Source organism: Python bivittatus, unplaced genomic scaffold (genome assembly GCF_059951505.1).
Source record: "Python bivittatus isolate LINGU-HERP-01145 unplaced genomic scaffold, Pbiv_v1 ctg000560_np1212, whole genome shotgun sequence".
NCBI lineage: Eukaryota > Metazoa > Chordata > Lepidosauria > Squamata > Pythonidae > Python > Python bivittatus.
The window spans coordinates 1413272-1541207 of NW_028277083.1; the positions used below are offsets into that span (position 1 = coordinate 1413272).

The following is a 127936-nucleotide window of genomic DNA, read 5'->3' on the forward strand; positions in this document are numbered from 1 at the left end:
AAGCCCGTGAAGTGTTAATCAGAGAATAAAGATCTTTTAAAACAAGGAGGAAAGGATACACTAATTGATTTCCTTAGCACCGATTTCTGAATTCTTGTCAGATCCTTCGAAATTGGGCTGGCGTAATGCAGCTTAGGCGGCCTGTGAAGTCACTTCATTCCCATATTTCCGTATGGCATCCGGCAGCATTTCCTCTTCCGTGCAATCTGAGCTCAGCGCAAAGTCTTGCCAATCGAAATCCACCAGCTTTGCCCCCAGAAGAGCCCAGCACCTAACACCGGGCAGCTGAAGAACCGCAGAATCCCAAGCAACAGGGTTTCCTACCGCCCAAGGGTCACTTCCCTGCCGCTTTGCTGTTTTAGCCGGACAGTTCGAGTCCTTGCATGTCCAGAAAACCAACGTTCAGTCCCTGATGTGGACTAAACACGTAAGCCTGAACAATTGTTTTTGCATCAAACTGATCCAAACCGGGGGCGTTTATCTCTGCCTGCAAGGCCTAAACAAAATCGGGGGGTCTCTAGGAAAGCCCCCATTGCTTTGTTTTCAGGGGTTCTTTGAAACTCCTGCAGAGTTATCAGATGGCTCACTTTGCATCTCAAACCAAAAAAGGATCAGCAAAGGAGCCCCCCAGCCCCCCGTTTGCTGGATTACAATGTTCACCATTGCTGGGTTTAATGGCAGCAACCCTAGCAGACAGAAGGGAGAGGATGCTGAACCCCAAATTTCTCCTCTGTACTGCTGAGGAGTCAATACGACCGGCTCACTGGCAGCACGTTGCTTGCCAAGATCTGCCAAGGTTGGCTAAGTGAGGCCAAAGCGGATTAGTTCTCGGAAGGGAGGCCAACAAGAGACCCAAGGGCTGTAGGCAAGATTGAAAAGTCAAAAGAAACGTTCCAGAAAACAGGAAATGGCAAACCATTCCTGTATTGCTGGCATGGATGTATCTGTCCCCAGGACCTGAATTCAACTTGGAGGTCATGCTGGGCATCAAAGAAAGAGCAAGGAATTCACCAGGAACCCCGCTCAGCTAAGACAACACCCCAACACCCCAAAAAAGGGACAACTGAACAAACGTTTCCTAAGATGCTCGCGCAAAACCAAAGTCATTTATTTGTGGCAGAAAATAAATACCAGTGCACGTTCCTTATGTTTTTCCTATAAAAGCACGGTTACAAAAAATGTCACGGAACTGCGTACAACGGCGCGGCTTTCTTTTCTGGCTGGTCTCAGAGGATGCAAACTCTAAGCCGTAGCTACCATTCATATAACGACGCTTTGAAGCACTTGAAAGCAAGCTGGGAGGAGCGGGAAGGAACATTACGCCCAGCACAGGACACCTTTTCCTCCAATAGGCAGGGCAACATCTCTTGCGCGAGTCTCACGGGAAGATACACACAGTTGCACACGAGGGATGGAAACGAATGGAAGCGGCTGTTTTCACAAGACGAGCGCCGAGTCTGACATCGGTGCCTTTTTCTCAAGCTCTAGGGAGTGCAAGGCTCTTAATATTTGCTGGGACGACATAGTCTAGGAACAAGGGCTCCATGCCAACTGTGGACCCACGTTTGGAATAAATGCCCCCGAGGCACAATTCCTCCTGCCACCAGGACTGCCACCTCTTGCCCCCAAAAGAGGAAAATCATCAGCAGGATTCACTGCAAGGAAGCTGGAGCAGGAAAACTGCATGGGGCTCTCCCCGTCAAAATTGCGCAGCTAATCTAACAGCCTCTAGAACTATTTTGGGGGGGGGTACTTTTTGATAAAATCTTTTTTTTCCTCTCTCTCTCTCAAAAAAAAATCATAAAGAAAATAGCTCTGAGAATTTTATCAACTAAATTTAAACCATCAGAAAGAAGGGAAGGGAAGGGGGAGGAGCAATCTAATCAAAAATGGATTCCATTGAAATACAAAGTTTAAGCCACAAAGTTTCACAGCTGGGTTTCTGTCCATGTCCAGTTTGGCCCCTGAAAATAATCTTCTCTTCTTCAAGCCTCCCCAGGAAGCCGTCAGTCGTCTAGCCCTATGTTTCTGAAAAGGTACGACATGGACTCCCCATTATGGATTCTGCGGATGGCCTCCGAGAGGATCAGGCTGATGTCCACGGTCTTAATTTTGGGGCACTGCAGTTTTTGAATCTCGTGAGGAATGGTGTTTGTGACCACAACCTGGAACAAAGCAGAGATCACCCCCTTGCAAAGCTGGACAATGTGCCTTGGGGAGCATTTCATTTGGCCTAGGAATGGGTCACCAGGAATCAACAGAAAGAGGAGGGTGGGTTTTTTTTTTTTTAAGGATTTAATATAATTCATCCACTACATTTCAATCCTGCCTTGTCTCCAAGAGATCATGGGGCTTACAGAGGGCCCTTCCCTCCCCAAATAACTGAGGTGGGCTGAGCTGAGAGCAACTGCTTCAAAGACACCAGGATTAAACGCTCCATGATTAAACGGGTTAAACTTGAACCCTTCCCAATTCTTCCAAGGAAGGAGAGCACCAGCTAAACCAGCTGGGCAAACCTCTAGCAAGACTTGGGTTCAAATCATGACATGAGACCTCATGGGCCTCGTGCCTCGTGCCAGGCGCATCCCTCTCCATCAACCCTACCTCCGAGGTCTACGGTAAGATGGCTCCTTCTTGGGCACCCAGGCCCACAGATGACGCTGGAGCAGGAGGCTGGAGAACTGAACTAGCAGCCTGCCACGGCCATGCGGCTGTCTCCAATGGCCCAGCCTCAGGCCCAAATGCAGCCGTCTGGACCAACAGGCTCCCGCGTACCTCATCGATGGCAGACTCCTCTATCAACCGGGGGGCGTCAGAGGAGAGGAGGCCGTGGGTGGCCATGACAAAAATCTTATAGGCGCCCCTCTCTTTGAGGGTCTCTGCAGCTGCAAGGAAACTGTCCACGTCATCGATGATGTCATCCTGACCGAGGAGAGAGATGGGGACATCGTTAGAGGGGGCCAGGTGAGATTTCACTCAGGGCGCTTTTCCCCTTGCAAACAGGGTCGTGTTCCTCCAAGGCCTGTTCCCAAAGACAAAACTACCAGGGGGCTGCTCAGATGCGTGTCACACTTCCGGTTCCCCCTCCCTGACACAGCCCTTTAAGGAAAGGAAAGCTTGCCCCCCCCACCCCAGCCTCGGACGGTCTGGAGCTACGGCCGTTTTTTAATCCTGGTTTTAGTGTTGTTTTGGGGGCAGCAATTCAACACGCCGTGGTTCTTATCCTGGATCTTAACAGAGAATCACGGTGGATCTTAAAGTGAGAATGTGGGAGCTGAAGACTGAGCTGAGCTACCTAAAGAGGAAGGAAAGCGAGGCAGGGCTCAGGCAAACCCTCCTGGGTCCTCTGCAAAAGACATCACGCAGCTATCTAGGTACACAATACACACCTGGCAGGGGAGTCCAAAGGCTGGACCTGAAGCCATCAAAATGGCAGCCATGATGGCACAATCAAGCACTACCGGTTTTTTAAGCGGCACCCCACGGGAGGACCTTCAATCACATCACTGCACCTGCCATCTTGACTTTTCTGACTGCACCCCGCGGGCACCCCTGCCGCCTCAGGTTAGGAGGGCAAGCAAAAGGACCAAAGAATACAGAAGGAAGCTTAGCCTGGCTCCCAACAACACCCGTGAGCAGACAAGCCAGGATGGGAGCCGCTAACCAGGAAGCAGCCGCCTCGCTTTCTACCGACAGGTCAAATTTGACAAAGAGAAATACTGTTTTTCACATCAAGCCGGAGGTTCATCCCGAACTCCTTTGGCAAATGTTTCTTTACACGGTCCCTATTTCTGTCCAGGAAGCCTTCGAACCGCGTGGGCCTCCAGGCCATGACAGTGACCTACCACAATGATGGCTATTCTTCCCCCGACATCTCCAACCACAGTGATGGGCGGTTTCTCTTTCGGAATCAGCACTGACAAAAAAGGGAAAAATACGAGAGGAGACGGATTGGCGATTCCCGTCTCTTTATCCTTTCCCATCCAAACTGGGTGCGGTTTCCCCCCGAAATCCCCCCCGTGCCCTCTGGCCGTGCATTATAGCCTACTCGAGAGGAAGTCATCCGTGGGCAGGCGATGCTCCCTCAGACGGGCAGACCCCCCGCATGAGGCTACTTACTGGGTATCTCTAGGCTGGGGTGAATGGCGGCAGCGCTTTTGGCAGTCGGGGGGGAATGGCGCCCGTCCACCAGGTCAGACTCGGCATCCTGAGCCTCTCCGTGGATCACGGCGATGCCCAGCCTCAGGCGCTCGGCAAACGACTGCGCCCTGCCGAGAAGGACGACCGGCCCGTCAGACCCTCGGCGCAGACCCAGGCGCGAGGAGAGGGACACCCAAGCGCCACACGCAGAAACGCCTCTTGTGCCTTGGGGGAGAGACCCCGATCCCCTACGGAACTGCAGGAAAAAGCTATACGGATTTGGGGAGTCGGGGACCCACCCACCTCTTCGCAGACGCAGGAGATTTGGCCACAATCACAGCATTCCTGTAGTCCGGAATCTGAACAACGAAAAGCAGAACCACCGCACTCAAAGCTGGTCCTTTACCTTTATTCCAGACGGGCCATTTCAGGTGGCCCATATCATCTGTCCTACAGAGCTCAACCGCAAAACCGGGGCGCCTTCCTCTCCCCACCACATCTCACCCCAGTTCCAAGCTGCCAAGCACACAAGGCTTCCTTCCCAGGGCAGGTGAGGCTCCGGGACATCTAAGTCCTAGGGCAGTGTTTCTCAACCTTGGCAAGTCTAAGACGTGTGGACTTCAACTCCCAGAATTCCCCAGCTGACTGGGGAATTCTGGGAGTTAAAGTCCACACGTCTTAGACTTGCCAAGGTTGAGAAACGCTGCCCTAGATTGCTCAGCTGCTGACCCCTGGCCCGTCTTTCCCCAATGCTTTCATTTTTGGCGCCCATCCTAAAAGGAGTGGGTGGGGATCTTTACATACACACACACACACACACACACACCCCAAGGCGTGGCCTATGTCCACCCCCTTCCCCAGCTAAGGATAGGCTGCACAAAGAGCACAGTCCACTGTTGGCAGCTGCCCAGCTGGGAGGCAGAGGGTCCAGCCCACCTCCTCCTGAATGTACTGCAGCAGAAACGGCGATGCCCTCAGGTTGTCCACAGGGACATTGAAGAAGCCCTGGATTTCCTTCTGGTGCAAGTCCATGGTGATCAGGTGAGTCAGCCCTTTGGGAAGACGGAGAGAACAGGAAAGTTGGAGTCACTACATCGAGGAGAAAAACAGCCGGCCGGCCTCCCCCAACCCAGTAAATTCGATGCCCAGCAGGCTGGGGATGATGGGAGTTGAAATCCAGCACAGCTGGAAAGGACCAAGTTAGGGAAAGTTGCTAAACACGCACTCTGGCTGTTTTAGGCCCTTCTTCTGACAATAAGGGTTAGGAGGCCCACTTTGAATAATCTAAACATTTAGTATCCAAATATCTAAAATTTGTTGGCTAGATTTATATCTTGCATTTCCTCCAGAAGTTCAAGGCAGCGTATGCAACCCTCCCTGCTCCAATTTTGCCACACAGCAACGATCGTATGAGGTAGGCCACACTAAGAAAATGGAACTGGCCCAAAGTTTCCAGGGCTGAGGGTAGACTCCAATCTGGGTGTCCCCGGGACCAGTCCACCAATGGCTCTCAAGGGAATTTCGATAAGGCTAACTTGCATTTTCATGGATTTCATTTATCTTCCCTCTTCAAAAGAGCTCAGAAGTTCTCCGGTAAATAATTTAGGCTGATTCGCACAGGGCATACGAGCAACTTAGCATTCCCCACAGATACCGGAGCTGGCCTTCCCCACCACGGGAAGACGTCAGGCCCACTTGCAGAATTCTGGGCACGGGGCCAACCTTGGCGTGTGGCCAACCTTTTCCTTCCCAGCCTAGCGAAGACCTTGAAATGAGAGGCGACTTGGGGTGGGTCCTGGAAGGCAAACGCCAAGCGACAGCAAAGGTTCCTGCTCGCCGCTCTTACCTGCCTTGCACATCATCGAAGCCAGAAGCTTCGAGACGATGGAGCCCCGTTTCCGCATCTTGCACTGCTTGCTGTAGGGGAAGTAGGGGACCACGCCGATGATGCTTTTGGCACAAGACGTTTTGCAGGCGTACACCATGATCAGGAGCTCCATGATGGTGGTGTTCACATCCCTGGAATGAAGAGATGCCAGTCCTGTTGCTGTTCACACAGCCTGAATTTCCAGGGGGAACAAATGCCGGGCCTCTCTGCCACTGGAACAGGAAGCTTTGGGCAACGTGTCTGCAGTAGAGTGAATGGCTTCAACTGCCAGTTCTTGTTGAGGAGAATTACTCTCCCCTATGCCTGGCAAGTATGCAGGTTCCCTATCTGCCCAATACTGTATAAACGAAGGAGATCAAGAAATGCTGTTTCTTGGACATAGAAATGCACACAGGAGCCTAACGCCATGTGCCTGTACTTGGCGCCCCTTCCCTCCCATCCAAAAAGTCATGGGCTGCATGATAGATAAATAGGAAAGAGGCACCACAGTAACTTCCCCCCAACAGAGATAAACAGCAGACGGGGGAAAAAATGTCAGTGGGCAAGCTGTGAGCTAGTGACAGAACTGAAAAATAAAATACAGTAATAGTTTAAAGCAGTGTTTCTCAACGTTGGCAACTTTGAGATGTGTGGACCGCAACTCCCAGCATGCTGACTTAGGAATTCCGGGAGTTGAAGTTGTCACGACTGGGAGACACTGGTTTAAAGCAACACCAGCAGGAGAGAAGGGTTCAAGTGAATTGACTGCACCGTCCAAGGAAGCTCTTCCAGATCATCCCAGCTAAGGCTGCACTTGGTGAGTTGGCCAACGAGGAAGGGGCTGTGGTTGACCGCACAAGGCGGAAGATGGCGAAGAAATGCCAACAAGGAAAGAGTACAGAAGAGGAAGTTGCGATTAACGCTCTACTACACAACAAATGCAGCTGTCACTGGAACAGGACTGCACAGCGGTGACTCACTTGCTTGGACTACCGCAGTGAGCTCTATGACAGGGTTGTCTTTAAAAAAAGCTCAAAGCAGTCCAAAACACAGCAGCTGGGTGTTCTCTGGCACACACCAACCTGAACACACAACATCTGAGCTCCTGGTTTCCAAGTGCAATTCAAATGGATCATTAAAAGCTTGGCTCTGAGGCATCCCCAGGACCCTTTTCCCCAACCAGTTTTGACCCATCCAATGCAAAGGTTGTGGGAAAACATTCTGGGGGTCCCCCACTTTTCCAAAGGAGCTCCTACTTTTCTGCAGCTGCACCTGCTTTGTGGATTAGCTTTTCCCCAAGCTACAAACAGCCCTCACTTTATTAATACTTAGTTAACTGCTCCAAACAGTTACTCAGAATACCAACATGTTAATGTACCAGAAGACACTGGAAAATAAACAACTCAAAACAAAAACTAAAACAGCATTTCACAAACATGATCGAGAGGATGACTGGAGAAGGCTTATTTCAAGCTAACGCTTGTACTCACTTCGAAACAGTCTGGATAATGAAAACATCCTTGCCTCTCACCGACTCCTGAATCTGCACCCTTGTTTCTGCCAAAAGAACAGACGCGCTCATGACTTACACACGGGCGCAGAGCGTTGTGCATCACAGCCCAATGTAAGAACAGCAACAACACTGCTTGGCCTATTCCGATCTTTCTAAAATCAGAACAGGCGGGCATCACTGCTAGCAACAGGATTCTCCAGAAAGAGAGGGTGAGGGTGAGGGTGAGGGTGATGGGGTGGGCATGTGCGCATCCGCACCACAGGGAAGGAGAAGAAAGACACTTAAGGAGCTGCTCCTCCTCCTTCAACCCTCAAGACACCAAGGCCACAAGTGCTCCTACTCACCTCTGTTTGCCTCCTGGTACACCTGAACTTTGCCCATCTCTACACCCAGTCGCCTGCAAATGGTTCCAAGAGAAAGCAAGGTCATTCTACTGAAGGCAGAAAGCACACATTAATGAAAAAACTTGCCTTTTGGAGAAATGTGGTAAATTTAATCCAGGTCCACCTCCAGCAGTTCAGATGCTTTCTACTCTAGAGTCTGATTTTTTTTTTAAATTGCCTTTCTTTGCTTATTGTATTGTGGGGCTCAGAAAACACATCCCAGTGATTTACATCCTAAAAAAAAATCACAGCAACCTAAAAACAATACAATCCCATATCTCTATAATGAAGTAAGGGCAATGATTCACTGGCTGCTATTCCTCAGAATTTCTACTGAAGTCCTGCTGAAGCTGGCCTTGATTTTCAAAATCTACATTAAAATATTTTGCCTGCTTAACAGATGGCTGTAGTACCCAAATCTTTTTATTTTCCAAATTTTTACTATCTTGGCTGCACAGATTATTTCAAAGGGATACTAGAAACTAACAGCAGTACACAGGTCGCCATTTAAGCTCTCCTATTTTACGGCAGGTCTGCCTAAAACGAGATCCATCAGGGCCCCTCTGACAGCACCCAGATCCCCTTCCAGAAAAGACAGGCACAAAAATTCTAGCTTTTTTTGTAATGTTTGGGAAGGGAATTCAAGGAGCAAAGGGGGTGCTTTAAGCCTTGTGGCCCTGAAAGTGCTCTTCCCCCAACAGGCACCTTCAACATTGCCTGATGTCTGGCAAATTATCAGTGAACCCTCACGTAACAAAAGACTCTACACTTGCAGGAGGGTGACTATCATTTCCATGCCCCCCCCCCCAAATCAAAACTCTGTTGCTGAAACAATCAGGAAAAAGTGCTCTGAAAAAGGTCAGGCCGGTAAAGATGCCTTACTCAGCGATTCTCCTGGAGAGCTCCATGCAGGAGGGATTGGAGTTGGCTGAGAACAGGACCAGCCCACCCTTCGTGACATTCATGATGGGTCCTGTTCCAACGGGTGCCAAGCAAAACATCAAACCCGCCTTTGTCTTCCCGCTTTTGATATACTGCAAAAAAAAATCCAGCAAGAGCTTTTTCAGCAACTCTCAACCCAGCGAAAGTTTTAACACCAAGGCTGAAGCCTGGCATCTCAGGGTTTCTACAACAGTACTTTGAGATGTCTCCCCTCACCCGTGTGCTGGAGCATGCTGAGCGCCTTAACGCCACCAGCTTTCACCCAGCGACAGCAGCTATGCCTTTAAGAACGGCTTTCGAAGCAGAAACCTCACTCATGACCACCCATCATGCAAGGAACCTCATTCACCAGCAGCCTGAAAATCTGAAATCCAAAAGACTACGCTTTAGGTTAGCGTATCTGCTTTTACTCATCCCCAGCTATACAGACAAGGGATGAGTAAGAGCAGATACGCTAACCTAAAGCTTAGTCTTTTGAACCAACAGATTTAGGCGCCGCTACAGAGATGCGTTGCTTTGAATCCAAAGCATAGCACATCCTTAGAGTCTACGCTCAGTAACCAATAGTAAATTCACCCATTTATCTCACTCCTTGTTTCCGATTACAGAGGAGGACTTCCAGCCCTTGCACTTACAAAATAATGGTGCGACCGAGGAAAGAGGTTAGGGAAGCCAGCCCACCGCACTTCAGCCTTCTAGAACTTTGCTTTCAGGACCCTGTGGAAAAAGAAAATATATATCTCCATTTAAAAAAAAAACAGCTCTGATTCAAGTCTGTTTATCCCCTTTTAAAACTGAAACCAGGAAATAACTTTAGCCACCCACCAGCAAGTGCTGGATTAGAGCTAGAAAAACTGCCAAACCAAATGGGTGTTCCTTAAAATACTTCACAGGACTTCATCCAAACTCCAACGCCAAACCTATTATTCAGAGAATTCTTCTACCAAGCCTTAAGAGCAGATAGAATGCCAAAACTGTGCTACAATCCAGAACGGTCTGATCAGTAGAGATCTAAAGACCCTAACTTGAAAACTGCCCCTCTTAATATCTAGGATGGCATCTACGGAAAAAAAAAATTGTTGAGACAGAACTGCATCCAATACTGGCCAACAACATTATAGGAGTCTTCTTCCTGGTCTGGTTTCCCATAAGTATTCTGTCTGTCTACGTCTGGTTTAATTTCAACAGCCAAAGGGAGTTTGGAAAATCTCTTCCATGGTTTATAATGCTTTTTCCATTCATGTACGGTAAATCAGTGTCTTGTCCATTAGCAAGAAAGCATTTGAAAGGGAAGAATACGAAAGACACAAAAATAACAAAAACCGCATGGCAAAACACTCCTTAAAAGCAGAAGTTCTTCCTTTCCACGGTAGCAGCGTTGATGCACCGGAGAAGGAAAACCATAACATGCGAGCAAAAGGAGTGTCTTGCGATACACGCGCAAACTGTGACTGCTGGCTCCAACTGGTTACAGGTCTTACAGGGAGCAAGGAAGGGTGGCAGCTGCAAGCAGGACGCAGGGCAAGGGTGAATTCGTAAAATAAAAGCCAGAGTCACCTTCCCAGCCACCCGAGTCCAACAAGAGAACCTACTGGATCGCTAGCCTGGGATGAAGCAGCACCAAGCTTACACTTTGGGGAGTCAAGCCCATGAAGAAATCAAATTTCTACCCGGGCTGGGGTGTCTCTCCTTCAAAGCAATTATCTTTACAAAAGTCTGGGGTTGTTGGGATTCCCCCATCATCACGCTAGGTTTCTCTCAGCCAGTTCCCTCTGAAAGGGATCAGGAGACCCATTCTGCTGCTCCCTCCTGTGATCTGCTTCGGAGTTGTTCCACTCCCAGATTCAAGGCCACCGCTGGACCTGACGTCCAAGAAAGCTGCATTTCACAGCATCCCAGGAGCAACAACTGACACTCCGCTGCACACCCTTCTGCCACCGGTGGGCTCCGGGGTGCCAACGCTTTCAGCGTTTGGAGAGGAAGACGGACAGAAGCGAGAATGAAACTGCAGTTTCCAAAGAAAAACCCCTCCCGGCCAGACTTCCTCTGTGCCCACCGTTGTTCCCCTGCTGCCCAAAGGATGCGCAGATGGAGAAGCACGACCCGAATCCTGCCAGAGGAGCAACAGGGCACGCACATCCAGCCAAGCATGAAATCAACACGCTCCCTCCTGTCTTCTGTAGCTCTCCGAAACGGCAGAGCACAAAACAAAGATCTAGAAATTTTCCCCAGGCGCTAATTTAACTCTGGGGGGGGGGGAAATGGTGAAATGGGAGAATGCAGGGGAGAAATCTGAAATTAATTTGGGGGGGAGGAGAGAGACTTCCTACTGCTTCCATCTCATTTTCCAGACGACTCGCCCTCTCCTGCCTATCAGCTGAGAATATCTATCTGGTTAAATTCTGTAAACAAGATCCCTGCTCAACCCTTAGCCGCTTTCCTTTCCATTCCTTTTATTTTAATAGATATTTGAAGTCACAACCAAGAAGTTTTTCCTTGCCTCCCACCAAAGGAAGGACTGGGTGGGCGGGGCAGGTGTTTAAAATGTACGGACTCCATCTGGATTTAGTAATGTGATGGCCTGAGAAAAGCTGCAAGGAGGCCATCTAAACAACGCAGCCTCGGACGTGCAGCCACCAGGGTGTGACCCAGAAAATTGCCCATGGAGCTGTGAAAGCCACCTCGCCCAGCAACTGCTCAGAGGAGAGCCGAGGTAGAGAGGAAAAGGAAAAGAACGGCTGCAAAAAGGAGGAGCGGATCCGGACCTGGTGGGAAGACCTCGGGATCATCCCGGTCCTCCCTTCAGGTTTCTAGAGCAATTGCTCTGGTGGGGTCTGGCAGCCGTGAGATACAGCAGGGAGTGGGGGAGATTCCCACAGGAGTTGCCCATCCACAACGGTCACCTCCCCAAGCCAGCTTCTCGCTGCCAATTCACATTCCGCAGGAAAAAAGCCCACCCAGAAGAAAACATGTCCACCAGACCGTAAGCCACGAGAACGCGCAAAGCTGCCAAGGCCGTTCGGAGGGGACGGTCTGAGTCCGAGTGACGCTGCAGAAACACCCACAGCGCTTTCTCCAGAAACGGGAGGCCTTCTTGCAAGATGGTTTTTCACCCAGCCTCCAGGCCTGGGACTCCCAGGAAACACCACCTGCCCAAGTCCAAAGTTGCTGTTTTTCAGCTGCTGCTTTGCGTCTGTCCAACGCGAGAGCCACGCAGCCACTTTTGAGAGGACGGTCGGTTACCGAGGCTCCCAGGCACCACAGCCCTCCTCCCCAGGGACCTTTCTTCCCTGCACCCCCGACTCCCAGAGGACAGCAGGCCCCTTCCCCCAGCCCAGCTTCCCCTCTGCGCTTTCTCTCCCCACAGCGCCTCCCCTCCCCTCCCAACCCAGCCCGCTGCACCCATTGCCGTTTCATTAAAAAGGCCCAATTCCCAGAGTTTCAACGGGGGGGGGGAGGTGCCGGCGAGACTCCTTCCTCCTGAAGAAAGCAACTCCCAGATAAACCAGGTTCTGTGGAATCGGGGAGGCGGGTCCCCAGGCTCCTCATCTGCTCTCCATTAAAGTGCCCTCCAGCTGCGCAGGAGCCCCCCCAACGCCCCCATCGTCCAGAGGCAGCAGACAAGCAGCGCAAGGGGGATTTGAGACGGAAAGGAAAGCCCCCCCCCCCCCCGGTGACAGCAGAGGCCGTTAGACCAGAATCAGATGTCGGTTTGCAGCGGAGACGCGCCACGGTGTGCGTTACAATACAGCATACAGTCATGCGGGGCAATGCAGGAGGGATAAGGCTGTCATCGCCCCCCGATTAGCTTCTGGGGGCAGCGCAGGCAGCCCACCCCGCAACCAAGGCCCCTCCCGATCAAGTTCCCAGAGGGCAGCGCAGACCTATCAACCCCACAGGAAGTCTATGGCACAAAATAGTACAATAAATAAGACGCAAATACATGTTATGACATTATACTGGGTCATATTATAACAACGTATTCTAGTTACACTACACCATACGTTCTCTTGCGCTACGTGACAGGGTCCTTCCAACCCACTTCCTGAGGGGCAGGGCTGGCCCACAGCTACGCACGGAGCCGCAGCGACCCCGCAACGTGGGGCTCCCTTAGATACGTACTACGAGTACGGAGCAAAGCAGCGCAATTAGGAACAGCCTCCTTCCAGTCTGGTTCCGGGGGGGCCCGACACGCGCGCCTGCCCGCAACGCCCCGGCGAGTCCGCGCGCCGCACCACGTCGAGGCGCCCTCCGGCCCGCCCCGCCCCGGCTCAACGGCAGCCGCGCGGAGGCGGGCCCGAGGCTCCGGGCTCCTTCCAGACGGCCGGCCCGAGGCCCGCCTCCAGCCCGGGCAGAACGGGGGCGCCCTGCGGGGAGATGGGCCCGCGCCGCCGCCAGGAGGGCCCCTCGCCACAAGCGGGCCGCTCCCGCCCGACGGCCGCCTCGCGGGGCGCACCCCCCCCGCGCACGCCCGCCCCTGTTGGCCCCCGGCCGGGCCCGCCCCCGCCCCGCGGCCTCCTGCAGCGGGGGCGGGGGGCGCGCCTCGGCGCGCGCGCGGGGGGGCGTGTTCCGGCCGCAACGGCCCGCGCGCGCCCCGCCTCACCTGCGCCCCGCGGCCGGCCCGGCGCGGCGGCTGCAAAATGGCGGCTGGGCGGGGCGGCTCGGGCTCCGCCCCGCCACGGCCGCCCGCCAATGGGAGCCCGCGGAGGCGGCCGCGGCGGTCGGCCCCGCCCCCGAGCGCGCCCGGAGCCCCCGGCCTACCTCGCGGGGGCGTTGTGTCGAGGGAGGGAGGGGCCGGCCGCCCCCCCAAAGTCCACCTGCAAGGGGGCTGGGTTTCTACCCGGAAGAAGGGAATTCGAGCCGCTCGCAGGCCTCCGCAGCCCCCCCACCTCGCCTTCCTTTTCAAAGCGTGTCTCCACAAAAGACCCCCCGGGGAAGCCTCGTCTTTCCACCCACCGACGGGCCCTCCCCAAATAAAGATGCGATTTGAGCCCCCCACCCCCCAGCTGCAAGCCAACGGCGGGACCGCAGCTCAGGGGGCGCTGCCGCCCCAGGCCCGCCCGGCAGGGCCCCCGCAGCCAGGCCGGTTGCGGTGCTCGGCACGGCGAGTTCCTGCGCAAACCCGGTTGCAGGGGAGGCGGGACCATCACCACAGTCGGACTTGCGTTGGGACAGAGTAACTTTATTGCCACCAGCTCGCGCACAAAGTCAGAAGTGTTCTCTGGGCATGGGCAGAGGGCGGGAAGGGGCCCTGGAGGGGGCTTCAGCCTGGGGGGGCCAATCGGAGGTCGGCCTGTGGCTCCAACCCTTGGCACCGAGAACAGCTGGGTCCCGCTGGCGCTCGCCTGGACCGGGAAGCGGACATGGATAGAGCGCGGGGAGGACCCTTCCTTCATGCACCATCGTCACCATCATCACCATCACCATCTGTCACGCCGGCTTTGCGGGCTACGCCATGTGGCTCTGCCTGGGAGGCGGCCCTCGGCTTTCGCTTGCCGGACCAGGACAGGATGGAGTCCTCCCCAAAGGCCCCCTCAAAGGCGCCCCGGACGGACCGCCGGAAGCTCTTCTGCCCCACGAAGACGTAGAGCAGGGGGTTGAGGCAGCTGTTGAAGAAGGCCAGGCTGGAGGCCAGCGGGACGCCCAGGTGCAGCGCCGTCTTGACCGCTGGGCTGCCGGACATCTTGGACATCTCCAGCAGGGAAAGGACGTGGTAGGGGGAGTAGCAGAGGAAGAAGGAGGCCGTGACGGCCACGATGATCCGGACGGGCTTGGGGGACTTGGCGAGACGCCTGCGCTGCATCTGGAAGGCCACGACGCTGTGGCAGACCACGATCACCGTGAAGGGGAGGAGGAACCCGAACAGGAATCGGGCCACGATCATGGCTCTGTGCCTCCTCCGCCAGAGCATCCGGCTTTCCTCGCTGGTGTAATTGCTGGAGAGGGCAAAGTTATTGTAGCAGCTGGTGACGTTCCTGGCGCCGACGGCCGTGTCTCGGAACAGGAAGTACGGGCAGCTGAGGATCAGTGCGGCCGCCCAGGTGAGCAGCGCGATGCCCCAAGCCAGCCTGGGGGTCCGGTGGTTCCTGGACCACACCGGGTGGGTCACCAAGACCCACCGGTCCAGGCTGATGACGGTCAAGAGGAAGACGCTGGCGAACATGTTGAGGAAGGCAAGGCTGCTGTTGAACTTGCAGAGGAACTTCCCAAAAGGCCAGTGGAAGCCCAGCGCCGTGTAGGCAATGCTCAGGGGCAGGAACAGGGTGAAGACGAAGTCGGCGAGCGCCAGGTTGAGGAACCAGACCACGTTCACCGTCTTCTCCATCCTGAAGCTGGCGACCCAGATGACCAGGCCGTTCCCGGTCACCCCGAGGAGACACGCCACCCCGTAGACCACGATGGAGAGAAGGTGCAGGCTCTTTTGAATGCCCAGGTAGCGGTCCGGGGCCGAAGGCGTGACCTTCTCAGGCCCCGGGGTGAAGTGGGTCGGGAAGGGCGAGAGGGAGGCGTTTTCCATTCGGAAGAGAGAGTCCTGCTCCTGAAATGGCATAAACATCAGCCAGAGGTTGCAAAGAACGACTTAAAACTTGCGGGGAAAAGCAGTCCGCCGGGAGAAATGGGAAGGGGGCGGTTGCCAAACGTGGGTTGAGGCCAGATTTGGCCTAGCGGCCCTTACAACCTTACTTTCATTTGAACATCATGGGACGCGTGCTCGATCACTGTTTTTCTTAATTAGTCAAATATTGCTGCACATGTTTTCGAGCACTCTCCCATACTTCTGCTCCACGTTAGCTTTCATTTCTAGGCTCAATTTCCAGTTGTGATTCTGTTCCGTTTTAACCCCTATTTTTATTTTATTGTTAATTTCAACCAATCCACTGATTTCTGTTGCTCCCCCTTTTTTTTTTTAAGTCATTTTCCTCTCTCTCTTTTCCTCTCAATACGGGCACAAATACTCCAGCGTTCTTCTTCAGCCTTCCTTTTTCCTCTATTTCTCCCCGGGGGAACGCGTGGGAAAACTCACCCCTCTTCTGGCCAACAGACGTCCCTCCTGGATCTACTCCTGGACGGGCACCGCTGCCTTATCGCTTTCGGTCTGTCCGCGGGGAAGAGAGGGTTCTTCCCTGCGGTGATTCAGCGTGGCCTGAAGCTTTTCCTTCTTCTTTCCACATGGGTGACTTTAGGGGAATTTGGTTTATTTAATTTATTCCGGCCGCTCCTTCCTCAATCTGTCCCTTATGGAACTTTTAACCCTTTTGAAAATTATGCGAGCTGCAATTTGAGTAGGATAGGTCATTGATGGTGGAGGCTGGCTGCTCTTCTTCTGTTATCTGATGGCACCTACAAGGATGGAAATACGCCGCTGTACTAAGTGAACCTCACTGGGTGGTGGGTGCAGACTGATGTCCACTGCCTCCTTCTTGCCCGCGAGGAACAGCTAAACAAGGCACAGAAACTCCTGCAGCTTACTTCCTGTGCTGTAGGAACCAGCATCCTCAGTCTGCCGGGCGTGGCGTTTACTCCAGCTTCGTGGAGGGAGCAAGAGTCCCCAGCCTGTGGGTCACCATAAACCAACTACTGAAGCACTCTAGTGAGGGTTCGGGGCTGCGCTGATCTGCCAAGGCAGCACTGTTAAAAGCACATTTATTCCAAAATTAAGTTCCACTGAACCGATTGAGCCTCGGTAATCTTGATTGCGTGCCTTTGTTTGCGCCCGTAGCTGAAAAACTTCCATTATTCCCTTTTTCCTATGGTTTGTGGGCCTTTAACTTGTAGCATTGCACTTAAACATGCGGGGGGTGAAGCCTACGCAGGATATACGGTCCCCATCCAATTCATCTTTACCCAGGAATCTCATTCCATCCAGTGGGATTTACTCTCAGCAAAGTCGGCTGCTTAAATTCTCTACCTCCATCTGCTTCAAGGTTCCACCAGCCAGAAAAGGGGAGAAGCCTCTACTTTCTCCTTGCTGGCTGCTATAAGCCAGAAAAATCCATATTAATCCAATTAAAAAGAATATCGAAGGGATCATTCTAGATCTGGATTTAACAATAGTAGGGCATTCCTATTTACGTTGCTGCTAGCTGAGCCATCCAGGTTGGGGTTGTGTTTTTTAAAAGAAGAGTCTTTTAAAAAATAAAACGATTACCCCCCCTATCTGTATGCATGAGGGATTGGGTACCTACATGGAAGGTATTTCCAAGAGGTTTGTAGGCTAACATCTGCTGTCTATATTGTTTATTTCCTTGAAAAAAAAGAAGAAAATGTTGCCTTCTTTGGAGAAATATTGTGAAGGTGTTCAAAGCGAAGACATAACAAATGTATTCCAATTGCCAGGATTCACACCAGGGTTTCTCAACCTTGACCACTTTAAGATGGGTGGACTTCAACTCCCAGAATTCCCCAGCCAGGCTGGGGAATTCTGGGAGTTGAAGTCCACCCATCTTAAAGTGGCCAAGGTTGAGAAACCCTGGGATAAACCATAAACTTTACCGAGCAGGGCTTAGCGTGCGTGAGAAACACAGCTTTTCTGCTCCAACAGCTCACCTCTTATTTTTTTTTAATTTTTTAATTACTGTACTAATTTGCAGCCAGATCTAAGAGGACCCTTTTGGGAAGGGGAGCAAGGGGGAGCAGCCTAATTCCGCCAAAGAGCTGGATTTTAAAACTCTCAAAACCGTAATGAACAGAGCCAGACACCTTTCCCCTCTGACCTCTCTTTGGATTGCACGCTCGGCAGAAAAAGTGAAGTTCAACTCTCCGCGCGCGGCGCGCCTAGTTGCCTTGCGCGACCCGCGCATCCCGTTGCAAAAGCGCGCGGTGCCCCGGGCCAAGAGCGCGCGAAAGGCTTGCTTTCTGCCGATTGGCTGTAGCGCGCCGCGGTCGACGCCTCCGGCGGCGAGGCGAGGGCGCTCATTGGCTGCGGCGCGGGGCAGAAAGTGCTGAACGTTCCATCTCCCGAGCGCGCGGACCTCGAGGATTTAAGCCTGGACTTTTAAGGGAGGCGCCTTCTTTTTTCACGGGGTGTCGGGGCGTCGCGTTGGACCGAGGAACCCTGTAAGTATTGTGCTGGGGGCGTGGGGGGAGCCGTCTCCTTTTTCTGCATGCTTTTTCACCCTGTCCTGCCCGGCCATTTCTCTGCATGACAGGCAGAAACTCAACAGGGCACGCCTGCTTGCTCTCCCCTGCCGCCGTTGCTTTTGCAGCCTGCTGCGCCGCTCCTAAAGGAAGGCTCAGGAGCCTCGCCGGGCTGTCATTCCCGGCTCGGGGCTGTTGCAGGCCGTTGGTGGATTTAGGATTAGGACTCTAGATCAGCCTGTTTTTCTCCTGCCTCCTTGAATGTAATCTCCCTGTTGCGTGCAGCCCGGCAGTTACGGGATTGTAGCAGGAAGAATCTTTGCAAGGTGACAGGGAGAGAGGCGGCTCTACAAATGGGATTATGTATGTGTGTATATGTACGTATGTATGTATATATGTATGTATAATATGGTGGTGAAAGAGAGGAATGGTAATGCCACTGATTTTAATGTCAGTTATCAGTATAGCCTCCCTAGAAGCCATGCACCAAATGAATATTCAGCCTGGCTTCTGACTCGTCAGACAGGATGGCCCTGATCAAACTGAGTGGGATGTAAACTCCCGGTGTTTCAGGCAGCTGGATTGCAAGGATGTGTGCAAAACAATCTGGTGCCCTCCAAATCTGGTGGCGTTCCTGCCCCCTCCCCGATTTCTCAGCCACCGCTGCCAACTCAAGACCCTTTTTCGTGCCCATTTCTGGATGACCAGCCGGCCAACCGGTTGCCCCAAAGGCCTCTTGTACATTCACCATTCCCCCCCCCCGGCATACGTGCAATATTAATCTGCAAGGAAGGGATATACTGTCGGGGCGTGTATGTGCCATACGATATTTTCTATCAGCTTTTATAGACCCAGAGATGGAGGTAGGGTGGAAGGGTAAACAGGGAAGAGAGGAGGAAATGACCCGCGAGACGTGCAGAGGGTGCGAATCCCCTGCCAAGGGTGGCAATTCAGAAAAAGAGGGACTGGGTGCAGCCTGGGACAGTGACACACTGGCAATGTCTTTATCTCTGCTTCAGCGTGATGTTGGGTTGAACAGCCTGATCAAATTCCAGTTCCTTTGCGTTGCTTGGAACAGTGTTTCTCAACCGGGGCAGCTTTAAGACGGGTGGACGTCAACTCCCAGCATTCCCCAGCCAGCCCTGCTGGCTGGGGAATGCTGGGAGTTGACGTCCACCCGTCTTAAAGTTGCCCCGGTTGAGAAACACTGAGCTGGAGGCAGATGGAGCCAGAATGCCAGAGCATTTTCTAATTATTCTTTGGCCTAAAGCTTGATCCAAGCCCCCAGCTCAAGGCCGGTGAAAGTTAAATGCTGCGGCCCCAGGCACGCAAGCCACTTTCTCCCCCAGTTGGTAAACAGGAGGGGTGGGAGAGCTTGTCGCTGGGCAGGATTGCATCACGGGCTTGAGGTATTTGACCAGGGCAGGGAGCTCTCCCTCCCGAGGCTTCTGCTCCCCTTGGGGAGTTAATGAATCACTTGGGACAGTTGGCAAAGGCAGCCCCTTCTTGGCCTAGGCAGCCTCTTCGGGAGAGTTTTCGACCCTGATGGGGAGTTGCTCGGCCAGTCATCGAGTGCGACGCCGGAGGCAAACCGCCCTTGGTGGCGTGGCGTGGCGTGGTGTGTGAATCTGGCCACTGCTTAGGGGACAAAGCCACAACTTCGCAACCGCGGCTGCAGACCTCCCCCTCGCCCCTCCTGCATGCTTTAGCTGGTTGGCATCGGTGCCTGTCTTATAACTGCAGCCTCCTGTGAAGAGCCAACCCCCCCGTCCCCCCGAGCTTAAATCACTGCTTAAATGCACAGGCCGAGGCACTCCTTTTCAAGGGCGGCAACAGAACACTGACTTTGTTCCATGTTGCAAAATACCTCGGAAGGTGCCGCATTGTGTGTTGTTACAAAACCAAGTTTGAAGATTAACTGGAGCCCCACGGGGCCCGCCTGGTAGCCAGGAAAAGTCCCGAAAGCTTTTCGACTCGGCTTTTTTTGAGAAATCTCTGGGTTTTCTCGGCAGGCTGCTAGAAATCCCAGTTGCCATGGCCAGCACGAACGCCAGTGGAGACCACATCCCTCAGGAGCTCTGGCTCTCTCACAACAAGATGGTGATGGAGGCCCTGGACGACGGTGACCCCGAGGTAGGTCACTCACTGCTTCTTCGGCCAGTGACCTCAACCAGGAGGAGTCTGTATTGATCCGGGAGGGAGGAGGCCACTGACTTCGGTGGTGTGACGTTCGTTTGGAGGATTTCAGCCGGGTCAGCTGTTTCAGGTTGAGACACATTTCAACCTTGCACAGGGACTGAGAGCAGGGAGGACAGCCTGTTCCAAAGACGGTTTGTTGCAATCGATTGCCTGCGCTCCCTTGAGTAAACAGCCTGGGATGCGCTCCAGCGTGGCTGGTGCTGCAGCTCAAGTGGGCGGCTCCGGGGAACGCCTCCTTTCTCACCCTCCGGCCCTCCGTGAAGAAGGTAACAGGAATATTGGCTTACCTTCCTGAATTGCTGTAACTTACTCGCTCAGGGAACGTGTGCCTGTGCTTCAGTAATCTTTCACAAGGGAGGTTCAAAAATATTTACTGTGATCCTACAAAGAGAACATGCAAACGGATCAATCCAGATATTCAAGGCAGCCACCACTGTAAAGCAAGATGAGCTGTTATTGTATGTAGGAGGATATGGATCCAGGGGCACTTAAAAATCTGAAGCGTCTGGCACGCTCGAGACGTGCTATATCCTTTCTGCTCATTGGTACTAATCAGAGCCGACACCCAGTTATTTTAGAGCGCAGTTCGAAACAAGTTGATTAAGTGAGTTGGAGCTTACGTTTACGTCCACGTGCTTCGGATTGCAGTGGGTTGAGGAGCTGTTGACATTTGAGTCAGCTGGGGAATTAAACCTGCGTGGATTTGTGGAGGGGAACCTCCTTTCTACGGGGGGGCTATGCATGCATAGCCCACTGCCTCCTCACCCCCCACCCCAAACAAGCCGCAGGACACCGTTCCAGCCAGCCCCTTTGTCTCCTCCCACCCAGGTCTACAATATTATCAAGAAGGAAAAGCGGCGTCAGAGACTTGGCCTGGAGTTGATCGCCTCTGAAAACTTTGCCAGCCGAGCCGTGCTGGAGGCCTTGGGCTCCTGCCTGAACAACAAATACTCGGAAGGATATCCGGGGCAAAGGTGGGGCTGGGAAGAAAAAGAGGGTCTTGGGGTGAAGACGCTTTGACCATACCAGGCCCCCCGGCCTGCATCTCCCTGTGAACGCAAGGCCTGTTAATGGGGGGTGCCAGAGGCAGCCTGTTTTTTCCCACCCCACCCATTTTATTTATATGTTATGCATTTATTTAGAAGAACCCTAACCTAACCCTAACCTGCTTCTTCACCCAGGCCTTTGACAAGGGAGAGGAAAGCCCCTCGTTTCATCACACTTGCCATCTTTTAGCTTATATTCATTTTATTGTAATTTCTTTGTTTTTAGCTGCCCAGAATCATTGACAACTGGGCGGCAGACCAGCTTAATCAATCGTTCTTATTCTTGTAATTGCCTTTCTCCTGTAAGATCTCAGGGTGCCTTACGACGTCATACAACCATCTCCCCAAAATTAAATCCCTAATTTAAAAAGGAACAGTCCTTCCACCGTGTAATTCTTTTGCACATTACTCCCTCCCACCCTGCCACCGAGTTTCAATGCACCCTTCTGGAACCTGGAGAGGGAATAAGCAGTTTTTCAGCTGATAGAAGGAGGCACTGACATTTATAAGCCACTAAAGCTCCAGATAACCTGGCTTCATAACGTGGCATTGGTCTACCTTGGGAGGGAGTTTCCAGAGTTATTGGCCACATTGTTGGGAGGGTGGGGGTCAGAATGCAACATGTTAATGGGTATCATGATCGTGAGATCTGCAGGTGTGTAGTCTCGACAGATGGCTTCCCAAGGATGTTTTTGAAAACATGGTTTGCATATGGCTATGCAGCCTGTTCAGTACGGTTGTGTGGTCTGGCTCAGCTGTGGAATAAAAAGGATGGCTGTTAAAAGAGATTTCTCTCCCTAGATACACGTATTCCAAATGTGTGTCTAAAGCAGTGTTTCTCAGCCTTGGCCACTCTAAGATGTGTGGACTTCAACTCCCGGATTCTCCAGCCAGCTATGCTGGCTGGGGAATGCTGGGAGTTGAAGTCCACACATCTTAGAGTGGCCAAGGTTGAGAAACACTGTCTAAAACTTCCATCTATTTTTTGTTAGATATTATGGTGGGACGGAGTTTGTCGATGAGTTGGAAAGACTTTGTCAGAAGAGAGCTCTGGAGGCCTTCGGGCTAGACCCACAGAAGTGGGGCGTCAACGTCCAGCCCTACTCAGGTATTTCGTGAGCTCTTGTGGAATTGACTATAAAATGCTATGGATTGGTGAGGCTCCTCTATGGGAAACTGATAGAAATTGCAACCCCCTTGAGCAGGGATCATTCCTCCTATGTCCTATAAAATTCTACATGCATTGATGGCTCTTGGTAAATGATAATACTCCTAAGCTATTCTTCACTTGGGAAGGCAACTGGAAGGAAAAAAAATGGGGATCTCTGTCAAATTCCAGCCTTACAGATTCCAGCAATGAACAGCAAGGTTGCCGAAGCAGACTTAGATTTCTTTCCCGAGGCTGCGTTCTTCCTTCTGGCCCACATAGGCTCCTATGGGAGGAAAATTTAGGGGCCATCCAGATGTTGCATTCAATGAGTGGATGCATTTAATGACAGGCTTCATGTGTCCCAGGGGACCATGGTTTATTGAGTGAAAGCCATTGGCTGTGCTTGAACAAGATGCTAATCTATCAACCCTGGTTTGCCAACCGCACTGGCTGGGCTCACCTGAGACACTAACCATGATGAAAGAAGCCTTAGGGTGGTTCAGTGTGATGTGCAAATCCAACTCTGGGAGAGTCATGATCAGTAGGGGAACTGAAGGAAAGTCAGTCCTCCCCTACAGTTGCAAGAAAAAGGAAGTTTCTCATTCCTCCCAAGGAAGCTGTAGGGTATAAGAGGGGAGAACAAGAAGTTTTGGTGATTATTCTGGAGAACGCGAACTCTTCCCTTGTGCTGCGTGAATATCCTGCTGATCAGTGGCAGATCAATACGGGCATAATACTGCTCTTTTCACCAGACTGGTCAGAATTTGAAAACTGCTTGCTGCAGCTGTCTGTGTGTCGTTCTGTTTCAGGGTCCCCTGCCAACTTTGCAGTCTACACCGCCCTGGTAGAGCCCCATGGGAGGATCATGGGCTTGGATCTGCCTGATGGGGGTCACCTAACCCACGGCTTCATGACAGACAAGAAGAAAATCTCTGCCACATCCATCTTCTTCGAATCCATGCCCTACAAGGTGAGCTCCGTTCCACACCCGAGAGACCTGCGTGTGGGAAATTGGCTCACAGTTGGTGTGAAGTTCATTATCGCCCACTCCTCTTCTGGTGAAAGAGGGGGGCATCTGACTAGAAGCAAAACAGAAGCCTGTGCATGTTTGCCGTGAGCCTTTCCTGGCTGGGCATGCCCTCCCCCTCCCCCCCATTTGGAAAGCATCACCCTTGACTTCTTTATTTGGCTTCAGGTCAACCCCGAAACAGGCTACATTGACTATGATCAACTGGAGGAAAATGCCCGCCTGTTTCATCCAAAGCTGATCATTGCAGGTGAGGCTCCTGCCCCCACCCCCAGGGTTACTCAGACCCAGAGAGAGAGGCCATCTGCTTGGGCCTGGGCACCCGTTCCCAGTTTGCGCTTCTCTTGTATGAGGTACGCGGGTCCAGAATTGTCCCGCTAGCGGACCAAAGTTGACAGGAGTACATTTGGGGAATAGAGAGTTGTGAAAGCCAGGAAAAAGGAGCAGAGGAGGGGGAAACGGTCCTCTTCATTTTCCTGGGGGTGCGGGGCTTCCATCCCAGGAGGAACATCCTAGAAGCCACCCCAGGACCCTGTTTGCATCTCCTTCCGTGCAGCCCCAGACCCCTTCTACTAAGCCTTCCATCCTAGGGGTCAGCTGCTACTCGCGGAATTTGGACTATGCCCGGATGAGGAAAATTGCAAATGAAAATAGCGCTTACCTCATGGCTGACATGGCCCACATCAGTGGCTTGGTGGCTGCCGGCGTGGTGCCCTCCCCCTTCCAGCACTGTGACATCGTCTCGACCACCACCCATAAAACCCTGCGGGGCTGCCGGGCTGGCATGATCTTCTATCGGAAGGGTGAGCGTTGAAACGAGCAGGAGCTCTTTCCTGCAAGGGCAGGGGGCCAGTTGTCCATCCTGCAGGGCTGGAACCCACGGAGAAGACGGGGAGGCGCCCGGTGTCTTCCTACCACCCTTCTTCCCTTCTCCAGGTCCCCGCAGCGTGGACCCCAAAACTGGAAAGGAGATCCTGTACAACCTGGAAAGTTTAATCAACCAAGCAGTCTTCCCTGGTCTCCAGGGAGGGCCTCACAATCATGCGATTGCAGGTGAGTTCCACTTTAGAGAAAGATGAATTCACATCCTGAAAACTGAGAGCAGGGAAGAAGTCTTGGTCAAAGTTTTCTTGCCCACTTCCTTTGAGTTCAGGACCTTTAGCTCTCTGCACGAGGGCTTGCAAACGTCATTCCTTATGACCAGGAGGCTTTTCAAACCCTCAGCCTGGGAGGGCATTTCCCCCAGGGGCTGTGTGGTACAGAGGCACCGCTTAATCCATCGTCCACTCTTGGGGGGCTGGGACAGGAATCGCCGTAGCCTTGAAACAGGCCATGACTCCCGAATTCAAGGCGTACCAACAGCAGGTGGTGGCCAACTGCAAAGCTTTGTCGACCGCTCTCACCAGCTTGGGATATCACGTCGTCACTGGTAAGAAAATGCTCTGCGAGACATTTTCCTCATTGTGCGAGGTTTATTTCAGAATAAATGTCTGTCTATCAGGATTGTGCTGTTAGGCATGTAGTCCTCTGGCTTCTTCTATGAAGCATGAAGAATACATAGTTCTCCACTGGCTTCTTGTACGAGGCGTGCAGGATTCCGCAGGAGAGTGGTTCTTCTTGGCACAATTCAGCCGTTGTTGTTTCGGCTCTCCTTGCAGGGGGTTCCGACAACCACTTGATCCTCGTCGATCTGCGCAACCGGGGCACAGACGGGGGACGAGCTGAACGGGTCCTGGAGCTCTGCTCCATCGCGTGCAACAAGAACACCTGTCCAGGTGAAGGAGTCCGCGGGGCTCAACAGATGGGACTCGCTTCTGGTGCTTGGGGTGGGGAAATACACCCACGGCAGGGGGGATTTTGCTAGCTTTGGGCCTTACGAGCAACGGTGGCGGTTGGTTGGTGCCATCTACTTGCGTTTGATTACACCGGGAAAACAATGCAATGGCTAGGACTGACTCCAGGCCTTGCAGGCAAGAAACCTGGACCTCAGCTTTGGCAGTTCCAACTCCCATCCTTTGGGGGCTGTGCTGGTTGGAGATGGGAATTGGGAGATCAACAGAATCTGGAAGTCAGGATCCTGCATCCCCACGCCAATAGCCACAAGGGGAGTTGGAATACAGCTATGGTTGTATTAAAGTCAGTTTAACATTCATGGCGGCTTTCAGAACCGAAAGGCAGTCACGAAGCGCGGCTGCTAGGAAGGCCAGGAAAGGCTGCACCATCGACATCTCCCTAAAGCCCCAAAGAGCGCTGGCCGGCTTTCTTTCCTGCAATCTAATCCCCATTTTTTTCCCCTCCTCGCAGGAGACAAAAGTGCTCTGCGCCCCAGCGGGCTGAGATTAGGGACTCCAGCTCTCACCTCCAGAGGATTCCTGGAAGAAGACTTCAAGAAAGTCGCTCAGTTTATTCACAAAGGTGGGTGGCCCTCATGCACATCTGCCCGCCCTCTTCCACCTTTGCTTTCCCAGGCTAAGCGGTTGAGTCGCTCTGCCAGTCCCAGGAATGAAGGGGGGGAATGAAGTGCTTTAATGGAACTGTTCGAGAACCTGGAAGAGAGGGAGAGGGAGGGGAGAGGGAGGGGAGAAGAGAGGAAGATGAAAGAACTCCCTGGTTGTGGTCTGTGAATATCTGCAAAGCAGTAGTTGGACCCCATGAGCAAATGTACAGACTTCAGCTGTGAAGCAAGAGGAACATCCAAGAAGCGAGAGTTTCTTGAACAGAACAGACTCCTTTGGGAAGTGGGGGGTCCCCTTCTCTGGAATTACTGAGGCAAAGTCCAGCCAACTGAACAAGGGCCACCCTTGCCTCCTGCCTTACAGAGCCTTCATTCAACCGGGTTGCATTGGGCAACCTTCCAAATTTACCACGCCGTATTATTCATCGTTGGGTTTTTGCTGTCCTTTTCTTCTCTTTTAGTATCTGTTTCAATTAGATGGTTAAGCTCACCCAGATGTCTGCCTTCCCCATACAGGTATAGAAATCACCTTGCAGGTCCAGAACGATATGAGCCCCAAAGCTACCCTGAAGGAGTTCAAAGAGAAGCTGGTGACAGAGCAGAAATATCAAGGGCCATTGAGGTCCCTCAAGGAGGACGTGGAGGCCTTCGCAGATACCTTCCCGCTCCCAGGCTTGCCTGTTTTGTAAAGGAGCACCAAGCCACATCTGGAACGGGAGCCCCCACTGCCCCTGTCTTTTTCCCCCTCTGCTCGGCCTACAAGCAGGCTCTGCTTTTATAATCAGCTTTTTAAGCAATTCTTTCCTCCCCGCTTTTTAAAAAGAAAAATACACTGGAAAAGATTAGAGACCTGGGAGGAAAACAGAACAAAGTTTAGCACCCACCCACCTCAGTCGCTGGAACAATTAATGACACCTCAGGGTCCCCACTGGCAGTGTGGTTGGACAGGCCCTAAGAGAGTGGTCACCCTTTCTTGCGGAGTGAAATCCCATTAATACGAGATCCTCTTAGGAAAGATAAAACTGGTTTTAAATGGGAGGGAGGCAAGATTTATGTTCCAGCTTCCCTCAAATCTAACTCAAATCAACACCAAAAATGAGTCTCAAACGGAGCAGGCCCGAATTTTCATGGGGTTCAATATTGTTGGCCCTGAAGCTGACCTTTTGAGGAAAAGCTCCGCTTTTTAGTCTGAATCAGCAGACAGACAGCATCAGCAATTTTGAAATGAATTCTGCAGGGCTGCTTGAAAAGTTTTCACACTCATTTCAGTCCTTCCAGACGGGGTTGTCCCAGCTACTGCTCTTTCACCACTATTTTTATCTGGGAAGAAAAGGAGGAAATAGCAGAATTGTGTAGAAGGTGCATGAGTAGAAGATGCTACCTGGACCACTTGCCAGAAAAAAAATAAATCCGTTGATGGTGCAGGACAAGCATCAGGTTCTCTTCTACAGAAATTCTGGAGAGAAGCTGGCCATTTAGGGGGGAAAAAACTATTCTTCAAACCGTATTGCATTAAGTTACAGAATTTATTGCCACAATTGACACGGATGGCTATGGCTTGAGCAGGAGACGGTCCTCCATTTGATGCCACCTTGGAACCCTCCCAGGAAACCTTGTGGTTGATCATGGAGGAATGCAGGAAGCCAAACAACACAGTGACTTTTTTTCTCTTGCACACCTGAGTTTATCCCATGGTTTATATTCTCAGTTTCCAAAAAGTAGATGTGCCATTCAAGAAAAGGGCACTTTTAATAACAAATTGAGCAACCTATTTGACACAGATTTCTCTCCACTTGCCTTTATCTTCCCACCACCAACAGTTGTCCCCATTGTACCAGACGCAGGAGCCCAAACATACAGTCAGGACAGTTTTTACTAAGCACAATAAAATTAAGAATTTTACCACGAGTGCAAGGGTTATATAAGCTTTAAAAAATACAATTATATATATATTTGTATTTCAAAAATATCTGCGCCCAAATAAATAATTTCCTTTTTTAAATATACACTTTGCTTTTTTTTTAATCATGGTGTTGAATACACTTTCATCCAGTTCTTGTTCAGTAATAGCACGAACGTGTGGAAGGCTGCCTGGATTTTTTTGAAGGCTCCCAATTTTTATTTTCTCCTAACTGCTGCCTATGCAAAAGTTCTGGGGACAAACCAGAAAGCAAACATGCAGGGATGAGAAAAGCTGTGTGGAAAGTGACAGCATCGGCAGGGAACAGACAGAGACAGCGCAGGAGTTGGCAGGAAGAGGAGAGGAAGATTCTCGGGGAGGGGAGCCTTTTCTCTCCACGGACCCCCGGACGGGCTGCGCTACATCTACAAGTACTACAGCTGCAGGTCAGCCAGCACCAGTTCAGTTCATGCAAGTTCTACTTGTTTGCAGAAGCAACTCCAGATTGCTCTCAAAAGGGTTGATGGTCCTGGGGTGGCAGATCCACCTGGCTCTCAAGTTCCAGTCTCCTACAGTCAGTGATGCCCTCTGCAAACACCTTGGTGCCTAAATGACTAGATCAGCGTTTCTCAATCTTGGCAACTTGAAGATGTATGGATGCTGGCTGGGGAATTCTGGGAGCTGAAGTCCACACATCTTCAAGTTGCCAAGGTTGAAAAACCCTGAACTAGATGCTTTCTAAGCAACTCTTAGAGATGGGGGTCACAAGCAGGCAAGTTTTAGGGTCTCTTAAATAGACCCAGAAACCTAACTTTCCATCTGGGCTACCTGGTCTTGTACAAATTTCCTTCTTTGTTGCTGTGCTAGTATGGAGCATGTCTGCCCCAAATCTATGGCTAAAGGGTGGTTTGCAGTGAACTAGCACCTGTAATTCACCCTTGAAGCTTCCTCTGCAAATCAGAAACTTCAGTTTCAGAACACTGTCCTACGCTTGCAAAAGGGAAATAAAACCAACCAGGCATTTCATTTCAAAAGTGACAGCCAGCTGTCCAACTAATAACAAAATTAGTTGGCATATTATCCCACATCCAAGGAGATGCATCTGAGATAGGATCTCCTTAGAAGTTCCACTTGGGGAGGGGGAAACAAGCACAAATTCTACCGCATTCACCCAGAATCCCACCAATTTGTAAAAGACCCCACTGAGAGAACTCGCTCACAAATATTATATCACAGCTTTCTCAAACCCACAATGCCCACCACGTACAAGGGGCACTCCTCTGTACAGATGTCACTCTCCTGCCTTTTAAGAGCAGCCTGACAGTGGCGTGAGATGTCTGGAGTCTTACTTTAATCAATATCGTTCTCAGGATTCCCACAGACTCACGGGATAGCCAGGGAATCCTGGAAGCCTGCTAATAGCCACAGAGGAACGTTGGGCGAGGAGGGGCGTGGCAGGGCAGGCTGGACACCACCTAAATTTTGTACAAAGAGCTGGGCACATAATCAAACCTGAGCACTGGGCTAATCCCCCGGATGGGATCCTGAATATACTGCAATTTCAGAAGCTCAGCAAGATACTGGACCACTTTGCTGTCCTCGTTGGCCAGACCCAGCTGGACTTTCAAGAAGTTCTCCCGCCGCGCTGTGACAGAGTCCTCCGTCTCTCCCTCTCGGATGGGGAGGTGCAGGTGATGGCAGAAAGCATAGAGAAAGGCCTTGGAGCAGAGCTGGGTGAGGATGGTCTGGACGTGCGCATAGTAGGTGCTCCCCCGCTTGATCTGGGTGCGGTGATCCGCCAGACGGAGGATCAGGTTTCCCCGGTACTGCGGGCAGCGGAGAGTCTTGTGGTCTGCGTCCAGCACACTGATGTAGCGGCTGTACCGGCTGAGAGAGTGCATCATGTTGGGGCCACCTGGAGAAGTTGACCTGGAAAGACAAGAAACGGATGCAAATGGGGATGTCGGAAGGCTAAACTGCCGTTGAGACGCCATGAAGCGGCTAAAAGAAGGAGCAATCTTTTAAAACACTCTGCATGCCCTTTTTAAAAAGGATTTTACAGGCATGTTTGCCCTTCTCTAACCCACTTTCTTGGGAAATCTTGGATAAACAAGGATACTTTATTGCATTTTAACAATAAATCCCCTTATCTAATCTCTGCCCCATATCCCAGGTCTTTGTTAGGAGAGGAAACAGAGATCCAATTTGCCTCCCTTCCTTAGTTAATAGAGGTGTCCACATAAATTAGTTACATAAATAAAATAATGAGCTTGCGGGTTCAAATCTGTTGGGCCATGTCCACCAACATCTGAAATCTGAGGAAGTTATTGGTGATTTCCAGCACAACTGCAAGAGAGGAACTGCGTGTTCCCCTTTCTCCTACGGCTGTGGTTAGACATGAGAAACAGGCAATCTCTTCTTTTCCAGTCAGCTGATCGACTGGTTGGCAGGAGAAAAGACGCTGAGCACTGCACAGCTCTGCCAACCAGACTTCTTCTGCCAGAGAGCAACAGGTTGCCCACCCTGCTCCAGTCTAGCCCTATTTCTCACGGCAGCTTACCAGACCCAGCTCTTGACAGACCTTCCCTTTCCTTTATGAACATCAAGTGTTAGGTAAAGAACGTCTTTCAAACCAATTGTCACAGGATATTTACTCATGTATAAGGGGGATGAAAACACCAACCCACCCCAACCCTCGACTCCCACAACTCACTGCCCGGTACAGCCATCTCCATCCAATACCAACAGAGACCCACTTCAGGCCTTGCCACTCAACATGGCAAGGTCAGAGACGGAGTCGGGGGGGCACGCTTGGCAATTCTTTCCATGATGTGATCTGGTGAGTGAAATGCCCCATCTCAGCTGAAGTTCTGCAAGGAACCTCCCTCAGGGGAAGGTACAAGTGGCTGAAATGTTACCTCTGGAGCCCAACCAGCTTCCACTTCTGAAAGTCTGTGATCTGCAAAGGCGAGGTGGCCCAGTGCTTCACGGGCTTGGCGTACGCCCCGCAGTTGGGGACGAAAATGGAGAGGGCAGTTATGAGCTTCTCGACCGTTGCCTTGTCTTCCCCCAGCACCACCAGGGTCCTCCCACTCAGCAGAGAATAGATAGCAGGGTGAGCAAAGGGGTACTGCCGGATGAAGCGCAAGGCGCTCTGCCCGGCCTTCTTGGACCGTTCTCCGACAAGAGCAGCGGGGGAAGGAGTTCCGTCGGAGTTGGTGGACGCCGTGCTGCTAATGTAGCTCGTGGAATCCGAGCACTTCTCCAGGGTCATTTTGCTGGTTTCGTGGCCGCCTGAGAGGTAATGAGGATCGAGTTCATAGGCAAGGAGGCCTCCCAAGACCCCATCATGGGAGTAGTCTGCGAAGTTCATCTGAAACCCCACATCACCCGGCCTGTACGGCTGCGGGGGGATGCTGACCACGCCGTCGTCATCGCCAGGTTTGGGAGGCACGTTAGCTTGACCTTCCAGAAAGTTCGGGCTCTCTTTTCCAATGCAGCAAGAAGTGTCCCCCGGGGGGGCTTCAGGCGCAGGGTTGTCTTCCGCCTCCTCTTCAGCACTGTCCAGATTTAAAACGCGGTTGAAGAGAAAGCCCTCATCTTCTTCGCCACCATAAGGATCTTCGTTAATGGCACTTGGGTAGCTTGCTTTGAAATCATCTGGAATCAGGGCTTCTGAGGGGCAGGTACTAAGGACTTCGATGCTGTCCCCGCTTATGGTCCTGCTGCTGGCTGCTTTGTTCCTCACCGCGGGGGGGCTGGGGGGCACCTGCAGCAAGGCAGGCTGACTTTCAGAGGGCACGGAGGCAGTCGCCGATTTCTCCGTCCCCAAAACTTCAATGCTTTCGCCACTGCTGACGCTGCCTTTCAGGTCTCTATCAAGCAGCTCAATGTTCTCGTAAGAGAGAGGGTGGGGGGCCTCGGCATCTTGGCTGTCTTCCATCTCCTGATCCATTTTAATAGGCACCGACTCCACACTGGATTTGTAAGACCCCAGGTCGGCTAGCAATTCAGGACTCAGGCAGCTTTCCAAGCAGGGGGCGTCGGGACGGTCCGGGTTCTGTCCCTGGCAGACTCCAAGCGGCCTTTCCGCCTGCCCTTCATCCAGAAGAGACACCTCTTCGAAGAGGAACCCGGCAAAGGCCTGCTGCCTCAGGAGCGCTCGGCTGATCCGGTTGGTCAGCAGGTAGCACACGTCGCCCCTGAACATCTTCTCGATCTGATGCAGCCGGTCAAGGGTCTGGTTGAAGGCGTGCTCCTCGCACAGCTGCTGGAGGGTTTTGAGCTTCTTGTCGAAGCACTTGGGGGGCCGGGCCTGGACGAGTTTTGGGGTGTAGGAGGAGCCCCGGGCGCCCAGCGGGGCCGGGGGCACCTCATCGCCGGGCGTCCCCGGCCGGGCGTCCTCCCCAGGCGGTGGGCAGGGTGGGGGGCCGGCCCGCTTCCGCCGGCCAGGCGGGTAGGCGCGGATCTGCCAGAGGAGGTCACGGTGCTCAATGATGGCCTTCTCCACGCTGGCCAGCTCGTTGGCCTTCTCGATGGCGCGGGTGGAGTAGAAGCCGCCGGCGCGGCTGCGCTTCTGCAGCTCGGTCTCGCGGTGCAGCACGGCCCGGGTGTAGTCCAGGTCGCGCAGCTTCTTCTCCAGCTCGCGGGCGAAGGCCCGGCGGTTGCCAGCCTTGAGCGCCTCGGAGGCGGCCGAGAACTGGGCCGAGAGCTCGGGGAAGAGGCGCATGACCTTGCGCTCGTCGGCCGAGACGTAGGCCAGGCAGAAGGGCCGCACGAAGCCACGCGCCTCCAGGTCGTAGAGCGTCAGGTGGTGCACGTAGGCGAAGGCGCCGGCCTTGGAGTCGCCCAGCACCACCTGCGAGTCGCGCGCGAAGCGCAGCCGCGGGTAGGGCCCGCCCGGGGGCGCGCCGGCCGCGCAGGCCTGGTAGTCCACCGACATGATGCGCAGCGCGAAGTAGTTCAGGTCGAAGGCGCCGGGCGCCTCCCCGGCCGGCACCGTCAGCAGCGGCTGCGGGCCCACCTGCTCCGAGAACTCCGCCACCAGCAGGAAGTCGCGCGGGAACGGCGGCGGCGGCGCCCCGCCCGCGCCACCCCCGCGCCGCGCCCAGGGGTGGGCGCCGCGCCCGGGCGCGGGCAGCAGCGGCACCGAGTACTCTTCGGGCAGGGCGGGCTCCCGCGCCGCCGCCGCCGCCGCCGCCGCCTCCGCCGCCTCCTCCCGGGCGAAGGCCACCACGTCTGGCGCGCCGATCATCCTGCCCGCGGGACGGCCGCACCGGGGGCCCCGCGCGCCCGCGCCCTCGCCCGCCGGGGACGCCGCTCACCCCGCCAGCCGCCGCCGGGCGGCCATCTTGCGGTCACATGACCCAGCGCCCCTTGACCCCGGAAGCGGTCCCGCCGGGATGGAGGCCCCCCTTCCGCTTCCCCCATGGCAGCATGGATGGATGATTGATTGATTGGATTGGGCGTAACAGGGAAAACTTTACGGCACGGCGGCTCGGAGCGGAAGAGGGGGCGCGGAGGCAGCCTGGCCGAAGGGCATGCCGGGTGTTGTAGTTCCCGCCTTTTCTCCTCTTCTTCGTATCCCGCCCGTTTTAGCTATAACTCAAGGCGGCCAAGCGGCGTCGTGCCGCCCTCCCCCGCTTTTCCCCACAGCAACAACGCTGGAGAGGGCCTTCCTTTTACGGCAGGGCCGTAAAGCGAGCGAAGGGCCGCCCCCTTCCCCTCCCGCCAATCCGGCGCGCCGCCGCCGCTCGCGACGGGCCTTGGCGCGAAGTACGGCCGGAGCTGAAGTGGGGAAGTGCGCCCGGAGGGCCCCGGCTGGCTGAAGGGCCCGGGCGGTGGGCGGGGAGGGGCGCGCACGGGGAATTGGGGCGGGGGCAGAGGAGCGCGGCGGAGTAAGAAGCGGGGAGGGGGTTCAGGCGGAGCGGGGCCGGGGTTGGGGGGCCAAAGGGGTCTGGGCCGAGCTGGCGGGGGCCCGACGGGCGTCCCGGGGGGGCGGCCGCTGCTGGCCCGCCAGGACCGGAGGAGAGGCGGGGGTCGCCGGCCGGACGTGAGCGGCGTCTGAGGGAGGGGGCGGCCGCGGCCCTCGGCAGGACCTCGGGGCCCCCTGCGGCCAGCCCCGGAGGCGCGCAGCCCGAAGGAAGGACCTGCGAGGGGAGCAGCGGAGCCCGCGATGGGCGGGCGAGCCGGCGCCGGGCCGGCGGGGCGCTAGGATGATCGGCCGGGCCGGGCGGCTTGCTCGCGGAGCCGTGAGGTTCTTCTGCCGGGCCCCGGATCTCGGCCTCGGTCCTGCCGAGGAGGCCATGGCGCTTCGAGGCGCCCAGAAGGTGCTCTGCGTGGCGGAGAAGAACGACGCAGCCCGGGGCATCGCGGACATCCTCTCGGACAGCAGGATGCGGAGGGTAGGGGGCGCGACAGCCCGCTTGGCGCCCCGCGTCCCCGAGCGCGAGGTTCCTGCTGGCCCCGGGTGCGTGGGGTGGCTTTACAGGAGCCGGTTCGCTCGAAGCCGAGGTGAATGCCCGGCCTGGTCGTCCGAGTTCCAGTTTATAAGACGAACCAGGATCACGCCGGCGTCGGTGTGGAATTCAGACCTTAGTACCGCCATCAGTCCTGTGCAACAGCTGCTGAAGTGCGCAGAATCTGGGAGGATCGCAGGCATTTCCTTCGGTCCATCCTGATGGGCCGGAAAGCTGCAAACTTACGTCCAGTCCAGTGCTGCTTAAGTTGGAGAGAGGGACCCTCAAGGGGCAATTTGGGCACATTGTGGGAGTAATGCAGCAATTTGTAATGGCTTCTTTGTGAGCTGACGATCTAGTTTGGGACTGCTGCTGCTGCTGAGATGTTTGAGTAAAACAACAGAGTCTGGGATTTGGCAGGGGTGGCGGTGGGCAACGGCTTTATTCGAGACTGGGAAAGGGGGTAATTGGATCAGGCGGTCTAGGAACCTCTGGTCCAGTCAAATTCTACGTGGAGCCGATCGTAGCAAAGTTACATTCTGCATATGCTGTAGATATCACGGCTTACTGCACGATAGCCATATCCATCCCGATTTTAGAGATGTTTCTTGGGGTATTTATCTGAGATACGTATTGGTTATTTGGTTATTTTGCTAAGCTGCTTTCTGATGGACTAGAATTGCTTGTTTTTCTTTCTAGAGAGAAGGAATGTCCAAGTTCAACAAGATCTATGAATTCCAGTATCGCTTGTTTGGCCAGGTTTGTGTCAAACTGTCCATCAGTTCTGTGTGTGCTTCTTATCACTGCATAAAATAACCATGGATACAACAGTGATATTAAAATGATTCTGATTTTGTAATATTTATGTACTGAAAACCAAAAAATACAACAAAGGGGCAAAACGTGAGGCATAAGTGTTGTAATCTTCTTAATAATGAGTCTAGGAGGATTTAAAAAATGGGTCAGAGACTGTATAGATAGGAATCCACTTTTGCAAGAGAGCATTTAGCATTGCCAAGGATAATTTGCATTACTCTGTTTTATTCAGAATGTAACTTTGATTATGACATCTGTGTCCGGACATTTACTGGTTCACGACTTTAAGTCACCGTTTCGGAAATGGTACGTACCGACAGGTCAGAAAGGATAATTAACTTTCTGCGATCATACAATGAGATTTTGAACAACAGCAGAAGTAATCATCGTTATAGGTGTAGCCATGTTTAGAATCTGGATAGCGTTTCTTTAATCCCTTGTTTTTGCCTGCTGTCTTTTTCCTATATGACTTCCTTGGATGCTCTTCCAACAGGCACAGCTGTAACCCTCTGGTCCTCTTTGATGCAGAACTCGAGAAATTCTGCCCTGAAAACTACATGGACATTAAGGTTTGTGCTGCCTACAGCCTCCTGTTTTAATAAGAGGCAAAGGTATCCTTTATCCTTTTCTGTGGCTATAGTCTCTGACTGACGAACTTTTCCTCTTGCACTTCTCACTAAGATGATCTTCTTTGATGCTACCTTGGCAACCAAGTTAGGTAGTCCAATTTGAGATTTATCTTCCACATTGACTCAGAACCTATCTGCTCCTAATCCTGTAGAAATATCACTGCAGCTCCTCTTGCTTACAGAAGATCAAAAATACTGGAGATTGTGAACTTACTTGTAAACCTACGTGATGGGGAAGGATATAATTCCTAGCTGTTTAAATATAATTGATGTGTTTTTCTGCTAGGCCACATATGACAAGTGCCATATCCTTTTGACCTGAAATTAACTGCTAGAAAACTGTTTAGCATATCATCCAAAATGATACACAGTATAAGAGATGAAAAACATGTTGGTTTGTTTCTGAAAATACATGTGAATTGTGTACCTGGTTAGACTCTACTGACAAAAAAAATGAAAACCGTGAGTTATTGTACTGTACAAACATCATTCAGCGTTATCTAACCTGGCATTCTTCAGAAATGTTAAACTATATAGCTTGGTATCCCCAACCCTGTTTCTACTTCATGTTGTGCCTCAGTGCACCTGTGAGTGTAAGGGTGATACATCTTACATATTTAGAAGCTTGAATTATTCTCAAATGCCAGTTGATGTCCAGATTCTAACCATGGACATAATCCGAAATATCTTCGACAACTCTTGGTTTATCTCTTATTTCAGAAGTGTGGCTGTTTCTCCCCTATTGTTTCATATTGCTCTCCTGTTACCAATTCCAGCGTACCCTTGAGCGAGAAGTTCTGCAGTGCCAGGCCCTGGTGATCTGGACTGATTGTGATCGTGAAGGGGAAAACATTGGCTTTGAAATCATTCACGTTTGTAAAGCAGGTGTGTGGAGATAGGGAGAAGGGCAGGGCATTGGGTTTCCTGATTCACAATCCTAACATGACTCTCCAGAACAGAACTTTTGGCCAAGGGCAAGCATAGAAGCCATACAGTTTTTATCTAACTGGGTTGAGTCCCTGAAGGTTCTGCTGCTAGCTACTTTCTGATGGGGGAGTAGGGCAAGTAGCCGAAGAGTCATGAATCATGGCAGTCTGTGGGAAATCTGACTGTTTTAATCCCAGGATTCCTCCACGGGAGACCATAGGTTCTCTTTTGCATTCCAGTGCTGTCCTACCACTCTGAGTAAGAACACCTTGAGCAAATAAAAATTAGGACTGTGCTGCAAAGTGTGCGAACAGTGAGCCATACGGTTCTCCTTTCTCTTTGCCCCACAAGTTTAAGTAATTCCATAGAAACTCCCTGGGTGACTCCAGGCCAGACACTGTCTCTCAGCCCAACTTCCCTGCCAGGGCTGTTGTGGGAGGAGAATGAAGAGAATCTCCTCCCCACCACCCCCTTTGTAAGTCTACTTGACCTTCTGGTGGGTTGTAGCAAGTAGATGCTTAGAAGGAATTGAGTTTTAAACCAGTACTTGGTATGGATCCATTCTTAGACTGGAAATGTGGGGTGCTAATTTTGAAAAGGAGAGTCCTGGAAATTATCTTTTTGGTAGTCAGTGATTAAGTGAAAGGGGTAGCAGTCTGTGGGCCAGGGCTTAGAGAGCAATCCTCCATTAGCTCTTGAGCCCAGCGTGCCCAAGCAGTCAGTACGAATTCTGTTTTTTCCAGGGGACCTCTCAGACCGCGTCCATTACTGAGATTAAGAACATCCTCCAAGTCCTGATTGAGAGGTTTCTTTCTCTGGAACGCTTTTGACTAAACGCACTTTGAACCTTTCTTTTGACAGTGAAGCCAAATCTCCAGGTGTTCCGAGCCCGCTTCTCAGAGATCACACCTCGGGCCATCAGGTCCGCTTGCGAGAACCTCACCCAGCCAGATCAGAATGTCAGCGACGCTGTGGAGGTGAGACAAGAGCTGGATCTCCGAATAGGTAAGAGAGGAAGAATCATGGGCAGTTCATAGAGCCAAATGCTGGCTTGAGATGCTGAGGAAAATGATGCAACCAAACATCTGGCTTATAGTTAGCTTGATCTGCATGGGTTGGCTTTCCTAAAACCAAACACTTTGGTCTGGTAGCTGATGATTAAAGTTGTTTTTTTTTTTCCTTTGAGTCATGATGTTGCTAGCCTTTCAGAAGAGTTGCTATCCGTCACTGGGCCTGTGCAATAACTCCTGCCTCTCCCAATATGGCTGGACACATTGTAGTTTTCTTTTCACATTGGACCTTGATTTTCTGCCTCTCTGACCAGGGGCTGCCTTTACACGGTTCCAGACATTGAGGCTTCAGAAGATCTTCCCTGAGGTATTAGCAGAACAACTAATCAGCTATGGGAGTTGTCAGTTCCCAACTCTGGGCTTCGTGGTGGAAAGATTCAAAGCTATTCAAGCCTTTGTCCAAGAAACATTCTACAAAATTAAAGGTAGGGTTCAGCACATTAAGCACAAGCAGGAAAACATCTGGACTGTGAAATGTATAGTGGGCAAATACTCTTCATTTCAATCAAATTGCATTTTCTGCTTAAAATGCATAAGAGCTAAAAACCACCTGGGCTTACCTGCCATTTCCATCTTTTTGATGATTTTGGACTTCAGCAGCTGTTGAGTACAATCTCCTTCCTACCATACAGGCATCTTCCTGTAGCTCTAAGCAGAATGGTGCCACAGATTGCCTTGGCAATGCTGAGCCTTGATTTATCTTCTCCCTGCAGTGATTCATGACCACGAAGAGGGTACCGTGGACTTCAGCTGGAAGAGGCATCGTCTTTTCAACCACACAGCATGCCTTGTTCTCTACCAGATGTGCATGGAGGTAGGCAATGAAGCAGTCCTGCCTTCTTCCTTTTTTCACTTTGCCAGGACCAGTGAAGAACGTTGTCTTCCTGCTTGGGTTTATCTTAGGCTCCTGTGGCTACCGTTGTGGAGGTTGGAAGCAGACCGAAGAGTAAATGGAGACCTCTGCCGCTGGACACTGTGGTATGCTTTGGAAAAAAACGTGTTTAAAGTTAGAATAAGAAGAGCTCTCGGTTGAGCTTCTGATCCAAACCCCCTTACTTATGGTAGATCCTCTCCTGGAAGCCTCAAGTTAGATGTTTGGAGGAGACAGGGAAGGGACTAAATCTGAGAAATGTTTTGACCTTGTCTGGTGGGAACTCCATCCCCAGCAGCAAAATTCATATTTTCATCATGGAAATGTGTCACTGTAAGAATTGCCTAATTAGTTGCTGGGTTGGGAGAAGTTGGGCACCCTTGTGTTCCCGATTCTAGGAATCCTGTTTATTTTATACGGGCAGGGGGCGTCAAAGGCCTCTTACCGTGCAGGGACCAAGCATAGTTTTCCTCCCCTTCTTCTGACACAGGAACTTGAGAAATTGGCCTCCCGTAAACTGAAAATAAATGCCAAGGACACCATGAAGATTGCCGAGAAGCTTTATACCCAAGGGTAAAAGCAGCTGTTCTTCTGTGGGTAGCCCAGTGTGGGATGAGGCCTGCAAGTGGTGAGGGAGCTCTGTGTTGTGTGAACCCAGATAGGATCAGGAGGGTGAAAATTGGTCTCCTAAGAGGAGAGGCGAAGGGAACTGGGTAGCCACTGAAGCTCTGGGAATGGTGACTGGGGAGAGGGGTTGGGACTAGGGGAGCTCTCTTCAAGTGCCTGACAAGGTGTTCTGGAGAAGAAAGAACAAGGCCCTGGAGTCTCCTCTTTGGAATGGCCTGTAAACCTGAGTAAAGGACTAAAGACCTGTTTCCTGTCACCCCAGAGGACAGAACAGTCCATTGTGGCCTTAAGAACAGAAAAAGGTTCCTTTTGAAAATAGACAGGAAGAAGAGTGTGGGAGTGGGCATGATGGGGAAGCAGCGGGCTCTTCATCACGGGATCTGCTCACCAGGAGGTCCTCTGTCATGGAGGCTTTTTACAGCAAACAAGTGGTGGGATTCAGCAGCCTCAATGGCTCTTCCCAGGTCTTCCCCTCTTTGTTGGCTATTCATAAAAAGTAGCCTTTTCCTTTCTTGTTTTAAGGTACATAAGTTATCCTCGAACAGAAACCAACATTTTCCCCAGAGACTTAAACCTCTCCCACCTGGTGCAGCTTCAGACCCAAGACCCCCACTGGGGAGGCTTTGCGCAAAGGATCCTAGACGGAGGTGGGCCAACCCCACGGCAAGGAACAAAATCAGATCAGGCTCACCCTCCCATTCATCCCACCAAATATGTCGGTAATTTGCAGGTGAGTCCACGTGGCTGGAGATCCTCTTGGCATCAGGTGCAGCTTTGCTTTTTAAGAGACAGCAATTTGTCACCTGTGCGTTTTGCTAGCCTGCCATTGCTGGGGGAATCTGAGAAGTAAATGAAGTATAAAGCGGTGTTTTATGAAGCGCCTTTTTACAAGAGGACAGGAATACCTTTTCCTCTTGATAAAAGTCTTCACTCTGACAATATTTATTCCTAGCACCTTCAGATGTGTATTGCAGGCCAACTCCGGGTCTCATTTGAAAAGGGAAGTGCCTCTGCTGGTAGATGCTTGGGAAGCACTGCTCCAGCGTGTGCAGAATTCCTTGCTGCTTGTGGAGAAGAGAAGGGCTATCTTAACATGTATAACATGTATACATGTATCTGTTTTTCCCCGTCTTTCTCCCCCCACAAAGGAAGTCTTAACTTTCTTCCAGTTGCTGTTCCCTTGACAATTTTCTTTGTATCCTACAAGGGGAATGACCAGCGCCTGTACGAATTCATTGTCCGGCACTTTCTGGCCTGCTGTTCCGAAGATGCTAAAGGGCAAGAAACAACGGTGGAGATTGATATTTCTAACGAGCGCTTCGTGGCTCATGGATTGATGATCCTCGCCAGAAATTACCTGGATGTCTACCCTTACGAAAGGTGGAGTGATAAGGTACAAGCGCTCGACAGAAGTTCATCTCCTTGGGAGAGGTGGTAGTATCTTGAGAGGGAGAGAAAAACTGCTCCCCACTCAGTCTCCATTTGAGCTATCAGTATATACCCTTCTTATTTCTCCCCTCCTTTTTTAGATGTCACGTGTAACCACATTTCCTCCCTGTCTTGTATTCTCTCGCTCCCCCCTGACTCTGCAGGTTATCCCTGTCTATGAGAAGGGGTCTTGCTTTCAACCCACCACAGTGGAGATGGTGGAAGGGGAGACCAGCCCACCCCAGCTGCTCACAGAAGCCGATCTCATTTCCCTGATGGAGAAACACGGCATTGGTCAGTTCTATGGTGCTGTGTATCAGAGATGGGCTCTCGCTCGTCTTCGGAGTTTCCGTTGGCCGGTGGTCCATGTGCCTAGTCCCCAAATGTGGCTCTTCTTCTGATTCCCTGCTGCAGAGGATTTTTCTGATGGGAAGCCTTCTGTGGAAAGCATGCTCTGGTGGCAGAAGAGGGCAATCCAAGAGCAGGAACAGAGAAAGGGTCTAAGGAGTGTAGGAATCCTGGCCAACAGGAGCGGGCGGGGATATTGAGGCTGGGCTGGATTCGGTCATGGTGGTCTTCAGGGACTGGAGCCAACTGAAACTCCTTGGTTTATGATGGAAATATTGCCAGGTGGGCATGGAACACATCTCTACTGTTTCCAAGTGTTGACTACAATTCCCAGCATGGAGTAGGGGATTGTTGAGAGTTGCATCTCTGGAAGGCCAAAGGTTAGAGTTAGGGTCAGTTGATGAATCTCTCAGGCAGTGTCTCTCAATCTTGGCAACTTTCAGATGGGTGGACCAACTCCCAGAATTCCCCAGGCAGAATTTGTGAACTTCAACTCCTAGAATTCCCCGGCTAGCATGGGTGGACTTTGACTCCCAGAATTGGCTGGGGAATTCTGGGAGTCAAAGTCCACCCATCTGAAAGTTCCAAGGTTGAGAAACATGGCTCTCAGGAATGTGAGCGGCAAAGAGCCCCGGGCCGATCGTGCGGTCCTTGAGAGCTCACAGGAATGCTTGACTTTCAGGGACTGACGCCACCCACGCGGAACACATTGAGACCATCAAGTCCCGCATGTATGTGGGGCTCACCCCAGACCAGAGGTTCCTGCCAGGACACCTGGGGATGGGGCTGGTTGAAGGTAAGAACTGGCCCTGCTGGCCTAAAAACCTGGCCTTGCCATCAAGCGTGTGTCATGGCTGGTTTGAGTGATTGTGAGTCTTCTCTTTTTGTTATTGTTGTCCTTTTTAACTCTGGTTCTTTTTGCTGTTTTTTATTCTGTTTTAATTGTGAGCAACCCAGAGTCTTGTATATGAGATGGGCGGCCGATAAATTTACTAAATAAGTAAAAAAGAACGGTGCTTCTCTGCCGCGTTGGGCTCCTCCTCCTCCTCTGAAATCTTTCGTCCGCCTTCCTTTCCCCCCTTGCCCCCAGGCTACGACTCCATGGGCTATGAGATGTCCAAACCTGATCTTCGAGCCGAACTAGAAAATGACTTGAAGCTGATGTGCGAGGGGAAGAAGGACAAGTCTGTCGTGCTCAGAGAGCAGATCCAGAAGTATAAGCAAGTCTTTGTGGCCGCTGTGGAGAAGGCCAAGAAGTGAGTGCTGAGAAATTCCTGCCCGAGTGGGGGACAACGGTGGGGCTTCATAACCCTTGCTGGAATGGCTTTGCTTTTCGTACAGCTGGGGTTGCAGTGGATGAAGAGGGAGAGGAAAGGCAGCCAAAAAACCACGGTTGGAAGCCCGCTTCTCCCCGAGGAGTGTAAATAAATCCCTCTGAGCCGTGGTTTCTTATTTGCAAGGGAAATACCCATTTCGCAAATTTAAAAAAGTGGATATGTAATATGTCATGGAACTTAATGGGGTCGGTGCTGCCAGCTCACTGCGGGATGGGGCTCAGGTCCTTCCTTGATGAAGATAAATTGTGTAAACAAAGAACTGCTAGTTATTTATCTATTAAATTTATATAGCTGCCCATCTTCCAAAAGAAGTTGGGCGGGGAGCAAAATAAATTCACGGTACAATAAAATGACAGTTTAAAACAATAAACTGCATTGAGGCCCCAATGAAAACTTACATCTGTCTTCCAAACAACTCGTGCTGGGCTGATAGATTCCAGCATCTGTTGGATCTAATGCTCGAGAGCAGGAGAGTGACAGGAGGCGGTTATGGTTATGTTCTTAATTGCTCTACCTTTTCATCTTTTAGGTCAAAAAGAATTATAAGGTACAGCCTTCCCTCTGAACTTACAGTATCCCTGTTTTCTGCATTTCACAGAAAGGGCCTTTAGCTGTACTTCCTTTTCAAAACAAAAACAAAAAAACTCTCCTGTCATTTTTCCCTTTCATTTCATTGCAAAGTTACCTCCTTTGGATCCCATCTCTCCTCCAGGGCACTGTGGCTTTCCAGAAGTTACTGGACTCCAGCCCCCGTGAACCTCTACCCGCTTAGTCAGCAGGCAGAGTTACGGAGAGGTGAAATCCAACAACACGTGGAAAGCCACAGGCTGTTTCTCCCTGGATTTTGCTCAAAAATCTCTCCTGAAATATGCCAATGTATCCATAAGTTTTCCGCACAAACGTGAACGATCCACGAATCCTTTGCCGGGCGTAGCTGATGGCAGGAAAAAGTAAGCGTGCTTCATTTTGTCTTTTCAGGCTGGATGAGGCTTTGTCTCAATATTTTGGGGAAGTGACCCGCGTTGCACAAGAAGAAGACATTTACCCTGCAATGCCAGATCCCGTTAGGAAATGCCCCCAGTGCAACTCTGACATGATCTTGAAGACCAAGAAGAACGGAGGGTGCGTTGGCCTCTTAGAAGAAGCACAACCTCTTCGTTTAAATAGCAGATATTTTATAGCAACTTTGCCCACACAAACGAACAAGCAAAAAATCCACAGACGTACTAGCTGGAAGAATGTTGAGCTCCCTAACTTGCCAGTTCAAATCACGCACGTCAATCAGAGGGAACGAACGAGGCCCGTACCTTGCAGTTTGCAGCAGCAGGAGTTTTAATGGGTTACTCGAGGGTAACTTTTAATTTCCATAGAAAAGCAGGTGGCTGACAACTGGCAGGCCTCAGGGGGATAATAAAATCTACTGGAATAGTGAACCTTTGCAGTGGCATTACCTGCCTGATTTCAAAAGCTAAGCAGGGCTAGACTTGGTTTGATTGTGGATGGGAGGCCACCAGGAAATCCAAAGAGACTGGCATGGGGAGCATTAAAAAAAAAAAATGCCAGAAGACGATTGTGGTAAACCATTTCTTTATTGTGGCCCAAACCCACCACAGACGTGTCCATAAAGCCACCAGAAATCAAACTGCACCAGGAAGACTTGACTCTTGCCTACTGGAGTCTGCCAAAGCAGCCCTAAGGCTTAAATCCCCTTTCATATTTACTCTCCTTCACAGCCCATTGATACTCTGGGGGAAGAACAAAGGGCATCCGCAGAGAAAACATCCCTGTTTTATCCCTCTTGACTGTCCCCTGCAACTAGACCCATTTTGACCGCTAGTGCATCTCCGGCCCGGTCTGAGGCTTCCTCTGTGTTTCCCTAGCTTTTATCTCAGCTGCTTGGGCTACCCCGCTTGTAAATCTGCGATCTGGTTTCCTGACTCCGTGTTGGAAGTCAGCAAGGATAATTCCGTCTGCGACGTCTGCAAGCCACCCCCGGTGCATCGGTGAGTCTCGGTACAGGGAAGAATTTGAGCTGTCTTTCGTGTGCAGTTTGGAATGTCCTGAGCAGTCGATTTTTGCACTGCCTAAAAATTCAGGGCGTGTTTGCATTTCAACTGAGTGTGTGCGCTGCCCCCACCCTCCGACCCGGGAAACCTGTAGGAGGAAATTTATCCGGCCTACGGCACAAGGTTCGCCCTCAGCACCACCAGCTGGAGGGAAAGCCTCTTTGCTGGTGCTTGGGAGTAGTGCAGCTGTTTGTGCACACTTGATCACTCAGTTTACACTAAACTCAAGCATTCACTTGCTCTCTCTTTCCATATCTTAACAACCCTGGGCAGACAACCCTCTTTGTAAGATCTTGAGATCAGAGTCCATTGGCAGATGGTCATTTGGGGGCAGGAGTTGAACAGAAGCTTCCATGCTGTTGGGCTGCAGGGCCAGAAGTCCAGGGCTAATTGCTCCTCTCCTCCCCTGCAGGCTGAAATTGAGATTCAAGCGGGGCAGCCTCCCTGCCATGATGCCTCTGGAATTTGTGGGTTGCATCGGTGGCTGCGATGAAAATCTCAGGGAGATCCTAGATCTGAAGTACCTACAAGGCCCAGCCAGGGCTCCACCTCAGCCAAGTCATTTCTCCCATGATGTCCACCGTTCCCTTAACGGGACGATCCCCAGCCATGGCCAGCGCTCGCTTGCTCCTCTGCCTGCCCCTGCCACGGCACCCAGGACTCCTGCAGTGCACACTGATGTCGGTGAGAACAACGCCGTGGTGTGCAACTGCGGAGAGGAGGCCCTGCTGCTCACGGTCCGGAAGGAGGGGCCGAACCATGGCAGGCAGTTTTACAAATGCAGCACTGGCAGCTGCCGATTCTTCCTGTGGTCCGACCAGCAGCAGCCAGACAACAGGCAGAACGGGATGGCCGGGCTACTGGCACTGCCCCCAAGCTCTTTCCTGCCAGGGCAAAGAAGCACGGCAGGTCCCGGGAGGGAAGGTGCCAATCCAGGAGCCAGCGCTGGCCGAGGTGGCGCTCTCTGCAGATGCGAGCAGCCCGTGGTCACCAGGACGGTCCAGAAGGAAGGACCCAACAAGGGGCGCCAGTTCCACACCTGCTCCAAACCGAGGGAGCAGCAGTGCGGCTTTTTTGAGTGGGCAGATGAGAGCCCATTGCCTGGTAAGTGAGGGGTGGGCATCTTTGGACGGGCAGGAACGGCAGGGGCAGGATTGGCAGGGAGGGGATTTGCACAGTCCTTTTCTAAATAAACTTGCCTTCAGGTCTTCCGTTATAGCTTGGAGTCTTCCCCAGCTCAAAATGGCAGGAAGCTACACCATGAGCTTCAGCGAGTATTGGGGTGGGGGAGAGGTCAGGGGCTGTAGCTGACCCCCATAGTTGCACCGAACTGGGGAACCAGTTTCTCAACACCGCATCACGTCCTGGCCAACCCAGAGTTTGGAGTGGCTCGTTGGGCTCTCAAGGCTGTGGCTTCTATTTCGCCACATCCAGAGGTGTTGGAACGGCAACTTCCAAAGTTCCCGGCAGGTTCAGACAGAGGATGCCAAAATGGGGGGAATCTGTTCCCAGGTGACTCAAAACTCCCCAAATCTTTTCCGCTCCTTCTGTTGCAGCAGCCACCACCTTTCCTTCAAGCCGCTCCACGGGAGAATGGGCCCAGCGGGGGCCAGGAACCAAAGCTAAAAGATCAAACAGCGATTCCTCCTTGACGGCACCTATGAAGAGACCGAGGACGTGCAGCCTCTGCCACCAGCCTGGTCACACCAAGACGACGTGTCCGCAAAATCACTGAAGCAGCGTGGCCCATGATGAGCCCAGGCTGATTTGCCCAGGGGACTCCAGGCCTGTTTGCAAACAGAAGCGCTGAAGTGGTGGAACACCAGCCTCTTCCGGAAGTGGACTGCTGAAAGATCAGGCTTGTTTCTTGCAAAGCAGGGACGCCCAGACCTCAGTTCTCCACATATTCTAAGTTTCAAAGAATAGGTGGGATTGGGGAGACTTTAGACTGTACCGCTTTGCTGACTTGCATGATTTAAAAAGCTTTTCTTTGGGAATTTAAATGGGGAGGGTGTGTTTCTCAAAGAACTGAAACTCATTTTTAGGACTCGGGCTTTCTTAGAGAATGTAATTTTGAAGCTGAGCAAACTTTTCCTGTGTACAAATCCTACCCCACCCCGTGAATGAGATGACTTGATAATTTATTCAAAAGGAGAATATATAAAACGCGTATAAAAACAGCAGAGTTTAAGCTCAGTATTTCTAACTTGTGTCCTGCTAAATGCTATATTCTCATGATCAAAAGGGCAGCCACTGCCCAGGTCCAAACTGATGTGGATATTTTTTAAATTAAAATATATGTTTGATTTAAACTTTGTGTGTTGGGCGTTCCAGTATTTAGCCGTATCTAAGGAGTACTGAAAGTATCACAAGTTCACATCAAAGGTTAGTTTATGGTTTGCGGAGTTCACAGTGTCTTGAGGTGTGTGTATGTGGCAAGTTGTGGGAACTGGCTTTGCATTTTACAAGTCAAAGGCAAGGTGGCCATTTTCTCCTACTAAAGGGCAGCAAAACCATTGCATTTCCCTCTTCAGCTTTAAGACAGAAGCTAAGCCTTCAAAGAACTAATTTCTCACTATGGAGTTTTCAGTTGCGGTCAGCAAAATATACTGAGGTTAAAACAATTTTACAAGGCTCACAAATCTCTTTGGGGAAAGTGCTTTTTATTCTGAAATGCACCTTCACATTTTTCTGTAAAGTCTCACAGTTTAACGTTTCTATGGAGCCCAGACATCACTGCAAATACAACAGGAGCTTTTATTTTCCTTGCAGCAGTCTTTTAAGAATATCAGCACTCAGATCATCCCATCATAAACATGCATATGCAGGATTTTCCTTCAAACAACATATGGAAGTTTGGTTCTCAAACCTTAGTAAGAAAGCAGCACTTGGTGGGAGGAAAAGAGCTCGTTTTTTTTAAAGATCAGGTAAGCAAGCATTTGGCAATAACCACCCCCCCACCCACCCCCGTTCACAAGTCATGTACTTAGCAGAACTGCAGAAATTCAAATCGTTTGTGTGAAATGGCTCATTTCCTGAAAGTTCTGCTCCCCTGATGTCTGTATCTGCTGTGACTTCACCTCAACCCCCACCCCCTTTGGGAGTAATCTCATTGTAACTGGCCACTTTTAAAAGTAAAACTCTATACCACAATAATGACTGATTTCTGCTGTCCGGTGGCTGAAGCCACAAAGTACCTTGGAATAACTTTGCCAATGCAAAAAGATAGTATACAGGAAAACACTACAGAATTATCTGCTGTAGAATGTCTATCTGTTCTAGCTGAATTAAAAAAAGGGAGGGAGGGAGGAATGGAATTGTCAGCTGAGTAACACAGATCTGCACTGCTAAAATCCAGATGACCAGTGCATGGCAGCAGAGAAATCCAGAAAACTGACGTAATTGTCACCAACAAAGGGCCATCTGTGTTTCTGTAGCCCAGATCAGGCAGCCCCACGACACGCAGGCAAAGTCACCACAATAAGTAGATGCTGCTTCCTGTTGAAGGAAGGGATCTGTTCTTTCAGTTGTAAACGCCGAGGAACGGGGCCTTCCCGTTCGCAACCCCAAACAGCCATTCCTCACCAGCTACCCTGCAGCACGGCACAATTAACAAGTTCCTTAGGATTGGTAACTCAGAGGCTGAGAAATGGTCTGGGATGGCAGATACAGATCACCTCATTCACCAGGTCCCAAACTTTCGACTCCCCCCATTCTCCTCTTCGGCCCTGGATTACCTTTTGAGTACCACCCACTCATATAACTGGCTCAACTGCACACCAGTAAGGTAGACAAAGGAATCCCCCCACGAAGATCAGGATGCTGTCCAACCAGGAAAGTTTACCCTTCCTTAACTGGCAGAGTTCCTAGACCCCTTGATTTTAAACCCCTCCCCAAAAGTTGCTCCAAATCACCAGAGCAGCTCCAGTCTGCCCAAAAGCCACTGCAAATAGCCCCTCTGGTCTGCCCCTCCCATGGCCTGAGGGACAGGCTCCCTGTTTGCATCCCTCCACAACTGGCAGAGCTCACTTCTGAAAATGGGGTCTCTTTTTGCCTGGTTGAGAATCAAAGCAAGGCAAGGTTCCTGCTCACTTAAGGCTTACAACTTGAGAAACACGTGGAGGGAGGCAAAGGCTGGCGGGCAGGACTCCCCAGTCTACCACAGTGAGAAGAGCTGCAGCAGGCTGCTGAAGTTATTGAATGGCCTAACTTCCAACATCAACGTGGTGGAACCCTTCCCCTTGAGCACCCAAAAGCCTATGAATATTTTCACGGTAAATGCTAACGAGTTTCTGGGTGCTCAGAATGGACATGAGATATCAAAGTATCTTTTCCAATTGGGCAGCAAAGCAGATATGTCTCAACAGCTCAGAGCACTGGGTAGGGCATTAGATTTGCAGATCCACAAGATTTCAGCACTAGAACCCTAGCAATGGGGAAATCCAAGAGAAGGGAAGGGGGATCTAGCTACGTGTGCGGCTTCTCCCTCTGTCATCCCAACCCTGCCATCTCGTCCTATGAAGAAACAAGGAACGCAATCACCGGGGAAGAACATCAGCTCGGGATGGCAAAAGAATCCGGTAAGACAGCAATAACAGAAGGCCTTACAATCAAGGGCCATTTTACTTCAAGAGCTAATACTTTTCATTTCATTAGGTGCAAAGAATTGCAATTGGGGTTAATGGGACCCTTTCAAGTCTTCTCCATCCCAAAGGGAACAAGTATTCTCTCCAGCGGGATCTCTCTTTATAAACCCAGTCCATCCGCAAGATCTGGTGCTGCCAAAGCCTCATACAATGTACAGCCAATCTCATCAATCTCCTCCAAGAGCAGATGGCTGAAGAGGTTGATCTTGTCATCAAAAAAGCAAGGGAGAGAACCTCTGGCCAAGTACTGGACCAGCTCTTCCAACACTTGCTGGAGCCTCACCGCCAGCATCCCCTCTGACCAGTCCAGCTCAGTTTTGCTCAGGTGGAGGATAACATGAGTCAAGTGACTGCCAGTTAATTTGCTCCAGAAAGGATGATTTTCAAAGGTGGCCTTCAAGATGCTGAGACAACATTGCCGAACACCAGAATCTCCAGCATCCAGATCTTTCAGCTTGGAAACCTCCAGTGCATAAAAACTCTGCTGCCAGAGGTTCTCCACAGGTTCTTCAAAAGATGTGGCAAGAAGAATCTTGCCTTCTGCTTCTACCATGGGGCAGAGGGTTATGTCCAGAAGGACCTGTTCGTGTTTGACTTCCAGCTTGAGCTCCCTGGGAGCCATTGCAGGCCGGATGATGCATTCCAACATGCTGCCAATGACTGGCCAGTTGATAGAGGCCACCAATATCTTATGGAGGGCATCATTGATGGTATTGGATGATAGATATCCACCTACAATGAACTTGTCGCAAGGGCTACTTCCTCGCGTGAAATACTCTAGGCCACTTCGTTTGATCATCCCATACCATGAGTTATCCATGAGCGTCTCTTCACCAGGGATCAGGTGCCAAAGATTATCTTCTAGGACTAAGGGAAGCATGAAGACCACCTCAAGGCGGTTGCAGCCAACAAGGTCATCACAAAGGTAGCCGCTAAGGAAAATATTCCCAAAGGGCAGATCCAAAGATTTGTTTTTCAGGAAGTTCTGCAGCTCCACACGGATGTCTTCTGCGAGCTGCTTCCCAACAGCCTTTTTGGTCTCAGAAACAGAGACATGATCTCTGTAGAATGAGAGAAGCTTCTCCTGAAGCGTGAGGCAGAGCAGGGATTTTGACTGCCCCAAAGAGACCGCCGAAGACAGGATAAGATCTTTAGAGTCTGCAAAGAGGGATGAATAAAGAAGACAAAGAACTTATGTAAGTTACAGGAAGCCAAATTCCAGTTCATTCCCAGAAAAAATGTTCTAGCCTAACAGCAGTTTGAGAATGGAACCAAGGATTTGTAGGTTCCCCTTCCAAGCAGAAGCTAGACAACCATCAATCAGGGGTGCTTTAACTTGGATTTTGGTACTGCGTAGGGACTTGGAACCAATGGCTTGCAATCAAGGGTCCCATCCAGTTCGGGTTCTGCAATTCTGCTGTAAATTTACAAGGCCACCCTGGAGAAATAACCCCCATCACCGCTGTGGCAGAAGAGAGCATGAGGATTGGAGCAGGTGTTCTCAGGAAGTGCCCAATCATGGAAAAATGGGACGCGACAACACCCAACCTGACCTTGCGCAGGTACAGCTACGACCGGAGATAAAAGTGGCTCCTCGAGATCTTGTCGGCGCACCTTGGGCACCCCCTTGATCAGGCTTAGCTCTTGCCAGCTTTCCTCAAGGGACTTCTGCTTGGCTTTTATGTCGTCGTCATCATCTGGGGGGCTGGTGGCTCGGTCAATGAACTGTAGAAGAAGAGACCCTTCCCCAGTCAGCAGGAGCTTCAGTTCTCCTGAGGCAATCCAGCTGAACATGAATTTCCACCTGCACCCAGGTGGTTTTAGAGGGTTTCCTCAGGGAAACATCCACATGCGTCTGGGCCTTCCTATCAGATTACTCCAGGGCAGTCTCCTATGCTGGTCTGCCACCAGATGCCTTCCCCCAGCAAAAACACACACCCCAATGTAAAAAATAAACCCTGAATGGCAAACTGTTGCTGAGGAAGGGGACCGAACCAATCTCAAGCTTGCATATCCACCCACTTCGTGTTTAAACACGTTGCCTGTCTCTTTAGTGTCCACAGAGTTAATTTGCCAACCTTCAGGGGTGTGGCCAGGCCCCTTCAAAGTGCTGCTTCCTAGTTTTTACAATTCTAAACAGGCCAGAACTGGGATATTTAAAGAACTGACCCGAGAGACCATATTCTGTGTCCTGGTGGTAGCAGAAGCGTTGATGGTGCCAGGGAGAAGTTCTGCTACGTTAATCCCCCTGCTTTCAAGATACAAGACTCTGACCTGTTCTACTGCCAGTTGACCAATTATTTTAATAATCAACTCCCAATATTTTTCATTCCCTATCTTCATCGAAGTGTGTTTTGGCACGTACGCACGCATGCATACACACATATTTAATGCTCCACTAAGCTACAACAAGGAGAAGCATGAAAAGAAAGATTGCATTGTGGGTGTTTACAAATCCTGCTTCCACACGTAATCCATTGAGGGCTTCCCTTTCAACCGAAGAGAGGCCACCAGAAACGTTTAGGGCATGAATAGATTTTCCCCAACCCATCCAGAGTAAAGCCGGAATGCCTGTGCCTCTGGGGGGCCTGGTTGGCTGAGCAGACGTGAAAAGCTCCTGCTGCACACTTGCACTCACAATCGCCACGAAACAAAAGGCAGCTAACAATGAGCGGAAACGGCTCCCCAACGGCACAGGCATCACACAAATACGTGAGCTGTAAGCGGCAAGGAAGGGCCCCTTGGTCTCACCCTCTTGACGGCCAGCGTTGCGAGTGCCAACACAGCTGCTCCACTGACCCCCAGGACCACCCTGGCGTTAGCCAGCAGCAAGTCCAGCAGGCTGCCCAGGCTGCCCTCATCCTGCCTCTTCCCCTGCTTGCCGGTTGCCATCATCCGTCTTCAGAAAATAAATGCCAATTTGGCCAGTGCCAGGAAAAAGTCTTTATGGGTTCAGCCAGGAGAAGGAAGCCAGGTTCAGCAAGGGCCAGGACATTCTTGGATGCGTTCAGACCTGGAACAGGCAGAGAAGAGAATTAGCTACAGGTTAAGTGACGTTTATCTATCATCTATCCATCCAGAAGGAGCTAAAATAAAGCAAAACCCAAAGGTAGAAATGGAAACCTATTCAGACAACAAAGATGTCCCACATCAGCGTGGACAACGCATTGCAAAGGACAACGAAGTCTTAGCAGGACGAGCTGAGATTCTAACATCAGTGCGTAAACAACCATGGTGTTCCCGTCTGACAGGCAGAAGAATTCCGGACCGTGAAGAGAGATTCTGTGCGGCTCTTGCGCCAGCCCGGCGGGAGGCCTGGATAACCGAAGCTGATCTCAGCCACTGGCCGGTCTGGCTGAGTTTTGTCTCTTCCAGCCTTCTCAATGGCAACTGTTATCAGAGACTCTGTTCAGCTGGAAATGCCTGGACTGGGAGCCCCCCCCACCACCACCAAGCAAGTGTGCTGTCACATGATGCCACTCATGTTCTTCTCCGTCGCCTTGAGCCCTGCAGGCTGGAGATTAGCCAAAGAGCTGAAGTCCAACCTGGCCCCAGGTGAGGGAAGATGAAAGGTCAAGGTGCCTCCAAGCCCAACTCAACTCCTGATGAACTCCATTAACACCAGGGAGTGAACAATGTCCTTGGCACGGACATGGTACTGACCACCCACATCTTCTGGATGACTGCTCAACCTCGGGGTCTAACATCCAGCCTTGGGAGTTCCTAGCACCTTCTCATCCAAGGCCTAGCCTGTTCTAGCCCAGCTTAGCTTTTTTAGCTCAGCCAAGGTCAGCTACGTGCTGAAGAATTGCTGGACACTGCCCCAAGGCCACAGGGGACCGAAATGAAATAAATACAGTATCATTCCATGATAATTTAAAAGTTAACCAAAAAAAATCAGCATTTTGGCAGAAGAATCCTGTGAGGAAGTTCTCTCCTGGTGGTTCCCACTAGTCTGAACCGTGCTGTAAAGCAATGCTTCTCAGTGGTGGCAACTTTAAGAGGGGGGGACTTCAACTCCCAGAATTCCCCAGCCAGCCTGCTGTAAAGTACCCACACAGGCAAAAGTCAGGGCCAGTTCTGTAGGCAAGGCTGCCAACCTTTGCGGGGCCCAGAGGAGTGCCTGTTGAGGGCACTCCAGCTCTGAAAGTCTCTTCCTCCCCCACTATAATCCAGCTGGCATTTATGAGTCAGGACACTCCATAAAACGTTGTCATGGGGACAGAGAACCAACGCAAACCTCAGCCAAGATCCTGCCAGCCTTCAAAAGCTGCCATCCTTACGGCCCTAAGCATGGTGGCTTCCGTCTTCCCAATCTGAAAGAAAAGCGCTTCGCTACAGGTCCCACTCCTGAAGCCGGCGGGTGCCGACCACCCCGGAGGACACCCCCAGAACGCTCACCACTGGAGCTCCGCGAATTCTGCCTCCACATCCCAAAGACCTCCAAGGACAGACGGTCAAAATCCTAAATTACAGCACCACCCGGGGGGGAGAATGGGGTCAGGTTTCCGGATGCTATTTTTGAAGCAGCGTAACAATATCTCGGCACCGGCAGCCTGTCTCATTCCGGATCCCTTCAGGGGATCCACCATCAGTTCCAAAGGGGCAGGTAGGGATTGACCAGACCGCACTGGCCCCTAAAGCAGAGGGCTCCTAAGCACGTGCAGAGGGTGCTGCCTATCCCTGCCCAGCAACATTGCCGCCCTCATCTAGCTGAATGCAGTGACAAGGGTGAATGCTTAGCTAACTTCGTGCCTACGGTGCCTTCAACTGTGAACTTCTTCCAGGGAGCCTAATTTGGCCCCTGACCAAGTCCTTCTAGGGATCAGAGGGATTCTCACGCTGACCAGAGCTGCGATTTTAGGGTGGCTGATGTTCCTTTTCCCCCAGGTTCCCCACCGCCGCTCCTTCGCTTATCACTGTTTTCATTCTGTTTCTGACCTGGCTTGGATACCCTTGAAAAGGATCTGGGGCAGGAGGGGGGCTGGAAAATGACCTTTTCCACTTTAAATCCTAGAAACCGCCACCTATTTGGTGGAGGCCAATGGCCCAAGTGTGGATTGAGAAAAACCTTACAGATATGACCCTTCTCAACCTCATCATGCGCCATCAAGTAACGCACCTGCCCGCAAAGCAACAGAGTTGTTGGGATCAAGGAAGGCCTTGATCTTTCCAGGTTTAGCCCCCCCCCCCACCCTTTCCATCATAGTGAATTGATCCTCACCTCTGTGACAGTCTGAGAGCTTGGGGCCTGCAGGGGATTTGCAAAATGACAGTCTCGTCAGGAAAACAAAGCCCAACCCCGGATTTTGCAGGATCGCCCAAGAATTGAGATCCATGGTTCAAAACACACAGGTGGGGTGGCAATCCCAGGATGGAATCCAAAATAAATGGGGGCGAACTAACATGGAATTTAGTTGTGTGGCAAGCAAGTAAGCGAACATTTTTTTTCTTCTCTCTCCCCCCTTTCTGTAAGGCAGCATTTCTCAACCTTGGCCACTTTAAGATATGGGGAATTCTGGGAGTTGAAGTCCACATATCTTAAAGTGGCCAAGGTTGAGAAATGCTGCGGTAAGGGGGAAAAGGCTACAAAAAGGAGGCATGTAGAAAATGTTTTTGGCTCCCCATGCAGAATAATTCTGGGCGGCTAACAACCACTTCACCAGGGAAACACAATGCAATGAGACCCCCATAAACCCAATAAACCAAGCCCCTGTGTAACTACGTGGCAAGAGAAGGACGCCCATACTGGGCTCCACCAACATCCTGGCCCTATTGCCCGGGGGAACAGCCAGGTCTTGCGGCCCTCTGGATCTGGGGGAGGGGGGAAGCTGTTCAGCGGGGCAGGTGCCAAGACAGAGAAGGACGTTCCCACCACAGGGTTCGCAGGCACGCCAACCCTGCAGAGACAGCTGCTCTTCGATACGAAGAGACCCGACCCAGAAGGCTTTGCCTATTGCCTTCGAAAGACCCTGGCACCCGAACCGCTTCTCTGCCAGAGCTCTCCATGACAAGCGCCCTGGGCCCTTTTCACACGTTACAAAGCTGCCCCAACCTCCCTTCCGAGGCAAGCTTGGGGACCGGTCACCAGAGGTCTCCACGCAAGCTGGGCCCTCCTTTAGTGCAAAGGCGCCTTCGAAGACTCTGGCCCGGGGCTGCAAGGCCAGAACGCGCAGGCTTATTTGCGATCATGCAGACGTGACTTCTCGCCCTGGTCTCCCATCCAAGGCGTGCCAGGCCTCGACTCTGCTTAGCTTCCGAGCCCAGGGCTTAAGCAAACAGGAATAGCCAGAAATAAGAGGGCGTGCACCTGCGCTTCGATCCAGAAGCGCCCCTTCCTCGTTCTAACAAAGGGGTCCGGCCGCGGCTGAGCGCGGCTGCTGTTGCACACAGCCGGGAACCCCCCCTTCCAAACCACCCGCAAAAAGCTCCCCCCGGAAACGCCCTTGGGGGGCGCCGCCCGCCGACCCTCACCTGCCCGGCGGTGCGGAGACGCAGCGAGGCGCGCAGGGCCGAGACCCGCGATGGAACGCCGCCGAACGCTCCCCCCGCCGCGCTCAGCCAATGGCAGCGCGCCGCCCGCGCCCCAACGTTCGGCCGCGAACGCCGAGTATCTTCTGCAGCTTCCGCTTCCCTGGGACGCCGCCGCCTTAAAGGGGCCGCCGCCTAATTCCGCGCGCCGCCCTCGGGCCGCAGGTAGACGGCGCCGAGCGAGGAGGTTCCGCGGAGGGCAGGAACGCCAGGCGCCGATCCGGACCGGGCGGTTGAAGAGGGCTGCAGCTCTAGCCGAAAAGCAGTTTCCACCCAGGCAGCGCCGGCGGGTGGGAATCGCTGGCTAAGCCTAAGGAAGCGATTTTCCCTCTGCGGGAAGCCGGGCGGGCGGGTTGACTAATGCAGGCTCGGCTTGTTTGCTTGCGTGTTTACACAAGTTATCCGCTTTAAGATGCGTGGACTCCAACTCCCAAAATCCTGGCTGGGGAATTCTGGGAGTTGGAGTCCAGGCATCTCAAAGTTGCTGCCGGTGAGAAGCCCCGGGCCAAGGCACGGCTTTGCAGCAGCCCGTCTGACTCCCCTAAGTTAGCGGCTATTTAGGCAAGTCTTTTTTTCCTAATGTGCACGTGCACCTCTTCGCCTTTCACAGCGACCTTGCGAGGCAGGTTGGCAGCCGTGCCCATAAGGCTCCACGGGGACTTGGTGCGCATTGGAAACCAGGAATGGATAAGGATGACAATAATAATAATAATAACAATAATAATGCAGGTAGTCATCACATAACCATTCGTTTTGTGACTGTTCAAAGTTACAATGGTGCTGAACAAAGGGACTTGCAAGCAGTCCTCGCACCTATAACCGTTGCGGCACCCTTGCGGTCACATGATCACAACCTGGGAGCTTGGCAACTGGCTCGCACGTACAATGGTTGTAGTCTCCCAGGTCACATGATCACCGTTTGCCACCTTCCCAGCCAGCTTCCAGCAAGCAAAATCAACAGGGAACCATTTGATTTGCTTAATGGCCATGGTGATTCACTTAATGACAGCTGCAAAAAAAGGTCATAAAATTGGGTGCGACTTGCTTAACAACCGCCCTGCTTAACAGCAAATTTTTCCAGCCCCTATTGTGGTCGCTAAGCAAGGACTACCTGTAGCAACAACCGAGCAGCGTCTCGGGCCCGGCTCCCTCCTCTGCAGCCCCGCCGCGGCCGCCCTCCGAGAGAAGCAGCTCGAACCCCGGACGAGCCCCTTCCGGCCAGGTGGCCGCACCCCAACCTTTGGAAAAGCGTGCGATGTCTCCAGCGGGTGGAGAAAGCAACCGCGCTGGCAGAGGCGGCGGAGCTGAGCGGCCTGGCGGGAGAGGGCAGCAGCGGGGCTGGCACCCTCGGGTGGGGGGGCCTTTGTGGGGAGGGGGACCGGCCGGAGGGATCATTTGGGGGCTGAGGGTCGTTCCTCGGTGGAGTTATAGGAAGGCGCGGCTGTGCGTTTTCGCCGTGGATTCCCCCTTCCCTCCTTCCTTCCCTCCTTCTTTCCTTCCCTCCCCCTCTTTCTCCTTCCTTCCTTCCTTCCTCCCTCCTTCCTTCCCTCCCATCCGTCTCTCTTTCCTTTCTTCCTTCTATCTCTTTCGATCCTTCCTTCCACTCACCCATCCATCCGCCCGCTGTACTGACACCCCACGGCGCGGGGCAGAGCCCTGGAGCCGCCTGCCCCGAAGGGGTTAATGCGGAGGCGGGGCTGCGCGAGGCCCCGCCCCGTCTGCCTCCTTCCGCGGAAAGAAGGAGCCGCCGCCGCCGCCGCCGCCGCGCTTCCCCTCGCCCGGCAGGCGCCGCCGCCGCTCCCTTCCGCCGGCCATGGCCTCCACCGGGGTGCTGCCCTTCATCCGCGGCGTGGATCTCAGCGGGAACGACTTCAAGGTGAGCCGGGCCGGGCCGGGCCGGGCCGGGCCGCTGGTTTCGCCCCTTCCCGGACCCCCGCCGGGGCCCGGGTCGGGCTGGGAAGCCGGCTCGCCGCCGCCGCCCCTTGCAGCGGGGGCGACTCCAGCGCCCATCCTCCCCCGCCGCCAGCATCATGGGAGTCGGGATCCCCGCGGCGGAGGGTTTCAGCGGGGCGGGAGTCGGGGCGGGGGGCGTCGGAGGGCCCCTCCGAGGTTGGCCCCCGCGGGCTGCGGGACCGTCCGGGGGCGGAAAGCGGACCCCGCGCGCGGAGCGACGTCTTCCCGGCCGCTCTTTAGGGGAAAGTTTGATTTTTGCACCCGGGAAATTGTTTTCCTTCTGCTCGTGGCTCCCGCCCTGAGTCACCCGCCCGCTGGGCGGCTCTGCGAGCGGGTTCCATAAATGAAATTAAGCAGGTAAATAAGTAAGTGAGGCTTCCTGTCTAACCCGGCCTTTCTCAACCTCGGCCCTTTAAGACGGTGGACTTCCCTTCCCAGAATTCCCCAGCCGGCGTGCCGGCTGGGGAATTCTGGGAGGGGAAGTCCACCGTCTTAAAGGGCCGAGGTTGAGAAAGACTGGTTCTGACCCAATGCCTGTGAACTCCCCCCAAAAAACGGTGAAAAGCATCCTGCATCCCCTTGCCCCTAACTTGCCCTCTGGGGTAGACTGCTTCTGTCCTTGGAGGCTCCAGATCATTGTCCTGAAATCCAAATAAGAAGGCCCTTTCTTTCACCAGGAGGGGGGCCACCAGCTTCCCCCGCCGTTGTGCCTAGAGGCTATTGCGTGCCCTACAAGCGAAGGGTCGGTTTATCCAGGCCCTACGAAGTCAGGCTGCCTCCCGATCCTTCTGAGATCTCCTCTTTGGCTTGGTCGGTGACTCAGTGCCGCAAATGCCAACTGACCTCACCGGAGAGGCGTGGTGGGGCAGGGCATCTCCTTTTTGCAGAGCGTGATCTGGGACCGCTCAGAAGCGCCTCCTTTTTTTTGGATATACGTTTTTGGGAGGGGGCTTCATGACTCCTTTGGTGTTTTGTAATTATTTTTTTTTATTTTTAACGGTCAGAGTCGTCGGGAGCCGGGCGGCCTATAAACTGTACGATGCGTTTGTTCGGCTATCTTGAGTCGGAACAGTGTGCCAGCCAGTCCAGGCTGTTTTGCTGGGCTGCCAAAATTACTTAGCATCTCAGGCCAAAAACGTTTGGGAACTGGGGGGGGTTCATTGGGGGGGTTTCCATGGTGGCCTCATTTGTTCTTCCTAAACTAATGCAGCTAGAGACGTTTACCGAAGCATTCATTTAATCAACGCAGCAGCCCGTTTCACAATTGCGACTCTGATACGGAAACAGCCAACCATTATTTTATGTATTTATTCATTATTGAATTTGTATGCCACCCATCTCCCCCAGAGGGTGACTCTGGGCGGCTTACAATTAAAAACCAAGACAATAAAAATATAAATACCGCCCCCCCCCGATTAAATCACAAATCACAAATCTATAAAAGCAGTAAAGGGAATGATGAAATAAAGGGGCCGAGGACAAGCGCTACCCAAAACTTTAAAAAAGCACACAGTTACAGTGATGGGTTCGTCTAACCTCCCTGCCTAAGTCCTTTGGAGGATGTAAAAATGCTGGCAGAGTTGGATTCGGGTGAGGGGGTCCACCCTTCTCCAGTGTTCATGCTCCGGGTCAGTGGAAACTTGTGCCAGTTGTAGAAAGTAGTGGGCAGAGGAGCAGAGATTAGCGTAAGGGTCTCCAAAAAAGACATGGGAAATTGGGAATCTGGGAAAATTGCATCTCCAAATTTAAAAAAAGCAAATCTTCGCAAACTGTTGTGGAGAAGGCATGGAAAAATTACATGAAATGAAAAAAAAACCCTTCCTATTTAACAATTAAGAATTAACAATTTAACAATCTCTAGGAAAGAGACAAACCTGCCTGCGTTTCTTTCCGTCCTTAATTTTTTCCATTCCTCTTGCGTTTCTCCATCTTCTCACTCCCTTCCTCTTGCAGAGCTGATGGGGCTGATGTTAGAATTATAATTAGCAATGGGCCACGTTTGCGGGGGGAGGCCTGTTTGCACTGAGAAGGAATTGAGGGTAGGAATATTTCGGAAGTGACAGGAGGGACCTGCTTATAAATAGCGACGCAACTCAGGGCGGGCGAGAGTGCAGGCGGCGAGCTGGAATTCGGACACCGAATCTCTGTGACGCAGTCCTGGCGCCTTGCTCGGATCGCAGGTCAAACCTCGTCGTGATTCAGACTGTAAATTCCTGGGGACGGAGGTCAGTCGCTTGGAGTGGCGCTTCTCCCTCCCACTCGGTGCGCGTTCAGTGACAGGGTCTGAGCGTGACAGCGGAGGGTCTGTGCAAAGTCATAGAACAGTGTTTCTCAGCCTCGGCAGCTTGAAGATGGGTGGACTTCAACTCCCAGAATTCCCCAGCCAGCACAGCTGGCTGGGGAATTCTGGGAGTTGAAGTCCACCCATCTTCAAGCTGCCGAGGCTGAGAAACACAGAGTAATCCAATAACTTTCTGGATGCTGAACATAAAAAGAGGCCAGTTGCAAATGTCCGTTTAATCAGGGCCCTGTTTGCAATGGAAAGAGAATGGACGCTCATCAGCAGCATGTCGAAACCACTCTTTCTCATTCCCAGCACGCCGATATACTGCCTTTGCATCTGGAGGTTTTATCCGGACACGTGTGGAATTTGAGAAGATTTCCAGTCCTGACCCTTTTTCATTATTTTGCTTCCCCCCCCCCCTCAGCTTTGGCCCCTTTCGGTCAGCCAAGAAGCCAGGAAGGTCTCCGGCCGGTTTTCGAGTCTCACCGCATCTCTGATTTCTCTCCCTGCGGGCAGGGCGGTTTTTTCCCAGAGCACGTGAAGTCTATGACCAGCTTACGATGGCTGAAGCTGAACCGGACGGGCCTCTGCTACTTACCGGAGGAACTTTCTGCCCTCCACAAGCTGGTGAGAGATCAGCGTTTCTTTCTGCACGCTCCGAGACGGACGCTCCGTGGGCGTTTTTTGGGAGGACGGGAGCTGGGGAAAGGGGGAAAGACACAGGGGCCAAAGAAACCAAGGAGGGGTTTTTTTTAATCCCCCCCTGAATTGCTAAAATTGTATTTTTGATGAGATATTATTATTACCCACCCACCCCCACTCCCTTTTACCTTTCCATATTTCCTTTTTTAAGGCTCAAATCGGGTGCCAAAGCAGGGTGACTTTTGATGTCCAGGATAACTGTCCTCCAGACTAGTGGGGGAGGATGGAGGGAGGTTTGGGAGGGGGCAGGTTTTCCCTCCAAAGAAGTCTCCCCCCTTCCTCCTGCTCTCCTAATAGGCCAGTTCGCACCTCGCCCCAAGTCGTATCCTGCTTGACCGGATTTGGACTCAGTGCACGAAGCCAGCTAGTTTGGTCAGCAGTGAATAACGGGTGTGAACCCAGCCAGCAGGGTGCCCACCAAACCCCGTCTCAACACCAGCTGCAGCCCCCAGACCCAAGGCCCTTTCTGCTTGTGTTTCCCAACAGGAGCACCTCTCCGTGAGCCACAACAACCTGACCACCCTCCACGGAGAATTCTCCAGCCTCCCTTGCCTGCGGGTAGGTCCTCTGCGTCTGGCACTCCCCCAGTTGCTCCTCTGAGTGGCGGCCGGGTGGTCTGACCTCCTCTCCTCTCTCCTGCTGCCCCCCAGGCCATTGTCGCTCGGGCTAATGCGCTGAAGAACTCTGGGATCCCTTACGAGATCTTCCAGCTGGACGACCTCTCGGTCTTGGTAGGTGACGGCTCCGGCTCGCGGCTGAGGGTCTTCTTAGAACTGAGGGGCTCCCAGGTCAGACCCTCTTTAACCTGGGCTGCCCATAGGGGGCTGGGACCCCCTGAGTTCCTAGCCAGCAAAAGTAGTTCAACTGGAAAGGCCACCCTAAGAAGACAAGTTGTGTTGCAAGATCCGTGGTGGCTTCTCAGGGTTGGAACAGCTGGCTGGGGAATTCTGGGAGTTGAAGTCCGCGTGTCTTCAGGTTGCCAAGTTGGAGAAACGCTGCTCTAAATTAAGTTGCCCGAGCATCTTATTCCTGCCCTGTCCCTTTGGGTCTCTGAGAAACGTGGCCTGCTTGGGAGCCGCTGCGCACGGCTGCTTCGGGGGCCTCTGATTTTCCCTTCCTTTCTGCTTCTTTGAGGACCTGAGCTACAACCAGCTGACCGAGTGCCCTCGGGAGCTTGAGAACGCCAAGAATATCCTTGTGCTCAACCTCAAACACAACAGGTAGAGCATGGGGAGCGGGCAGGCAACCAGGCAGGGTGGGGCTGAGGGTTAGGCTTTAAAGTTTGGGTTTGAAGGCAGCTTCTGCTCTCTGTTTGTGAGTGGCTGCCAGTAAAACGAGATACGGGCAGCTGCGTGTTGCTCGACGAATTGCTCTCTTTCCTACTCTTGTGGAAGAAGAAAATTGCCCGTTGGTGTGTGAGGGTGCCCGCTGCGTTCACTTTCTTTCTTGGTCGACATCCAAGCTGAAATCAAAGCAAACAATAATGATCAGTTGCCCAAAACAGAACGCAGAGGGCAGTTGAAAAACGTCGGGCGGATTTTCTTGGCAGACTCGGTCGTCCCTTCCCTTTAATCTCAAATGCCTGCCCTCCCTTTCTGCCAACCAAAACAGCCGTGGAGCACACGGAGCCCGAGGACACGTTGCCTCGCAGAAGCAGCAGCCAGTGGGCTGGCCTGGGGTCAAACCCTCCACTGAGGGAGGGCCCTCTCCCCCGGCAGCGTCTCTGGGGAAGAAACAGCCGATGGCTCCTCACGGAACAAACATCGGTTTGCACCTCTTGCTGCCGAAGCGTCTTGCTCGCAAGCAGGCCAGGAGCTGGCATCAGCCAGGACCTGCCCGACAGCGTAAACAAGGCGTGTCTGTCTGTTCTCTTCTGCCCCCCCGACTCCCGCTTTGCCCCTGCAGCATAGATAATATCCCCAACCAGCTCTTCATCAACCTGACAGACCTGCTTTACCTGGATTTGAGTGACAACAAGCTGGAGAGTTTGCCCCCCCAGATGAGGCGCTTGGTGCACCTGCAGACCTTAATTTTGAATAATAACCCTCTCATGCACGCCCAGCTCAGGTAAAAGGGGGGCAGGGAGGGAGGCTTCTGCAGTTTTTTGTCCATTCTTGTTCCCCTGGGTGGGGGAGGGCCCTCTCTCCAAGCCAAGACATCGGTCGGGGAGAGGAGTCTCTTTCCTTGGCTCATTTTAAGGTGGCTAGTCCCTGTGGTTCAGGAGAGATGCTTGACTTGGTGTATGGGCAGGGTTCGGGCTGAGGATAGGCGTGCCCCTTTCCAGAGGGAGTTAGAGGGGGTTATGACTGAGCCTCCCTCCCCGTGAAGAACCAGCAAGAACAAAGCAAACGCCTGCCTAAAGGAACAACGTTCCCTGATTGAGCTTCTGAAAGTCTTCCAAGAAACTGGGTTCAGCGTCCTCAGGATTCAGTGAGAGAAGGCTTCTCTAAGGTGGAGGACTACACAGCCTAGAATTCCCAGCCACTCTGGCTCCAAGAAGTTATTGGAGTTGGAGCCCGACCCATTTGGGGGCCATCGGGTTGGGTGTGGGCTGCTCTGACCCAGGAGAGCATTGGCTTCTTTGTTCAGAACCACAGCAAACGTGTGTGTCATGTCCTTTTGGCCCAGAAAGAGAAGACAGTTCAGAAGAAGGGAGAATTCTCTTCCACCCCCTGCAGAAGGAAGGGCTGATCTTCTCATCTTGTTAAGACCCTGTTTGCGCCCCACTCTAAATCAAAACTCAACTGGGTCTCCCAGTGTAGACTCAAAATTAGCCTTCCAGGAGTGGGAGAAATCGATTTTGCCTTAAAAGATGCACCCTGATCCTGGGGGATCGAAGGTCCCGTAATGATTAAGAGGTCGGGCTGGGAGCAGGGGAACCCAAGTTCAGCCACAGTGTTTGCTAGAAGACTCTGCTCTCCCCCCCCCCCCATGGCTTCTCTAGCTTTTGTCATGGGGATGAAATCAAGGGGAAAACACACACACCCCCAGAAGCTCTCAGAGAAAAGGCAGGTTGATGAATGCCGAGTCAAGGACAAGCCCCGCCTTGCTTCCCTGTGCCGAGTAGTTCTTCCTAAGTCTTTCTCCCCGTGTTCTTTCTCCACCCCACCCGGCTCTTCCACCTGAAGGCAACTCCCAGCCATGACGGCGCTGCAGACGCTCCACCTCCGGAATACGCAGCGGACCCAGAGCAACCTGCCGACGAGTTTGGAAGGCCTGGCCAACCTGGCAGGTACCAGTGCAGAAGAGAAAGCAGGAGGAACTCAGTTGGGTTCATCACACAACCCGCCAGAGACCTTTTAAGGCTCCACTTTACTACACCAGCCTTTCCTCCCTTAAACGTCCTCCAGAGGCGTTGGAGTTCAAGTCCTGTAACCTCCAGCTGGGTGGAGAATTGAGGACATTGTAGTTCCAGAACATGGGGAGAAGTGTCTTGGAGAATGGTGCACGGTTCCTTACTACAGTAGATAGAAATGCACTGAAATTGGGGGATGTCATGGATGACCGGTCATGGGTGGTCTGTCATGGATGACCAGTTAGACCCTTCCCCCCACCCCATCCCCATGAACCCTTTTCTTGACGCAGCTTGATCTTTCTCTCCTTGCCCTGCTCAGACGTGGATCTCTCTTGCAACGATTTGAGCCGGGTTCCAGAATGTCTCTACACTCTGTCCAACCTGCGGCGTCTGAATCTGAGCACCAACCAGATTCCGGAGCTGTCTCTCTGCATTGACCAGTGGACTCAACTCGAGACCCTCAACCTCTCAAGGAACCAGGTCACTTCCCTACCGGTGAGTGCCCGTGCCGGGCAGACCACAGGCCTTGTTCTTTGGGCTAATGAAGACTAAGAACAGGCCGGCAACTGAAGAGGAGCCAGTGACTGAAGCCAGCGGGTTAAACTGGGCCACTGGTCTGCTCTTAAAAGCAAAGAGCACCAGAACTCCGTCAACCAAGTTCTTGTATAATAATAATAATTGATTAATAATTTATTAAATGTGTATGCCGCCCTACTCCCAGAGACTCTGTATACACATATCTTAAAGTTCCCAAGGTTGAGAAACACGGCTATATAGGGTTGCAGAGGTTGAAAATGAGCATTTGGCCATTAAAAAAATGATTTTTACAACTGATATGAAGTACAGATAGGGATGTACAGGAATCTGGGTGTCCCTGGGTTTAAAAAGAGAACACATGGCCATGCAGGGCGCTTAGCCTTTGAGAAGTGTAAATGCCAGTCCAGCAGATTATTGTCCTGACTCTTTGACCGTGCACCCCACTTAAAATGGGGAGAGTTGCAAACATCCCCCTTGTCAGCCTCCTTGAGAAAGTTGCAATTTACGGAGACCTAAAGTTTGTGAATCAAAAGCCACTCACTGATGTAACCAAGAGTCCAACCTCAGGTGAATATAACTCTCGAGGAAGTTGCCATGGCATTAGATGGGGAAGATGGTTTGGGAAATAAAGTTATTGTGGCTGGATACGTTGCTTTTCCATAAAACAGGCAAGCAAAAGCAGAGAGGTTCAGGAACTGTCAACGTCCTAGGTCTAAGGTTACGTATTTATTTGTTTGTTTGTTTGTTTGTTTGTCACGGTTGTATAGCCGCCCATCTCACACAAAGCGACTCTGGGCCGTGTACGACAACCACGAAAACAGCAAATCAATAAAAAACAATCATTCTAAAAAGATAAAAAGTAATTATTAAAATGGAAATATGATCAAAAAATTTAAAATATGCCAACCTCCCAGAGAGCAGAATATCAATCATAGTGGCGCCCCCAAAGAATGTCTCCCCAAAGACCCCCAAGCCATATGCCCCCCCCCCCCCCCCATGTAGGAGGCATGTAGAACAACAAGCAGTAAAATGTTTCTCCCCTTTGCCTTGGGATTAATGGATCATTTTGTTTTAAGTTTATAAATACAACTATGATCTTTTCCGCCACAGTGGATAGATTTGGGCACCATTTAGGGGGAAAGCAGCTTCCGAATGAGGGAGCTGAGTTTTCTTTTCTTCCCCTTGACTAACTTCTGAACCGTTCTTCCCCCTCCAGTCTGCCATCTGCAAACTCACCAAACTGAAGAAGCTCTACTTGAATTCCAACAAGCTGGACTTCGACGGCATTCCCTCGGGCATTGGGAAGCTGGCTAACCTGGAGGAATTTATGGCCGCCAACAACAACCTGGAGCTGATTCCCGAAAGCCTGTGCAGGTAGGTCAGACTTTGCTCCTCCACCAAGGAGATCCAGTGGGCAGTCCAGTTTATTTGGAAGGGACAGTTTGCACTTGGACTCCCCAGGTAGATGGTTTTTAGGTTCTTCTGGCCGAGAACAGGCTGGCAGGATAGGAGGGTGGTCTGAGGTTTTTCAGGAGGGTTCTGGCTCCCGGGTACAGCAAATTTCCAGCAGTCTGGCTCGTACGCTTAGGAGGCGAGAGCAGGGGGTCTCTCACTTCCTTTGCGGGGTCAAAAGCTGGACTTAGTCGAAAGGCAGCCCTCTGAAGCTTCTCTCTCACAGGTGCGCGAAACTCAAGAAACTGGTTTTGAACAAGAACCGCCTGGTGACCTTGCCGGAAGCTGTGCATTTTCTGACAGACGTCGAGGTGAGAGTTCGGGGGCAGAGGAATCTGGCAGAGAGGAGGAAGAGGAGGAGGAGGATGGGTCATCCTGCAAAAAGGAACTGACTCCTTCTCCTCGGACGAGGGTTGCAAATCAGCACGCTTAGAGATACGACTTATCCTGCATAACATCAAAACACGTTTTGCATTGCAGCAGAAGCAGAGCAAAGAGTAACGCCCAGGTTCCTAAAAAGCGGGGGAAATGTGGCTTTTAGTTTTTAAAATGTGTTTGGGACTCCTCAGCAGTTGGCTGCCACGTGGGTTTTGTTCGGATTGCTGTATTTATGGTCTGGAGGGAGGACTAATGGTAACGAAGTGCGGCTTTTTGTTCTGCACTGGGACGTCTGTTGCTGCCCGTTCAGGAGCTGGTTTCCTTTTCTGCCCCTTGTTCTGCCTCTCTGACCTGTCTTGCTCGTGGCTCAGAAGTCCAGCTCTCCTCCTTCAGGAATGGTGTTTCTAGTGGCAAAGGAAGTTGGTTCTTGGGTCATCTAGGATCCGAAATGGCCGGGCCATAAGCAGAGTGTCAGATCTCTCTTCCCAACCAGTAGTGTGAAGAGCTGGAGGGAAGAGGGGGCAGTAAACGGGTGGTGGGTTAATATTTCATCTGGCATGAAGAAGCGAGTGATTCGGCTAAAGCAGTGTTTCTCAATCTTGGCGACTTTAAGCTGTGTGGACTTCAACTCCAGAATTCCCCAGCTGGCTGGCTAAACACTGGGCTAAAGAGAAAAAAACTTTGCAGAAGAGACATGAGAAAGCCTCGAATTTGTGTTCTAGATCAGAGTCGAGGGCTCAAGAACAGCAAGGGAAAGTGGGCTGTGGTTGAAATATGTCAGTTCTCAGATTGCAGCCTGAGTTTTGTCCCTGAAGAACCTCTTGGGTTCTCTGCTCCTGACTGAGTTCCTCTTCCCTGGCCTGCAGATCTTGGATGTCCGGGAGAACCCGAACCTGGTGATGCCCCCTAAGCCTGTAGACCGAACTTCAGAGTGTTACAACATCGACTTCTCCCTCCAGAATCAGTTGCGACTGGCTGGGGCTTCTCCGGCCACGGTGGCAGCGGCGGCAGGAGGTGAGCTGAGGACCCACTCTTTGGGTTTAGATGTGTTGTTTTCTTGCCTCCCCCAGCAAATAGCCACAGCAGGGGGTCAGGCCGTTGCTTTCAACCTGATCATCGAGAACTTCCTTCTGCTTTGTAAACTAGAGGCACGTTCCACACCTCTCTCCCTGAAACATGTCCTCTGAGGACCACCTTCCTGATCTTGTTACTTCTGGGTGGGAGCTAGAACTACTTCATCCAAGATTCTCTTCTCCATCTCTTGCTTTCTAAAACTCTCCCCTCCTGTGGTTCCCAGGAAGCAGTCCAAAGGACCCCATGGCGCGAAAAATGCGCTTGCGGAGGCGCAAAGACTCGGCACAAGATGATCAAGCTAAGCAGGTGTTGAAAGGCATGTCAGATGTGGCCCAGGAGAAAAATAAGAAGATGGAGGTAAGGGGCCTACAAGGATGGATTCACGTACAAGTGACCCAAATGGCTGTGGAGGGAACCGGCAAGCTGAAATGTGGGCTGAAGGAACCCCAGCTTCCCTTCCTTTCCTCCTCAGGAGAATGGAGATCTAAAATACACAGATCTGAAGACGCGCCGCTGGGACCAGAGTTTGGAGAAACCTCAGCTCAACTATTCAGAGTTCTTCACAGAAGACGTTGGCCAGCTCCCAGGGATCACCGTCTGGCAGATCGAGAATTTTGTGCCCATAATGGTGGACGACACCTTCCATGGGAAGTTCTACGAAGCTGACTGTTACATTGTTCTGAAGGTGGGAGTAGCAAAGGGGGACGGGATACTTCTGTCCTTCCCCAGCCCTGACTCATCTGAGACTGGTTTATGGCAATGTCCTCTACACTGCTTTACAGAAGTTGAAAAAGACCCACATCTAGTCTCGTGTCAAGGTTGTGGAAAACAGATCCCTAACCAGATGGATCCTCGTAGGAAATTCTTTCTAGAGATACAGAGAAAGGGAGAGCTAGAAATACAGGTAGCCCTCACTTAACGACCGTTCATTTAACGATGGTTCAAAGTTACAATGGCCTTGGAAAAAGTGCTTTGCAACCTGTACTTGCGCTTACAACCATCACAAACTGTCACACCACTCCTCTCGGTCATGTGATCACGATTTGCAACCTTTTTTACAATGGTCATTAAGCAAATCACATGGTCGTTAAGTGAATTCCAGCAAAACGTTCATTGGGGAAGCTGGACTCGCTTAACGACTGTCGTAGAAATGGTCGCAAAATCAGGTCTGGTCACTGGTGACTTGTTTAATGACCACTTTGCTTAGCAACCAATTTTCTGGTAACTACTGTGGTCGTTAAGTGAGGACTACCTGTAGAGACATCCAGAAAGTACTGACGCAGACATAGAGAGAATTGAGATAGACATAGATCTTTATCCCTCTCTAACTGACAGTTGCTCTTGTCCAGACTTTCCTAGATGATAGCGGCTCCTTGACCTGGGAGATCTACTACTGGATTGGCCAGGAGTCCTCCCTGGATAAGAAAGCCTGTTCGGCGATCCATGCGGTCAACCTGCGCAACTTCCTGGGGGCCGAGTGCCGGACCATTCGGGAGGAGATGGGTGACGAGAGCGATGAGTTCATCCAGGTGGGCACCTTTCTCCAGGGGCTTCTTCCGTTCCGGAGACGTTTGCAAAGATCCAGGGATGGTTTCCTGCCCAGGAAATTGCAAACGGGAGGAAAGAGGATAAAGAAGAGCGAAGGGACTTAACGTGAAAGGAGGTTCTCTGTGGCGTTGGGAGGAGAACAGGGGTATGAGCAGGCTCGCGTGTTTCATCTGCAATGGTTGCGGGGTTGCTCTCCTTTTAGTTTATGTTTGTCCTTCCGCTTTTAAGAACCCATTTTTGTACCCCTCCTGGCAGGTATTTGATCATGAGATCTCTTACATAGAAGGGGGCACAGTGAGCGGCTTCTACACCGTGGAAGACGCCCATTACGTCACCAGGTAAACCTGAAGCAGCCACAGAAGCAGGCTTTGCTCTAGGTGCTGGCGGTGAAACTGGTTCTTACGTTTTGGAGTCAGATGGAACCGCGTGACCCTGAACCACCGGATGCAAAAATACCATTTCTGGGCCCGAGGAGACTTTTCTGCTCTTCCTGTGCCTGCAGCCCCCACAAGCTAGGATTATGTGGTGGGGTTTCAGGACACGGCATGTCTTTTGGGTTGGGGGTCAAAACTGGTGGCTCTCTTGGCAATTTGTGGGGACTTCCTGCTATCCTGGCTTGCCCTCACCATAGCTGGCTTGCAAACCTCCAATCTGTGTTCATTTCTAGCCTGCCAGTTCTGTGGTGGCGACCTCCAAATCCCTCCCACCATTTTTTGAGGCTGCAGCAACTATTTTATCTATCATCAACCTCCTTTTTTGAACACCCTCTTCTTTTAAAGAGAAGAGCGAGAGAGAGATTGATTGATTGATTGATTGATGATCTATTGCACGACATTTGTTCTTGTTTTCTCTGCCCCCTCCTCCCAAACGGATACAATCAAGCTAATGTTTCTGCAATTTCAACACAGGCTTTACCGCGTTTATGGAAAGAAGAATATAAAATTGGAGCCGGTTCCTCTGAAAGCATCTGCTTTGGATCCTCGGTAAATATGCAGGATCACGTTCTTTTGAAGTCTTGCGCTCCGGCTGCTGTGGGGTGGATTCGCCTACTGCCGGCTGTCAAAAGAAACCTCTCTCCGCTCTCCCCTTTCCTTCATCCCTTCTAGCTTCGTCTTCCTGTTGGACCACGGCCTTGAGATTTACATCTGGAGGGGCAGCCAGGCTACTCTGAATGGTACCACCAAAGCCAGGTGAGTGTCGAAAGAAGGGCGTGACCCAGCTGGTCTCTGAAACATCTGGAAGAGCTCCACAGAGATAGACTTCAGTTATGTCATTATTATTTTATCTTGCTATTATTGCCAGCACCCTAAAACATGGACTCAAGGGGAACCTTAGTGGTGGGATTTTGTGGGGGGGGGAGTCTGGTACTCCTGCCAGTCTGTCTCCTTCACAAAGCAAAGAAGCTTGGCTGTGTACAAGCAACAGTGCAAAAGGTAGAGCTTTGAAGGCTGCTAGCTGTGAACTGGAGATGCGCAGCTGGAACCTGGGAGATCTAGGTCTCCTTACCTATTGCGATCCAGGCTCTCTTTCCTGTTGCTTGTCCTGGATTCATCTCCTCTCTCTCTCCTCAGGCTCTTTGCCGAGAAGATCAACAAGAATGAGCGGAAGGGCAAGGCGGAAATCCTGCTGCTGGCTCAGACCGAGGAGACCCCTGAGTTCTGGGAAGTCCTAGGTGGGCAGCCAGAAGAGATCAAGGCCAACGTCCCCGATGACTTCAAGCCACCGAGACCCAAGCTGTACAAGGTGAGGAGCAGGTTGGGGAGAGAGGAAGAGGAGGAAGGGGCTGGAGTCACGTACCTTGAGAGCCAATTTCACCTTCTCCACCAGTTTCTATAGGGATTTTCCAGAAATGTTCTTCCTTCTTGTGTTATTCCTCATCAAAGCTGTATCCCCAGATACCAGCTCTAGACCCTCATTAGGTTTTCTGCCATTTATGGCTAAAGGTGTCAATTTTGAGAGCAGGCGGGAGTTTGGAAAATCAGTGCTGTCATGCTGGTTTTGATCACACCCAGGATGGCTCAAACCGGGCTAACTGCACTTTGCTTGCATCCTACTCTGGGTGAATGCTCTTCCCTCTTCTCTTCCTCCTCCTCCTCCTGCACAGGTTGGCTTGGGACTGGGCTATTTGGAGTTGCCCCAGATCAACTACCGGCTCTCCGTCGAGCACAAGAAAAGGCCAAAGGTGGACCTGTTGCCAGAAATGAGACTGGTAGGACACTGGGAGCAATGTGTGCAAGGTGGTGATGGGGGCAAAATAGATGTTCTAGATGATTTCTGATTAAATGTAGTCTAGAACCTGTTTTTTGGATCTCCTATGGCCTCCCGAGAGTCCTGAAAGGAGATTTCAAGTGGTCCGGTTGAATCTCAACTTCCTGCTTTTGTCCTCCTCCTTTGGTAGCTCCAAAGCCTGCTGGACACCAAGTCAGTCTACATTCTGGACTGCTGGTCAGACGTCTTCATTTGGATTGGCCGGAAGTCCCCACGCCTGGTGCGGGCGGCTGCTCTCAAGCTGGGCCAGGAGCTGTGCAGCATGCTTCATCGCCCCAAGCACGCCATGGTCATCCGCAACCTGGAGGGAACCGAGTGCCAGGTTGGAAGGAGGGCAGCTTGGCAAGGAGTGACAGTATCTGCTCCCAAAGGACTTTAACCAACTTCAAGGGTTGGCCAGGGCGTGTTTTTGGAACAGCTGTTTGCCCATTTGGGAGGAGAGGGGGCATACATGTTGGGTACTTCAGGATTCAGAAAGCAAGGGGGCAGAATTTGTAAAGCAATCTGGCTTCTTCTAGCCTCAAGTGAGGCTTTGGAGGACCAAAGTCCCCGCTGAAGAGATGCTCCTGCAAGAAAACAGACCCAGCTTATACTGATTGCATATGGCTGCCTGGGGGATTCTGGGAATTCAAGTCCACCATGTTTAGCCAGGCCCCTCAGCTGAAGAAGGCTGGACCAGGTTGGTCCCTTGTCTGGTTCTTGGCTCTTCTTGATTCTTGGAACTCAAGAAGGTCTAGCTGTAGGCCACCTTGAATGTTTTGAAGAAAAGGGCAGCAGATGTTAGATATAAATATACATGGTCTGTTTAAGTGTTCTGATGTTGGCTGGAGACACAGTGGCTGCCAAACTCTGGCACAGTTAGTTAAGTTATTTAGAATATTACTAATTTAATTGTATGATAACGATCTTTATATAGGTAAGCATACTTCTGATTAGTATGCGATTTAAGCGTTTGAGGAGTTTTTCCTTTTTAAATGCTTTGTTTCGGAGGGAAAACGTCACCCCAACGTTTCAAAAGTGAAAACCTCTGGTGCAGTTGTCTTCCAGAGCGTCTGGACTTTCTGGCCGTAACGTGGACTGATCTCCCTGCCAGGTCTTCAAATCCAAATTCAAGAACTGGGATGACGTGCTAATGGTGGATTATACCCGCAACGCCGAGGCGGTCCATCAGCCCGGTGGGCTCTCGGGGAAGGTGCAGAAGGATGCTGAGAAGAAGGACCAGCTCAAGGCTGACCTGACTGCCCTCTTTCTGCCACGCCAGCCCCCGATGCCTCTGAGCGAGGTAGGCCCTGCAGGGTGGGGAGAATCAGGCTAGGTCCCCCACTGTGGCTCTCTTGTATGGAAATCAACAAAGCACTCTCTAGACCAGTGTTGCTCAACCTTAGCAACTCTAAGATGTGTGGACTTCAACTCCCAGAATTCCCCAGCCAGCCATGCTGGCTGGGGAATTCTGGGAGTTGAAGTCCACACATCTTAGAGTTGCTAAGGTTGAGCAACACTGCTCCAGACTTTGGGGGTGGTGACCGGCATAAACTCATACCAAATATGTCTGCTCCAGGCAAAGTGGGGGAGCAACCCCGAGAGCATTTCCCCACACAGAAACACACTTGCTCCGTTTTTGCACTTCCTCTCCCTCCCGTGAAGGCCACCGCTGTGACTCAGGTCTCTGGCTGGGCGGGTGGGTTTCCCTTTCCCAGGCAGAGCAGCTCATGGAAGAATGGAACGAGGATTTGGACGGCATGGAAGGCTTTGTCCTGGAGAACAAGAAGTTTGCCCGCTTGCCCGAAGAGGAGTTTGGACACTTCTACACCCAGGACTGCTACGTCTTTCTGTGCCGGTAGGTTGTCTCCCCAGCCTTCCGGGCCCTTCATGACCTTGGCTCCTGGGATGTCTTTCTGCTCTGTTCTCCCCCTTGGTCCAAACTGGTGCATGGGGCTGCTCAGGGAAGGGAAGTGGGCTCACAGGAGATGCTTCTACAGCAATGCACCTCGGTCTCGGGGACCCTCCTGCCCCATTCCTGGTAGGCTGAAATTCAGCAGCTGCTCATGGATGAGCAGGGCCTTCTTTGCTGGGCCCCAACCCTTGAGAGGAGCCCTTCCCAGTGAGTCCCACGTGGGCCCTTGGGAGAGGCTTTAGAGGCCTGTCCTGTCCCATCCCTCCTTTTAGAAGCTCTCTGGAACATGCCGAGGTCTCCGTCCCTCGGCGCTGCGTTCAAATGTATGATCCTCGTGCTGGAGAAGGTTGCTTTGAGTCCCCTCTCCTCTGCCGAGGCTGCTTTAGAAGACGGAGCAGCCTGCCAGTCTGAGTAACTCTGCTTTTGCCCTGAGAGGTACTGGATCCCCGTGGAGACCGAGGAGGACGAGGAGAAGAAGAAGAAGAAGGAGGGAGGGGAAGGGGAGGACGGCGGAGAGAAGGAGGAGGAGGAGGAGGAGGTGGCGGAGGAAGAAGAGAAGCAGCCGGAAGAAGACTTCCAGTGCGTGGTTTACTTCTGGCAGGGCCGTGAGGCCTCCAACATGGGGTGGCTGACCTTCACGTTCAGCCTGCAGAAGAAGTTTGAGAACCTCTTCCCCGGCAAGCTGGAGGTGAGCCGAAAGACCGTCCCTGTTGTTGGGAAGAGAGTGGGGTGCATCCACCCTCCCCTCAGTGCTCTAGAGCAGTGTTTCTCAACCTTGGCCGCTTTAAGCTGGGTGGACTTCACCTCCCACAATTCCCCAGCCAGCTCTGGGGAAGTTGAAGTCCACTCCCCAGCCAGCTCTGGGGAGTTGAAGTCCACCCAGCTTAAAGCGGCCAAGGTTGAGAAACACTGGCCTAGAAGCTGAGCTGGACTAAACTATCCTGTCCTCCATATCTGGGCATTGTTGATCAGGGTGTTTGGCCGGACAAAGGCAGAAGTAACTGTTCTGGACATTGTTTTAAGACAGCTGCAGGGATGTCCAAATAGTCTTGCCCAGATATGCTGGACTTCAACTCCCAGAATCCCCCAGCCAGCATGGGAATTCCTCTCTGATTAATCTGGCTTGGGGAGGAGGGTTCTTTAAAAAAACACATTAATTTTCAGCACTGTCCAGGATCCCTCTGCTTTGCTCCGCGAAGGAGCAGAGAGGCTCGTGCCCATCTGTTCCTTTTCCACACTTCAAAGCTGTACCTTTGGCCATCTGCAAACAGCAGCGGAGGCCCCGCAGCCAGGCCTGTACGCTCTGGATGAATTCATCTCCCCGCATTCGAGGGTCATTGATTTCTGCACCCCCCCGAATCTTCCAGGTGGTGCGCATGACGCAGCAGCAAGAGAACCCCAAGTTCCTGTCCCACTTCAAGAGGAAATTCATCATCCACAAGGGCAAAAGGAAAGCCAAGGATGCCAGCCTCCAACCCAGCCTCCACCACATCCGCACCAACGGCAGCGCGCTCTGTACCCGGTGAGCGGCTCCTTTCCCCCCTCGCCGTTTGAACCCAGGTTTTGTCTGGGGTGGTCCTGCTCTCTCTTCTCTGCCAAACGGCTTGGGGAATTTGGAGTCCTCGCCTCCCTGAGGGTGAGGAATGGGTAGGATTGAGGTCCTGGGCCTCTGGACTTGCTGGGAGCATCGGCAGCCTCAGGGGATTGAGGTCCTGCTGAAACCTGGAGGAGGAACCACGGGGAGTTCTCCCGTTTCTGCTCTCCTCGCACCTTTAGATCCCCCAGCTGGGTTACTCAAGTGTTTGGCCTTGGAACGCGGAGTTGGGGATCTGCCACCTAAAATGCAAGTGGAGCATTTCAGAAAGGGGGCCGGCCAGCCTCTGCTAAACCCTACCTCCCACCTCTTCAGAGAGCCTGCTCCACAATCAAACACCAAGCCTGTTACCCTCAGGACGCCCCTTGTCTTTGGCCAAAACTGGCTTCCTTGCTATCCCAGCTCTTCCTTGAGAACAAAAGGGGAATAAACTTTGTTTTCTCCTGCTGGCCATGCTCCAGTCCATCAATGTGGTACCCCAAACCAGGCACGGGAAGACAGCAGTTGTTCTTTCCCTTTGTCGGTGCGCGTGCATGACGAGCTCCAAACCTTCCTCTCCAGGTGCATCCAGATCAACACGGACTCCAGCCTTCTGAACTCTGAATTCTGCTTCATCCTGAAGGTAACACAAGTCCCCAAGGCCCACCTGGGCACCGGATTCTTTTTTCATCTCCTGCTCTTTTGTAAAACGCAGCGGGGCTGTTGGAATTAAATGCCTCTTTCTGGGGTAGCCACTTCCATACAACCATGCTGGCTCCGAATTCTAGCAACTGTAATCTGAACACATCTGGCAAAAGCCAGGCAAGGGAAGGCTACCCTCACACATCTAATCGTTTCCTCCCCAGTTATTACAGTTCTTGAATCCTGTTTATTTTTAGGCTGCCTTTCGAGGGCACTCGGTTTTGATCTTAATTGTGGCAATGTCTCTTTGGCTTGGTGGTCTGTTGACCGCCAGAGATCTTCTGCAGTGATGGTCTCCTTGCAGGTTCCCTTCGAGAGCTCCGACAACCAGGGCATCGTGTACACCTGGGTCGGCCGAGCTGCCAACCCCGACGAAGCCAAGCTGGCCGAGGATATCATGAACCACATGTTCGACGACTCCTACAGCAAACAGGTGAAAACAACCCCGCACAGACGGCCCAGGCGGGAAAAGACGCCGGCAGGTCTTCTCCCCTTTCCCCCTCCTCTCCCCCACCCTGACTCCCCTCCTCCTTGTTGGTTTGCAGGTGATCAACGAGGGAGAAGAGCCGGAGAATTTCTTTTGGGTCGGGATCGGAGCCCAGAAACCTTACGATGGAGACGCCGACTACATGAACTTCTCCCGCCTGTTCAGGTGAGCTGGTGGGTCACCGGTGACGGATCCCTTCTTCCCCAAAAGAGCTTTCCTAACCCCCTGGTGGGGAGGCAGCTTAGAAAGTGCCACCGCTTCTGCAATTTTCCCAGGAAAATGGCTATTTTCAAGAAGTTCCGTGGAACCTGAGGGCTGTCTTTCCCCTCCTGACTTCCTCTGGGCCTACGGGCAGTGACGCATGAAACAAGGGGGCGAGGCTTTGATTGTGCACTCATGCCTACCATCTTAACTTTTTCGACACGCTTACGCACCCCCTGCCTGTGGCCCCTCACTTCCCACGTCTCTAGCCATTGACCGTCCTGACTGAAGACTATGGGAGCAAACAGCAAAAGTCTCTGGAGAGCAACCAGCCAGGGAAAGAGCTTCTCTTCTTTCCAAATTCGTAATAATCCCGCAAGCCCTAAATTTGCAGCAGAGCGGAGTCCAAGACTTTCCAAAACATAGAGTGAATTTGCTCCCGGGGGCCACCCTTCCCTCTTCTGCTCTCAGCTCCTATGCAAAAACCGGTTTTTTTCTGGCTTGTTCCCCCAGGTGCTCCAACGAAAGGGGGTACTTCGCGGTGTCCGAAAAGTGCTCCGACTTCTGCCAGGACGACCTGGCCGACGACGACATCATGTTGCTCGACAACGGCTGCGAGGTGAGCTCGGGGCAGGGCCGGGGAGGGATCCCCGGAAGGCCGTGCCCTCAAGCGGACGGCGTTCGATGATGTGGGGCGAGGAGGAAGACGCTCCCTCCGCAGAAGTGGGTTGGCTCTCTTCTGTAGAAAGCACCGTCCGGTGACATCTCCTTTTCCAGGTCTACATGTGGGTGGGGACGCAGACAAGCCAAGTAGAGATCAAGCTGAGCCTCAAAGCTTGCCAGGTAAGGGTGACTCTACAGATCCATTACCCAGAACCTGTTGATAACATTTCAGGGATTGATTGATTGATTGATTGATTGATGTATATATATTCCAAATTTGGTCACCACCCATCTCTCAGGAAGTGACTCTGGACGGTTTACAGTAAAAACAAGGATAAATATTAATTAAAATACAGTAAAACCATATTCCTACTTAAATTAACGCTGAGTGTCTGTGTTAACCCTCCTGCCTTGGCTTCAGCATGACTTTGCTGGCAGAGGAGAAAGGGACGCCCTTCTCTTCCTGAACTCTTCTCCCGTCTAGCGCCACCAAGATGTATTGGACTCCAGCTCCCATAATCTGCAGTTGGCCTGGCCACAGAGTCCGGGGATGATTGAAATAGCAGTCCAGATTCAATGGAAGGTTGGGGGAGTCTAAAAAAAGTCGAGATGGCAGCCACAGTTGACCCCCAAACCCTTTTTACGTGCAAGGGGCAGAGCTGCAATTACAACCCGCCCGCCATCTTGACTTTTTTGACACCCCCCTGGCCGGAAGGCCCTGAATTGGAAAGAGAAGGCCGCTGATAGGAGAGCAGCACTCGAATGCAGCTCCCTCTCTGTTTTGCTGCGACTCGGTCGTTTTTTTCCCTTCCTTTTCGCAGGTCTACATCCAGCACATGCGCTCGAAAGATCCGACGCGCCCCCGGAAACTGCGCCTGGTCCGCAAAGGCAACGAGCCGATTCGCTTCACCCGCTGCTTCCACGCCTGGAGCGATTTCCGGAAACCCCCGGCTTAACGGCGGTCGGTCCAGAGCCTCCGTCCCCTGCCGCGGACCGTGGCCCGCACGGGAATTCCCAAAGGGGTGGATTTTGTAGCCGTGTCCCAGCGCCGGGTGGGCTGACCTGCCCTTCACTGCAGCCTCTTCTCTTCAAGTAGCGGACGGGGCCGACGTTGCTCAAGGAGAGGGAGTGAACCTGAACCTGCCCCCACCCCCCAAAAGGTCAATCTCCCTCTGCCATTTCCAGGACCAGCCAAATTCCCTTCCCCCCCGCCCCCCCAGGCATTGTTACAGCGGAGGAGTCTTCTGCTCCCTCCCCTCGAATCACCGCTTGACTTGATTGCTTTTCCCCCCATTGCACCAAGCCCATCTCTTGAAACTCCCCTCCCCGTTTGGGCTCAGCAAACCTCCCGGCTCTGTTCTGGAGGGCGGGGTGTGCGGAGAACCAGGGGAGCCCTCCTGCTAGGGCGCTCGGGCGAAGGCCCTGCACTTTCTGAAATACGGTCGGAGCTGGAGGCAAAGAGGTCCCCCAGGTGGGAGGCTCGGGGAGGTCGCCGACCTGCAAGGCCAGGTAGGATCCCTCCATCTTCCATCCCCAGGCAGGAAGGATTTCAGCAGGCGCCTCGCTGGCCCTAAAAGCTCCACTAGCAAAGTTCCCTTCCTACAGCCACTGAAAGCGCAAACGCCCCATCTTGCTTTCCGGTTGAATGCCTGGATCAGTTCCTCTTCCTTCTTCTTTTGCACTGAACTACATAGTAGAGAAAACCAAGTTTGATCCCAGGAAGTGACGTCCTGCTACTCGTCCTCACAGGGCACGAGGTTTTTAAAAGCAGGCCTCTTGTAGACGTTCTGCTTCACCGTAAGTTGCAACGGCCCAGGCCCTCCCTGATGCCGCCTTTTGGAAATGGTGGGAAGAAAGCAGTGTAAAGAAATATTTAGAAGCGCCTGTAAAAGCAGGAGAAGCGGGACCCGTTTTTAAACCCGGCCCAGGTCAGCTTGGCGCCCGCCCGATGTTCGGAGCAACTGCTACCAGCTGCGGGTCGCACAGCCAAGGGCACAGGTCGGTGGGCATCTGAACTCAAGACGGCTGCAGCAGCAGGCAGGAATTCAACTAGCAAAGCGCAGAGTGTTGCATCTGGGCTAAAGCGAACCCAGGGAGGGGGGTGCTCAGCCCCAGGGCCTCACAAGCTTCCTTCATAACTTCTCAATAAAGATTGCAAAGACGGCCATTTGTGAATTGCAGTGGCGTAATTCTGTTCCGACACAGGAGTAAGCAAGCGCTGGTCCTCCCACCGTTTTCCTCCCACCTGAGGCACCAATCCCCTAAGCAGCGTTCCCCCTCCTTGGCTGTCCATACGAAATACTCCATGTTTGATATTTACAAGCCAAACTTCCTCTGCCTCCGTTTGCAGAGAGGGACGCTGAGAAACTAGGCACACGCACTTTAGATAGTAAATGCTTTATTCTTCCTTTATTAAAAACCTGCATTAATTACTAAACAATGCTAAATCCATTCTCTGGACCGGAAAAAGGGGGATCCAAAGGGTACATTCTACAAGGAGACTGACCCCCCGCCCCTCGGTGGCTACTGCAAAAAAAGACCCACAATGGCACGCCTTCATCCACCCGCACAGGCACCTGTCAGGCACTCACACGCACACACAGCAAGGATCACATCGTACCTCAGCACCCCGCCGAGGGGCTTGCAAGGCCCACCCGGGGAGCCAAGTTCTCACGTGCATCAGAAAGGGGATTTTTATTTATTTTATTTTTTTAAGAGTCTTGCCCCACTACTTAGGCTTCCCCAACTTACCAACCCTCCAGGGGGCTTTTCTTGGCACAAAAACGCCCGTGAGAAAAAGCATTCTATCCGGCGTGGGCTCACCCTTTGGCACAAGAAACGGCTGCCCGTCCCAATGTGATGGTGGAGTGGAGGCAATGCAGGAGGGAAGCCCCACCGGCGCAAGGGAAAGGGGTCCGTGAGGCAGGCCAGCGGAGGAAGAGGGGTGGGAGCTCTGGCACGCGGGCCGAGGGCGGGGAAGCCCCGTTCTTGGGTCAGGTCTTGGCCAGGGGAAACGCACCTTGCCACGGTGCCCGCACAGCTGCGCGCGCAGATCCTTCTCAGGAAGCCTTCCTGCAGCTTGCAAAAAACCCAGCCAGGGACCCAGCTTTCTATGGCAGAAGGGACCCCCACCCACCCACCACCCCATGGACGCCTTTCCCTCTGCCGTGAAAATGCAGAGGGCCCTTCGTCGCTGAGAGTCAGCAGCTCCTGCAGGGAGAGGGTTTTGCGGCTCGCAGCCGTGAAGCTGTTCCCAGATCAGGCCAACATCAAGCCAACTCAGCTAAATTCTGCTGAGGCAGCCAAAGCCATGATTTAAACAGCTGGAAGCGAGGTCAGGAAAAGAGTGTGAAATGGGGGGGGCATACAGCTCAGAGGCACCTCGATGCTCGTCAGAGATGGCAAAATAATGGCGAGAAAATAAAAACTCAGCATGCTCGATCTAGCTAGTTGCTGGCATTCAATTGAGACCCTGTATTCCTCAATGCATCCAGGCCAGGCCAAAATCCAGTCTTGAGCTTAGCAAAGACTCACTAGACTCACGGAGACCTTTCTTGGGTTGAAAGTCAAGGAAAAAGCACAGAAACAAAAGCCGAACTTATTTACCGCCGTCTCACCCGCTGGGATTAAGAGATGTACACCCAACTCTGTACCGAGCCAAGCTGATGCCAAAAAAAAAAAAAAAATCCCAGGAAATTGGAATTTCAGAAAGGAAAGGGGGAGCTACTTTGGCATCGCTGATTAACCCAAAAACTACAAAACCTCTTAAAGTCAAATCGGGCCCACAGGCAGCTAGGACGGAGGAGAGATCGCTCCAGAGCCGACCAAACTATTGGGGAGGCAGGTGAATGGGAAAACTCAGGATATTTTCCTCCTCCTCCTCCTCCTCAACATTCAAACTACACAAAGAGGGGAGGAAGGAAAAGTGAACAATATCGAAAAGGCATCATCGTATTTCTTACTCGGTATTTTCGTGAAATGCTATAATTTTCTTGCAGCGCTGCAGCTGCCTGTTCCACAAAATCTGCTTCGTGCTGGGATAAATACCCGCCCCCCCCGTTAGAAATCTTGTGTAATTAAGAAATGGGGGGGGGAATCTTCAACCGTTCCCTCCAAATCAAGAGGGAGGGAGGGAGGGAGGGAGGGAGGGAGGGAGGAAGGAAGGAAGGAAGGAAGGAAGGAAGGAAGGAAGGAAGGAAGGAAGGAAGGAAGGAAGGAAGGAAGGTAGGTTGGTTGGTTGGTTGGTTTCCATCAGTATCACAAAAAAGCATTTCTTCAAATCCGGTCTTGGCCCCAAATTTCCCGCGAGTGTCCTGTGAGCAGGAAATATTTAATTTGTCCTTGGATCAGGTACAGATGTTCCCGGGGCATTCAGCCCAGAGACAGAGGAGGTTGCTCAAGAGGAAAAAGGGTGTTTTAAGCAAGGGCGGAAGAATCTGAACGTTCGTAGACATCTCCAACTATAGCCAAAGAAAGGCCAAGGAACTGTCCAGCGCCACAGCACGGCAAAATCCGTCCGTCCGTCCACCCGTCCGTCCAAAGCTCCTTTCCCCCATTGAAACGTGACGCTTGGCCACAAGATCCCGATTGCTTTCTTAGCAGTGAGACCTCAGGGCGGGCAGCCTTGTCATTCCCCCACGCGCCGTCAGCGGCTTCACTTTCCAGAGGAAGCGTAAAGGTTTCGAGGTCCTTGTGCAATGGAAGAGCAGACCCTCAAAACGTGGTCCTGCAGGAGGTTGGCACATTTTTGTTTTGTTTTGTTCTCTTTTCCTTTTTTATATATATATATAAAAAAATGCAAACTCGGAGAGGTACCAAGGAAGAGATGACGCCCACCCGCTTCCAGGCCACGTGTTAGAAAAAGATTACAACTCTTTGTAAAAAAAATACGCAAGGAAGAGTCTGGAGGAGGAGAGAGAGGACCAACAGTTGTTGCACAAACAGCTGTCAGTCTTGGTCCTGGAGCGCCGAGCATCACGCTGGACGGTGCAGGGTCCCTGTCAAGGAAATGACCACATGTTAAGACAGCTGGACAGACCACGGAGTCCGTCTCAGGCTAACCCCAGCCCAGCCCAGCCCACCTTTTCCAGGAACTGCAAACTCACCCCCTTTCCCGTTCTGGCTGCACTGGAGAAGAGGAGAGAGCAACTGTAAACTTTATCCCACATTACAATAAAAGGACATCTCTTATTTCGTGCCATGTTTCTTCTGCTGCTGTGTCCCCTCCCAACGTACGCCCCTGTTCAGCCTCGGCTTCACAAAGCGCCCGATGCACCACTCAAAACTTAACACGGGCGGTCCTGAGAACGTGACACGGGAGGAGCAGGGAAGGGCAGTTCCCTGGACATACCTCATTTAATGAGGATCCCTGGGGATCGGGCCTCGTCCTCGTTTATGTTCCGCAGATTCCTCTCCGCTTCCTCGGAGGGCCTGGAACGAGACAAGGCGAGAGCTGCCAGCCCAGAGAAGACCCAGTTTCCAAGATGCCCTCGGCCAAACGTTGCCCCCAAACTAGGCGGACCCCTACAGAGATGGCCTGCGCCACCTTGTCTTTGGCCACTGGAAAGGGCAGCGTTCCCCAGACCCCACAGCTGATTACCCCGATAGACACCAACCTAACCATTATTCTGCCATTTCCAGAGTCCACCAAGCTAAACAGCCCACCATCTTTTGCTTGTCACGGGCCTGATCCACACAAACAGAGCTGCAAGGAATCGTTTCCACCATTCTTTGTTCAAAAATACAAATGTTTTCTCTAACATTGGTGGAAAGACTATTAGTAGAAGTTACACATGGGGGGTAGGTGTGTCTTTTCCAGCACTTCCCACCTCCTCCCTACAAAAATGGACCGAATGAGATAAGGCACACGCTTGTGTGCTTGAGACGGGCCGTGCCATCCTGCCTGGTTGCAGGCGCCAGGAGCACCATCTTCATGCCACAGAATCTTTTACGCCCGGGCCTACTACCCCGGGACAGAGACTTACGCCAAATAGTCCTTCACTTCTTCGACTGTAATATCTCCAGTGGTATTTAAGGGGGTGTCGATGCTACTGTCAGGGGAGTCAACCGGCGTTGGGGCAAACGACGTTTGGTGGTCTTCAGGAGACCCTGAAGGTAATAAATCAGCCAGAGGTTTGCAATATTGTCGTAAACATCCAGAATTCAAAGTTAACCTTCTCTGTCTTTAAAACACTTAATTCTTTGTGGCTGGATCAGTCACAAAACCTCCCTCAAAACTTTCTGAATTTATTTTTAAAGAATGAGCAAGCTTCATTTTACAGGAGGGTACTGGAATTTCCTTCAAAACTCTCTGGACTTCTCTTTAAAACATGCAACACTGTACAGGGTGATTTTTCTCAGACAGACAGACAGACAAATATCCAATGTCATCTCAGCTGGGTACTGAAAGGCAAGCAAACCGCCAAGCTGAGAGGGCCCCAAGAACTCCACGGTTCAACCCTGGGCTAGAGATTCTCTTCTATGGGGACATAAATAGACCCATACGTCATTTTATCAGAAGATATACTGAAGCCGACAGTTTGCAGAGGATTCAGGCTGAACCAGCTTTGAAACAACTTGCATCCGATTGCCATGAAAACCAAACGCTGGATGGTTTGCTAATCTGCCAAAGAGCTGAAAACGTGTTTTTCCTTACGATCGTTGCTGGCAGGGGAATGGTTAGCCTCTGATCCTTGTAAAACGTGTGTCCCATTGGCTTGGCTTAGTTTCGGCGTTGCCGTGAAGTTATTTCTGTAATCAAAAGGGAACAGCAGCTACGTTTCCATCTGCTACCCCAGGCCTCTCTGCCTGCATGCACACAGCATAAATGCCCTCCCTACAGTTGGTCAACAAGGATCTTAAGCAAGCAGCAGCTGTGAATTGCTCCCCCAGCTGACACACATCAAAAGCAGGAGGGCTGTGATCCCAGCATCGTGACCACCGTCTTCACTTCTTGGACCACATCTTGTGAACTTCCCTCCTCCAAGCTGTGGATGTGAGGTGGGACACGGCAGGCTTTAAACCTCGACCCGCATCCAGGAGACTTGCTCCCTCCCCACATCCAGGAGACTTGCCTGGGAACTGCAGCCGTGGGAAAGAGAGACGGGCAACAGATCAAGCCCCCCACCCACCACCGTGGCTTTTTTATTTTCCACAAAATGCATCCAGGTTGTGTATCACCCCCTTACGTTTGTCTCTGAAGGACAATGATCTAATGCAGGGTTCCTCAACCTCAGCAACTTTAAGATGGGTGGACTTCTGGGCTGGGGAATTCTGGGAGTTGAAGTCCACCCATCTTAAAAGTTGCTGAGATTGAGGAACCCTGATCTACTGGAATAGTTTCTTTGAGTTTGGATATAAACACAAAGCCCTTTGGGCTGCATCACCCACTCGTGAGCACCTCTCAGCCACACGAGTGGTCAGTAATCTGGCTCCTGCTTAAAGACACTTTGCAGGGAGCCAGCTGTCCACCCTTCTGGGTTGACCTCTGCCTGGCCTTTGCGTTGGCAGAGGCTCTTCTGCACCAAAGGGGCTTCCCATCCCCGTTTTTAGAGGAGAAACGCCCCTGAGAGGCTCAGCTGGACATGCCAAACAGCGGCGATGATGGCAAGGGGGTCAGAGCCCTCACCCTGGAGAAGTGCTGTCGTGGGCGCGGCTTGTCTCCAGCACACACAGCGGCTCTGTGATGTTCCTGGTGCTCAAGGAGAAGCGTTCAAACTCTGACGGAGAGATCAGGTAGAAGCCTGCCAAGGGAACAGAAAGGAAAGGGGGTTAGGAGGTCTGCTTGAAGGCCTCTCTGCCCCCAAGAGACTCACGGCGATGCAACAGCAGAGTCTTTCCCCACGGAAGGAAGGCCCAAATTCTAGGTCCAGAAGGCAAGGCCAGCAGGGCCACCAGAGCAACCTTGGCGGCAACCACCCAAGCCACGTAACCTGGTTCCCGTCATCCTTTTTGTACATATGCATGAGACGCTGAACTAGAACGAACCAAACAGGCTTGTTTGGGCCACCTAGGAAGCCACCAAGTGAAAGAAAACCCAGCACGGCGTGTGTGGGGCACACGGGGGCTTTCCTTGAACTGGTTCAGTGTATCGTGTGAACCCAGCCACGAGCGGAACTGGAGAGGACAGGACTAAACACGGCCTCTTTCTTTCTGAGCTGTTGGACGGAGGGAATCAAATGCTTACCTTGTCAAGTAAGAGTGGCGCAACTTTCCTGTAGCAAACTAAATAAAATCCATGCACTGCCTTCATTATACCTTTTGGCAGTTAGAGAGGAAGATGCTGGATCCAAAATCCAGCTCCTCGTCACTCCAGTGGCATCATTGCCACACTGCCCAATCCCTGCAGCCCTGGACCGCCCCAAAATAATATTTTTCAAAAAACCGCATGTCCTCCCCACCCTGCAAAAGACTGCCTCCCCGGGGTTACACTCTGCATTTGCAGAGCAGGGCGGGCTCAAAGCAGGGACCCGGGATCCTGGTTCCAATCCTGGCCAGGCAGAGATCCCCAACTGTTAGGAAGGTGCAGCTCTGAGGCTGAGAAGGGCAGCCCCGTTGCGCGTGGCCAGCGCTGGACGTCCTCCAACCAGGAAGTTTAGCTGCTGATTAACGCCTCTCCCTTCAGCCAGCCCGCGTGGCCCTCATCCAAAGCCCACTGAAGCCACGGCCAAGCCTCGAGGCAGAGAGTTCCACATCTGAATTATCTGCGATGTGAATCTCTCTTGAATGCACCGACTGGCCTCCTCACATCTCCCTCTTTCTCTCCCCACCATCTTCTCAAAGGCTTCTCAGGGCGTCCCACACCGCCAATCACTTTCCTTCAGAGGAAAAGCTGCAGATGTCTTGGACAGTTTCCGATGCGGCTGCCACGGGGCTCACCTTGGCCGTACTTGGTGAACACACAGGAGGCGATACCGCTGATATCTTCCTTCCGGATGCAGTCGTAGTGGACCTGCGGCCTCAGGCTGGGCACCGTGAAGACGTGGAGGTCCCCCAAGTTGGTGAGGCAGGCCAGTCCATTCTCAGAATAGTCGTCGCACGTGGCGCTGGCAAAACTCATCAACCCCACTTTCCGGACACGGCAACCCTCGTGGGCGGTCAGTTTGAACTTGGTTTTGGCACTGACTTTGGGGAGGGTGAACACCTGCAGCCGGCAAAAGGAAGAGAGACCAAAAGCAAGCTGAGCTTTAAACTAGGTCTCCTCAGACATTGGCCACTGGGACCTACAGCAGCATTTATTTGTACAATTTGGGGCTGGGAAGACCGATCCCAGCCCCTGAAGAATCAGTTCAGACGAGGAGGAAATTATTGTACAATGGCAGGAAGCCAGTTCGGAGGGAGGGAAACGCTCTCTGTTCTCACTCTGAATGAGCAAATCATGTCCAGTCCCTTCATCCCCCAAATGGTTGCTTATGGGGCCCTCCTATGCTCTATCGTAACAGTAAGAAAACACGGAACTGCCACTGAAACGCCAGGGGCCACCAGGAAGAACGTCTTGAGGGCTTCCTCTCCGTCGCCCAGAATTACCTTGAACTGCTCTTCTGAAGCAATGAGCACCGAATGGCTGCCCTGCATATCAGGGGCTTTGGCCAGGTCCCGAGAGACCTCGTACGGTTCCGGCAGAGGGTTCCCTCGGCCATCCAGGACGGCAATCGACACCACCGGCGCTCTGTGCATGAGCTGAATCTCCTTGCCCAAGACCGCCTCCACCGAGCGCTCTGAAAACTTCTCCTGGGAAGGGATTTCCAGGGCATAAGCAAACACCGAGCCAGAGTTGGTGCCAGCCCACATGGTGGGCCCGTGATGCGCGGCTGCGGAGAGACGGGAGGAGAAATGTGAGGGGGCCGCCCCTCTCCTCAGCCTCTGAGGACCCACCAGACTCTCTACGAGCGATGCACCACAGTTCCCATCGCTCACTGCCAGCAAGACCCCTCAGGGCCCTCTTGTAAGGAAGGTTGAAGCAGAGGTTGAGCCTCTGAAAATCTGCCCAAAGACCCGGAAGGTGGGCTTGGAGAAGGAGGCAAAGGACAACGCGTGAGAATCGCTTCCCATTATTGCTATAAGTGTGTCTTTTACACTAATTATCTCTTTGCCTCGTTTTCCATCCCTTTTTCCTTTATGGGCATCTTTTTTATTTTAAACACTAACCACACCTTCTAATATTTTACGCATCTTACAGACTAACTTTTATTACTATCCTTCGACTACAAGCTTGAAGATAGCTGCATTATTGCATTCACATGAGGACGCACGTGTCTTGTCACGGTAAGAAAAATTCTGCTGCAACCAGGGGTAATCTTTGCGCCCCCTCCTTGAGGAGAGAAAAGCTTCTCCTTGCCATTTCTCTCCAGCCTTTTCTACCCCAATAGAGAGTTTTGCAAGCGATGCGAAATTCCCCACCCACCACCCAAAGCTTTTCCAGCCCGCTGCTTAAAGCCCAAGACGGCCAAGTGTTTATATCTGGAAACCAGAATGAGGCAAAGCCGCCCCCCCACGCACACTGAGTACTAACTGGAGGATTCCTTTCCCTTTGGGAATTGCTCTCCTCCCATTGCGGTCTCCCCCTTACCATCTCGGAGGAAGGTGTCTGCAAAGTAGAGACAACGCACGACGCCAGACAGCGAATCGTCTGCCGAGCGAGGCTCGATCCGCCGCTGAACGGGAGCCATCTCCACCTCGTGGGGCCCAGGCTGCTCAGCCAGGTGGGCGTTCGCTTCCTGTACCTGGTGGGGGTGAGAAGCAGGTGAGGCAAGACTCGGATCAAGGTGGCTTCTCAGCAGAGCCTCAAAGGTGCTCACCCAACCCCTAAGACAGAAGACCACGTTCTCCGTCCGTGGAAAGGTCTTCTCCGTTGCCTTCTTGTTTCAAAATGATTTGTTGTCCTTTATTTTTACACACTAGATTTTTCATCCATCCTTCCTCCGTAGAATTTGGAGTACCGTTTGGGGTGGGGGGAGAAGAGGGGAACAGTTAACTTCATCTTCCCAAAAACTCCCAGAGGAAGGTGAAACGGAGAAATCCCAAATGCTACAGACCCCCAATCAGCTCTGAAGCAGAGATTCAAACCCACCTCCTCAGTCCGGGGCTGCAGACAGTCCATCATGCTGGCTCTTTTCGCTTAAGGCAGTGTTGTCCAAACTTGGCCACTTTAAGATGAGTGGACTTCGACTCCCAGAATTCCCCAGCCAGCATGGCTGGCTGGGGAATTCTGGGAGTCGAAGTCCACTCATCTTAAAGTGGCCAAGTTTGGACAACACTGCCTTAAGGAAACCCTCCTGATGGCATCGCTCCAATATTTTCCACTGCTGCCCAGACTTGATTCACTCTCACTGAACCCAGAACCCCTGTCCTTTGAGCAAGTTCCCAGAAATCTCCATCTTTCCTCCCATCGTAATTTGATCCACAATTCAAACCCACGGAATGAGCCCTGAGCTGCTCACGAGGCCCGCTTGGGCAAATGCCCCGCGGCTGCCACCTCTCCCTCTGCTTACCTTGCTTGAGGGGCTACTGGCAGTGACTCTCTTCTTGCCCGACACGCGGCTCTTACGGATCCTGCGGAAGGACTGACGCAGGGACTTTTTCAGGGACTTGACCCGTGAGAGGGGGCCCTCCATAGCGAGAGAATCATTGGGGTGCAGGGTGCACCTATCAGTAAAGAACAATCACAATCACCCTTCAGGTGTCTTTAAGCTATGAAGACTAATCAACGGGGCTTCAGCCCTGGGATAGGCCAACTATGGACGGAAGGATGTTCAGCGTTTCACGCCCGCTCTAGTTCTGCAGAATTATTGGCTCATAACCCCCTTAATAGATGGCCATTGAGAAGGTCATTCCTCCCCCCATCTCAAGGGGGGCTGGGTTGGAGTGTTGGGGAAGATCTTTACACGCCCAGGCAATCCTCTGATTTCCCCTTGACTCCTGCGCCTTAACTGGGTATTAATCAGATTACCTGATGGCCCTTAATTATATTTTGACAAAGTGCATAATGGGTCATTATTTAAAGTTTTGGAATCTGTCCCTTACGGCCCTGCGGTTTTGAACAGAACATTCTTTAAGTTATGCTGGAAGATGTCCTACTGCGGCATTCTCAGTTGTTCCATTGTCATGGTCTCTTGGAACATAATGCACAAGACAGACGGGAACAGAGGCAAGCATTTAGTCGTGGATCCATGACAAAAAGTTGGCCATCGCTACGTCTGGGTGCCACTGTGCTCAAAACGAGGAAGAGGTATTTTGACTACCAACAGAAAGTACTAGGCAATTGCGTAGGCTGGATAAGGAAAGGTTGGGCATCCAGTTAACCAAGCAAAAACCAGATGTGCTTCTAACAGGGAAGGCATGAAACAATCACATTACTGCATGAGCTTTTGCAGAACAACTTGGTTAGGGTTAGAGTTAGGGTTTGTTTGCAAGATCTGGGGGTTTACCCCTATATCAGAGTTGCTCCTCAGAAACTGCCCTGCACTCCAAGGCGGTGGTGGCAAATATCGACTCCATTTCAGAGTCATGGATTTGCATCTGGCAGTGCTTTCTCTACCTGGCCAGCACAGGGTTCCTGCGGTAGTAGTCATAGAGGCCAAAGCCGTGGCTGGTTCCAAAGGCCACCAAGTTCCATTCTGAGTGTAGGGTGACAGCCGTGACAGCTGCAGGGGGCAGGCACTGCAGGAGGACGCTGGGCTGGAAGCCGGGGGCAAAGGAGATGGCACCATTCTTGGGGGGAAGCCGGTCGTGCCCCTTCCACGTGAAGCCTTCACGGTCCTGGAGTAGGTCCACCACAGCAATGCTGATCATGTGCTCTGACTTCTCATCATTGAGCTCCATCACCAGCACCTGCCAAAGAGAGAAAAACCCCAGATACGTTTCGGTCACTTCTCTGATTCATCCTGGAGTAGACCGAAAGCTGTACTGAGGTCTGTAAACTTGAACACAATTATATTCACACTTTTGCACAGCTCTCTTTCCAGGTCTATGACCCTTAAGATTCCTTGTGATCTTTGATTCCTTCAAGCAACTCCACTGTTCTCTCTTCTTGTCCCTAATTTCCGAAGCATCACAGACCTCGTTCACCCTTAAATAACTTCATCATCCCTTCCTTGCTTCTTCCAATAATACCCCCACTGAATACCTACAAGGGCCTATCATGTACCTTCTCCATCTTCCCCCAACTGCAACCATCACCCAACTGACTGATTTCCATCTTCTATTATTCCACCCCAGTCTTCCCCACTTGATTGGAGAAGGCCATTTATGGCAGGCCACAAGGCGAAGATGAAGCTACAGATTTCTGGAGAAAAAAGGCTGGATTTTGGAGGAATCCCAACAGATGCTCCACAACTATTACCTGCCCTGCCGTGCCAGCAACCACCATCTTAGCTGTGTATTTGCACAAGGAGATCTTCTGGACACCCAGCCGGGGGTCGTCACTGTAAGGGTCAAAGCAGCCAACCTGGATGAACATAGTGAATTGTCCCCAAAGAGATAGAACGAAAAACAAAGTCAGATTCTTCACACAGAAAATGAGTATGGTGTTCCTCGGAGCCAGGAACAAATGAATTCTGTAGCCTTCAAGTCCAGCATTTTAGATGTATATTCTGGAGATGTATTCTTAGAAGAACAGCTGTTGGCAAGAACAGGCCCATTTGCTAGCCCCACACAAACTGGGAGAGGGGGGGAGTTACAAAATTAATCTATCAGCTATGAAGCTGCTCCAGAAAGGCACTCAAAGAAGCCAATGCTGTTGGCAAAATTTACATTTAAAACCCGGAGTGAAAAAAGGTCCAATCTGGTTCTGGAAGCACACAGCAGAATAGGTGGACAAGCTAATTAAAGCCCTCCCCAATAGGACAGTGCTCCCCCAGTCCTTGGGCAATTCTGCTTTTAATGTTTAAGAGCAAAGACAACAAAATTGGAGAGGGACCGTTTAGGGAAGAAGTGGACTTTAACACCAGGAAGGCTGAGGCACAAGATCTTTCTCTCCTCCTCAGCCTCTTTGGCCACGTGGGGGCACACCTCCACAGAGCTTAATCAAATCATCTAAAGAAAACGGGGTGGGGAAAAGAGACCCTTTCTAGGGATCAGAAAGTGCCTTGATTTTTTTTTACATATATACATGGAAATAGAGTGAAAACACGCAGAAGACGTCAAGCTCTCTTCAGACAGACCCAGTGTAGCAAAACTCAGTCCAAACATGCAGAACCAGGATTAAACCTGGCGGGGAAACCATGTTTAATCCTTCCCTCCCCTTTGCTGCCTGATCCAAGTTATTTTCCTGAAGCAGCCGGGACGGAGTTACTACTGGAACTAAACAGCAACTTTCCGCAGTTGTTTACACAGCCTTGTTAACCCACAAAGACACACTTGACGTCACGCCTAGCTTGACCCAAGGCCACAGGCCGTTTCTTTCATTGGAGGAGAAAAAGCTCTTGCAGGTGGAGAGTCAAAAGATGGACCTTCTGGTTCCAGCAATCATCAACAGTCTTGTTCTGAGCCAAGGGTGGGCCTCCAGACGCCGCCAGACTACGACCCGCAGGAGCCCACTGGTGATACGCTTCAGCAAGATCTGGAGCACTACAGAAACCAAATCCCTGCCCAGGGCTGGAACATCAACCACCTCCGATGACTCAGCAGCCAGAGGGCTTCCCTCCTCCACACACACAAGAGGAAAGAAATTGAACCCAGGGTTGTTGGCACCTTCCGAAAAGGAGGCCACTCCTCCTCATAGGATTGATTCAAGCTGTCGTTGTGTTCACAGTCTGTCTGGAAGATGTTGGCCGTGCCCAGCTTGTACAGCGGCTTGAGGGACACTCCGGAAGCGTCCCAGAAACGCACCGTGCCATCTTCATGCCTGAGGAGAAGAAAGGCAGGAAGTGGAATGGATTTGGTGCCATTCTGGCAACTGTACCTCAACCACAACATGTCTATGTTCTTTCCTTTATTTTTTGCAGGAGGAATTTAATCCTCGCTCATGGCCAACATTGGTCAACGTCTCCGCTTCTCAGCTTGGAAGCTAGCATTCCCCACTGTAAGCCGCCTCCTTCTCAGGACTCCACCACAGCTGTATCCTACTTGGCATCTCTTAGCTTGGCCAGCTTAGAACCTCTCCATCTGACATCTCCCAAATGAGCTGGGACTGCATTGCATGAATAACTCTTTTTCTCCCCTCTCTAGGATTCTCTCAGGACTTTAGGGCAACCTTCCCTCGCAGGCTTTTCCTAGCACAAAAGCTGCCCCCAAACCTTTGGCTTCACCCCATAAGAAACCCTCAAGTGGCCTTGCTAGCTCCTGGCTAACTCACCAAGACTTTTCCCACAAGGGTGCCCCAAGGGAACTTCTGCGGCTAGCAACAATGATGCTGACCACTTACCCGGTCAAGAGCAGCCCCCTCTGTGTGGGTTCCTGAGCAAGAGGCCGCCCTCCATCGATGGGCCAGGGCTGTTTAAGGCACAAACACACACAGGTTGCTTTGGTTTTCATCCATTTTGTCCACACAGCACAAAACTTGAAGACAGCTGCGTGGAAAGTCATTCATGTGGAGAATGGCTGGGAGGGTTAGCTGCTTTGGATCCCCCACCAAACAGGCCCCCTCCTCCAAGCTTTTGATTTGGCAGAGAGGCCGCTTTCAGCCAGATTACAGCACTTTTGATTCCAGAGATGAACAAGCGCTGGGCTTCCTTTTTTACAGACTCCTCCCTTGTACCAAAAGGAAGATGGAGGCATTAATTCAAGGAGCAGAGGTCCAAATCAGAAACGTTCTTAAACCACCAGTCTACAGTTAGAGGTAATCTTATGTATCCAGAGGTGGCTACCTGTCAGCCCCACTAGGTAGACCAGACCAGGAAATCAACCCCACAGGAAGCCTATGACTACTTTTATTGAGATGGGCAATCGTAACACAATCTTGCAAGTCTGATGGCGCTGGACCTCTTTCCCCTCCTCCTCCTTATTGTTCAGTGAATTAGGGAAATGTCTATCTGAGCCGCTTCCAAATGTTATCTCATAATTCTGGACTTAAAAAACAGTTCTGCCCCTTTTGCCTAGGCAACGGTTCCTGCATATCACTGTGAAGATCATCTTCCTTACTGTCTGCACCTCCAGGCATAGGTAGGTGAGGTTGTGCCCTGCTTTTAGATCTAGTTGGCGCTGCCTACAAGGATCTCTTGGATCCAGTTATGGTGCACCTGACCTCCCCCACCCAGCCCCAGCAGGCACAAACCATCAGTGCATCTTGGAATCCAGATTTCTTGACCACCGAAGGTCAAAGAAATAGACCCAACTCCGTGTCCCAGGGCTACAGCAGGGAGACACCCATCAGAATCCTGGAATTTGGTAAACAAGGTACAGTGCATGGCCAAAGCACATTTCCCAACTCACCACTGAAGAAAGGCGAGGGCTCTGCTGTTCGCCTGCACTGATGATCCTCTCCCACAGCTTGAGGGGGACGTTGGAGATGTGGTAGGAACAGGTGATGGCCGAGGAATGGAGGGGAGCCAGGTAGGGTGCAGGAATTGTGGGCCAGCCCGGCGTCTGCAGGTCAATCACCACCAGCTCCTCTTCCACCAGGACCACCAAGGCTGCTGGATTGTCGAATTCTGGTAACGGTGGGATAAAACATGCAACCTCTCAATTATGGTTTAGTGCAGAAAGACCAGGTTGTATCACTGGAAGGGAGAAAGTTTACAAAACTGACACCCAGGAGAGAAAAACGGGGTGGATGGAAGAACGTTTAGGGTCGCATTTTTGAAGACTGAAAAACGCTCAGAGACAGGAAGTTGTTCAAGGTGCAGAGATCATCTGATGCCGGTTCCAAGAGATCTGCATTGGCTGCCAGTTACTTCCCAAGAAGCAATTAAAGTGTAATTAAATTTTAAAACCGTAAACAACTCAAGGGAGAACCTTTTGAGTTATGAACCTGTCCAGCCATTAAGATCTGCAGGAAAGACCTTTGTGACCCCTGTCAGAGATCCATCTTTCTGGCCTGCAGGAGATGGCCTTCTCCTGCATTGCTTCTACCCTTTGGAAGACCCCCTTGGGAGCTAAGCATACCTCCCTGTACAGACACGGATCTCCTGTCAGCCTTTCAGCTGCCAATCCATGGTAGCCTTAATCTTAACAGTACACTAAATGTGGTTTTCATTACTTCTCATCTCATCAACCGCTTTGAGCATTTGCTCAAAGCCCAAGCAAAATATGCCTCCAATGAAGAGATACCTACGCACCTTCTTCTGCCTCTGTGCTGCCCACCGTGAAGAAGTCAATCACACGCGATGTAAAGTCCAGAGTGACCAAGGTCTGACCCTGCAGGATAGTCACACAGTGCCTGTCCCCATAACTGGCTCGAGGCATCCCCCCGCTGAAAATGATGAAGTGGCCCCTTTGGAGAAGACAAAAAAAAACCAGAGAAAAGTCATCTATGGTTCCTTGTTCTGCACCCACCACCTGAGGAGGGCTGCAGAAATCCACAGAAGAAGTGAGAGGAAGCAAATGCCGTTCTGTGAGAGAGGAAACAGAAGATCAGAAGCAGGAGAGGATAAAAGCAGGGGGAGTCAATCAGACAAATGCAGAAATGCAACGTACCCCGAGTCACACATCTGCCACAGAATCTTGTTGATGGCTTTGCATGGGAATGGACCTAGAAGAGAAGAAGGAGAGCTTCTGAAATGGGCTGGTGGCTCTGTAGACCTTTGCATCTGTGGAAAGAGAAAAACTTCACGTCCCATTAAAAAGATGGTGGTGTTCATGGTAAACCCACTTTGGAAAGAGTTTGCACTGAAATCAATGCAGGGTCTGTTGGGAGTGGATAGGGGTACAGAGAGTCTATCCCTACATGGAACAGCAGCAATGCTGACCCAAAGATCATTTTAGACAATCAACAAAACCCCCAAAGTGGTTAACAGCCATTGAAGAGAAAGAGCAGGGGAGAAAGGGTGAAGAGCAGTGGAGACCTCTGTCCAGGTGGGCTTAATTAACTCTCTCTACTAAACATTGGCTGATTAGTCCTCCGTTTCCTCTATTCGTGTGCCCAGGCTCCTTGGGAAACTCCCCCTCTGCTTGGTGACCCATATGCTTGTTTATCTTCTGGGCTTTGGGACAACTGGCATCTGGACCCCAGACTCAAAGGGACCCAGGGACCAGACCTCACGGAGATTCTCTTGATCAGCCTCACCATAAGGGACCGTGGAAGTTGTTGGCTGCAGAGTCCTGGGAGAACTGTCGGCCACTGACCACAGCGCATACCCCCCATCACTGTGGGAACTGACAAGTGTCCGTCCGCTCCGCTCCCAGCTGACGCTTTCCAGTTGCTGCAAAAAAGCCGCAGACCCAAGCTAAGCCATGAAGCCTTGGGCACAGAGGAGAAAAAGAGGCTGAAAGTCGACCTGCTACTTAAGGTTATGTGGGTACAAGACATTTTGGGAGCACCTGCTTGGTCCCTCAAGCCACTTCAGACTTTTAAGCATTATGGGGATCAGCTTTTAATCCTGCTCAAGGGAACGCAATCTGTGAAGCTCTCCAGTACAGTTCCCTGTTCCTTTTAATCGCCTGCTAATCTCCCATGAAGGCTAGTTTCAGCTCCTCAAGGTCTTGGGGCAGGAGAGATTCCTCAGCTATATTCTATCTAATCTTGGTAACTTCCTGCAAAAAAAGAGGGTGGGGATATTCTGTGAGGAAGACTCTATCCAGCCCAGCCAAGTAACCTACCTGGTTGCCCAAGAAAAGATGATGAACTTCTCTTGAGCTTCTGTCCCACAGAACCATCAGGCCTCTGCTATATCCAATGAGGATTTTTGCTGAGTCTCGGGGATGTTCCTGAAGAGATTCTACTGGCCCGAGGGCCTTCCCACATCGGTATTCTTCAGGCACACTGGGAAGATGAGAGGAAGACAAAAGCTGCATATCCAGTCCCCACTTCCAGGGAATTAAGGTAGTTATGAAACCTGAGCGACATGAGGTGCCCTTCTACAGTCATGATCATGACCTCATTTTGTGTACCAGCAATGAGGATAGAAGGACACCTTATGAAATGTACCTCCCACCATTAAGACCAACCTCTCTTATTATATACTGATGTCCAAATCAACGAAGGCACACAGAGGCATATGTGTTTTTTCTAATGATTGGCCATAAAACTGTCAAACAACTTCTCAGTTGTTTGACCCAGTTTTAGCACCACAGGCTAACTACCCTACAACGGTGCAGGCAGGACAAAATAACCAGAAGATAAATTGTAGATAACCAGAGTGGAGGATGAGCCAGGAAACAGAATTCTAATGGTGGAAGCTCCACATGTCTGAAGGACATCAGTTTGATGATCTGACCTGACAACAGCAGCAACTTTCTTGGAGATCTCTGGCACGCGCTGATCTCTCATTCTAGCATTTGGTGTTTCCTACAGAAACCATCCCATGTCCTCAGCTGTTGACCGGTTCTTCACACACTGATACTGTTCTCCTGCCTACCCATCTCCCCACCCATAGAGAGCCATGCCCACTGACATCTACTCTAGTCATCAAACCCTGAGTTTCTTAGAGCAGCTCACCTCTGCAGGACTTCATCTTGGTACAGGGTGCTGTCCTCCAGCAGCGTTAGGCCAGGAAGTCCCAGGAAGTAGATGCCACCCCCTTCAGTGCCAAGGTACGCTATGCTGCAGGTTGACCCCAGGAGGATCACCGTCACCCGGGTAATGCTGGGAGGAGAACTACCAGAAGAAAGAGAACTCTCTTGCAACAAGAACCATAATGGCTGGATCATCTGGCCAGCGGTTTTCAGAACCTTCTGGGAAAGTTAGTGCAGACTCCCCTGTGCCGTGCAGCGGCTCCTGGGCCACAGCTGAGGTGCATAACTTATTCTGAGAGGAAATCAAGAGCTGGACTCCATGCCTTTGGCACCTCCCTGCAGCCCTGGCTGCATGGAAAGATCCACCAAGGGGGCTGAGATACTTTCTGGCAAACTGGTCCTTCCAAACAGAACCCAGAATGCATTTTGAAAACCGTCGTCCCAGACCTTGGCACCTACAAACGGGCATTTGCACCTGGCCAAAGCAAACTTCACAGGAAAGCAGGGAAGCCACTGCAGCCTTGTGGCAAGGGTGGGCAATCAGCACCCCAAAGGGGATGTGCAAAGAAAAGCCGCCTCCCTCAACACATCACTCCGCCAAGAGGTGCCATGGGTGCCAGCTTGGATCCTAAAGACACCCTGCATTTCCAGAGTGCATGCACGGACCAGCAGCAATGCTCACTTTGGAGGGAAAGTGTGATGGAATGGAATTATGAAGGCCAGGTTCAGGGAGATAAGGATTTTCTTAGCTCGCCGCAGGAGCGTGGGAACTACAAGAGGATGAGACTGGCACCTCCCTGAGGAATTCACACTGTTGTGGCTGGCTGACTTGGGACCTGGGGTTTCAGTCTGGGAAGATTCTTGCTAGAGGTTATAGCTAATAAACATAGCTGAACTGATTTTGCATTGTCTCTTGGAGTTCCTTGGGCTAGACCTGACATCAATCTTCCCAGACTGAAACCAGCCAACTAACCCCCCCCCCCCGCTCCTGCACAGAGCCAAGAAGGAACAAGGAAGCGGCCAGGACGCTGGAGGCGGAATCCCACCCCACCCCACTGATGCCCAGGGCTCATGGCACCCCCTCCCCAACCAGGAAGAAGGAAGGGGGGCAAAGGGAGGCAGAAGCCGTGAGTACTTAGCGCTGTCGAACCCTGGTCGTCCGGGGAGGAGAAAGCTACGGGTCTCTTCCAAGTGGGAGTAGCTGTCTTTCTGATAAACTTCCCAAAGGTGGAGTGTGTTGTCATCCAGGAGGGAAAGCAGGAGACCCTGCGGGAAAGCGGGGAGGGGGCTTTTAAGGCATTCTCAAGTCCATTTCCAAGCAAGCCCCCCTCCCACCTCCCTGCCACTCCAGTAAAGGTTATTAAGGCTAGCCCTCGAACACACATAATATTCATAAAGCTGCCAACGTAATTACACCCCTTTCTCTTAACCCCGATTCGGAGGGCCACTCTAAGCAGCAACGCAGACAAGGCCCTCGGGTCATCCCAACCGAAGCAAATCAAGCAATCAAGCAAAACCAAGGTCTTGTGGCGCGCGCGTCTCTTTTACCTGTCCAGGTAGGAAGTGCATCTGAGTAACAGTCGCTGTCTCTTTGTGCAGCCCCGTGAACTCCACCCCGGGAGCCCCATATCTGAAGAAAGTCCAGAGTCAAGGAAGAGCCTCGCAAACAGAAAGGGGAGAATCGCCATTCCGACGACGCCATTCTTCATCGACTCAGCAGTCGTAAGACGCCTGTCGAGCCGAGCATCCCGTTTCTAGCCGCGGACGGCTAGAGGCCTCGATGAAGCCCGTGGGTGCTACTCATCTGAAGGCAGAACTTTTTCCTTTTAGGACTGATGGATAAACGGTTAGAAAAAAAGCCACGGAAGATTATTTCAATGTACAATTACGGCGGCAAGATTATGATATGCAGAGAGGTGGAAAGATTCAACACTACCCGCTCTGGAGGAACGCCTGGTGGAATTGCTGAGATGGAGAAACTAACTTCTTTGACTCAAGGCACTATCTGCATTTATTGGTGGCTGGAAACCTCTTAGGGACCTTTTGTGTAAAAAATGAAAAAAAAGAACTTGTGATTTATGGCTTTGATGATTAGACAGGATAGATTATAGAAAGAAGAGAGTCATGATGTCACTTTAGAGAGAGAGGTTAAAAGATAATTGTACTTATAACTGCTGTGAAGAATATTGGAAGCCACCGCTTTGTATCTTTTTCCTTTCTTTTCTATTTCTCTCTTTTTTCCTTTTCTTACACTTTTTGCTCTCCCTTTGATTCCTTTTCTCTTTTCTTCTTCCCTTTATATTCGTTTGTATTAGTTTTTATCTTCTTTTCTTAAAAGCTTCATTAAGGGTTATATATAAGAGGCCCATGGGTGCAATGCACCAGCACCAGGTGTCTCCTGTGACTGTTTCTCTGTAACTGGTACTGAAAGATACCCTTCTTCTGAACATGGAGGCTTTATCAAGAACAGAATTAGCTTCTCTTCCAGGTGCTTGTCAGATTCCCTTTGAAGATCCAGAAGTTCATCACCTCCGGCTCTTGTGGCAACAAAGCTCCTGCAGGGAGTTGCCCACATTCTTCTCTCTCTGCCACACCTTTAGCCACCTGCGGATCAGTCCAATCCTACACGCTGTACGCGTCCATCTCCCATCTCCCAGAAAGCTTCCCTGGCTGGCTTCTTCGGCGGCGGTCAGGCCACCCACAGGAAGGGCCTTTCTTGGCTCAGTTGGTCCAAGCGTTGCCCAGAAAAGATCCCCAAGCGAGCGACTGACCCCTTGCAACCCACTGGCAAGAGATAACCACCCCCTGCCTTGGCCCCCGAGGCTCCCTTCTTCCAAAAGCTTGCCCAGGTCAGTGAAAGGCACAGAGGCGGCACTCACAGTAAGAAGCCACTGCAATAGGTTAGTGGCAGCGTTGTTCTGGTGTTCATGCAAACCTTTCGATCAGTTTACAAGTCACGGGTTAATTCAGTAGAGCATCCCGTCTGTGATTATTTACCCATTTTGCTTCTCCTGGACTAACCCCGCTGTTTTCTCACAGGACAGATCTAGAACCGAGAGAACCCGCAGAAGAATGAAACCAACCTGCATTTGGCAACAGGCAAGGAGCAAGAGCAGGTCATCTCTTGACTTGCAGGCTGAAGACGTTTGCTTTGACTTAAGGTGTCCTACACATCATGGCTTAGTGCAATGATGTTCAGACTAGGTTGCACGCACACAAGGAGTGCATTTCTACAGGTTGGAAAGAACCACAGCTCACATTAAAAAAGAAAAAAAGACTCAGCATCTTTTCTGGCCTTGCTGGGGATTCTCAAAAACATGTATGTGTACGTGAAGGGAGGAAATGGCACAATTGCCTCATCTTAGAAGAGAATACATGAAGCTGCCAAGAGGAGGAGAAAGAGAAACAGGTCATTCGCTTCATGCCCCGTGCCTCTCTGCCTTGCAAAACCAAAATTATACCAAATAGTTTTGCTTAAAACAAAACAAAATTGCAGAGTTATTCAAAGAAATAGATGGCCCAAAGTGACTCAGCTCACTTTATTTATCTGGATTCGGCTGATGAAGAATTTAGATTGTCTGAAGGCCGATTCCTCAGCTTATGGCCGGCTGAAGGAGTCGGGTTTCGGCACGCACCGCCCCCCTCCTTCCCGCTGCAGCCTTGCTTCCCCCCCAGGCACAAACTACACACTGGGTTTTGTTTACCGGGTTGATGGGTGACCTACTTTTTAAAGAATGGGGGTAATTCTCAGCTTTGCCTGCGGTGGTGCACAGATTCCAAGCCACAATCCACCCGTAAGGAAAACAGGGTGGTTCTTTCAACTTTTGTGCTGGAGGGGTGCAATTTGGACAAAAAAATCTTCTTCTCAAAGGCCAATGGAAGACTTGAGGCAAAGCTGCACCTCGAATTGCCCGGTGCTGTCCAACTCATTGCAGGTGGACTGGGGGACATCAGAAGGTGGTCCCACGCAGAGGCGACCGAGAAGGGCAAATCCTACCCCAGGACTGAATGAGACATGCACGGGGCATAAAATGAAGCACCACCAGCGTTGGCCACCTGAGAAGACAGAGATGAACTCCAGAGCAGGAGATCACGCAGAGAAGCAGCAGGATCCCCCTTGGGTGGGGAAACGCAGGGCGCTCCAGAAGGAATTCAGAATTGGGTATCGGATGGGACATTTGCACACTCGGGCATGGCACTGGGAAAACAGGAGCCTGAAGGGGACTTCTTTCACACTTCACATAGAGTTATCTGCTACCACGACGGAGACATCCCCATTCTCAACTACCGCACCAGCATCTTGCCTTGAGCCATCACCATCCTCACTCCGTGCCACCGGCCCCCTCCCTGGACAAGCCCTCAAGCCCCAGTGTGGCCCTTGAGTTCCCCTTCTTTAAGCCCAATGACATTAGAGCAAGGTTTCTCAACCTTGGCCACTTGAAGATGTGTGGACTTCAACTCCCAGAATTCCCCAGCCAGCCATGCATGGCTGGCTGGGGAATTCTGGGAGTTGAAGTCCACACATCTTCAAGTGGCCAAGGTTGAGAAACACCCCATTAGAGAAAGCCCTTGTAGGAGTCTCATCACAGGTCCCATCCCCTGTACCTTCTGCAGAACAGAAACACGTTTCCTTCCGTTTCGAAAGCCTGCCCAACGCATTGCAACAGGATCCCTGAGCGGGGACTGGGGGGAGGGGGGGAAGACCTGAGAAAAGCCCTTCCACTTCCCATCTTGTGCTCCAGAGCTCATCACAGGTCCCCTCCCCTCCCACCCCACCCCCAGTCCCCTTCCCTTTTCAAACCGCGTCCATTGAACTGTGAGACTTGCGGAGAGCACAAAGGGGCTGAATTCACAGACACTTGTTGGTGCTCTCCAAAGGAAGAGGCGAGAGATCGCTTCCGCCAACAAGTTGATGGATGTTGAAGCCTCCCTTTTCAGAGGCCACACGCCTTAAAACATCCACGGCCGGGGAGAAGAGTCACGGATTCAGCCAGCTCCAGCAGAATTCATCCACCATTATGGTTACGCTGGTCTCCACCAGGAAGCCCCCAACGCCCTGCAATCGCCAAGCCTGGCCCGTGGCCCTAGCATCGTTGGGAAGGCCCAACCACCACCAGCTCGAAAAATTCCCCCTTCAACATGCAGATCCAGGATGCTCTTTGCTAAAAGCAATTCTCAGAGAAGCAGGAAAGCTTCAGACAGCTTCTAAGAATAAACACCATCTGGTTAAGCCGGAGAGCAACGGCCGCAGATGCTGCTCGAGACTGCAGGAAATCTTGCTTGCTGCAACGTCTAAAAAACCCGCAAAAGAGATCCGCGAGGCTGGCCCACAAGGTGTTTAAGGCACCCCAGGCTGGCAGCTAGCCCAGCGTAAGAGGCAGGCAGGCAGGCAGCCTTCTGCCAATAACGGGCTGGCACGTTCGGGAGCAGGAGAAAACCGGGCTGAAGGGGAGATCTCTGACCCAAACACACGTCGCGGCCCATAATAAACTTTCACGGTCATGCCCGCTTTCCTCCCACAGACCCACATATCTGGCATTTTGTGCATGAATCACTCAAACTCCGCTGCATGGACAACGCCACTCTTTCGGCATCGTTGCCCGTGCCACAGCGGGCAAGCGACAGGAGGGCTCGGGGCTAGCGGCCCCCTTAAACTGTGACCAAGGTAGAACGCGCGGCTCTCGGAGACCTGATGCCCCAAGCCAGCATCGCAGCTCCCTCTGGGAGGGAAAGATCTTTGCATCAGCGGACAGAAAGCTCACGCCCCAGTTCAGTAGCGGCCAGCCGAGCCGGGGAGAATCAGCCCCGTTGCTGACCCCCGAGAAGCAGCAAAATGCAGCCGCCCACAACTAAGAAAAGGCCCACAGAGCTGCCCTGGGTGTCCCGACTGGCAAAGACGGGGCATTTCAGAGAGAGGCCACCCTCTGCACCCTGCAGCGCCTTACTGACTGGGCAGGAATGGTTTCTCCCCCAGTTCTGCCAGAAGAGGCCTGGGACACGCAGGGGCCCTCAAGGCTCCAGCCCCCCCTCTGAAGAGTCTATTTACGAAGCTGAATGTATGCACAGCTGTTCCAGTGCCTCAGCGCAAACCGCGTCTGTCCCCAAGACTGACCCAGGGCATCTCCTCCCTCCCCCTAAAAAATGATGAAGTGACCCCTTAGAGAAGATCAGAGAAGCAGGGAAAAGTCATCTGCGGCCAAAGCCGTTCCCAGTTCTGCGGAAATCAACAGACAGACTGAGTGAAACGGAGCGAATGCCGTCCGACGGGAAAGCCACAGAAGGAAACACGCACGTGATTTTCTGCCCCAGTTTCCTGGACAGTGACCCCCAAAGTCATTCGGCTATTCAGAAGCAGCCCATCCCCCACAGATCTAGCCCCTTCTTTTCCAACTGCCCGGAGGCTGCGGCTTCTTTGGGTGGACCGGCGTTGCAGGGGGAGGAGGGGGAAAGACGGGGGGCTGGTCAATGCAGAAGGCCCGTTGCCTCTGGCCCTTCCCTCCTCCACCGAGGCAAATGCAGAAGCCCCAGATGGCGCTGGCCCCTCGCAATGACCCAAGTGAGGATTCTCACGTACACCCATCGTCCCTGCCTCTCATATCCTCCCACAAGCAACCCATGGGCATAGCAGCGGCCACAATGGGCCCCCTTCGCAGATGTCCCCCGTCTTTGGCCCAGAGCATCTCTTTAGCTGAGGGTGCAACTCTGCAAGAGCCGGGACGGCGGAGAAGTGGGGACGGGCAGAATCTCAGTCCTCGTACTCTGAGGAGGACCGAAGACCGGATCCGCTCATCCCCCCTGTCCCCTGTCATCTCCCAGGAGTCAGCAAGGATGCAGCCCGGCACAAGATGCATCCTCTTCCTTCTCCTGGCTCCCGCCCGGGGCTGCCCTGCCAACCCCCCAGCCGGAGGGATGCAAGGCGGCCGGCCACCTGCCCAACTTCCCACAAAGCAAATCCCTCCAGCCACGGGGGCCTCCAGCCAAAGAGTGAGCCGCAGAAGCCGTTCCCCACAGCCCAGAGCCCCACGGAGGGGAATTCTGGGTGTCGAAGTCCACACATCTTCAAGCTGCTAAGGTCAGGAAACACGGCCTACGCCATCTCCAGAGCGCTAAAAAGCATCGAATCGCTTGCAGAGATCTCACCAGGTTCAAACACCCGGCGATGAGGTTTACAGCTCTAAAACTGAACTGGGTGCGTTTGTCCTTGCCCAGGGAGCGTGCCTACGCCAGGAGCCGATTCGGGGGGGTTATTTCATGGAGGGGCGAACGTGATTCCAGCATCTGCCCCCCCCCCAGTTCCTTTTGGCAAAGGGCCACAGGGAGAAAGATTCGAAGCAGAGGCTCCTTTGGAGCAAAAGGGATTTTTTTTAGCTGCTTCAGCTGTTTCCCACCCAGCCCTGCTGAGCGCTCCCCCCGCCCCGCTCCTTTAAGAACTTGATCCTCTGTTCTTAAGCCAGCAGCCAAGACAGGCTTCCAACGCACTACAGATGCTGAAAGGAAATGTTGGGGGCAGCGGGGCGGGAGGGGGAGTCCTTGCAGAGTGACCGGAAAAAAGCGAAAGACTGAGACGCCCCAAACTCCAACTGCAAAAGCAACCCCCCAAAGCCAGCTGATCTGCAAAGACGCCTGGGTTTCCACCCTCCAGCTCCAACTCCAGCCTTCCCCGGGGGCAGAGGGGGTTTTAAAATGCAAACTGTTTTGAAAGCAGACAAAGGCAGACTCTCCTTTGCAAGCGATGAAGTTCCCAGATCAAGGAGGCACTCGCACCTCCGAGACACCGGCCGTGAACGCCCAAAGCGGAGCCCTCCTTGCCTTCAAAAGTTGCCTTGAAAATTTAAACTAGGCTTAAGGGCTAACCAGGCGTGTGAGGATACCATTAACGTGTGCAGCAGCAAGCAGCAACTAGGGGAGAAACCCGACAGTTGGGAGGGACACGATGCAGTCCTAAAATAAAATACACGCAACAGCGCTGGGATTTAAAATTCGCTACGTCTCTGCTGATGTGATCCCACTGTGCTGCTTAAGCATTCATGCCCTCGCCTTATCTTCCCTTTCTCTCCAGCCAGGAATTCTCCTTGCAAGCAGAGATCCCGTTGGCGCGGCGCGTTCTACGGAGCCAGCCCATGCTGGTTTATTCAACAAATTGGGGTTATCCAACCAAGACTTCAAGAGAAATCCCAGCCAGCCTCTTTATGCCATGTGTTTAAAACTCAACATGCTGGGAATACATTCTTCAAGGAATTTTAACTCTCAAGTCACTACCTTCGATGTGGAGTTTGATTCCGGCGGGTTTCCATTTAAGCAGGACCTACCTATTTCAGCTGGGAGAAAAGGGGCTTTATCACGCAGCCCTTTAAAAACTCTGGTGGGGGGTTCACACGCGGGCCGCTGCTCTGAGCCTACTCCCCCCCAGGAAAGGGGGAGGCAAGGATATGCAGGAAGATCAAACAGGAGCGACCTGGGAAGAGAAGGAGGGAGAGAACATGCGTGTCCCGCGCATTGTGTTCACAAGGCTGCCAACGCCATGGAGACGCGGCATCCCCCGGCAGGCACGCCGAGGCCCCCGCTTGAAAAGAGGTCGGGGAGGCTGCTAAGCCTCCAAGTGGCTTCCCAAACGCCTCTATTCAGCGCTCCTCCAGTCAGGCTTCGCACGCCACACACCACACGCACACAAAGACCGCCCGCCCCCACTCAGCTCAGCAGCAGTGGACGGTGGCCCAGCGCCAAGAGCCCTGGGGAAAACTTTCCAACTCTTGCCCTCGGGGACGCGGGCAGGAAGACCCTGGCAGGCAGTTGCGCTTCCATTATTTCAGCCTCTTTACAGTTTCCTGCTCAGCCTCGCTTGGCGGCAACCACAAATGTGAAAATGATTCATCACCACGAGCACGCAGTGAAAAACAGAAGGAGCCGCTGAGGGGGGCCCTTTGAAGCATCTTTAGTCACCCCCACGTTCCCCGAGCTCCGGATAACAGCGGCAACATCCAGAACCCTTCTTCGCGAGGTCAAAGACAGTGGAAGAGGGTGAGCTGGCAGGGCGGGGGGGCAGCTTGTCAGAGAGGAGCACCCCAGCACCATCCTTCCGTCTGGAGGATCTCCTCCAACCGGGTGCACCCTCAGGGCGTTGGATTTCAACTCCCATTATCCTCGCCCAGCTTGCCCGGGAAGGCTACGTGAAGAACACGCACGCCGCCCTTCCTCCCAGCTCAACTCCTCCCTAAAGCACATCGCGCACCCCTGCCTTGGACGCTGCTTTCTCGGGGTTCAGAAAAGCACGCGGGGACCTTCAGGTCGCTGCCTGGCGTTCCCCCACACCTGGCAATTAACGCTCTCCAAAGCAAACCGAACCACCTCGGGGATTGCTCGACGCCCTCCTCCCAGGGAGCGATGAAAAGACCGAGAACATCCATGCCAACCTGCAGCGCCAGGGGCCCAGGGCCACGGCTCCTCCCTCTCCCCAAATCAGCCGGGCTCCAAGACCAGCAATTCCTGCGTTCCGGCGCCGTCGTTTAAACCTGCGCCTGTAATTTAAGAGCGCCGGAGAGAAGGTACAAGAACAGCAGATGGTGCATTAATTCTCTTTGGATCCTGCCTCCCCCCACCCCCCTCCCCCAAATAGTCAGCGGCTTCAGGAAGAGCAAGAAAATAAACCCAGCGTGGCCACCCTGCCAAGGGATGGAAAAGGAACTCAGGAAGGCTATTCCCTTTCATGTCTCTACCCGACCGAGGCACCAGAAAGGTTTGAAATGTGCAAGGGGCTGCCCTGGGGTGTTGCAAATGCCAGCAAATTGTGTCCGCCTTGGAGCCTGTAGCAAGTTACAAGGTGGAAAAGCGCAGAGGAGTCCTCCGCCATCTCGGCAGGCGGCCGCCCCCAAAGTCCACAGAACTAAAACAAAATAAATAAATTCAGGTGCTCCAGAAAGAAAAGCTTTAGCTCCCATTGCCTGAAAGGGAGAAACTTGAGAAAGGCCTGGAGATGGAGCACTGGAAGTAGGAGTTCTACTAGAGGTAGTGTCCAATACTTTCCTGCTTTACTGACTAGAGTAAGTCAGGGAATAGGACGGTCTGAATTCCACACATTTCGAGTTCTGAGCCTTGTAACTTGGGCAAAAAATAAAATAAAATGGGTGAATGTGAGAAAATAGAAAGGAAAACATGGTCTCCTGTTCTCCGACTCTAGTATATTAAAGTGTCCTCCATCTAGACCAGCCTTCTCCCAGCTGGCTGACCCCAAAAGTATGAAGTGTCCATAAATCCTACCCGGCATTGTCATGGCTGAGAATTCTGCAGTTTGGAGCCCATCCGGAGGTGAGAGAAGGCTGACCTTCAGAAAGTCCACCAACATTCAGGATAAGAAAAGCCCAGTTGCTATCTGCTGGGCTACAAGAGAACCCTGGACATCTTCTAGAGCAGCTGTTGCCTTCACGCTATCCAGTCACAGACTCAGCCGTCTGGGAACAAATCCATGGCAATTTTGGGGTTATCTTCACTGGCAACGCAAGCAAAAGAATTGCTAACAATTGTAGAACTACAACCTGACCGCCATAACCAAGGGATCCTTGGAATTGTAGTTTGCCTATCTGGAGGGTCATAGTTTCCCCAACGGTGGTGAAGGAAGAAGCAATGAATCACGGGAGACCATGCTTAAATCTCTCACCAACTGAAAATATGGTAGATTCCTTCTTGAAACACCTTGCATTATGGGGATAAAGCTAACCAGCCAAAGTGCAGAGTTGCTAGGAGTATTAGCAAGAGAACGTCCCGAAAACATGGCAAAGTTCTGCTCTAGTATATTCACAAAAAGGACCCAAGACTTCGGTTTCAACCATTATCACCAAACATTGTCTAACCAAACACTCCAATCAGCTTTCCCCAGGCTGGCACCTTCAGATGGGTTGGGGCTGCAATTCCCCAATTCCCAACTACCTTGCAAGTTGCAATCCCAACATCTTTGGAGTCTGACAGATTGGAGAACCCTGGCTTAGAATACGTTGCGCTCATAATTCCCAGGAGACGCACTGCACATGAACAGGTCCTCAACAGCAAGAATTCTGAAGCAATCAACATTAGGGCACCCAAGGACTAATGTCCTTCCCCAAACCCTCAGGTGGTCTCCAATCCCAGTGCTGCAGGCTTGACAGGGACCCTCATTTTCACCTGCTGCCAGACCTCCATGCCCAGAAAGGCAGCTGTTGCCCCGCCAAGAAGGATACATTTTCACCGCTCCCGATTTGGTTCCAATGGCCATAATGCGCAGCTTGGGATCAAAGGCCAAGGAGCTGGGTTGGTTGGGGAAGCCATGCTCCACCATCTGGAAGGAAAAGGAGAAGACAGAATCATGTTGGAGGGCCATCAAAGCAGGAGAGGACTGTTGGGCATGCCTTCCAGGATGGGGGATGACCGGCAGGCCCAGGAGATGCAGAAGCAGATCGTTCTCAGAGGAGTGGCTCCCAAACGACCTTCCAGGTCAAGGAGACCCTCTGCCACAGAATCACAAGCCAGGGAGCCATGTTGCTTAGGTCCAAGCAGGCTTCCAATTGTTGGTTTGCATGAAACCCAAGAACATATCAAGCGTTATCCAAGGGTGTGCCAGCTGAGCCACAGAGAGAAAAGAGGAAGGGGCGCTGATGAAACCCCCAGTCTGGGCCCTCCAATTCTCCTCCTCCTCCTCCTCCTCCTCCTCCTGCTCCTCCCCCATGGGAGCCAAACCCTACCATTGTCCTGCAGCCACCTAGTCCAGCTGCCATGCAACATGAAGGAGGGCTGGCTCTAGGACGAGCATCACGATTGTCTTGCATATGCTGCAAGGATGCCAGGTGCCTTGTCCTCCATGCAGGAGGAATATCTCACCACCTTCCAGGCCTAGATTTCAGGGAGGCTGAAACTTTGGCTGGTCTATTCTCCCAGTTGCTGTTCCCACCTTGGGTTGGAGAAGCCTGGTTTAGATGCACCAACTTAGTTCTCTTTGCCTTTCCAATCTCCCCTTCAGACAATCAGGCCTGAGCCATTTTTAGACTGTAGGCAGCACGTACCAATTTTAGACACGGTAGAGGAAGAACAACACGTGAAGAGATGCTCATGCTTCTCTGAGCGGCCCAGTTTTTTCCCTGACTCTGCTCCTCAACTTCTTACCCGGCCCAAAGACACGGAGAAGGCAAATCCTTATTTTCTTACTAATACCATCTTTATTTCTATTAGAGACAGAAAAGCAACTGCTGAAACTTTTCCAGGCTTGGAAATAAAGCGATGGGAAAAACTTCACCCTTTCTATTTTGGCACAGCTGGATAAAAAGTCAGGGGGGCCGAGCTGGAATGAGCTGGCAACCTCCCCGAAGGGCCAGGCTTTGTCAGATGTTCTCTAAACAGATCCAAAGAAGCTGGTGGTCTTCCAGACCGGCCAACACCTCTCCTAAGGAATTAAGGAAGTCGAGGCAGCCCACGCAATGCAGGTGGACCAGTCCACTCCAGCCGGGCTCCCGAGTCTTCAGAAAGAAAGAATCAGTTAATAAAGAGTTGGCCTGGAGCACAGTCCGAGGACCCCTCCCTTCTTCTCCCCCTGAGAATCCATTCAGCCCAGGACCGCAGGATTGGACAGACAAATGAATCTTTTCAGCCAATTCCAACTTCACTTCTCCCAGGAGCAGGGTCAATGCGAGTGAATACTTGGCAGGGACAGAGAAAAAGGCGCTCCTAAAATGCTCTCCGGCAGGAAGGTTCCCGCTTCCTCTCCCTGGTCAGCCTCAGCCCCCCTTCTCCCCTCCTCAGGAGACCACACAGTAGAAGTAGGGGCCAGGGGGCCCTGTGGGAAACACACACACAGTGGAGAGAACATCCTGGCCTGGTGTCCAGGCCCCCTGGATGAGAAGCAGAGCTGGGACACCCCCCCCCCATCGCTGGAAGGTTTGAACCTAACGCTCCCCCAACTTCCCCAGCTCACGGGGTTGCTTTGCATAGTTGCAAAGAGGAGGAGGAGGAGGAGGTCTGGAAGGCACCTGGAGGCTCCCGAAGGCTCATCCGGCTCCCCAGGACCCAGTTTTTGTCCATCCCTTACTGTGTTTTAAAAGGAGAAATAGGAACACTTAGGAATCCTGGGCGGGGTGAGGCAAGATTAGGTCACTGGTGCACAGCAGTCGAGGGAGTCTGCCCTACAGTCTCCAACATGCTTCGGTACACGCCTAAGATCTAGGAGACTCCTTCCTTCTCCTTCCTTCCTTCCCTTCCCTTCCCTCTCTCCTTCCTTCCATCTTTCCTTCCTTCCATCTTTCCTCCCTTCCTCACCCAGACTCAACCAGAATCACTCAGAATCAGAATCACTCAGCAAACCTTAGCAGAGCCCTTTTAGTACATGCCCGGGTCAGACAGGCCCTGCTCATTCTTCCCCATCCTTCTCCACGAACTGGACGTTTCCCGTAAGACAGGGCGTACAAGGCACAATACCGGCCCTTGAAGTAGCAAGAGCGGCTCCAGAAACCGCAGCTGGCCTAGTTACAAATTTCAGAGGCGAACGTCTAACAGGGAATCCAAAGCAGCGAATTAAGGATTCCACTTTATGGACAGTTTCCGACTGCATTCTGGCACCTGAGCAAGGGATTTACGAAGCAGCCCTCGCCAAGGGACGGCTGTCAAAGACCGCAACGAGGGTTCTTCGTTCCCACTCCTTGCAACCTGGTCTTTTTAAGCAGAGAGGTGAGGGACAAATCGCAACTCTTTGCTGCCCAAGGGGTGTGTGTGTGTGTGTGTGTGTGTGTGTGTGTTTGGGGGGGTTCCTGCAGGAGAGAAGTGTGAGGAGGCAGGATTTAACGCAGGGCACATTAAATCATCTTCCAGTATGCCAACGGCGCACCGCATTCCCAGCAAAGGTGGGGAAGGAACGGTAGCCAGCTGAGACACCTCCTGCCATTCGGATTGCGCCAACAGACTCCTCTCCCTGAAGGAGGATCCATAAGCCGGAAAGAGAAGGTCCCTGCAGGCGCAAGGACGGAGCAGGGGAGCTGATGAAGAACAGGGGAAGAGAAGGCAACGGCCACAGGACGCGCCCCGCAGTCCAGCGAGAAAACAGGTATCTGCAGTGGCTGTGCTAACGTCAGCCCTTCTCTGCGCGTTCAGGATCCCGCCTTAGCAAGAAGACCGCCCCACGGGTGGCCAAGACCAAGCAGACAAGTCGTGCATCCATGCCGTGTTGCCACACCAGGGATGAGCCTATCCTGCACCCGGAGAGCATCACAGCCAAACCTGGGTGGAGTCAGAGTCAACCCCAGTGCATATTTTCCTTCCAGATCCTACCCCGATGAGCCCAGGAGATACGGCCCTGCGATCAGATGCCAGATGGGAGGACCTCGGCCGCCTCCTTGGGAGCAGCTCCTTCCTTGATGACCTGTCAGACCGGCCCGGTTCAGGAAGGAGCCTGCCTTGAATGGCGCACTTGCTCATTCCAGAAGAGACGCCCTTACGCGTGGAGGCACATTTGATGCATTTAGGTTCACAACCCTGAGGCCGGGTTCCTCAGCCTCGGGACCTGCAAGGCCCGGCCTCAGAGGGACGATTTTGGTTGCACAATCCCAAGTTCCAAACAGGCAGGTCAACTGCTCCTGCTGCTGGACTCCTGCCAGCCACAGCTCGCCCAAGTCAAGGCCTCCTGCCCTTCCAAACAGGAGAGAGGTTTGCCACTCAGCCGTGGTGCAGCCTGCAGGAAAAGCTGCAAAGGCCAGGAAGAGGCCGCTCTGCTGACTTTGGGGCCTCCAGATGTTCCTGAACTCCCTTCCCCAGCAGCCGCACCAACGGAAAGGAAGGCTGGGAGTTGTGATCTAGGCACGTCTGGAAAGGCACACGGTCCCAGTCCAGCGCCCAGAGCACCCATCAGCGAAGATCATCTGGTCCTTAAGCGACTGGGACGTCCAGAACTCTTACAGCCCCCTCTCCGTGCAGTTCTCGTGTTTTGGAAGAAACGGCAGAGCCGCAGAAGGCGAGACACCTCTCTTCTCGCAAGCGTGCTGCTGGGGAACTCAAGACAGCCTCTGGCAGCTGACAGCACCCAAGCTCTGCCTCTCTCCCATGCATCTGTCCTCCGCCTGGCACGCTGCCCGCACCAAGCCTCCCGGGCAGCAGACACCTGCGTTTTCAATCGATCCACTGGAGGAGCGTGGGGAGAGTCGGGTCTCAAAATCCTTTGCGTGAAGGAAGGAATACACCACAAGGAAACAGGAATGCCAATTCTTTCACTGCCTCTCTGGAAGCCCAAACACCAATTGGGCGACCCATCCCTGCTCCCCCCAAAAACAAGGCCTGAGGGAGCGGTGCAGAAGCCCCGACGGAAGTAGGTTACCCCTTTCACCCAGGGATGCATCACAGCTTTCCAGAGGGGGAACCAGCTTTGCATTCAAAAGGACCCCCACCCCATTCCAGCATCTCCAGTTGAAAAGGGATCAGGGAGCAGGGTTGTGGGGGGGCTTGGAGAGTGCATTTTGCAGGCTCTCGGAGAACTTCTGGAGGACTCTTCTTTTGAGAGGAATGGTGCTCAGGCAGAAACACAGGGGTTTACAGCAGTGTGGCTCCACCTCAGCAGCTTTAAGAGGAGTGGGCTTCAACTCCCAGAATCCCCCAGCCAGCTGTGCTGGCTGGGGGATTCTGGGAGTTGAAGCCCACTCCTCTTAAAGCTGCTGAGGTGGAGCCACACTGGTTTAGAATATTCCAAGAATTCGGCACATGGGAGGCCAGCAATCTTAACAATCCTGCAAGGTGAGTGAGCACCATCCGCCTTTTGTCAAGAGGGAGGTGGAGGCTGAGAGGGAGCAGCTCGCCTAAGGCTTCCTGGGCAGCTATCCCATTGAACTTGGCAGGCTCTGCTTTGGCCCAAACATGCTGGAGAGAAAGAGCCAGTCTTCTGACACGGCCAAAGGAGCCGAGATCCAAACCAAGGGCTTCCCCGATTCTTCAGACCTGTCCCTGCAGCTCTGTTAAGCAAACCCAGACCAAAACACTGGGTGCACCTCCACGCCCCAATTTACAGTACCTAGATTCTACGTCGCAAGGTGGAGGGTGTTAAAACTGAGCAGGAGAAAACAGCCCAGATGGGAGAAGGGCGGCTCCTGGTCGTCCTCTTCCCTTCCCAAATATTCCTGCCATAACCAGAGAGGAGGATCTGTGACGCACCAGCTACACGTCATACAGAGCCCAAGCTTCTCCGGGGGGTGGGGATGAGAGAGGGAGGAACACTCTTATTCTGGAATAATAATTCCCAAAGGCTTTTTCCTTCTTTAAAAGAAACTGGAATAAGAGGACTCTTTTCCTTCCTAGCCCCTCTTCAAGCAGACACAGAGCCCCGAACTATATTCGCTGCGTCCAGTGGGCAGCTGGGTACCCCTGACTCAAACATACCCCAGGTTACACCCCGACCTTCCCAGGGAGGCTGGGAATGGCGCTACGTCTCCTTGTTAATCCTACTGAGGCATCGCACGCTTGGCAGCTGTTTTCTGCATCCAGGAGAAACCTCTGGATTGTCTTCTGAGTGGGGGAACTATTAAGCGTGTGAAGTCTCTCTTCTGCTACAAGCTCCGCGGATACACAAGAACAGCGCAGCGGAGAAAAGGCGCCTCACGTCCGCCATCTGCTAGGCGCTGCTGTTGTGTTTTAACTTGCACGGAACTGTGTTGCACGGAGAGCTTTCAGACGCAGTATTTCCAGCTTCTACTGCAAGTTTAAATCACCCGAGATGGGCAGTCTTGTTGCTCAGTTTTCAACTTTCGTTCCGAAGGGAAAAAAAGAGGGAATTTGTAGTGCATCTTCACTTTTGACCACCACGGAGGAGGAGGAGGGACTCAATTCCAAAAAAATCTACATGTGGACTTTCTGCCGAAGGACAGGATGAAGGTCCTTTTAAACCCAACTTTCTAAAGGTAGTTGATTTGCTTCTGAGTGAAGTCAAACAGGGCTGCCTCAAGATGTGTGAATCTGGTTACTCGCTGTGGAGTCCCTGGGGCTCTCGGAGCTTGGTGTTTTTCTTCCAGACGTTTCATTTCTGGGCACAACCGGTAACGAAACCTCTGCGAGAAAACCACCCAGCTCCGAGACCCCCAAGAACTCTGCAATTCAGCCCTGAGCTGCAGAGATTCTCTTCTAATGGTTACTCACTGTCTGGGTTCACAAGATACCCTAATCGCAGGCCAACAACCCAAAGTCCTGAGTCTAAACGACTTGCTGCCCTCAACAACAAAAAAACCCAATCATGGCTTAATGCTGCCCGGGTTTCCTGCCACCTAAACCCCAGACCACCCAGCCCCAGTGCTGAACCCAGCCACGGAGGTGTGTCCAGGTAGCCTGGGCGTGTTTGCAGGGAGCAGCGCCCTCGCCTTCACCATTTTAAAGGCGCTCATCCAGGGCCGTGCCAGGAGGCACCGAGAGTGCACCAACGTGGGAGAGCCCGTGGTGGCCTGGGAGCAGCCCACCTGCCTGCCCTGTTGGTCAAGGCCCCACGTGCAGCCACAGAGCAAGCCGCTCCAAGGTCAACGGGCTTTCCGGCAGCCTCCCTCGGCAAAGTTCAAAACAATAATACCAAGAAGAGGGATCAATCGTGCCGCCCCCCCCCCCCCCCGCTTTTTACTGGCTGTGCTGCTGGGCCTTTTAACGGCAGGCTCACGGGCAAAACGCATCCCAGCCAGGGAGGGAACCTTTCCCACCCCTTCCGTGTTGCAACACGCCAGGCTGCAGACAGAGACACCGGAAAAGGTTGCCCTGTCGAATGGGGGGGCCATCTCGGACCAAGGAGAAGTCCACAGGCGGGTCTTTGTTTCCCCTGCAAGGAACAAACAAGCCACACGGGCCACTTCAGCCACTTTCCCTTGGGGTGGCATTCCGTGGGCCTCTTGGGCATTGGGAGTTCAAAACTACCCAGAACCCCCTGGATTATCCACCCCGGGCGAGGTGGTGAGGGGCAAGACAGACGTTCAAACCCCTCCTCAGCCCCAAAGCTCACTCATTGATCTTGGACCAACCACTGCCACAGCCTACCCCACAGGGCCGTTGTAAGGATTATCAACAGGGGGAGAGAAAGAAAGAAAGACGACGCCATCGAGCGCCCCAGGAAGAAGGGCAGGATTAAATGCAATGAAATAAATAAGAGGTACAGCTGCCTCGAAGCCCAACTGTGGAGAGTTAACTCTGACCCACGGGGCACAATCCTGCACGAGCTTTCTTTAAGAAAAAAACAGGAACAATGGAGGAGGAGGGAATCAGCTGCCAGATCGGTGGGCAACCACAAACACCAGCTCTGAGTTTTCTGCCCTGCACGCCAGCCATTTCAGGCGTATTCCTAACTCGGTTTCTGTCGAATCGAAGAAAGGAGAGATTAGATGACAGTATTCCTCAGTCAACGACCTTGGGAGGTGGGAAGGGGGAAAAACGCTGATGTTTCCCAAGGAGGTGGGGGCTTAACGCATTCCATATTTTCGGTCAGCGGCTGCGACTCCCAGGTAAAGAGAATCACGGCCCTGAATTTGACCCAAAGCAAGAACCGACTGCAGGCTATTTGTCTGGAGCAAACATAGCAGCGGATGTATCCAAGATACAATCTGGATTTAGTCAGCCGCTCTCTCCTCTCCTTTCCAACAATGCAGGCCCTGGAAGAGTTGACTTTAAGGGGCCACCAGCATGAAACGGCCCAAGGAAGAACGCAAAAGTAAAGCACGAGAAGGGGAAGACTGTAAAGGGGGAGGAAACTCCTCTGAGGAAAAAGAAGATGCGAGCAACCGAAATCAATCTTTTTGCTCCCAAGTTTGAACCCAGCCCAGGCGGGGTATTGCCAAACGTCCTCCCCCGACAGAAATCTTGGCTCAGACATAGCTTGTCTTGCGTGGGTTTTCTCATTAAACAAGAAGAGCTGTTGAAACAACAAACCAGGAATCTCAGCACACTCTGAAGGTGCAAATCGCTTCCTGGGAATATGGACTAGCTCTGCCTATGTATCAGCATCCCCAACCCGGTGCTCTCCAGGGACCCTGAAGGCCACCACAGCTTTGGGAGGGGGAGGCTAGACCGTGAACGGCTCTCCTAAACCCGGGGCACGGTTTTGCCCTTCAGCGGTTGCCGCTCGCAGAACAGATGCTACTTTGTAAGGGGGACAGAGCTCCAGAGGGGGCGGATTTCTTCCAGCCCCCAAAGACGTGCTCCCGAATTCTGGACAAAGCGGCCGAGCTGTTGGGGTGGGGGAGGAACAGGAGCTGCTCTTCTTGGCGTGACTTTTTCCCATACTTCTGGGTCTCGCCAGGAACAGCCGAGTTGGTTCGCACGAAGCTGGAAATGCCACGGCCTCATATCCCCAAAATGCCTTAAAACTCTTTGGAGGAGGAGGAGGAGGAGGAGGAACAATCTGGGAGCTATTTAAGCGACAGAGGAGCATCTCCCCACCCTGCCCAAACATCCCTGAAGCACGCCGAACGTTTCAACAAGAACCCTCCGAATTCTTGTCAAAGGCCGGCCTTCCGGCACTGTGCAGATCCACCATTCCAGAGTTTTATTGCTTCCATTCACTCCAAGGGGGAAGGAGTTAAAAAGGGGTGGGGGTGGAGGAGCTGCAGATGGCCAAGAAAAGGGGGGAGGCGAAGGGGAGAAATCCACAGCATCGCAAGGGACACCCAGCCTCCCACTCCTGAGCTCCTTCCCGCTGGATCAGAATGGAGCAATGGAGAGAGGCTGTAGAGAACAGGGAAGCCCAGTTTGAAAAGGAGCCGTTCTGGGTGTGCAAAGGGGGCGGGGGTTGCGGGGGGGGGGCTGCTCCTTTCCCAGTCCAGAGCCAGATGCATCCTTGAGGGGCCGGGAGGGTTGCTTCTTGGCACACGAGTCTGCTGGGGCTCTGCCTAACAACACCCCCTGGCAAAAGTTGCCCAGCACTGAGGATGTGTTAAGACCAAATTAAGGAGCTCTCTTTTCACCAACCCCTCCCTGGACCGACACCTTTGCTGGGAGCAAGCGTGGGAAGGAAGGGAACTGGAAAAGGAAAGGGAAAAATGCAGGTAAACACACACGCGCACACACACACACACTCGGAAGGTGCTCCAGCCCCAGGAACACAAAGCCTGGCTGGGCTGGGGTAGTTACTCCAGGAGTAGGAGTAGGAGGAGCAGCCTCGGGCTGGGCCCCCAGGATCCTGCCCTGGTCTTCTTTCCCTTCCTTTTAACCCCCACCCCAAAAGGACCCTGCCCACCTCCGCCCCTCCTTTTGGCTCTCCACTGCAAAGAGGGAAGGGCAGCATCAGATGCAAAGCAGGGGGGGGGGGAGACAAGCAAATGCAAAAAGGGCAGCTTCTTTCCGAGGGGAAGGGGGCAGATCAGGATCTCTCCCAACCTTCAGGGGAAGTTTGCGGAGGGACCCTGCCTCAAGATCGCCCCTTTCTTCCTGGGGAGGGAGCAGGCTCTGCAGAATTCAACTCTCCTTCTCCAAATTGCTCCCCCTTTTTTTTGAAGGATGGCTAGTTCATCTCTCTCCTCCTCCCCCCCAAAAAGCAGAAGAACCCAAGCCCCCCGCGCAACGCAACGCAACGCGGGTTGATCCTCGCTCCTCTCACGCACCCAAGAGGGGGAAACGCACGGCCCCTCCTCGGGAGGCCCCCTCCGCCGCCCCCTCCTTTTCCGGACGCCCCGGCCGAGGAGGAGGAGGAGGAGGAGGAGGAGGAGGAGGAGAGCAGCCCACCCAGCTGGATCGCACCCCTCCTCCCGCGCCACCCCCTCCGCCCCCGTACCCAATTCAAGCACAAGGCACCCCAGGAAAGGAGGCTGCCCGCGCCCCCCGGCTACTTCGGTGCCCCCTCCTCCTCCTCCACCAGCCTCAGCCCCGGGCGCCCTCCAGATGTGCCGGACCAGCCCTCGGCGCTGCTTCCCCGGGCGGCAGGCGATGCTCGGGCCGAGGAGCAGCGCCCACCCTCCCACCCACCCACCCACCCGTCCGCCCGGGGCCCGCCGGAGCCCGGAGCATCGCGGGGCCCCGGGCCGGGCGGGGGGGTGGGGGTGGCGCCCGGCGCGCACCCAGCCCGGGCCCCGACCTTGTGGAAGGCGAAGATGTCCTGCTTGAGCTTCTCCCGCTGGGGGTCGTGGCCCTGGCGGCGGAAACGAAACTTCATCATCTTGCCGAGGGGCGCGGGCGGGGGGCGAGGCGGCCAGGCGGCGGCGGCGGCGGCGGCGGCGCTTCCCCCATGCAGCAGCGGCGGCGGCGGCGGCGGCGGCGCCCTCCGCATCCAGCAGGGCGAGGAGCGCGGATGCGCCCCGGTCGCGGGAGCAGCAGAAAAAGGAGCGGCGGCAGCGGCGGCGGCGGCTGGGCGGGGGGCGCCCGCAGCGGAGGGGCGGGGGGTGCCGGGCCAGCCAATCAGGGCGCCCCGCGGGAGGCGAGACCCCGGCCAGACAATAGGCTGCCGACGAGCGCGCGCCCCGCCGGAGCAGCAGACAGGCGGGCGGGCGGGCGCACGCTCCCCTTCCCGCCTCTCCTCCCCGCCTCTCCAGCTGTGCCCTGCGCTGGGCCGCGCCTGCGCCGCGCTCCCGCCGCCTGCCGGGAAATGTAGTCTTGGAAGCAGAGCGGGGCGCCCGGTCCCGGCAGCCCGCGCCCTCCCGCCTCCGGGGCTGGCAGGCAGGCAGCGAGCGAGCCCGCGGCCCAGCCGGCATTTCGCCCGCGACGCGCTTCTCGCGGATGCGGCTGGCCGGGCAAGGAAGACCCGCGGGCGGGCAATCCTCCCAGGAGTGGCGCCGCTGGGACCAGCTGCCGGGCTGCGCTTTCCAAATGTGGCAGCCAGGAGCTCGTCGCCGACCCGCGCATCCGGAGGCAACAAATGCGTGCCCCGCGAAGAGCCCCTCCGGCGGCGGCGGCGGCGGCGGCGGCGGCGGCAGCGCTCCTTCGGCTCCCCGCCTTCGCCCGCGGCACATCTGGATGCCTTCGCCCGAGGGGCCCTTGCTTTGGGCTCCCGCCGGAGAATCGCGGCCGCGGGTTTGGGGTTGGAAGGGGCCCCCTCCTCTCTCCGGCCCCTAGCCTCGCCCCCGGCTTTGAGCGCAGCCGGGAAGCTGCAGGCCCCGGGACGCCCTGCCGTGCTGCGCCCGGTCCACCTGCATCGCTCCCTGCCAAAGGCACGCAAGGGCCGGCCAGCTCTGGCCCGTGGCCCGTGGCCCGTGGCCCGTGGCGCGTGCAGGACCGCAACCAGCGTCCCCTCTTCCTCCGAGTGCGCGCGCTCGTACGGTGTGCAAGCGAGCATCTCCCGTCCAGAGAGTTTCCATGGTTTGCACCCTCCCTCCGTCGGAGTCCAGGCATGCAAGGTGCCCAGGCAAGTCTCATTAGATACGGGCAGACGAGGAGCTCCTTGGTCAAAGCAGCTCTCTTGGGTGGGCCAAAGGTTTCCGCGTGTTCTCTGAGTTGTGAAAGACGGAACATCGATTCCACTTTGGGCAACTCCACCGTGGGTATCGAGGCTCCTTTCCGTTTTATTTCTGAGGGGGTAACCCCCGTTGAAGATACCAGCGCCCGCTTGCAAGCACTGTAAGCCTCACTGCCCCGTGAAGGAGGAATGCTGTGGAATTAAAGGGCTTTTTATTTTATGTGGGAGCAAAAATGTGTCAGATCTCCCAGTGAGATGTCAGACAGGGCTGCGGCCTCAGTCGTCGGATTGACACCGAGCCCTTTGCCGCAACGGGGCTTGGTTTCCTTTTGGTGTCACACCTACCCTTGTGTTTCGTAAACCTAGGAAGCTGGGCAAATTGGGTTATTCTTGGCAGGGAAGCATTCCAAGACATCTTGCCAAAATGAGACTGGCACGGTTCAGTGTCTCTTATTCTGACCTGTGGACGCTTCCGTGCCTTGGGCTGAACTGCTCCTGACCGACCCTGTTTCTGCGGGGCAGGAAAGGTGGCGAATTGGGCCTGCCAGATTTCATGTCTGAACCGCACAGCAGGCTCCTTCCGGAACAAGGAGATGGCAGGGGAATTCTGCTCTAGCCTTTCCAAGGGAAGCACGGCGGCATCATGGATTGGCAGCGGTCCATAATAGTCTTCATTTCACTAGCCAGATTCACCCTGGCGAGCCAGTTTTCCTTAAAACCAACTAGAGTTTGCCTTTAAAGGATCATGGCCACAAGTGGAAAACAGGTTCAGGCAGGGGCAATTGCCTTTGATTAATCCCCAAAGCCTTGGCACTGGCTGATATTTTTCCCCACAAAACCTGTAGGCATTTTGTTTCTTTACCACGTGATCTGTGATTGCAAACACTGATGTTCCTTTCTTTTTTTTTTTCGACTCATTAAAGGCTGCAAGTTTTCTTGGGCATCTTTCCTGCCTCCTCATACTTTAAGGCAGTGTTTCTCAACCTTGGCGACTTTAAGATGGGTGGACTTCAACTCCCTGCTCCCTGCTGGCTGGGGAATGCTGGGAGTTGAAGTCCACTCATCTTAAAGTCGCCAAGGTTGAGAAACACTGGCTTCTGAAAATGGGCGAACATGGAGGAATTAGGTGGCCAGTTGGAAAACATCAATGCTGTAGATTTTGCACAAGCTTGATTAAACCCATAACACATAGCAAGCACATCATACCATCTATTTGTTAAATGCTGGAGTATTGGAGGATTTGCAAATGCAACTGTGACTCAGGTGTCCAAACGTTTAGTTCACCTGCTGTTAAGGTTCGCCCCCACATCTACCATCATTTTCCATGTTACACATCTGTTGGGCCAGATTTCTTCTTGTCGGTCCCTGACACGTTTCCAGATTCTTTCAGACTCTTCCGCTCACCACCTGTGACCTGGATTCATAAAACCAGGTATGAGATTCCCAGATTGTGGCCGCTACTCTGGTTTTCCAAACATTGCTGTGGCTTCATCCCTAGGACCTCACCAACCGTGGGCCACCATTCCAAGGGAAGGAATTTAAATTGCATTGCAGTGGAAAAAGTATAATTAGGAACATTTGCCTTTACAGACAAGCAAACATCTGGTGCTTGGTTCTTTCCAGCAGGCCAAATCTACACCTGGTGTAAATCATCTCTTGGTGAAGTCTAGCAAATTACAGGGGAGGGTTAGGAATAAAAAGAGTTTGCAGGGGTTGCCTGCAGTGGGGTTCACTTTGTGAGCAGTGAAGGTCATTCTAGTCAAAGGTCTGGAACAGGATGGTGGCTGGGTTGACCTAGCAAGGAAGTGCTTGTCATAAAACAGGGAGAGCTATTTCACACATGCCGGGGCGCCTGGTGGGAAGCACAAAGAGGCAGGCTAGCTGGCTGCAAGCTGACTCTATGAAGACCGTAGTGAGCATCGGGCAGTGAAGTAGCACTCATCTTCTTTGGTTTCTGCAGCGGCCCAGATGAACCATTCTTCTTTTGGTGCTGCATTCACACAACACCCTGAGCTTCCAACCAGGTCTGCTTCTGGCTTAGCAGGCTGTGTGAATCCTGCCTGCTGTGCTTTGTTCAATAAACTGTGGTTGAACAATGGCTTAGTGAGTTGTGCAATCAGAACCGGTGTCTGATGCATCCCAGGTTCCAGGGGGCCTGGGGGAAGTGATGACCGGTCTGGGTGAGCTGGTTCAACAGCTGGATTCATTATGTGGGCAGCTTTGTGGGTCTGGATTGGGCCCGAAGCTTCCTAGAAAGCTGGATCACTCAAGTTGCTACCATCTGTCCTTTCTATCCAGGTTAAGGCCACCCTGCCTGGGGTCTTTACTCAATGTTTAACATCTGAGATGAGCCAGCTTGGTTTTCTTTGACAGCCTGGAAAAGGATGAGTGGTTTTACACTGTGGGGCGTGGTTGGCTTTTTTAATCTTGGACTTCCCTTTGGCACCCAAAGGACTAACAGAGGAAACTGGTGGTCTGGCATATAAGGCGCCCTTTGCCCTCGGATCTCTGCTGAATCCCCCTCCCCAAGTCCGGTCAAAAGCTGGGGCTGCTTGCAATTAACCAAGCAACGAACGAGCTCGGGAAGAGTCACCCGGCCAGAGGGAAGAGATGATTCACCCGGCCAGCTTTGCAGGCAACCAGTTCAACAACAACATGTTTCAGTCGCAGCGGCGCTGGAGATCGGCGGGTGCCGTTGCGCAAGCAGGCAAGGCCATCCTGGAACCCCGGTCAGGAATGTCGGAAGCCCGTGCCTGGCAAAACACGGGTGGGCCAGGGGCGAGGGGAGGAAGCAGCGCGCCCCAGGAGTTCTTACGGGGTGGGTCTGTCTTTGGCCCCTCTCCTCACTGACACAAGCGCCTGCTCGAAGGAGCCCCGATGCTGGGGGCAAGCAGCCAAAGACCGACCAGCGGGGCTCCCTGCTCCCCTAAAAGAGCGCGTTAGCCCTTTAAACAGAAGATGCCACAGGCGACGAAGCCAGCCTGCGCGTTCCAGATTTCCAAGCTGTTTCGACACAGCCAGATTGCGGCATGGGCCTGTTTCAGGCTCCTGTTTACCGAGACGGTCTCTTTCCCCCGGCCGGCTGACGTCTGCTTATCCCGACTTTGTTTTCCTTGAACCCACCTCCCACCCACCCCATGTGCAGTTCTGGGTACAAAACAAGCCTGTTGCGTAGGATTCACCACCATGCTGCTCTCCCGGCAACAGTCTGGAGGGTGTCAACGCAGCGCTGAAGTCACCCACCGGGGAGGGGAAAAGGAGGCCTCGCTGGTGGGTGTCATGCGGACAGCGGCCTGCCAGGAAGGGCTGGTGCTGATAGCCTGTGCTGGAGGACGAGATTGCGGGGGAGGGAATGCGGGCACTGCCAGGGGCACGTCGAGGCTTCAAGGGCCCAGCTAAGAGCGCTGGCCCGAAGCACAGGATGCAGCTGCAATTTGCAGGCCTCTCAGCTTAGAAGGATAGCCGGCACACTTGACCAAAACCTCCATGTGCAGAAGCAGTCTACCTCAGGGAAGCGGTTTCTGGGGAGAAACCAAGAATGTAAGCAAAGTCGAAGGAAAGAGAATAGAAGCAGATGGGGCATTCTTCTGTGCCTCAAGGAGAGACCTTTGTGAGCGGCAGTGCTACTTAATCGGGAAAGGGTCAGCAGGCATCTTCTTATTCCGGACTGGGACTGGATTCTCAGGGCGTCTCTCCTAAGATTTCTTAGTCAGGCCTGAAACAGCCACAGAGAGGTCCCCTTTTCCGATCCAAACCCGAAAGAATGATGTGGCCAGCATACATTTCATACGTCGTCACCTACCGTGGAAGTCCATGGAGAAACCGTCTTCTGCTGCCTGCGTGGAAGACCCAAAGAGGGGTGCTTTGGTGTACCTGAAGTGCCGTGAAGGTGGCAGCGGCGGCAGAGAATCCTGGCCAGCCAGTGCCTTCAGGGTGGGGAAGAGGACTTAGCCCGACGGGACAGTCGCTCGGATGTAAGGACATCTTTTTCAGGCAGTCAAAGATGGGGGCCTGGCAGCCCGGTGAGGAAGGGGGAAGGGGTGGACTAGAACTGGGGAGCTCCTGCATATCTTGAAGCCTCACCTGCTCCCCAGGGATACGGGGGGAGATGGAGCGGCACCTGGGGGCCAGGGCGGAAAGGCGGGCCAGGACCCCGGCGAATACAGACATTTTTAAAAGAAATCACGGAGGACGGCGGAGTGCGACGAAGCAAGCACGTAGGATTCTGTAGCCAAAGAGAGCAGACGCCGTCAGCATCAGCTGGAGCTGCGCTGCGTTCCTGTGGCTGCAGCTGGCCGTCAGATGTGGAAGACAAGAGATGCGCATCCCCGCCTGTCTTGCTCCTCGCTCACCCCCTGGAAAAAGAGATGGGCTTGCCCCCTTATTCTCCCTGCCCGGATCTTTATGGACATCCCTAGGAACGAACCTGTCGTGGGTTTATCCCTGAACTGAGATCAGGAGCCCCTGAAAAGGACGAACTAGCACCCAACGACGCTGCGCTGACGGGACCTACCGGCCCTGCCGGTTGGCTTTGCCTCACATTCAGCTGCGCGTGTCAAAAGCGACTTTTGTTCCTCTGCAGCTGGGAGATGCTGGGTTACAGTTGTCCCTCTGTCCTCCTCCTCTTTGGATTGCAAATATTTCCTAGGGCCCGAGTGCCTGGCGTAAGCAGGGCAAGATGGTCCAGAGAGGGGGGTGAGCCGGAGAAAAATGGTGGGCCTCTCCCTGGTGAAAAGAACTGCCCCGATCCGTTCATGGGTTGCCTTACTCTGAGGAGACCCACCCCATCACAGACAGCCAGGCCTGATTTGGAGAGAAACAGCGTTGGTAGAAGACCAGGAGCCAGGCGGGGAAGGGCATCTCTCTGGGTGAGATGCTCTTCCCCAGTCCCTGCCTCCTCCTCCAGCTGGAGAAATCTGCTGGGAAGGGGTGAGTGGAGACAGTAAACCGAGGCGCAGTAAAAGGGACCGGCTGTGTCTGCTGGTGGGATAGGATGGCGGTATGCTAAGCTCCTCCTTGGATTCAGTTCTTGGAGGAACCTGTGTGCCAGCTGTACCCCATTTTCTAAGGGAAGGCTGTGATCCAGCCCTGATGCTGATTGAAATATACCCTGAGAAATCTTCAGAAACATCAACTCTGAAAAGCCAAGGGAGGGTCATGGTTGAGGCTTGCTGCAGTTTAATGGCTAAGAGGTGAGGAAGTTTGATGTTCTTGCTTGGAACCTCCCTTTCTCTCTCTCTCACCCCCTTTCATGTGCCCATGTACACATTCACACACCCCAGCCACATGTTCCCGGGGTGGGCAGATAGGCAGGGCATTGGAGCATCTCATGGATTCAAAAAAAGAGGCAACCAGCACATAGACTGCCACCAAGACTTCAGATGGGAGTCTGTATGCTGGGTCACCTCGTTCCTTGAATCTCAATTCTCGGTTTTTCAAGTTCTTCCCTGCAAGAAAGCAAATTAAAAACACAAACTGAATCATGGCTGCCCAACGTGCTGCATGAGCCTCCCAAGGGTGGAGCCCTGCATTAACCCAGCATCAGATCATGGTTTAATCAGATAGGGCGAGCAACGTAACACAACAGACTCACAGACTCCCCTTAACTTTTAGATGCAGACTTACGGGCATGCTGACTATCCAAAGGCTTTTCTGATGGAACTGATGTGGAACAGAGACTTCTCAAGTAAAGCAGGAAGGGACCCTAAAAAGAAAAAAAGAGGGGGGGATTCAAGAGACACAGCCAGGCTCAGCCTCTGATGGACGAGGCTTGATGGGAGAGTGGAAGGGGAGGTGGACATCTCGCAGCTGGAAAGGTGGGGAGGTCCTTCACAAAGGCCTATCTGGACTTGGGAACAGGGTGCGATCTTTTCAAACGGCAGCTGGTTTCAAGAGAGATTAGGGCTGCTGCAGGAAGAACACCAAAGAGAAAAACCTTTGAATCAGAAATTGAAAAAGCCCACAGCAGCTCCTCCGCCCGTTGCATTCAGGTCTTTGCCCTGAACGCCATTCACCACCAACAGCGCCATTCCATCTGCTGTTATTTGGTATCTGCTTCACACCCCCAAAGACCCCAAAGCCACCCATTGGTATTTCTAGACTTTTGTTTTTGGAGGATGGTCCACAGCTCACCCCAACAGCCACCTCCTCCTGCAAAGGAAGGCTTCAAGGCGGTTCACAGCTGCCCCTTAGAAGACATCTGGGTCTATCCATGGATCAGGACTTTAAGGCGACAAAAGCAGGTTACCTCTGAAGTCCCGGATCCCCCATCCACAGGTGTGGTCCTTTCCCTTGCCAAGCCTGGGTTCTTCAGAGGAAGCAGAGCCAGCGGGATGGCGTGGTGAAGTTGCTGGACTTGGAGGGCCAAGGGTTTGCTCAGGGTACCTGAATCAGTTTCTCTTCAGCCCAATCTGCCTCTGAGGCTTGTTTTTGCAGAGGTGAAAGGAGGGGAGACGCGTCTATAAGCCCTTTGGCGCTCCCGAAAGAAAGGCAGGGCATAAATGCAGTCAAAACCCAATAATATAAAGGGGCAAGCTGACCGTTGCATTGTAACGAGGCTGAGGTAATGCACGCACTGCTCCTTTGACCGTATTAGGGAGCAAAAAGACAGGTTAAAATTCAAACTTATTTTTGGAATGATTTCTAAGTGACTGTTAGCAACATCTAAGAGACTGGGGGTGGTTGTGAAGTACTACTGATCCTGCACTCTCACCAAACCAAGGAGGATAAAACGGGCAGCTGTTTTGGGGCATTTGAGAGGGCAAAGGCAGAATAGAAAGAGTTATGTAAATAAAACTCTTTCTTTGGCGAGTTAAATATAGCAATGGGTTTACTTTTCCTGCAGAATTAATTGCATTAGTCACAGGGGCAGGACGCTTGTTATCTGCTCCCCCCCCCCCGAGTTTTGAAAGCTCACCCACTGTAGGATGCCAGATCCCCCCCCCCCCGCAAGAGCATGACACTATTAGAGAAAAAGGGTTTGCTGTCTCTTACACGTTTCAAGGTAGCATTTAGACAACTGCTGGCTACCAACTTGGGCTGTTTAATCCAGCCCTCATCACTCTCCAAACGTTCAGATTAGTCTCTTCCCCATCACAGGCTGAGGACTAAAACTGGGAGGGTGGGTATGCAAAGCACGTTTCTTCTCCTCTCCTTGATTGCACTATTAGTGCGGCACATCTCCACTGCACATTTAACCTCGTTTGCTTCCTTCCCCGCCTTTAGCTTTGCATCCTGCACCACCTTGTGGGTTAGGAGAATAATGCAAAAATCCAGGACTTTCTTCCCTGGTCTGCTGGGCCATTCAGTTCCAGATTTCAAGAGAGAGAGACTGACTGCCTTGGTGCTCGTTGCAAAACCAGGAAGGCTAGAAAATTTTATTTGACAAGACAGAGAAAGTACAGAATGCGGAACTACAAGTGACCGGCCAAGGGAATGGTTTGGAAAAGGACGGTTTACCGGATATGCAAAAGAAACCGGCTGAAGTTTTAAAAATTAAAAGGGAAATATAAATGATAACCCAAGAGAACCACCTGGAAAATGTTTTCTTATGGGATCTACAAGAGACTTGTTAAAGCCTTGAAGACATCTGTGTGATGGGAATTGAAATCGAATACGGCAATTCTTGATTGAATTAAAGATTAAGACTGTTAAAAGTAAAAGGAAGGAATATAAAGTTGGTTTATTTGGTCAGGGTTAAAATAAATCTTTTTTGCTATGTTCTAGCAACCCTTTATGGACTTTTTGCTGACACCAGGATTAAAAAGTTGATGTTTTACAGACTTGCTAAGAGATAAGGGATGGGATATGGGATGAAGTGATATCTGCTTAACCTTATAAGGGGCGAAGAGTTATTAGATTTGTTTATACTAGTGATGAAGGTTGGAAGTAATTTCGTTATATATTTTTCTTTTTCTTTATTCTTTATCTTTTTTCCTGCTCTTTTGATTCTTTCTTTCCGTTCTCTTCTCTTTCTCTAAGTTTAGCTTGTATTAGTTTTTACTACTGTAATTAAAATTCTTAATAAAAATGGTATTCATAAGTAGGGCTAAGAAAAAACACTTCAGCAGATCCATCCTCTTTCCCTATTAAGAATGAATCATCTATAAACAGGAAGTGGAGGACCGATTCCTGCCCCAAGAAGGAATTCCCCATATATAAGGAAGCAGTAGAAGCTTTCGCTCTAGTTGTGTTGGACTACAATCCAAAGCCCATCGTGCTGGCTGGGAATTCTTCAAGGTGACCGAGAATGATGGGGGTTGCACCCGGCATCTCTGTGAGCCCAGCGGGGCCTGCTGCATTAGGGAACCCCTTAAAATCACAAAACTTTGATAGGCCAGGAGCCCTTTCTGGACGTGTTCGGGACCAACCCCACCTGCTTGCCAATGGCAACCGACAATGCTCCAAACAAACAAGACGTGGCAACATCATTGCTTTTATTTCACAATTCCCCAGTCCTGTCATTCCAGCTGGGCAGCCGGTCCCTCCCCTCCCTGGTCCCAAAGTTTCTGATCTCCTGAAGGACTTGAGGCCAGAGAGACCCAAAGATGCAATCCACCCTTGACCATTGACCTCTCTCACAAGGTTATTGTTAATAGAGGAAACATCTAAATCTTTCAGCGTGTAAAGAAGTGTGGAAACGGCACTGTGCAAAACGCTTACAATTTAAAAATGCATCGATCCAAACACTGAACTCAATCAAGTGGTGCTTTCAGCTTTTATTTAGTTAAATGCAGCATTCTATACAAGAAAAAAAAAAAATTCAACCCCCTGACAGGGAACTATATTTCTTCCTAAATCAACCCGAATTAAAAGATTTCTCCCCAAATACACTGTACGGAAAATAATCTCTCCCCTCCCCCCACCCCATTTACAGCGTGCCACTCAGTACAGTTATTTTATGTATCCCAAACTTCAGAACTGTACAATTTGTTTACAAATCACACTTTTTCCTATGAAAAATTACCGAAAAAAATATTGCCACTTATTTTATTTGTAACAAAACAATTAGATTTTTTTTTTTATTTAAAAAACACAAAAAGTCAGCCAGAACTTTATTTTAAAGTGTGTGCTTGGAAGGAAAGGGGTGGTGCAGGGAGAGAAAACCCAGGTGCATTTTAAAGCAAATAAAAATGCTTGCCCTCTGACTCAGGTTCAACACCACTGGGAAAAACCAAACCAGCTAATCACTGGAAAAGAGACCCCAGTTGTGCCAATTCCAGGTTTCAAAACAGTTTGGGTGTGATTGATGGGCTAAGGCAGGATCCTTTTCCAGGAAGGCCCTTCTTAAACCTCACACTAACAGCACTAAAACAAGGATTTCAGTCCTCCTTTGAAGATTTTCCAACTCAGAGAATGGAGTGTTCCCTTAAACCCATCGGTCTGCATCTTACAACCAGGTCAACCAACATGGGGGGGGGACATCTATGGGGAGGGGAAAGAGCATGTGTATAGACCCCCTCCAGTTCAACTATCTGCATGATGTTCCAAGAATATCAGGCCTTGGGGGATGCAGACGTCAGACACTCCAATGTTGGTGGAGCTCCCGGAGAGATGGAACTGACATTGAAACAGGTGCAAGAACCAGA

At 52.4% G+C, this 127936-nt stretch overlaps 8 protein-coding genes across 12 annotated transcripts; 3 read left to right on the forward strand and 5 right to left on the reverse strand.

Moving 5' to 3' along the window:
• Positions 1-1087: 1087 nt before the first annotated feature.
• On the reverse strand, positions 1088-13516 carry PRPSAP2 (phosphoribosyl pyrophosphate synthetase associated protein 2). 3 transcript variants are annotated; one of them, XM_088147915.1, is made up of 12 exons: positions 13449-13516; positions 9481-9562; positions 8786-8937; positions 7865-7917; positions 7498-7564; positions 5987-6159; positions 5077-5192; positions 4444-4499; positions 4120-4268; positions 3846-3916; positions 2776-2922; positions 1088-2165 (listed from the first exon to the last, which is right to left on the reverse strand). In XM_088147915.1, exons 3-12 carry the CDS (start codon positions 8902-8904, stop codon positions 2007-2009), a joined length of 1110 nt encoding a protein of 369 aa, XP_088004041.1. In that variant the 5' UTR covers positions 8905-8937; positions 9481-9562; positions 13449-13516; the 3' UTR covers positions 1088-2006. The 3 variants fall into 3 exon arrangements, with proteins under 3 accessions (XP_088004041.1, XP_007425109.2, XP_088004042.1); XM_007425047.3 differs by lacking the exon at positions 13449-13516 and adding an exon at positions 12968-13439; XM_088147916.1 differs by lacking the exons at positions 7498-7564; positions 9481-9562; positions 13449-13516 and having other exon boundaries at positions 8786-8865.
• A 356-nt stretch (positions 13517-13872) lies between these two features.
• LOC103064108 (chemerin-like receptor 1) lies at positions 13873-15384 on the reverse strand. Its single transcript, XM_007425067.3, has one exon. The coding sequence runs from the start codon at positions 15360-15362 to the stop codon at positions 14238-14240; it is 1125 nt and encodes a 374-aa protein (XP_007425129.2). The 5' UTR covers positions 15363-15384; the 3' UTR covers positions 13873-14237.
• A 2371-nt stretch (positions 15385-17755) lies between these two features.
• On the forward strand, positions 17756-27806 carry SHMT1 (serine hydroxymethyltransferase 1). The gene is made up of 12 exons (XM_007425049.4): positions 17756-17902; positions 19936-20056; positions 20951-21096; positions 22161-22276; positions 23128-23288; positions 23514-23595; positions 23936-24148; positions 24282-24398; positions 24652-24774; positions 25004-25120; positions 25650-25760; positions 26317-27806. Exons 2-12 carry the CDS (start codon positions 19958-19960, stop codon positions 26487-26489), a joined length of 1458 nt encoding a protein of 485 aa, XP_007425111.2. The 5' UTR covers positions 17756-17902; positions 19936-19957; the 3' UTR covers positions 26490-27806.
• SMCR8 (SMCR8-C9orf72 complex subunit) lies at positions 27712-33278 on the reverse strand. The gene is made up of 2 exons (XM_007425068.4): positions 30619-33278; positions 27712-29629 (listed from the first exon to the last, which is right to left on the reverse strand). The coding sequence occupies exons 1-2, from the start codon at positions 32952-32954 to the stop codon at positions 29176-29178; spliced, it is 2790 nt and encodes a 929-aa protein (XP_007425130.2). The 5' UTR covers positions 32955-33278; the 3' UTR covers positions 27712-29175.
• Positions 33279-33643: 365 nt separating this feature from the next.
• On the forward strand, positions 33644-46606 carry TOP3A (DNA topoisomerase III alpha). Of its 2 annotated transcripts, XM_007425050.3 has the most exons (19): positions 33644-34104; positions 34858-34917; positions 35207-35280; positions 35468-35543; positions 36380-36488; positions 37392-37535; positions 37855-38025; positions 38314-38414; positions 38504-38578; positions 38962-39044; positions 39621-39828; positions 40306-40491; positions 40691-40820; positions 41557-41670; positions 41965-42130; positions 43190-43333; positions 44092-44214; positions 44690-45381; positions 45834-46606. In XM_007425050.3, exons 1-19 carry the CDS (start codon positions 33916-33918, stop codon positions 46010-46012), a joined length of 3024 nt encoding a protein of 1007 aa, XP_007425112.2. In that variant the 5' UTR covers positions 33644-33915; the 3' UTR covers positions 46013-46606. The 2 variants fall into 2 exon arrangements, with proteins under 2 accessions (XP_007425112.2, XP_007425114.2); XM_007425052.3 differs by lacking the exon at positions 35207-35280 and having other exon boundaries at positions 33972-34104; positions 45834-46603.
• A 317-nt stretch (positions 46607-46923) lies between these two features.
• MIEF2 (mitochondrial elongation factor 2) lies at positions 46924-55562 on the reverse strand. Its single transcript, XM_007425054.3, has 4 exons — positions 55398-55562; positions 51675-51936; positions 50477-50648; positions 46924-50081 (listed from the first exon to the last, which is right to left on the reverse strand). Exons 2-4 carry the CDS (start codon positions 51816-51818, stop codon positions 49024-49026), a joined length of 1374 nt encoding a protein of 457 aa, XP_007425116.1. The 5' UTR covers positions 51819-51936; positions 55398-55562; the 3' UTR covers positions 46924-49023.
• Positions 55563-57168: 1606 nt separating this feature from the next.
• On the forward strand, positions 57169-78632 carry FLII (FLII actin remodeling protein). The gene is made up of 30 exons (XM_088147917.1): positions 57169-57330; positions 60208-60318; positions 60880-60951; positions 61044-61124; positions 61528-61613; positions 62299-62460; positions 63522-63625; positions 64008-64183; positions 65442-65599; positions 65904-65988; positions 66922-67069; positions 67353-67486; positions 67602-67814; positions 68479-68658; positions 68933-69015; positions 69586-69660; positions 69784-69867; positions 70249-70420; positions 70782-70886; positions 71076-71267; positions 72039-72227; positions 72643-72782; positions 73275-73527; positions 74207-74361; positions 74995-75055; positions 75419-75547; positions 75660-75766; positions 76316-76421; positions 76580-76645; positions 77287-78632. The coding sequence occupies exons 1-30, from the start codon at positions 57268-57270 to the stop codon at positions 77419-77421; spliced, it is 3825 nt and encodes a 1274-aa protein (XP_088004043.1). The 5' UTR covers positions 57169-57267; the 3' UTR covers positions 77422-78632.
• A 1984-nt stretch (positions 78633-80616) lies between these two features.
• LLGL1 (LLGL scribble cell polarity complex component 1) lies at positions 80617-117445 on the reverse strand. 2 transcript variants are annotated; one of them, XM_088147919.1, is made up of 23 exons: positions 117036-117445; positions 107221-107318; positions 97562-97643; positions 97164-97279; positions 95997-96155; positions 95159-95321; positions 94626-94761; positions 94037-94091; positions 93679-93833; positions 92834-93051; positions 91827-91894; positions 91154-91307; positions 89805-89909; positions 89001-89293; positions 87955-88108; positions 87033-87186; positions 85991-86274; positions 85343-85607; positions 84093-84207; positions 83121-83215; positions 82450-82573; positions 81816-81895; positions 80617-81462 (listed from the first exon to the last, which is right to left on the reverse strand). In XM_088147919.1, exons 1-22 carry the CDS (start codon positions 117225-117227, stop codon positions 81817-81819), a joined length of 3264 nt encoding a protein of 1087 aa, XP_088004045.1. In that variant the 5' UTR covers positions 117228-117445; the 3' UTR covers positions 80617-81462; position 81816. The 2 variants fall into 2 exon arrangements, with proteins under 2 accessions (XP_088004045.1, XP_088004044.1); XM_088147918.1 differs by having other exon boundaries at positions 97149-97279.
• Between the last annotated feature and the right edge of the window lie 10491 nt (positions 117446-127936).

Bases quoted from the DNA above. Each gene is read 5' to 3' on its own strand.
- PRPSAP2 (XM_088147915.1), bottom strand. From the start codon at position 8,904: ATGTTTTGCTTGGCACCCGTTGGAACAGGACCCATCATGAATGTCACG. The intron at 4,269-4,443 runs GTGGGTGGGTCC...CCTTCTCGGCAG, and splicing joins TCTCCTGCGTCTGCGAAGAG to GGCGCAGTCGTTTGCCGAGC. The intron at 3,917-4,119 runs GTAAGTAGCCTC...CTTTTTTGTCAG, and splicing joins CCCCAGCCTAGAGATACCCA to TGCTGATTCCGAAAGAGAAA.
- SHMT1 (XM_007425049.4), top strand. From the start codon at position 19,958: ATGGCCAGCACGAACGCCAGTGGAGACCACATCCCTCAGGAGCTCTGG. The intron at 24,149-24,281 runs GTGAGCGTTGAA...TCCCTTCTCCAG, and splicing joins CATGATCTTCTATCGGAAGG to GTCCCCGCAGCGTGGACCCC. The intron at 25,761-26,316 runs GTGGGTGGCCCT...TTCCCCATACAG, and splicing joins CGCTCAGTTTATTCACAAAG to GTATAGAAATCACCTTGCAG.
- FLII (XM_088147917.1), top strand. From the start codon at position 57,268: ATGGCCTCCACCGGGGTGCTGCCCTTCATCCGCGGCGTGGATCTCAGC. The intron at 64,184-65,441 runs GTGAGTGCCCGT...TTCCCCCTCCAG, and splicing joins ACCAGGTCACTTCCCTACCG to TCTGCCATCTGCAAACTCAC. The intron at 70,421-70,781 runs GTGAGGAGCAGG...CCTCCTGCACAG, and splicing joins CGAGACCCAAGCTGTACAAG to GTTGGCTTGGGACTGGGCTA.
- LOC103064108 (XM_007425067.3), bottom strand. From the start codon at position 15,362: ATGGAAAACGCCTCCCTCTCGCCCTTCCCGACCCACTTCACCCCGGGG.
- MIEF2 (XM_007425054.3), bottom strand. From the start codon at position 51,818: ATGATGGCAACCGGCAAGCAGGGGAAGAGGCAGGATGAGGGCAGCCTG. The intron at 50,649-51,674 runs GTGAGACCAAGG...CTTCTTCTACAG, and splicing joins CAACGCTGGCCGTCAAGAGG to TTCATTGACCGAGCCACCAG. The intron at 50,082-50,476 runs GTCAGGTTGGGT...CCCTCTTTGCAG, and splicing joins CGTAGCTGTACCTGCGCAAG to ACTCTAAAGATCTTATCCTG.
- TOP3A (XM_007425050.3), top strand. From the start codon at position 33,916: ATGATCGGCCGGGCCGGGCGGCTTGCTCGCGGAGCCGTGAGGTTCTTC. The intron at 36,489-37,391 runs GTGTGTGGAGAT...TTCTTTTGACAG, and splicing joins CATTCACGTTTGTAAAGCAG to TGAAGCCAAATCTCCAGGTG. The intron at 41,671-41,964 runs GTAAGAACTGGC...CCTTGCCCCCAG, and splicing joins GGGGATGGGGCTGGTTGAAG to GCTACGACTCCATGGGCTAT.
- LLGL1 (XM_088147918.1), bottom strand. From the start codon at position 117,227: ATGCGGAGGGCGCCGCCGCCGCCGCCGCCGCCGCTGCTGCATGGGGGA. The intron at 91,895-92,833 runs GTGAGTTGGGAA...TGCCTTAAACAG, and splicing joins GCCCTCGCCTTTCTTCAGTG to CCCTGGCCCATCGATGGAGG. The intron at 81,896-82,449 runs GTAAGTCTCTGT...GTCTCGTTCCAG, and splicing joins GAAGTGAAGGACTATTTGGC to GCCCTCCGAGGAAGCGGAGA.
- SMCR8 (XM_007425068.4), bottom strand. From the start codon at position 32,954: ATGATCGGCGCGCCAGACGTGGTGGCCTTCGCCCGGGAGGAGGCGGCG. The intron at 29,630-30,618 runs GTAACATTTCAG...TTGTCTTTCCAG, and splicing joins AAGCTGGTTGGGCTCCAGAG to GTCAACTTCTCCAGGTGGCC.